The 109,393-nt window shown below is 33.0% G+C and overlaps 3 protein-coding genes across 16 annotated transcripts; 2 read left to right on the top strand and 1 right to left on the bottom strand.

Moving 5' to 3' along the window:
* Positions 1-3,644: 3,644 nt before the first annotated feature.
* On the bottom strand, positions 3,645-62,989 carry LOC143239476 (furin-like protease 1). 7 transcript variants are annotated; one of them, XM_076480559.1, is made up of 16 exons: positions 62,488-62,989; positions 45,390-45,488; positions 44,952-45,068; positions 44,313-44,441; positions 40,967-41,043; positions 40,576-40,664; positions 37,409-37,581; positions 36,563-36,775; positions 35,863-35,963; positions 35,123-35,226; positions 33,151-33,268; positions 32,657-32,806; positions 31,403-31,542; positions 18,222-18,611; positions 5,214-5,469; positions 3,645-3,996 (listed from the first exon to the last, which is right to left on the bottom strand). In XM_076480559.1, the coding sequence occupies exons 1-16, from the start codon at positions 62,677-62,679 to the stop codon at positions 3,972-3,974; spliced, it is 2,373 nt and encodes a 790-aa protein (XP_076336674.1). In that variant the 5' UTR covers positions 62,680-62,989; the 3' UTR covers positions 3,645-3,971. The 7 variants fall into 7 exon arrangements, 4 of the variants coding, with proteins under 4 accessions (XP_076336674.1, XP_076336673.1, XP_076336675.1 ...); XR_013021208.1 differs by lacking the exons at positions 3,645-3,996; positions 5,214-5,469 and adding exons at positions 11,092-12,007; positions 12,055-15,934; XR_013021209.1 differs by lacking the exons at positions 3,645-3,996; positions 5,214-5,469 and adding exons at positions 11,092-14,230; positions 14,275-15,934.
* A 7,523-nt stretch (positions 62,990-70,512) lies between these two features.
* LOC143239114 (major facilitator superfamily domain-containing protein 12-like) lies at positions 70,513-99,149 on the top strand. 8 transcript variants are annotated; one of them, XM_076479946.1, is made up of 12 exons: positions 70,527-70,676; positions 71,457-71,513; positions 76,905-77,300; positions 82,569-82,776; positions 83,310-83,427; positions 88,864-89,043; positions 91,532-91,624; positions 92,772-92,864; positions 94,557-94,736; positions 96,040-96,134; positions 96,733-96,863; positions 97,124-99,149. In XM_076479946.1, exons 3-12 carry the CDS (start codon positions 77,006-77,008, stop codon positions 97,375-97,377), a joined length of 1,647 nt encoding a protein of 548 aa, XP_076336061.1. In that variant the 5' UTR covers positions 70,527-70,676; positions 71,457-71,513; positions 76,905-77,005; the 3' UTR covers positions 97,378-99,149. The 8 variants fall into 8 exon arrangements, with proteins under 8 accessions (XP_076336059.1, XP_076336061.1, XP_076336066.1 ...); XM_076479949.1 differs by lacking the exon at positions 70,527-70,676 and adding an exon at positions 70,887-70,954 and having other exon boundaries at positions 71,487-71,513; XM_076479944.1 differs by lacking the exon at positions 71,457-71,513 and having other exon boundaries at positions 70,513-70,676.
* Positions 99,150-103,093: 3,944 nt separating this feature from the next.
* LOC143236036 (protein fem-1 homolog B-like) lies at positions 103,094-107,414 on the top strand. The gene is given in 2 exon segments (XM_076474266.1): positions 103,094-104,930; positions 104,933-107,414. Coding segments are annotated over 2 exon segments (1,935 nt in total). The 5' UTR covers positions 103,094-103,399; the 3' UTR covers positions 105,337-107,414.
* The last annotated feature ends 1,979 nt before the right edge of the window (positions 107,415-109,393 follow it).

Here is a 109,393-nt window from a genome sequence, read left to right as displayed (position 1 = left end):
AAACATTGTGTTGCATTTGCTTTTAAAGGTAATAAAGTCTTAAGATAACAATGAGATTATCAGTTCATCTAGTTTTAAGTTCTGTTTCCCATTCTGATTTTGATTATCTTGTCACTTACCTAATCCAAGCTGGAGCTTCATAGTCGAATACTGGTCTAATATATGTTTTGTAAATTTTTAGTATATTGTCTGTTTATGCTCCACTGTTCTTGCCAGTTAGAAAATCTGTTCGACAAACAGCCCGTGAGACAGGAATCCCAAAATCGAACATCCATCGCATGTTGAAGCGCATTCATTGGAAAAGTTTTATTCCAGCATTATTCCACGCCCTCAATGAAGATGATCCTGACCAGAGAGTTGAATTTTGTGAGTGGTACCTGGCAAAATCTGCAGAAGATTCACAGTTTCCAAACAAGATTGTCTGGAGCGATGAGACCACATTTAAGTTAAACAGCTCAGTTAATCGCCACAATTGCACCTACTGGACACCTCAGAACCAGCATGTTACGGTTGAACACCACGTAAACTTACCAGGGGTTACAGTGTGGTGTGGATTATCAGCGTTGGGGGTAATTGGACCATTCTTTTTCGAAAACACAGTCACTGGTCTCGTGTATCTGAACTTGCTGCACGAATCTGTTATCCCATGCATTCGAGAGCAATTTGGAGATGAGGAGTTTTATTTCCAGCAAGATGGAGCACCTCACCACTACCATCGTAATGTTAAAGTCTAATTTGACGAAACTTGCCGAACAGATGGATTGGGCGAAGAGATAGCACTGAATTTCTCCCACGTTCACCAGACCTTACACCTCTGGACTTTTTTTTTTATGTGGATACGTCAAAGATAAGGTTTATAGCACAAAACCTGTTACAATCAATGAGCTGAGAGCAGCAACTGAAAGAGAATGCACCCAAATACCAAAGGAAATGATTCGTGAAGTTTTCAATTCCATCTGTCCGCGTTATCAGCAGTGCCTGGATCAGAACGGTCATCAGTTCGAACACCTGCGATAACTCAAAAGATTCTACATTTGTTTTCTTAAACTTGGATTATAAAACCTAGATATATCTTAATAAACATTGTATTTATAATTATTCAAAGTGTGTATACAATTTTTTTCGGAGACCCTGTATTTACTAACTTTATTCATAATAAATCCAAAAACTGACAATTTATGCTGTGTAGTTAAATATTTAATAATCCCTCGATAATTACTGGGTTTATCTATGTTTTTCAAATAAAACGTTAAATACAAACCTCTAAAAATCGGAAAATCTTTGATCAAACAAACGCTGAAGAAATAAGTATGTTTCCTTTGTTAAAAATAAAGCTTAATTTCGTTCAAGATGGTAAATAAATAACGACGAACTTTCAATTATTTATACTCAGTAATATGGTCTTATCTACTCAAAGTTTTCCAGAAAACGTACAAATATTAAATCGAATAATGAATTTTAATACAACTAGATATATTTTTATTCATTTTGTATCAAAAGTTATCCTTTCACTATTCTCTGAGAGCCTAAAATACGGACAATACTGCATTCATTCGGAAGCACTGTTTACAATAAACTAGGCCTAGCAAAGCCTCTTGTTAAGGTGCTCGACTCGTAATCTGTAGGTTTCAAATACCTTCATGGAACATGCTCAACCTTTCAGTCACGAAAACGTTATAATATAATAGTAAATTTCCCATTTTTCGTTGGTAAAGAGTAGCCGAAGAGTTGTTGGTGGGTTGTGTTGACTAGCTGCTTTTTTAGGTAGCCCTAGTCCAACACTCTAAAATAAGGGACGGCTAACGCAAATAGCCCTCGATTAGATAGTCATGAAAGTAAAAGAAGAAAAAAACGTTTACTATCTATTTTATTTACAGTGCTTATTCCAAGGTGATAATAATCAACGCTATGTTCTGACTCGCACCACCAGATATGATAGTTTCACAGATTATCTATTCGCCAAAAATACGCTACGTACGTACACTTACAAAATAATCACATTCTATGAGGATAGGTTGCACAAACCTGGAGCCAGAACAAACTCATTACACGAATATCCTTTCCACACAAACACACTAGTCAATGAAAAAAAAAATTAAACTCAAGGTGAAAACATTTGTGTGACTGGAATTATTTTTAAATATTTGAGTGTATTTTATTGTAAATGTTATGGTTGCAGATGTACTGGTGCTTATGTAGTCAGTGTACATCTGAAAAATAATTGTATTAAAACGAAGAGCAGGTAACACTTTTGGGTTGTGAGTTATGAATCTACATATTTAAATTCATTACATTACATTTTTCTATTATATTTTTAACTTTTGCTGGTCTTTTTGTTTTTACTAATGTGTCGGAATCCACGTTCATAAAGGATGTTCTAAATTATGTTTCTGATTTCAAACTAACTGTGATAATATTAGGTTGTGACTTCTCACCACCGTCTTGCCTTTATGTTGTTAACACATCCTGTGTGGGTGACGTATGGTGTTTGTGAATATAGTTGTAAGTCTTTATTTGTCTTTTTTTCTTTTCTCTCTTGTTTACTTTTTATCAAGTATTTACTAGTACATGTGGAATCCTAAAGGCATGTATAATATCCATCGTTGTTATATTGGGATTTGTGGTCTGAAACGGATTTACTGTTACGTATTTATTTTAATGTCTACAATTGTTTCAGTTAACTATATATTGAGAAATGCGTGTAACTTATACAATTAAATCTGTGTTGCGAAATTCTCGCCTATTCACCAAAGTCGTAGAAGATTCTCGAGTGCAAGAATCAACAATGCACTATGTGTGTATGTAAATACTAGTGATTGCTAGTATTACTGCCTTAGCTGAAATTTATAGAAACTTTCCTTTCTAGCTTATAAACCAATGCGATTTGCCAAGAGACAGTATATGTTGTAGGTTTACAACAGTAGGTATGAAATAAACCTCGGAAGCCACAACTGTGATCAACGGTTATTAATCGGGGAAACTACAGATACGTGACCAGAAATGTTTATAGATTTCGAACATTGTAAACTGTCTAACTTCAGCGGATAAACGTAAGTATTTCTACGACAACATAAGATAACTTCAGCAATGAAACACTCACGCGCGATCAGTGAAAAACTAGCCAGCTACTAGTAAAGTGAACTGTACTGATATCAACTCGAAATTAATACACTCATCGTGAATCGTCTATTCAGTTCCAGTCAGATTGAAGGCTCAGTATTACTTGTAAGTTTGCAAAACTCTTGTATATAAATCATTTTTTTGTAATAATTGTTATTGTAAATTATATTATTGTTGTATATTAAAATATATTTGTGTTAAGAAAGAAACCTGTGTGTGTAAATCTTGTTGGCAAACATAATAAATTTGATAATCTCTACATTCAACTAGCTTTCAAGTCCAAATTATAATTTATTTCAGCTTCAGACTATTTGAAATTGCAATACGTAGGGATAATAAACTGGAAGCTCATCCGAGATAAATCGTAATACGTAACAGGTCGAAGTATTACTAGTATATGTAGGATCCTTTAAGCAAAACAGAGAAGTCTAAGGAAATAACCATTGTTTTATGTACAAGTCTTAATAGTTCTAACAAGACTGTGAATTGTAATCGACAACAATATAAGAAGCACTCAGCAAAAGTAACCACAAAAATATTTATTCAGACAGTTTAGAAATACTTAATAAAGAATTACTAAAATATATTTATAAAAAAAAAACAATTATTCCATGAGCGATTCACAAAGCATCTACTAAATATAAGCCTAATATAAATAAAGCCATCACTAGGACTTGTTACATATTTCTACACATCCATATAAAACGCTAGTTTCACATTTCATCCAAAGAACATCTCATTCTGCAAAAACCTGCAAATGTCTGCGTATTTCACATAGTCACTAAATGAATAGTTTTTGACTATGTTGAAGCCCTTCGAGAAATAACAGATTTCATAACAAACCGCTGTGTTCACAGTTCTCCTTCTGAAATTAGACTAAAAATATTTTATGGTGTTTTTTTCACAACTACTCATTTGATAAAAATAAAATATTACTCATGACTTTATCTGGATACATATGGAGGGTTTGGTTGTTTGTAATTAAGCACAAAGCTACACAAAGGATTATCTATACTATACCCACCAGGGATATCGAAATCGGGTTGCTAGCGTTGTTTGTTTTGTTTTTTTTTAATTTCGCGCGAAGCTACATGAGGGCTATCCGCGCTAGCCGCCCGTAATTTAGAAGCGTAAGACTAGAGGAAAGGCAGCTAGCTAGTTATCACCACCCGCCGCCAACTCTTAGGCTACTCTTTTACCAATGAATAGTGGGATTGACCTTAACCTATAACGTCCCCACGGCTGAAAGTCCGAGGTTTTTGGTGTGACGGGGATTCGAATCTGCGTCCCTCAGATTACGAATTGAGCGCCTTAACCACCTGGCCATGCCAGTTCTGCTAGCGTTGTAAATCCACAGACATACTTTATGCCACAGAGGAGTATATATGATGGAATATCGTATTATTGTATATATATATATAATTCATCGGAACATCTATAGTAATCATAAGACATGCAGAACGGATAATTAAAGTCGCTTTTCGTGATTATTATCTCTTAAATAATAAAATTCACGTTTCCAATTTTACTTTAACCCTAAGAAACATTAACAGCTTATATGCCAGTTTTGCAATTTTATACTACTAAGCATTCATGAAAGATAACAAACAGGAGCCTCCACTGGCTCACAAGTGGATCCTTCAATTTGTAGTTCGTCATTATTGTGTAAGTTATTTTATAATGTACCTACATTATTATCCCACCAGGAGTCGTAAGATAAATAATGATGTAAATTTATTTGGTTTAATTTGAAGTAATGAAATGTAAAGAATATTTTATCCCATCAAACTTGTTCAGCGACCAAGTAATCATGTACCTATTGTTTCATCAAGTTACGAATATTTTATCTTCATATTTCATTATCACGATCATAGTACTGTTTTATATTGCTTGTGTCTTCATCGTGGTAAGACACTATAGAGGCCTTGTTTTCGATATTTACATGATTTAAAGTTTTAACAGGTAGTTTGGAATATTTAGTGTGTTTTTTTAAACAATTAGACAAGTACAATTTCCTCTCTAGCATCACAAGTACTACTAAAATAATAGTTATAAAACATAAAATAACAAATGTTACGGTCATCGTAGTGTACCATCGAGCCGATTCTCTGAGCTGCAATTGTTGTGCCCTCTGACGACAATAATTATTATCCAAGTCAGCGTCTCCATAACAGATGTTACACTGATAGTCATGTGGGCCATCACATCCTTTACAAGTATAGTGACATGCAACACAAGTCTTCAGTGTTTCCTCAGTTATGCCGTGAATGTATTCCTGTTGCGTGTAGTAGCCGTAAGGACATTCCTTGACACATGCTCCATTCATAAGAATCTGAGACGAAGGACAGTCTGAAAATTACAACATATGATTAAGAAATACTACAGAAATAAAGTACGAAATTACAAAACCAGCTAATTCATACAAATCAGTTATTCCATGTAAGTATTGCGCGCATTCAAGTATATTTGTTTAGATTAAATCTGACAAAGAAAAACTAACAACAGTGTACGAGTTCCAAATATGCATTGATCTAAACGGATTATACGATAAAAGTCCTAGATTTGCACTTTTTTTAGATTTCTGAAATATTTCTTTGAACTAAACTTTATCTGAGAACACCACGTCAGTGCAGTTCCACTCATTAATCTTACTAGAAATAATAAACAACATGAGGAACGACGTAAAAATGTTGTGTGACATTAAATCTGAATTTTTAACCTAGAAGTTGAAGAAAGAGACCAAACGTAGTGTAAGTGAAAACTATAATGGCGACCAGTGCACAAAAACACAAGACAACCCTGACCCTTGAGAGAGATCTTGTTAAAAGTTGTAAAGGAAGTCGCAGTGTAAATCTGAATAAGACGACAAGACTTTATAAAGTTTGTTTGTTTTGGAATTTCGCACAAAGCTACTCGAGGGCTATCTGTGCTAGCCGTCCCTAATTTAGCAGTGTAAGACTAGAGGGAAGGCAGCTAGTCATCACCACCCACCGCCAACTCTTTGGCTACTCTTTTACTAACGAAAAGTGGGATTGATCGTCACTTTATAACGCCCCACGGCTGGGAGGGCGAGCATGTTTGGCGCGACTTAGGCGCGAACCTGCGACCCTCAGATTACGAAGCGCACGCCTTAACGCGCTAGGCCATACCATGCCAACTTTATAAAGATTACGAAACTATCATCTATCAAGAATTCACGCGTTTTTTTTTTTTTTACGTCACTGGTCGGCCATTCCACCAACAAACCTCAAAGTTCGTCTCTTAGTTTAAACGTTGCAGAAACTAATTCGTGGAAACGTTTCAAGTGATACCAAAAATGGAACATAAAATGTTCACCTGTCTAAAATAAAAGGTAAATAAACATATACAGAGGGTTGGATATGTTATATCAAAATTATTTTGGAATCTCATCATGTCATTACAGTCCATGTCACCATCACTGGTCATGTTCTACCTGAAGATTATGCGCCTTGACAACAGCCTGCAAGATAGTTCTCATTGCAAAAGGCTTTTTTCATTGTAAGAATGTCATGTCTAAAGCATATTATTCTTCCTTAATTGCTTTCAATAATCCTTTTTGTGTCTGAGGATGACAATTTTCCACTGCCTATTTAAACAGTTTGATCACACAGAAATCCATAGGCAGTACGTTCAGTGAATTGGTCAATACGCCTCTGTATGGAATAACATTAATACAATGTTATTTTGCAGCTGTTTAAGATATACAACTATTTAACAGGAGATATCGCTGGATATTATTCTTGTTTATGTTGGGTGCACGTAGATGACTTTTACTACTCGAGTTTGTGTTCATGGATTCTCACCTGTTACGAGATGCTACAGTTTACTTAACACAACTGGGGTATGACTTATTGCAGGTCTTCTTTTTGTTAGTACTGGCGCCTCAAGTTGATCTATATTCCTTTGAATAAGTCTTTAGGAGCTACGTGTATGGATATTATAAGTTGGTAGATTGCGCATCCTTCACAAAAGTGATTAATTTTGGTAACATCACATCACCTACCAAACTCCATACAATGTCAAACGTATTTCTAATACATTACATTCCACTATTATTTCATATTAGCTGTGTTAATCATGTGACATACTAACTTGCACACTCGAAATCGTTTCAATATACTATACTCAATCCTTTGACGTACTGTACACTCCACATACTACACTAACAAACTATTATAATACACTTTTAACATTTTTCTGCCATTAAAAGTTCATGCACTCAAGAACAGGATAATTATGTAGTATTGTTTCTGGTTCAATATTCGTAACAACCCAACTAGAGATCAGTTCAAACTTAAAACATATCTTTTGTTTTTACTGACTAAACACTAAGCTAAGTTTTTTGTCAACAAACTAGAATACTATCATTAAATTATCCGAGAAAAATACCGTAATCGATTTTGTTGGCAAGTTTGTAAAGCAGAGCTTTCAATAACTAATCACATAACTTATTCATTTTATGTTATTTTTTTTATTTTTGTTCTTAAAAATACATCCAATCACAGGAACAGATTGGAAGGTTGAAAATCACTAAGGAAAATTATTTGTATACCATTAGGGGAAGACTATAGAAAAGAAGTAGGTTAGATGTTCCACTTGACTCTTCTTAGCTTATAATACATACAAGTACTATTCATAGAATTCACAAACTAAAAGTACGTTAAGATACGTAAACGTTATCTTCAGCGTATGGCAACGTAAGAAAGAGACGCCACTTACTTTCGTTGAATATTTAAACTCATTAAGACCAAATACCATAATTTTCAAACACGAAATATGATGCAACACTAACCTCTGGTGTTAGATGCTATTTCAAAGAGAATAACAATGCTAATACCAATATATACAGAAACCCACATCACACCAATCACAGAACATATCCTCCTATTTCACTTTAATCGTTCCTTACAAATTTTCACACATAGAGAAGACTTACTTATGGAACTTTTTACGAACATTAAGGTTTTAACCCCAATAGCATATACAGACCTTTTATTAAACTTGAAAACAGAAAAAAATATACTTTAACCTTTCACCTACCAACAACACAAAACACAACAAATTTGTTTCATTCCCTTTGTGCCAAAATTACTAGATTTTCTAATAATTTGAGTACTGATGTAAAAACTGGATTTAAACTTTTAGATAAAATTAACATATTGCTACCTAACCTGAAAAGTCCCTATTAAAAGAACAAAACTGGGTATATACAGTGTCTCGTGTCAACGTGGAAAAAATATCTAGGCCAAACATCACGTCGTTTAGAAACATAACCGAAAGAATACCAAGATTTCACTTCTCCAACTTATATAATAATATACATGTATTTATGAACTTATTTTGGAATTCACCTTCTCGTTTAATTATGTTATTTCCTGGTTTTTCGTTCCACTAAACTCGTGTCGCCCTTTCACTTTTGTAAATAAAATATTTACAATATTTGTTTAGTTTTGTATCAAACATTCTCCCCAAACCATCTTTATTTCCACTTTCAGCATCTGTAGTTTCATCCTTTTAGTTAACCTTTCTCATAACCCTAATTAAACTATGTTTGAAGCCCACAACGTAATTCTAAACATAACGTTTTCAAACAAGCGGATATCTAAACGACCTTTAAAATTTCGCGGTACTGCCGGTAGATAAAACTTTAGCCTATTGTTTCATAAATACACGTTTTTCAAACCAATTTGAATGCTGATAACGGTTTCTTTAGAAACTTTTTATAAAACGCAACATAAATCGTAACAAATAACACACAGCACGAATAGTTATACATAATTTTAAAACGTTTTATGGGTTGAACAAACGTGGCCAAAACATGTAACAAAATATCTTTGTTTATGCAATAATAATTCATTAATTTTTTAAAGATGCTGTATTACTTTTATTAAATGAAAACAAATTTTGGTTGAAAACAATACTGAATATAAACTTGTAAGTAGACCTACCATTCGCTTGATACTTATGTTTTATTCCTTTTGATGGTAGCCTAAAGCAAGCGCAATATGTAGTCCTTTAAAGTTGGTCATCGCCCAAATAGTTTTTATTGTGCATTTTAAAAGCTGTCCTTACTTTTAAGTAATTTGAACATGTGACAATAAATATTTTAGGCTTGAAACAAAGCATAAATAAAAACAATGTTGTAGATATTAACTACAAAATATCCATAGTGAATTTAAAAAAACAATTTAGCAACATTAGTAGATACATTTTTTTTTTTTTTTTTTGGTGAAATTTATTTTATCAATCACACTTAACTTTAACATTCAAACATAGCCAATACTGAAGAAAAGTACATAACTACGGGAAATATATATTTAATTCCCATTATACAAAATAAAAAAAAATTAATATGAACTCCCATTTTGCAAGAATTAACAAAATTATGTATAAAGAGGCTTTGTGAACTATTTAATTCCGGGCCAATAATTCCTTATCATTAAATATTCATCTGTTCTTCTGTCAAAAACAAACTACTTAGTATTCATTACAAGTTTAAGCTTGCATCTAGATTCCAGTTGTATTAAGAAAATCCTCAAATGCAAAAGAAAATAAAAAACTTAACACTTAAGCCTCAGGTTAAATAATGAGCAATGCAATAATGAATAACAATTTAATACAAAACTTCTTGTTACCTAATTGACTTTTGAATTTAGTAAAGATAACATTGTCTCATTTGGATATTTTGAAAGTGTAAAAGCATGTTAAATAAGTGTTAAGTTTGTTCATAGAAATAATCTTGCATTTGGTAAACTACATGCTGCACCATTCAGTAAAATTTTATTTTTCAAAAAATAAACAAGCTGACAGGTAAACTTTTACTGAATTACTTCTTTGGCTGCCAAATTTTACTCAATGATCAAATGATTGGTTAGGTGTCCTGTGGATGCATAATTGAATACCATATCTTTTCATGTAGACTGGACTGAGAGTCTTAAAATTATGACAAAATATGGTTAAGTTCCTTTTACCCTATTACCTGTTATGTCTGGTCACTCCCATATGCTATTATCACATGCATTTTCTTGTGTGAAAAGACTGCTGTAAAGTAAAACACACTATCAGAAATTGTCTTTTCCATTGGTAAGTCAGGTGAGAACTTACCATTCCTTTTATTCTGTTGGAATATCCAACAAATATATAAGTAGCGCAAGTTCTCTGAGAATAATAAATTATAATTTGTGCCTATAATGCAATGCTTCTTCAATATGGAATAATGTATAGCATTTGATATATACATACTATGACAATGTCTTTCATCCCATTCACACGTTTCTCTAGTTGATTTTAAATTTCTTTAATGGAGTTTAAGCTTTCTCCATACACAGCGAGTCAAATTTCAAACTTACTCTGTAGTACATTCCTTGAAGAAACCTCTGTGGGATCTTCCTGAAAGGTGCATTAAGAAGACCAGAAATAATTATTTATATTGTGGGAAAACCACTAAAGCAGAGCTAATATCTGGTTACTACCATCATGGCAACTATAAAACCAGTTTACATGAAGTTCCATCTTATATAAACTCTATCATGATTTTCCAGACTAGTTTCCTTTAATAATGGTATTTACCAAATATTTAGTAGGAAGCATCTATATTAATACTGCTGTTTCTGGAAGGGCCATTTCAACTATATGGACATAAAAATTTAACATCTTTTATTATATTTAACTTTACAAATAAATATTAAATATTCATATATAATTATTTTGATTTTCTAGTTGATACTGAATGTACAGCAAGATTAAAAAGGAAATAAAGACCACAAAAAAAAATCCCAAGAACACTGAGACTCCATCACATTAATTTATAGGGCATGACCATGTGTTCATATAGTGGCACAATATAAAAGATAAAAAAAAAAAGTAATAGTTAAATTGTGTTTATAATTTTGTTACAAAGCACAATCATTCTTAGGAATTTATAAACAATCACCATAAAAAATCTATAAATTAGTTGAGCTGTATATATTAGTTTATTGTTCCTGAAATACAGTTATCCTTAAGGATGTATAAACAATCGACTTTTCTATAACAACCACAATTATAACAAATTTATATATAAACAGGCTATTTTGTTTTATAATTTTCCAGTTATCCATCTTCTTACAGCACCAACAACACAAGTAATTGTACCAGAAATAATACCAGTATATTAAGTGAGAAGAACACAGCATTGTCATAGAATAAATTATTAGTTATACCTCTAAATAGTAACTTCTTAGTTTCATTACTTAAAAACATCACCATAGTGATTTGATATTAAAATGTGATTATTTGTTACAAATGAATCTATTTAAAATAAATCCTGTCATGCCAACAGAAATCTGAAAATGATTATGATATCTGTACTCCATTGTAAAATTAAAGTTCAATATTTTTCATTAAATAAAATTATAGTAACTAGTTTCATAAGAAAAATAATTTTTGCAAATTATTCAGATTTACGTTTTTTTATACAGTTACTTAGTCTTAGTTTTTTTAGTATCTTAGAAATTTCAAAATTTGTAATAATAATAGTATTAAAGGATCAAAGATTTTCCTCTAACCTGATATACTATATTGCCACCAGCCTGTTGGTCAGTTAAGATTTCTGTTGCTAATGCATGTTAAATAATATACCCTCTCTCTATCATATGCACACACATATTTATTGCTATAAAAAATAACTAATTCTGTGTCTAAATATTTAATGATGTACTGCTTGTTTCATTAAGTTTTTATTCATAAAAACACCACACCAACTGTTTTCAGATAATTTCTTTTTACAAACCTGTCCAAACACCTTGGAGAGAAAGAAACTGTACACAGACATAACACTGCTAAGAGAATAAGTTATTTATGAGAACACACACATGAAATCATATACCTTACATAGCTTTGCACAACTAAAAACACATACATGAAATCATGTACCTTACATAGCTTTGCACAACTAAAAATAGTTAGATCATGATTATTCTTAAAGGATCAGCTTGAGAAAAAACTCAGTAGGTGATTTTACAAAAATCAATCAATAAACTTCATTGCACATCATCCATCAATATTGCACTGTGCAAAATCAACATATTACAACAAATTACTGCTACAGACACTAACAAACTTTCACAAATTTTAATTTGTATTAAATGTATGGTTTTCATGCCCAGGTTCTGTAAGTGTTTATGTTAATTCAGACAGGTGTTCCTTTTATTCTACAACAGTTGCTACAATCTTTAACTGAGCTCGGAAATGTAATATGTAAACTTCAGTAACTTTTATAATCAGGATGACACATTATGTGGCCTAAACAGCTAAATCTGACACCCTTAACATTCAGTTATAGCAATCCTTAACTTTAAACTACTGATGAAAACAGCCAGTTTACAGCATCAACCAACCACTACCACAAAGGCTTTTTTAGCCCAAGAATAGGTTTGAATGTAACTTTTATTAGAGTATGTGTTCATCAACATAAAATCCTGACACTTACATTCTTCATAAGTTAACTAAGAGACCACGCATGGCTCAGATAATTTAAACTTTCATGTAACAGGAGTATAGATGTAACAGTCTATATTTCAGTTAGTTTTACATATATACAAGTGAACTAATGAATGTAACCCCCTTTGAAAGTGTTGTTGTATTTTTTTTATTAGATAAGAGAAACATAAAACTGTTTTTACAAAGCACCTGATGAGATCTGTTCAAATAGATCTCAATTCCTAATTTTAACACTGGCTTTTGTAAATACCTGAAATTTTCTTGTTTTCAAGTTACATCTTATCATTCGTATACCTTCTATACTTTTAATCTTATTCCAATTAGCCTACAAAATGACCAAACAATTTTCTCTGCAATAATCAAACATAAAAATGAAATTTAAAATAAAAAAGTGTGTTTCACAAATTAATATTTAGTTAGCATTCTTTTAGGTTTCAGTACTGCTTCATATCGGCTTGGCATGCTTTCAGTGAGTTTGTACAGATATTCCAGAGTGATTGACCACCATCTTTCTTTGCGTACTTCAAAAAGTCCATTTCCGTGTTTGGCTTCTGATCGTTTGGTAATCAGTTTAATTCAACCTATAAATTTTCAATCAGATTGATATCAGGTGATTAACCTGGCCATTCAAAAACATTAATCAGATTGATATCAGGTGATTAACCTAGTCATTCAAAAACATTAATCAGATTGACATCAGGTGATTAACCTAGTCATTCAAAAACATTAATCAGATTGACATCAGGTGATTAACCTGGTCATTCAAAAACATTAATCAGATTGATATCAGGTGATTAACCTGGTCATTCAAAAACATTAATCAGATTGACATCAGGTGATTAACCTGGTCATTCAAAAACATTAATGAGATTGACATCAGGTGATTAACCTGGTCATTCAAAAACATTAATCAGATTGACATCAGGTGATTAACCTGGCCATTCAAAAACATTAATCAGATTGACATCAGGTGATTAACCTGGCCATTCAAAAACATTAATCAGATTGACATCAGGTGATTAACCTGGCCATTCAAAAACATTAATCAGATTGACATCAGGTGATTAACCTGGCCATTCCAAAACATTAATCAGATTGACATCAGGTGATTAACCTGGCCATTCCAAAACATTAATCAGATTGACATCAGGTGATTAACCTGGCCATTCCAAAACATTAATCAGATTGACATCAGGTGATTAACCTGGCCATTCCAAAACATTAATCAGATTGACATCAGGTGATTAACCTGGCCATTCCAAAACATTAATCAGATTGACATCAGGTGATTAACCTGGCCATTCCAAAACATTAATCAGATTGACATCAGGTGATTAACCTGGCCATTCAAAAACATTAATCAGATTGATATCAGGTGATTAACCTGGCCATTCAAAAACATTAATCAGATTGATATCAGGTGATTAACCTGGCCATTCAAAAACATTAATCAGATTGATATCAGGTGATTAACCTGGCCATTCAAAAACATTAATCAGATTGATATCAGGTGATTAACCTGGCCATTCAAAAACATTAATCAGATTGATATCAGGTGATTAACCTGGCCATTCCAAAACATTAATCAGATTGATATCAGGTGATTAACCTGGCCATTCAAAACATTAATCAGATTGATATCAGGTGATTAACCTGGCCATTCCAAAACATTAATCAGATTGATATCAGGTGATTAACCTAGCCATTCAAAAACATTAATTCTCTTATTTCTTTTAATGACTCCACAGTTGCAGAAAAACATGTTTGATCATTTTGGAGATTAATTGGAATAAGAAAATCTAAGGAACCACAGTGAGTAAAAACACTGTTTTATGAGAAAATATAACTAAAGGCATGCAAAAGTTCAGGTATTTACAAAAACCAAGTGTTAAAGTTAAGATTTGGTACAATGTATAAACAGATCACATGAAGTGAGTTTTAAAAACATATAGCTTTACTTTTTTGTTATCTAATAAAAGATAAAACAAATTAAGAACATTTTAAAGGGGAAGAGTCATTTTTATTTATCCATCCCCAGTACATAACAAAAGATTTTAATTTTTTTCTCATTATTTTCGATGAAGAGTGACCATAATGGGTTGAATGGATTTTTTTTCACGTTGTCTTTGTTTTGTACATTGTACAAAATATGCTAAGAAGCAATATCCATATTTCCCAGCTCTGTGCCATCCAATGTTTGATATATATATTTTAAAAGGAGGGAAAAAAATATGTAATTGTTTTTTATTTTTATAGCACTTTCCTATATCCAAGTTAACCAACTTAATATTCCCTACAGAAATCTTTCTACACTTTAACTACTGCAGTTTTATTAAAGTACCGTTAACCTTCTTTGAAGTTTATTATTTACTTTACACATACTCAAAGGTTATTTATTTTTATTAATTTTGTAACATTTTTACAAATATCATAAAACTAATATCACTCACATACATGAAGTTTGTTGAAATAAACTTGCCCTATTTGGACAAACAGGAGTCTTGATAATAAGTGGAATTAATGAAATAAAGCCACTTAAACAGGGCAATGACTACAGTTTATAAAATCAAAAAGATAGTTTCAAACATTAAATCCAAACAACTGTTGAAAACATCAAATACGTACAGACATACACTGAAAAAATACAATTAATTTATTAGACTTCTACCATTTATATATATATGCATTTTTGTATGCATGCATGTGCGTGTATGTGTGCATACATATATATAGGTACATCTGTTAACAACTGTAAAAATTTTTAAATCATTAAAATCTATATAACAATTTAAATACATTATCTCTATATCTTATGATGTGATATCTCAATTTAGTACAATCCCTGATTTTACACCACATCATTTCAACCATAACTGAAATATTAAAACATAGAAAACAATTTACAAAAAAAAACATTCTTCCAATAAAATTAGTCAGTGGATATTTATTTTTTTTTTTAAATGTATTAAAAGAACGAAATATTTAAGGCACAATAATAAAGATAAGGCCAGTAGAGTACTATTACAGTTATTAATGTTATAATTTGGAAGTCCAAAACTTTAACACATGCAATGAGCAGAGATGACACAAAGGGTGCAGAAAAAGAGCAGAGACTAAAATCTGATCTTAATGGTGAGTGGTATGTTTTACAAAGTATTCATCCACCATATAGAGAAGAGCAAGAGGCACCAGAGGAATATACATCTACTGATGGCAGTGCAACCATTATTGGCCTCTATTACTTCCACGTTCTTGAAGACCTTATCCCAGGATACTGATGAAACAGGATGCATCCCCATGTCAGAGTTGGATGCTAAACACACACAGAAGTAATGCAGAGTTAGTTGAAACAGCTATTAGAACTATAAGTTTGTTGTTAATAACAAGAAACTAACTTAACAATGAAAGTTAAAAGGCTTTTTTTTTTAAGTATTTTCCACAAAAAATTGCAACAATAGAAGCAGAACAAGCTACTACAGATTATTAAATTAGACACAAACCTTTATAGCTTCTGTAAAAATGGTGATTAGTTTTTTGATAAAGTCATGTTACTCTACTAACTGTTCTCAGAAAACACACACCATTTATAAACATATTTAGAGAAGACTTGTCTAAACTGCTGATGTATAATGTTTATTTAAACATTTATTATCACACATCATTGTACATGTGCATATAGTAAAACCTATGTTAGTGAAACTGGAAAAAACACTGTTTTTAGTAACTTAGATTAATGTCAGTTTTAAATAACTGATAGGTAGTTTTGCAAGATAAGTGTCATCATTTTAGGTTTTAAACATTTTTTTCTTGACTGCAATTCAACATGAAAAACATTATTTCATATAAAACTCCAAATTATTTGGCAGAATATATACAAGTATTTAAAACACTATGATGTCAACAACATTATATTCAGCAAGTGAAAAGCACTTAATACCAGAATTAGATGATCATCAGTAGCTGTTCTTTCATTAAAACTGTTCTTCAAACCCATAAAAACTTTTCTCTAATCAGCAGTTTAAAACTAGTAACAGCAGCAGATAGGTTTAGTAAGTTTAACACAACAAAAGGTAAGTGGTGGTACTACTTCAATTACTTCAATAATTGGAATAAAAAATATTAATAATTGAAAATTTCTTTTTATAACAACTGATTTATTATTTAAATTAAGCAACTGTTGAAATAATCAGAACTACAAATTTCAGGTGATTAATCTCACTGGAACTTCAGGTAATCAGCCATGCCACTAATTAAAATAATAACTGTTATAGGAAGTCAATTCCTTCAGTTCTACTCAACATAAATTTCTTTGTATACCATATAGTGTTATAAACCTGTACTGATGTCTTGAAGTTTCTTTAAATAAAATATGTTATCATCATTAAATTATTTGTTATGTAAATGAAGCATTCACAACATAACTGAAGAATTATTTATTCAAGATCTAAGTACAATTTTAGTCATACTCTAAATATTAACATTTGAGGAATTAAACATAACCTACAGCAATATCAGAGAACTCTCGAAAAACATCCTTTATTATCAGAACTGCCAAGAAAAGCTGATATGAAAAGAGAAAGGAAAAACTTTAGAAAAATCTGAAAAGTTTCAAATTGAAAGGCTAAGGTTTTATACATTTGAAGCAATTTTCAACTTAGAACATGAGTAATTAATTTACACAAAAACCCTTTAAAATCAGCCTTCTCCAAAACTATTTTTAGGTTCTGTTTGTTTTACCCATTTGTTCTTCTATAATAACCTGGCCTAGAGTTTTTGTACCATATTCATTATGAGCAAGTTTCTTTTTTAAACTCACGGGAATGAGGATATGTCCTGATATCAGTGTGTTATTGTTAATACAGATTTGATAAATAAATTGTTAGAATTTTTACATCTTCATTTCTAAACAGGAATGTAAAAATTAACAAAAGAACAAATAAAACTTTTGGAATTCCTTTTCTTATTATTTTCTTTGTATATTTTATGTTATTTCTCATTCACTGGTTTGTTGTTATTTATTGGATATATTTTATAAAGCCACACTTACAAACTTCTATCACCAAATCTATACAGTGAAAGGTATCTATCTCATATTTCATCAGCAAAAAAAAAAAAAACCTAACAACAATGTTCACTGCTGAAAATCATAGTCATGTTTAACACTTGTGTTCAAAAGACAATTTCTAACACACAATATTTTAAACTTAAATATACTGGTGCAGTGTCGTTTCATGATACTATGACAAAACACAATCGTACCATCATAGTTTCAAATTAAAGAAAATTACTGCACATACATGCTGTTCAATTTTTTAACAATCTTAAAACTGTATATATATGGAAATGGAGTTGATTAACTTTAAATTTAAGTTATTAAATATAAAGTTTAGCCCTACTGCAATGTACACTGTGATAAAAGTGCAGAAGTTGTGATGTGATGTAGCAACTAAACATTCTAAGTGTCTTCATATTTCTGTCTTCATAGTAAAAATTCATTTGAAAATCCTCTACAAAAATCATTCACAATGAAGTAACAAACTAAATACTTACTTGAAGTAACAAACTAAATACTTACTTGAAGTAACAAACTAAATACTTACTTGATACATTTCTAAAACTGTCAATAAACTCTGACTCCTTTTTCCTCGCACTGTTTACACCCGAGTATTTGTAATCTGATTGACTCATACCAGGAAAGAACATGGAGTTATAGTTGATGCTGTTGTTGTCATAATCGGAACTGCTGATGTTATAATTAATGCTATCATTGAAATTTTCTTCCAGTAGAATTATATCTTCAGTCGAAGGTAGTACTGTTTCAGTTACAGTAGTGGGGAAGGTTGAGGTAGTCTTGTTTGAAGTGGAGTTCTTGTAAGCAAAATTTGTTGGTATGGAATATTCTAAAGATCTATGTTTATTTTTCTGCAATGGTTGTGGATCCTCTGAGGTACCATACAAAATCATTGTCCAGTTGGTAAGTGAAGCACGACCTGATGAACACAGAAGACAATCATTCTTTATATTTTTTTTTTTTTTACGAGGTTTCACATCACCTGATTTACTCTTATTTGTTTTCAAGATTTACTTCAATTTATTATCAGGTGTAAATACACAAAAACAGATCAATTATTCCTGTGTATTTTGTCAAAAAGCAATAAAAACAAATTTATGATTAACAGGTTTCTGAAGGTTATAAAGTATTATCTATCCAGTGACTCAAAATTCAATTACACTAAAAGACTGAATACAAAATAAAATATAAATTTTTATACAAAACTCACTTCTCAAACTTTGAGTGAAGCACACCAGCACAATATATATTAGATCTTAGACTTATTAACACCAAAGTAAAACAGAATTATTTGTAAGTAATGCTTATGTGATAAATATATCTGGTAGAACAGCATGCTGTTTGTTCAGTAAAAATAACCAATCTTGAATTGTTTGGTTGGTAAGTTGTTAAGTGTTTATTGGCACAAAGCAACTGGGCTATCTGTACCAAACAGCCGGTAAAAAAGTAAAATATGTAAAAAGGAATTATGCTAAAACAGAACAATCCATTCATCAAAAATTCCTTGAAAAAGACCACAACAGAAAGAATAGATCAGAAACTTACCATCATTACCATCATTTACCTACCACACCTACAACAATTCAACACAGAAGTCCAATGGAAATCCTACAATAATACCTTAAGGTTCATTCTAGTAAAAAACAAACAGCGAACTACCAAAGAGAATCTCAGAAACATCATTTGTGAAATTCCATGTTCCTGCAATGACACATACATTGGAGAAACAGGAAGAAAACTCATGACAAGAATAAAAGAACATAAAGACAGTACAAGACTCATGAAAACACAAAATTCAGCCACATCAATTGGACACAGAATAAACTGGGAGAAACATCATTTGTGAAATTCCATGTTCCTGCAATGACACATACATTGGACAAACAGGAAGAAAACTCATGACAAGAATAAAAGAACATAAAGACAGTACAAGACTCATGAAAACACAAAATTCAGCCACATCAATTGGACACAGAATAAACTGGGAGAAAACTAGAATCATCAACACAGACAAATTCTGGAAGACAAAAAAAATAAAAGAATCATTTTATATTAAAACTGTTAAACCTATACTAAACAGAGATTATGGATTACAGGTGAGTAACGTGTGGCTGCCATTGGTTGAATTTACGGGAAATCTCCCCTCCATTCAGAAACGGTGATAATCCAACCAATCGTAACACACTCTCCACAATCCACCAGGGCACTATAAAAGACTGACAACACTTACACACACACACACACACACACACACACACTAACCACTGACTTGAAGACGAAAGGCGGAAGACTTTCGAAACATCGTCCTCTACACTTGTATCTCCACAAAAGGCAGTCGCCATCCATTCTACAAAGTTTCATCAGAACATAGTCTAATTTCTGGATTAAAACCTTAAATAAAGTTGAAAAGACCAATGTCTCTTAAAAATTTAAAAACACAAATGAGGTAGACATTATCACCCTCACCAATGACACTGAACAATGTCAAGGGTGAAACCATTGTATAAATATGTTTAAAATGATGCTATTGCGCTCAATCGTAACAACGGCATGACAGTAAAATCTGTGCTGTTGTGACTTGAGTGCCACACAGAACACACATTGGTGCATCAGTACCAGATAAAAGAAAGTGGTGAGTTAAAAACTGTGACCAATGTGTAGCCTAGCGTGAACAACTTCCTCCTTCCAATCCTTAAGGAAGCAAGATGGCCAAAGACCAATAGAGAGTTTGATTTGGAAAAGCTTATCACGTTGCTCGCTGCAAGTTGACTGCCAACTGGTGTGGAGCTGAGCCTTGAATACAGGACCTTAGTCCATGTATGGGACAGACAAGGCAGTGATAGTACCAGAGCAGACTGACTTAGCTGCGATGTCAGCAAGCTCGTTCCCGTGAATACCAATGTGGCCTGGTATCCAGAAAAATTGGACAGAAGTAGATGATAGAAATGGGCCAGTTGGTTTTGAATATTGATGAGAACAGAGTGAGAACTAACATGAAGCAATTCCAGGGCAAATAGATCTAAGCGAGTTAGTATAAATAGTACAGTTCGTGTACTACATAGCTTCTATGTGATCCAGGCAAAGAGAAATGGCATACAATTTGGCAGTGAACACAGAAACTATAGAGGGGACTCTATGTGCAACAACTGAATCACAAACAAACATGACAGAGCCCACAGAGTCACCTGATTTTAAATCATCCATATAAATGGAAATGGAAGGATGGTTTGAAAGATGTTCAACAAAAAGAAGGCGATATTTCCAGTTGGGAGTATCTGCTTTCTTCAGATGACTCAAAGAAATGTCATGTTTGGAGATGGTAATTAGCCATGGTGAAATGGGCTGATCAGTAGATACAGCTATGTTATCCAATAATAGACCTCAATTATCCAACTGCATCTGAATATGAAGGTCAAACAAAACAATGGCAAACCATCCATTCTGAAAAAGCATGGCCCACTGAGGAAGGAAAACAGAACCTCAGGTGAAATGCTGTGGTAAGAGTTGAAGTTTTGAAGCATACAGTAAAGACAGGTGCAAACATGGAAAAGGTAAAGAGGAGGTTCACAACACTCAGTGTGCATTAATCTTTATGATGAAAAGTGTAACACTCAAGACACATCCCTGAGGGGCTCCAAGTTCCTGCAGGAAAGAACAGGAAAGTGTCAAACCCACATGCCAGCAAAAAAATGTTAAATAAAAATGGGTAAATAGCCACACAACTGTGTGAGTGGAGGCCTTGCAAAATGCCATACCTCCACAATATATCATAAGCTTTCTCAAGGTAAAAAAATACAGAAACAAGATGTCATTTGAGTAATGTTTTCCTCATTGACATTTCAAGTCAAATGAGGTTGTCCATGGTGGAGCATTATCATCAGAACCCACACTGAGTGGATGAGAGGAGGTTGTTTGACTTGAGGAATCAAACAAGACAAGCATTAAGCACCTTCTCTATGATCTTACAGAAACAGTCCATCAAAACAATTGGGCAAAAGTTTGAAAGAATCTTGAGATCCTTCCCAAGCTTAGGAAAAGAGAGTACAAGAGCATGGTGCCAAGCATCAGGAAAAAACATTCTCCTGCCACATCCAGTTAAAAACAATCAGAAGAATAGCAAGAGAGGTAGAAAAGAGATGGTATAGTTTCTCGTAATGAATATCACCAGGTCTAACTGACAGACTACTAGACCGACAAAGAGGGAGCTCGAGTTTCATCACTGTAAAGGGACAAAAGCTCTGCCTGTGTCTTGATACTTAAGTAGGTGGGGGATGAAGCAGAGGTGCTAGATGCATGAGGAAAGCTTTTGCCAAAAGTACTGAAGATACTCTAGGCATCAGCAATTTCCTGGCCATCAGAAAGCAAGATCAAAATGGGTCAAGAAGTATACTGTCCACTGACCTTTCAAGTCTTGTCCCATATAAGTTTGGAAGTGGAGGTAGAATAGATGCTAGAAGTGTATTTAATCCAGGATTCATTCTGGCTTTGATGCCTGACCTGCTGAGCATGTGCATTGGCCTGCTGAAATGCAATGCAGTATAAAAATGTGGGATACCTACAAAAGGTATCCCAAGCCTGTTTTTCAGCTCTTCTTGTCATGTGTCAGGAAGAATTCCATCAGGGGCGAGGATACTGTGGGAAACGTGTCGTGGTTTTAGAAATACATTGAGCAGCTGCCAGGACAATATAGTCAGTTACTGTTGCCACACAGTCATCTATTAATGGCTTACACATGACAGCAGGATGATGTTCTGAAAGCAGTGAAAGAAAGCCAGTTTGTCTGGGCCAGCTTTCATTGAAGCATGCAAGTCAGATGGAATTCACCATGGCCAGTCTCTCTCAAAATGATAGGAAAATGGTCACTGCCCCATGAATTACTGTCGACTCTCCATGAAAAGTACATAAAAAGTGAAGGGAAACAGATAGAAAGATGTATAGCAGTAAAAGACTGACTATGTGCATGAAAATAACTATAAGAACCAGTATTAAAATGAGATAGGTTGTAGTCCAACAGGATATGCTCTTTAGGATGGTCCCTCCCATCAATATTAGCACCACCCAGAGGAGATTATATCCATTAAAATCCCCCAATAGTAAAAAGGGGAATGGTAACTGCTCAATGAAGGCATCAAGATCTGACTGATTATAGATCGCGTCAGGAGTTGGGTAGAAAGAACAAATAGTGTTGGTACGACCCAAGGAAACATGAATGGCTACAGTCTCCAATGGTTTATCAAGTGACAAAAACAAGATGGGCACACCCTGATCAACCAGCAATGCCACCCCACCAAACACTTGTCTATCACACAACCAAAGGGTGACTGTATTAGCAGGTTTCAGAAATGTTTCCTGTTAGGAGAGACACATGGGCTGGTAAGAATCAATCAAATCCTTAATGTCATCTACAATTGATCAAAAACTTTGACAGTTCCACTGGATCAGAGTAGCCATTGTTATTTATTCAGAGGAGAATGTGGTGGGAAGACCTTCTGTTTGTGACCACGTTTTTTTCTTTACTGGACGAAGACCTATCAATCTCCATGGATCCTGCCCTGGGTCGAGAAGGCAGGTCTCTGTCTGTGAACAAATATTCCAATGATGGAGGGCATGAATGAATGGCCAATTTACTTGCTAGGGCTGCAGAAGTGGATGGGCCCAAGGAAACACTTGAACCTGAAGGAAGTGTAACTGGGCAGTCACTGGAAGTAGTGGTAGGGACAGAGGTGCATCAACTTTTTTAATTATGTAAGGCACAAAATTCTTAAGATGTTTTGCAAACGACTCTGTTGGAGGCATGGAAGGATCTGTCTGCACTCCTACTGTGGCAGTAGAATGGAGTGCAGCAGCATATGTCCAAGATGGAGGTGGGGACAATGATTTCCGAGCCTCTGGGTAGGTAATATTAAGTCTTCAAACGTTGCACTTCTTTCTCTTCTACCCATTTAGGGCAAGAAATAGAGTAAGAGGGGTATGAGCCACTACAGTTAACATAGCACGGTTCTAGGTTGCATTCGTAAAGCATCGTGGTCTTTACCACCACAACGACCACATGTCAAAGAAACACATGTTTTTGAGTTACTAAACCAATGACACTGGGAATATCTGAGAGGATTAGGAATGTAAGGCTGTACCTTGCAGTTCAGATAACCTGCTTTGACTGTGGTAAGAAGATGTGGTGATGTAAACTATCAGTAATTCCATCTTTATAAGTGAAGATTCAGCACACTGCAGTAACACCTTGGCTGGAGAAACCAACTGGGATCTCTGACACAGGAATGTTCTTTAAACCACTCTCAACTATAACTTCTCTGGAAGAATTCAAAGTTGCATGGGGAGTAACCTCATTGGGTATATCTCCAATGGCTTTTGATTTCAAGAGGAGTTTGGTATGTTGTGGTGAGGATGTTTCCACCAAAATGTCTCCAGTGGACAACTTTACTGACTCTGGATAGCCAGCAAGTCCCTCTAACCCCTTTTGAATAAAATATGGAGACATCTGCCCCAAGGATTTCTCAAATAAGGAATGGATAATCAGAAATTGAGGTGCAGAACCGGGCTATGATATTGACTGTACAACAGTCATCCACGAGTGGTCATTTTCCAATTATCTGTTTCTTTTCAATTTTTTCATTTTTATTTATTTTGTCAGAAAGAGGTATCCATAATAAAGAAGCTACATTTCAGTGCCCACTGACCCTGCCCACCACAGAGCCCTACAAGGGGACGCACTACAGTGCCAAACAAGGACACTGCAGTAATGTCAGGGTTTCATGAGCACTATACCCAAACACCAGCATCAGATACAATGTCCACAACACCTGTTGAGAACATCTAACACTGGTACTTAGTTGAACCTAGCCCAAATGGACCAGCTGACTGATCCAAGGGGGCGCCATCCCAAGGCTGCCCATCTACAGGAATTCAAGGCCAAAGTGGTGTGTTAGGGTTGGACCTTTCAACCACCAAGATCCTCTCCTCCCCTTCATAAGTCACCATGCACGTCAAACACGTGGGAGAATGTTTAGATCCCAGACAAGGTAAACTGAAAGAAAACAGTCTTCTCTGGGAGGTCCCTTCACCACACACAGGAATCCACTCCAAAGGGACCAATCTTTGAAATAAATGTCAATGAAAAGTATTAGAATTAATACTGAGAATAGCAGTCCAAAAATAAAATCTGTTTCACACTAAAACTTTGGAGAGTTAATGTTAAACTAGATTGATATACTAAGTGTCAGCTTCACTGAATGATGCTCTCACAGACAGTGTTTAACTGTGAAAAAGAGTATATATAATGACACTATTCAAGGGAATAAAACCACAGGGTTTTAAAATCCATTGGCACCTGTATAAGGATTAACACACTTGCTCCCACATGACTCATCTGTGGTAATAGTCTTTCAGTAAGACCCACATGAGTTGTGCTCTATTTTCTTCTTGAAGAACCACTTACTGGCTGGGACACAATGGCTACAAACACTGAGTGTGACATCAGGCCAATGTGTTGATGTTAAAAATAATTTTGTTTTTATAAAACAATTATTTTGTGTTTTACATAATTCTAAAAATGAGATTGTTACCAGTTTCAAAATTACAACAAAATACAAATAATGTATTCCACTCCTTTATTTGTATTTTATTTTAATTTTGAGACTGGAAACAATCTTATTTTTAGAATCATGTACTAAATAACTGTTGTTTTTAAACCAATTGTGAGTTTATAACATTAAACATTACACAAGTGTCAATGAATTTTAAAATTAATATAGCAATCTAATATACGGAAAAATGTTTTTAAAAGATGAAATTTAAGTTAAACAAGTTGCCTTCAATAACTGGCATTTTTAAGGAGATGTAAATGAAATAAGATAATGACAAAATACAACAAAATGGATTGAAATATCAGAAACAAGAATGTGAAACATCAACTTAGGAAAACTAAATAGAAGATACTAAATATTGTGATTTGACAAAAAAGAAGCTTTCTAGACAAAAAGGAATGAAGGAAGACAGAGTGGGAATCTATTCTTCATAGATATCTATGAAGTAAAATACCAATAGATATAAAATTACATTGGACAAAAAACTAAAAAGTTTACTAACTAAGATAAAGGAAGTAAATAAAGAATGTTATAAAGTAGATCCTTTATGAAGTACAATAGTTTTATAAATATCCCTAAAGTCAAATAAATCTGATTTAATACTAAATCATAAACAGATTGTTTTAAATTGAGGTTTAAATTTCTCAACTGGTCTGAAAACAGGTTTTAGAAAAGATAACATAGCTGAAATTGAAACAACTTGAAAAAATTAGATGTTGAAAAAGCATATATTGTTAGAAATGTTGTCCTCTATTAAATACGTTTAAACCCACTAAAAGTAACAAAAAGGATTTTGAAATTTAAGAGTTTAAAGCAATGATATATTGTTACTTGTATAGCTGATAAGTGGGGACAAAACTATAACTATTAATAGAATTGTTTGGATTCTAAAGTTGAAGAAATATTGAAAGAAGGTCTGTATGAGAACAATAAAGTTAATCTTATGAACAAATTTCATGCAATAGTTAATGGAAAAAATATAACTAACAACTTATGAAAAGCAATGTTTAACTCCAAACAATTTATTTTACCTACATTATACACTTTACCTAAAGTTCATAAGATTGGTAACAATTTCCAACATACTGTATCCATTATTACAATTTCAACTTATAATGTAGTAAACTTTATGTCTAAAAAATTATAATTTTTAGAGAATAAAAATTAATAAACAATTACCAAATAATTTAAATTTGTGGTAAAAATTGTGAATATAATTTTAGGTAAAAATATATTTTGGTGTGACATGATGTTGTGTCAATATTCACTAAAGTACCCATGAAAACATTGAAAGAAAATAATAATTCAGTCTTGAAAATAATGGATGTGATTAACCTGGAAGAAGTATGTTAGGAGTGTTTTCAAATTAACAGTGAAGTTTATAAACAGAATGAAGGGTTAGCTGTAGGTTCTCCTTTATCTCTGTCATTATATGATTTATTTGTGGACAGTTATGAAAATGAAGCCTTACAAAAGGGTAAAAAAACACTTTAGGTTGATTAAGATATGTCGATAGTAGATTTTAGATTTTTGGCATTTACCTTAATTATTATTAATAATTATTGATAATTCTATCAAATGTAATTATGAATTTCAGAAAAATGGGTGTTTACCTTTTTTTGATGTTTTAGAGAGTAAAAATAAGGATAAATTGAAAACTACCATTGTCACACCAAGTCTCATAAAACTACCATTTATGTTAAAACTTTCTTGTGTAATTGTTCTGTTATATCTATAATCTTGTCACACCAAGTCTCATAAAAATACCATTTTTAACTTGTATGTGCATAAGATACTAAAATTATGTTGTAAACAGGATTATATTAACAATGAGTTATTATTAATTAACTAGAAAGCTGCAGAAATAGATTTTAATACTACTGTTGTTGACAGAGCTGTTATGAAACAGGAATAAAAATATTAAGTTAAAACCATTTGTTGAAAAAAGTAAAAGAATATTTGGTAATGTCATTTATACCAGGCTTATCTTGTCAAATAAGGAAAAACACTTTTTAAAAATTCTGATATATAAAGTTAGCCAATTATTAATATAACTACAGATAAAATTGATATGTGTGTGTGTGTGTGTGTGTGTGTGTGTGTGTGTGTGTACATATATCATGCAAAACAGAAAAAGTTTGTATACAGGACCAACTTAACACTCCCACGAAAAGTGGGGCCTAATAGGCCCCAGAGCAACATGAAAGGTTATTAATATTACGCTAATACATTTGTATTTAAATGAAATTGCCATTTCATTTGATGAAATGAATCAAATCAGGGGAATCCAACTGTCTAATTAAAACAAAGCATTGCGATGGCCGTTGGACTGTGCTGACGCCATGTGATTTCTGCCCAGTGCTCTGAATGTCAAAGTGAAGAAATTCAACCAAGCGCGGGTAAACGGTGGGAGTAACTGACTCTCTTAAGGTAGCCAAATGCCTCATCATCTAATTAGTGACGCGCATGAATGGATTAACGAGATTCCCACTGTCCCTATCTACTATCTAGCGAAACCACAGCCAAGGGATCGGGCTTGGAGAAATCAGCGTGGAAATTTACCTAAAATTGATTTTAATTTATTTTACCTAAAATCAATAAACATTGATGAAATGAATCAAATGAAATGGCAATTTCATTTAAATACAAATTTATTAGCCTAATATTAATAACCTTTCAAGTTACTCTGGGGCCTATTAGGCCCCACTTTTCGTAGGAGTGTTAAAGAAACTTAAAATTTAGAATGAATGAACATACAAGAAATGTTGAAAACAATACTGCTATTTCACCTTTATCACAAGATGTTAAAAAAACTAAATGTACAATGCAATAGGAAAAACTGTTATTTTAGCACAACCTGGAAATTTAACAGTATGAAGGTATGTGAATCTATTGAAATGATTAGATGTAAATACAAATAAGATTAAAATTTTGATTAAGGATGATTGACCTGATGGAAATGTTGTCAGCAGATTAGTGTCATTTTTGCCAAATGTTACACTCCTGAAAACAATGCAGTAATATATGTTTAAACATGTAGAGTGTATGACAGTTTTCCAGTCCAATTAGTTTTTATAATTTTTACCATATACAGTAAATTATTTGTATTTTATTGTAATTTTGACATTTAAAACATTCTCTTTTACAGAACTGTGTAAAAAATAATTACTTTTTTAAAAAAATACTGAGTTTATATAATTGCAGGGTTTTCAAGTTTAAAAAAAAAAGAGTTAAATAAAAATTCCATTAAATTTGGTTTGTGGGTGTATAAAAAACAAACATCAAGCTCTAAAGTCTTAAGAAAAACAGTACATGCTGAAAATTGATACATTAAATATAATAAACAGTCAAGTGTTGAAGTTGTGTAGTGAATACTTTGTAGAAATACACAAAAAAATTTATAGGAAAAAGTACACATGTATTATGTAGAACAACAAAAGTATTACATACACCTTTTTAATATTTAGATATTAATTAATTATACAGTATCTATTAACTCACAAACAACATAAATAACAGACACTTTATTTTCAAAGGTTACACTTGTTTTTACACAGTTATTAGCTACTCAGTGTTCATTTTGTGAAATATGTAACCATAAAGTTAGTTTTTTCTCATAAAATTGAAAATTAACACTCGAGATCATAACGGTAGTTATTATACTCCATCACATGAGATAATGGAAGAAAAACAGTGAAGGTACTTGAAAAGTTAGGCTTAGCTAAAATGGAAACATATTTATTCAGTACTTTCTAATTTTGTATAAACAAATTTGGTAGAATACTTCATTGGTACAAAAAGAATCACAGGAATCTAACTTATGATAAATTCACTAATGTTAATTACATCACTGAAAAAACAACATAAAGATTCCATAATCACTTAGTTAAGAAAATGGCTTTTCTCTGTTTGTCAGAAACATGTATTACTGACTAATAAGCATGAATAAATAAGTAATTTAAAAATCATGAAACACTGATAGGAGCTTCTACAGTGGTTACAACAAATGTATTGATATCTAAGGAAATAAAGGTGATGGGAATCTCTTATTTACTTTCAATATCTATAGTTGCTGTTTCTGATTGTTTGTCTATTTACTGTCAATATCTACAATTGCTGTTTCTGATTGTTTGTCCATTTGCTGTTAATATCTACAATTGCTGTTTCTGATTGTTTGTCCATTTGCTGTTAATATCTACAATTGCTGTTTCTGATTGTTTGTCCATTTGCTGTTAATATCTACAATTGCTGTTTCTGATTGTTTGTCCATTTGCTGTTAATATCTACAGTTGCTGTTTCTAATTGTTTGTCTATTTACTGTCAATATCTACAGTTGCTGTTTCTAATTGTTTGTATTTACTGTCAATATCTACAGTTGCTGTTTCTAATTGTTTGTCTATTTACTGTCAATATCTACAGTTGCTGTTTCTAATTGTTTGTCTATTTACTGTTAATATCTATAGTTGCTGTTTCTAATTGTTTGTCTATTTACTGTTAATATCTATAGATGCTGTTTCTAATTTTTGTCTATTTACTGTTAATATCTATAGTTACTGTTTCTAATTGTTTGTCATTCTGAAACCTGAATGAAGGACAAAAATACTTAAAAATGGAGAAGTCAGAGTTGCCACATGACATAAGAAATGAAAGAATGAGAATTTATTTAAATATTTCCTTTCTATATCAAGAAATCATAAACACAGTATTAATGTTTTGATGCAAAACTTATTGACATGCATTAACAATAAAGTTATTTAATTAAGTTTTGACTGTTAGTCTGTAAAAAGGACGGCATGTACACTTTGATCACCATCTTTGCACTTTGGGTAAAAAAAAAATTATTTCTATAGATGGGGTAGAATAAGATAAAAATGTGGCTGGATAGGAAAAAGCAGAGAACTGTCATAAATGAATTTCAGACATACTGGGTTAATGTACCCCAAGGCTTAGTGTTAGGATATTTGCTTCTTTTTTCTGATTTAAAACAATGACAATGATAAAGGAATATTCAATAAATTACTTAAGTTTGCATATTATATTAAGGTCTCAAGTGTTGCTTGCCGTGAATAGGAGGCTGCTGCTTTTTAAAAATATTTAGGTTATTTAGTGAGTTGGGCAAATAAATGGTAGGTGGGTTTTAATTATGATAAATGCAAGATAATACATGTAAGATTATGAATAATGACTATACAGTTGATGGGAATAACCTTAACAGTGTTAAGTAAAAAAAACATAGCTTAGTGTCATGGTTGATCAATCTCTAAAGCCATCAAAGTAGTGTGCTGATGCTACTCATAGGGTAAATAAGAATTTAGATCGTATCTACAGGAATACTGAATACAAGTCTAAATAGGTTATAATTCCATTGTACAGGTCACTAGCTAGGCCACATTTGAAGTGCCATGTTCATTCATGGGCTCCTTACTTCAGGAAGAATGTTGGTTTGATGGAAGAGGTTCAGAGGAGGGTTACTGGAATGATACCTGGGATGTAAAGGCTTTCATATAAGAACAACTTAAGATCTCTGAACCTGTTTTCTCTTGAACAAAAAAGGTTAGAGGGGGACATGACTGGAGTGTATAACATTGTTAAGGAAATAAACGCTTCATCTTTTTCCATAGTTAATTATAAGAACAGCGTGTCTAGGGGCATAAATATAAATTTTGGCAGGGTAGGAGTTATCTTCAGCTAAAACAATTTTACTGTATTAACAGTGTTATGTGTTTTACTTTGTTGAATTTGGTGTTAGGAATATGTGATATGGACACACAAGTTACTCAGTGCCTTTAAAATGTATGTTGTGCAAACCAAAGAACAATGTTTACGTCTAAATGTTCCACTGAACACTTTCACAAGTAATTAGTCCTGAGAACATGTATTACAAATACTTAAGAACACTTCAGATGTCTGTAAACAATGTTTTATTTAATATATTTTGGATGAGAAGGATAAAGTTCAAATATAAATACTAATTTTATTTTCTGCATCATGAGAGCAATCTTAACTCACCAACAAAGACTAAATCATAAATGTTTGTTTTAAAACTAGTGAAAGGATCCTTATGAAGTCTCAGTCTTTAATTTAGTAAATCTAACTGATTCATACATACCAAAAAAGCGTCCTTCATTATGAATCTCTAGCTTCCATTCTCCATCGGGACTTTCACCCCAGTTGTGGACAGTAAGGAATGGCCAATTTACAAAGCCTGAACGATAGGTGTCAAGTGGTCGTCTTTCTAGAAGAGTGGACCTGAGAAACCACCAAGTACAAATATAAGTTAAAAAATCTACCTTTTAACCACATCATTTATTCATGTTACCTCATTAAATAAGTTTTTAAAATATCAGTGGTTTACACAGTACAGAAGAAGACTGAATATATTTGCTTACATTGCTGGCTGAAAAATAGCCATGATGTATGACAAAGAGAAAAAAAACAAAGCATAATTTATTTAAATATTTTGATGAAAATTATCAAATTATTAGCTATTATTCATCAATATTGAAATTAAGTGTGGCCTGGCATGGCCAGGTGGTTAGGGTGCTCGACTTGTAACCTGAGGATTGCAGCTTCGAATCCCCGTCACACCAAACATGCTTGCCCTTTCAGCCATGGGGGCACTATAATGTTATGGTCAATCCCACTATCCACTGGTAAAAGAGTAGCCCAAGAGCTGGTGGTAGGTAGTGATGAGTAGCTGCCTTCCCTCTAGTCTTACACTACTTAATTAGGGATAGCTAACACAGTGTAGCTTTGCATGAAATTCAAAAACAAAACAAATAAATATACTGTAAAAAAAATACTGTACGACTTTAAAAGAAATTTGCATATAATTTTGATCAACTATTGTAAAACAAGAAGCAATTATTTTATTTTAAATTCCTTGGGAAACAATAGACTTGGGTAGTTAGTGAAACTTGATTACATTCAACAAACCAATTCATCTCAGTAGACTTAGACAGTTGGAATAATCAAAACTAGTAATAATCACAAACACTAATGGAATAAACTGAACAACTAAGAATTAATCGATAATGATAAATCATAACATTTTCATTAAAGGACAGCTGGCATAATTTCAATTATTTAATTATTTTTATGGGCTTAATAAATTTAACGATAATTTTCAGTAATCAATTACCATACATGACAATAGTTGATGTAATCAAAATATATAGGTAATCAATTACATTGAGATAATTTTCCAGCTCTAAGACACTATAATATCTATATGTTGACATACACGTACGTAAGTACACAAAAGTCTAGTGTATTATATACAAACAATAAATAACAATAAACCTATCTTAAATTGAAATTAATAACCTGTCTTTTTGCATAATACAAAGTTAATTAGCCTTACTTGGTGCCCATTGGAGATATCAGATAAATGTGGATGTCACCTCTTCTAGTTGAAGAAAGTGTGATCTGAGCCTGTACATGTTCTAAAAATTTCACCTTCGAACAATGAACACTCAGAGTAACTTCAATGTGAGTTTTTGGAGAAATTATCCTAAAAATAAGAAATATTCTTATAGATAAAATTTATTTTAACATATTATAAAGATACATTACTAATATTAAATATAGTATTACTGATTTTAAGCAACCAAATTTTTTTTTCTTTCTATTCTTAGATTTTTCATTGAACAAAATCTCAACTCAAACAAGTTAAGGACCACAAATTGAAAAAAAAACAATAAAATGTTTTATTTCTCTTTTTAACATATTCATAAAGTTCTGAGAATTGGTAAACAAAGAAAAGAAGTACAAGGCGAACAAGTGAAGTCTATCACGTGTCTCGTCAATCTGACAATGTCACCAAGAGTTACATACATACAAAAAACAAAAACTTACTTGTCCATGATGTCAGCATAGACAGTACAAACTTTCTGTTCTGGAACTGTCTTCCAGACTTTTGCTAACTTCACCATTGCTGCAGCATCCATTACTCCATAACCAAATGAGTGACTGACTGAAACAAAAGAATGAAACGTGAGAGAATTTTAGAAGATTGACCTATCACAGTAGTGCAGATACACCATCTATCAATATCAACTTTCAATCACCAGCCACATACTGAAACAAAACAATAAACACTAGGAGCAGATGTGGGCACACTGGTTGACAGTCTTTCACATCTTACATTAATATTGACAATCTAATGAAACAAAAGACAAAGAAAGAAAAAAAATATTTAGAGAAATAAAAATATTTTATTAAAATCAGACCAGTGGAGGACTTACATCATGGTCAAATGATGTATACATTTACTGGAATTTGAAAGGTAAATTGTGATGTCCTTTCTTAAAAAAACATTTTATTAAAAACAGATCAATTAGGGAGTTACGTCAAGATTAGATGATGTATATACTGGAGTTTGAAAAGTAAATTCCAATATCTCTTGTTAAGAACATTTTACTAAAAACAGACCAATGAAGAGAGATTTGCATCAAGGTTGAGTGATGTATACATTTACTGGAATTAGAAAGGAAGGCCCTTTTTTTTGTTTTCTTTTAATAACAGTATTTATTGAGTTGTATTAAGATTTATTAAACTTTCTAAACAAGTTTTTTTCCTTACGTGTTTGATACCTTTCAATTTTGTTTTTCAAAATTCTGTGTGTGTATTACAAAACAAGAAATTAGATAATTCTATTTCAAACCAACTGAAACTAATATCATACAAGATACAAAAATTACATACTTTAAACAATAATTTTGATTCAAGAGATTGAACATATAATCTTAACCTTGGGTAAAAGTTGGAATGCATAAATGTAGTTACAAGTATTGAACAAAGGCAAATATTTTCCCTTCCTTTGATTAATATAAAACTTGTATTATTTAAGAATTGTTTAAAGTATGACAGTAACTCAACAGTCAACGGATGTTTCCACATATAGATGAGCTTGCATAATCATCTCCTGGAATTTTTAGTCTGTAAAGCTAACACATCCATTATAACCATGAAATGTAAAATTACTTGAATATCTCTTATATCTGGCATAGCATTTGTCAGATGTTAAAGGTTGTGTCTGCCAATTTTCAGAATAAAAAGGTTTTTACTTGTACTTCTTAACAGTATAAATATATACTGTATATCTCAGAATGGCTGGCATGGGTATTAACACTTTTATTGATAAGGAAAGAACAACGTTTCGACTTTCCTAGGTCATCTTCAGGTTAAAAAAGAGAGAGTTTGAATGTGACCGCTGACAGACAGATGTCTTAGGGACGAGAGAATAAATGGCTAGGAAATTGTAGGGAGCATTGCACGTGGATGTTAGGTTATTAATTAGTATAAGTATAAAGGTGTTCCCTTATATTGGTTTTTGTCAAAGTATATTTGGGTTGATTCAATTACTTTAGAACCTGCTTTTAGGGAATAAACTATACTTTTTGTATCTTTTAAAATTGCTAGTTTTACCCTAACATCTTAAGTGTCAGTCCTACCACTTCTACAATAATTAACTTCCTACAAAACGTTTCCTTAACTGTGACTTTACTCTCTTTTAATATTGTATTCATGTGTCTGCTGTTTCCCACTTATCTCATACTATTTATATATTTATTACTAAATTGTCTAGTCACTATATTCTTGACATCAATAATTGTTTGCTTTTAATTCTCTGATAATAAAGAAAACTAAATCATAAATTAGTCACTCGCAAAATATATAAATTAATATTATCTATACTAAACAGTCTTTCATGTTATGATAATACCATAATCCCTAAAAATCAAGAATACATACAGTGACAGTTTTCATGAAGAATACTGGTGGCTTAGGATAAAATGTATTAAATTTAAAAATAAAAACAACTTACCATGTCTTCCTACACCATTAGTCTTCCAATCACTGGACTGTAAATTAGCTAATCGAGCAGTTCTAACCACTATGTGTTGCATGTCCCTCCAAGTAAGTTGTTTGCTACAAAACATAGCTGGTTATTAGGCACTTTTACTTTGATAAAAAGCAAAAGGAACAATGGTGTTACTTTAAAACCAATAAGTGTTTAGCATAATATAATACACCTTTTTTCTTCACTAATGTTGGTGCTTAGTTTTAGGGAAAAAATAATATATGGAGTTTTCTCCTGCTGTTGTAATACATATAAAAAACAAAATTAAATAACGGTTCATATATTAGTTGATTTAACAAAAATATTTCAACCTGAAAATTAAGAAGAAAAGGATTTACTGGTGCATGGAACCAATAGTTTGTCCAGAAAAAAATAAACAACAAAAACATAAGGTTAACAAATATTATAGTTCTTCAAAATGATTAGGACTAAAAAAAGTAAAAAATGTTATGGCCCTAGCTTTAGCATAAGCTGATCTGAAATCTAAGAATCCTTCTTGTACTTCTCTGTTCATTTATACAGCCTCTTAGAAAACTAAAAATCTTTGCTTTTTCAGACTTACATTTTAGTAAGTCTGAATGCCACCAAATGTTTCTCATTTTGAAACCGAACTTGATACAAAATCATGATACTACACAGATTCAGAGCCATGAAAATTTGTTTTATGAAATAAAACATCCATAACACATTGTTCAAAAACTTACTTAGCTTCAAGTGCAAGTGCACAAATTCCAGCAGCCAAAGGAGCAGAAGCTGACGTCCCAGTGTGTTGTGTAGTACAAGAATGGTGCAAATCAGACGTGATCTAAGGTTTAAAAAAAAAAGTAAATTATTTAGTGAAATGCTACATACATTCTTTACAGGATTGCAGAACAAATATTGTGTAAGTAGTTTTAAAAGCAGCATATCTATTATAACCAACAGTACTCTGATAAAGTAGAAGTTTAATTTCATGAAGATTGTAATCATTGGTTTTGTGTCAGTTGAAGACAATTGTTAATGAATTTGATCAGTGCCAAAAGATAAAATCAATATAAATAAAATATACATCAGACTTGTGAAAAATCTGTAGTGTGCGTGTCCTTATGCACTTGTACAAGTGTCTAAGTATATATCAGATCATTATAAATGTATCAGCTGTTTGATTAAATTGGTCCACTTACACTGAAAACCTAACAGGTTATTGCACACACGTACACTACAAAGTTCTGTGTAATATAGAGAGTCTGACAGCTGAACAAATGAGACTGAAAGAGCATAATTATCTACACTAACATACAAAAAGTTTCATGAAAATAACACATCTGTGTTTCAGATTGATCATACTGGTTTAGCATTTCATCACCGAACACTACCTCTGTTAGTGTATGGTAATCAAACAGAACTAATAATCAAATATCTTACAATTTCCCTTTCTCCGCCTGATCCACTACTATATGTTGCAGCTAAAGAAGAAGAGCAGGCCTCACTATACCATGGAACTAATCCATTCTCTGTGGCACTACTAATGGACAAAGTCCAGATGGAGTTAGTATAGCCATCACAGTTACAGTTATCATTATTTCTTCCACCATTACCAGAAGCCCAAACAAATATTGAGCCCAGCCCATTTCGACCCTGAAAAAAAAACAACACATTTACCTTCCTTTTTTCCGACAAGTACATTTTACATACATTTCTATTAATAAAATGAATTTCTTTGAAAAGTAACTAAATCTTAAGAGTAACATTTATTCTGCAAAAAAGTTTCTAATTAACTACAATGTGAAAAACGTCTCTAATTAAACATCAACAAGTCTTGTCAATTTTTTTTTATATTCAGTTTATTATAGTAAAACTTGCTAAATAAACCTTTTCTAATTTTGAAAAAAAAGGTTTTTGGTGATCCACAGTATACTAGATCTGATGAAAGATTTTTAATTTCCAACTTCAATGCTGGAACTAGTGTTAGATCAAAGATGGAATAGTGTTCTTTCCATAATTGAACAGCACTAAATTAACACTAATAAAACAGTTCAACACTGAAATGGCATAGGAGTTTAAGATCTGAAAATGAAATATTTATCAGAAGAATACTGATTGCAGAAAGACATGAATATTGTACACTAATATCATGAAAATTACATAGAAAACAACATACAGGGGAGCTCTCGTGACTTATCTGCTCATTTACAAGATATGATTACACTACTGATTTCAGATTATCTCATTTTTACTATCAGTGATTTGATATGAAAAGTAAATCCTTACTTTTTCAATTCCATGAATAAATGCTTCAGTTGCAAGCTCTCCAGGCCCATCCACGGTCCTCCCATCATCGTCGGGACCCCAAGAGGCACTGTAGATGTCTATATATTGTGAATTTAAACTCAACGACCGAGCCTCAACAGCATCAGTAACATCTCCATCCAGCATCCGAACACCTTGTAAACACATGAAATATTACAATAAACAACATGGCAAGAAACAAAAATAGATACATGAAATATTGCTATAAATAGTAAGGTAAGAAACAAAGGTAAACACATGAAATAAAAACAGACAGATACATACAGTAAAAGAGAGAATGAATAACAAGATAGGCTGGCTGACGGAAGAAATGTACATAGACACTTAGCCGACTGACAGATAAAACATGTACAAGCACTGTCAACTAAAACCAAAAAGGCTAATAAATAGATAGGTTGATATAAACTTTGAGATAAGCAAGGACACTGATTAAATTTCAGTAAGCAAGGTCTGAAATCTTCATATCAAAGGTCATGTTCATAATATGCAACCAACTATGTTTTCGTAACTGTCCAAATCAGGTGAATGTACTTAATAGTCTGATTGTTTATTGTTTTGATTCTTTGGTGGGAACTAGGGTGTCATGGAATGAATATGTGTGATGGAGAATTACACTTTCTTCCGAGACAATAAATAACATTAGTTTAGCATCATATCACACGTAATCAACACAGCATGAATAACAACCCAAAGTTGTGTTTCTAGTCACTAAAATGCTTATTTAATGGCACACTTTTAACACTGATGTTTTGGGAATTTAAAAACATTTTCATTACACTTTAGTTGATTTACTTTGTAAATTATCAAAGGTTATTTTTCTTTTACTTCGAATTACCCATTTAAAACTGTCACAATGGTAAAAAAATTATATCTGACACACAATGATGGAGCATACATGTAAATTACCATACACAGCTTCTGATAACACCAAGAAACTACAATATTGTACATAAAACTAAACACAAATTAAGACATGTTACAGAAAAGATATTTATCATTAGTAATAAACAAATTAATTACAATGAGTAGTTAAATCCACATTAGGATAACACATCATGAAGAAATATTTCTAACTATCTGTGGTATTGTGACAAAAATCTTTGACCTGAAAACAAATTAAATTCTAATAAATTCTAGACCATTTGATTACACTTGTACGTTTAATTTGTTTACAACTACCAATCTCTAGTAAATTAAGTCTATACAACCATTTAATAACAACACAATTTAAGTGTCATATCTAGTTCATAAAGCATGATAAAATATTACCTGTGTACATTTTTTTTAAGCCAACCGACGTATATGAATGGCACGTTTGTTTCATCTTCACTTGTTACCCTTTGTATATATATACAGACAGGCACGGCTACTCTTCAGCTTCAGCCTTATCTCACATATACAGACAGGCACGGCTACTCTTCAGCTTCAGCCTTATCTCACATTTACAGACAGGCACGGCTACTCTTCAGCTTCAGCCTTATCTCACATATACAGACAGGCACGGCTACTCTTCAGCTTCAGCCTTATCTCACATATACAGACAGGCACGGCTACTCTTCAGCTTCAGCCTTATCTCACATATACAGACAGGCACGGCTACTCTTCAGCTTCAGCCTTATCTCACATTTACAGACAGGCACGGCTACTCTTCAGCTTCAGCCTTATCTCACATATACAGACAGGCACGGCTACTCTTCAGCTTCAGCCTTATCTCACATATACAGACAGGCACGGCTACTCTTCAGCTTCAGCCTTATCTCACATTTACAGACAGGCACGGCTACTCTTCAGCTTTAGCCTTATTTCACATTTACAGACAGGAATGGCTACTCTTCAGCTTCAGCCTTATTTCACATTTACAGACAGGAATGGCTACTCTTCAGCTTCAGCCTTATTTCACATATACAGACAGGCACGACTACTCTTCAGCTTCAGCCTTATCTCACATTTACAGACAGGCACGGCTACTCTTCAGCTTCAGCCTTATCTCACATTTACAGACAGGCACGGCTACTCTTCAGCTTCAGCCTTATCTCACATATACAGACAGGCATACTCTTCAGCTTCAGCCTTATCTCACATATACAGACAGGCACGGCTTCAGCCTTATCTCACATATACAGACAGGCACTGCTACTCTTCAGCTTCAGCCTTATCTCACATATACAGACAGGCACGGCTACTCTTCAGCTTCAGCCTTATCTCACATATACAGACAGGCACGGCTACTCTTCAGCTTCAGCCTTATCTCACATATACAGACAGGCACGGCTACTCTTCAGCTTCAGCCTTATCTCACATTTACAGACAGGCACGGCTACTCTTCAGCTTTAGCCTTATTTCACATTTACAGACAGGAATGGCTACTCTTCAGCTTCAGCCTTATTTCACATATACAGACAGGCACGACTACTCTTCAGCTTCAGCCTTATTTCACATTTACAGACAGACATGGCCACTGTTCAACAAAAGCCTCATTCCATTTTGGAGAACAGAGATCCTATGGTTACCTTTAGTTATAACAAATGTGTTTACTTTTCTTGACATTTTAAAAGTTCAACTTACATACTGAATAAAAATGTCTTCCTTGAATTTTGGGAAAGGTAAGCTGGTTTGACCATTAATGGTTTACCCATTGCCCATTATTAGTTTTTATTTTGTCATTTATACTTAAGCTCCAAACTACATAATGAGCTATCTGTGAGGTGTCTACAACAAGTATTTAAACATAGTTTCTGGGATTATGAGCCTTCATTCTTACTGCTGAGTCAATTAGAAACTATTTGTTTAATTTTCACCGTATATCAATTATTCTTATAGCATTAAGTTTCCCTTAGTTTTAATACCTCTCTCCTCAACCTGTTCAAATAACATCTGTTAATTCACAGATGGTTGAAGATTTAATAACAATGTATAGTCAAAATGAATGTTAGACAAACAATTCAGTTCTATAACTAGAGAGAGTCTCTCTCGTTGAAAACCAGTTTTTATATGCACTTGAAACAGAAATTCATTCCGTCGGCTATATTCATTAATTAGTTGCGAATCACAGAAAGTTTTATATCTAAACACATGCTTGTCCTTTTATAGTAAAGGAGCCAATCACGTCTCTTCAAGGAACTACTTACCTCCAATTCCAGCATGAAAAGCAATGCCGACAGCACAGATACTGTTGTTCGCTATCGCAGCAACTTCACCAGCACATCTGGTTCCGTGCCTAAAATGGAATAGATTTATTTTTTAAAAAAGGTGATAAAACAAATAAGATAGTATCATGTTTTTAATGAAATTTACAGTTACAACATAATTACTAAAAAAACTGTTTGCGTCTATATGTCCCTAACGAGTATTTTCAAACTTCCCGACCTTTGATCATTATTAAACTTTCATAAAAAAAAAATAAATATAAAATGATAGTCAACTTTGTCTAGACATTAAACTTGTCTGCCTGTAAATAATTAAAACTATAAAATTATCCTGTTTTAAACCAAAATACAAACGAACAAATCCCATTTTTACCTATTTGAGTTAATAATATCGTATCGAGGTTGCGGGTCGTCATCATTGTTGTTTACGTCATAGCTCGCTTTAGGATCCTATATGAAAAAAACAACAATCGTTTCAAAACAGTTTGCGACATTTTTAACAAAACAAAAATTGTTTAAACTATGAATATATTCAAAAACCATATAGTTTATAAAAAATACTTTAATGTCAGTGGATAATTACTTGATTTTAATTTTGTATGAAAAAAAAACATTTTTTCTTAAAACTGCACAACTTGAATTATTAGAAATGACTGCTTAAAAAGTTGCTTCTTTTTGCTCTTTTGCTAATCCTAAACAGGATTCTGTTAAGTGACTAATCATTTTACGTCATGATCTATAAAGTTATGAAACTAATTTAAAATATGTACTCCAAGGTCAGTGGTAGCGGTCTTCCGTCACATATAACCGAATACCAAAAAAATAAAAATCAAAGAACGCGTCTCACATCGAAAGTACGTCATACGCCAGGTGGAGCTTTCGAATTTATCGTTCAACTCAATTCAACATGAAACTTATCGAACAATAACTGAAAATTTCATATTTTAAAATATAAACATTACTATAAAAAGGACGAAATCTAAACAAATTATTATGACAAATGACAATAATCGTCTAAGAGAACAAGCAGAAAATTAACTAAATTACCAAGGCAAATAAAAAACCATCTTTCCTGATGTCATATGAATTCTACGAGTTAGTGTTTATTTAAGCCTAACTATTATTTAAAATAACGCTTTTACGTATCAATCGAAATACGAGTTGATAGCTTTGTCAACACCAGTAGCTACTTCAAGAGGCATGATAAACATCAGTTATTTTCTATTTTTACTGCTTTCTAATTTAAACATATATCACAAGCACCGCATTTCCAGTTCAACGTATCTCATTTCTGCCACAGTATGGCGCCTAATAGAATGGCTTCGAGTTTGTTTTTTCAAGTACAAGCTTTTATCTCATGGCTCCATCTCTTAACCAATTTTTAAACAAGTACGAATCCACAGTTTTTATTTTCTACAAGTTAAGTAAAAGATACGGGTCAACACGTACATTTTCTTGTGTTAACAACTTGATAAACTGGCCTTTTTTGTCTACAGCGTGTTAAGGCTTGACACTTAACATTACATATTCATTTACACGATACTCCCACATTGCAAATAAGACAAATACCGGCGTACAAACACTTGAGGAACTTTTGTGTAACGGCTAGTTTTATACTACTGAACATGTCTTAATGTCAAGTTAATTAACTGTCCAGCCCCGAATTATTCTAAAGATATTAAAGCACAGATTTACTTCAGCGCAGTGCTTTTTTTTTCTTTTAGGGGAAGCAATTTTTAAAGAATCAGATATGTCACCCCCATGTAGGGTACTGTTGCCGAGCTACTAATAACAATATTTTATTTTATTGAAAATTCTGACGAATGAAAATTTTAAATTTATAAACGGTAGTTAATATCTTGTTTTAGCACCGTATAAGTTCCTGTACATAACTGTCGATGCTGCCTCTACAATTTGATCTTTTCACAAATGTAGGGGAAGTTCCTCTCTGTTCATGTGCAATAGTTTTACTGTGAGTTTACTCTGTAGTGAATTCATGGAAATGGGAAAGTTTAATTTCAACCCTTCACGTAATACATAATATTATGAAGTTTATTTATTCATTTTTTTACAACCATAAAACTTGTGTAAAGTTTTGCTACCTTCATGAACTTCTCATGAGTTTTCCTGTTTTTACTGTGTTTATAAAAAATTCATTTAGAAAGAATAACGCTACTGGCTTTCAAGTTTCTTTGTGTGTGTGTGTGTTTTTTTTTCTTTTAATAGTTTACATCTGCCTTGAGTATAGTAATGGGCGGTCTTTCAGTGTCTGTGCTGAGACCTTGGCACGAACACCTAGATGTTGTGTAGTAAGTCCAACACTCCATATATACATTTACACTCTATAAAAATTACAAATTCAATACAACCTACTCAACTTCAAACTCTCAAAAGCAACAATATTAATTGGAAGGCAGTTTGCATTCGAAAAAAAACAACCAAAAAAACAACAGATATTAGTAAATGTAGCTGAATTTTCAGTCATACACTTAGCTTCTAAAATCCTTATATTTTCATGAATTAGCCACACGTTTATTACAATTTCTAAGTTTTAACTTAAAAACTGCGTTTACACAAATATCAACAAAAATTTCTTACTCTAAAAGATTATTTCAGTAATTTTTCACATACTACCCCCCTTTTCTAAAAAAAAAAACAACATTTATATGTTTTAAAATTTATACATATATGTAATGGTAACTGTTTCAAGCGCTAACAATAATTTTAAATTAGTAGGGCGAAGCATCAACGTTTCTTATTTGCACATTAATTTATTTGTAAAGTTTAAAAATATTCCACCATCTTCAGAAAAAATTGGAAATCGTTGTTGTAAATGGCACCGTTGTAAACATAATTTTATACATACATTAGGTTTACAAGTAAATTTATGTTTATTTCGTGGTTTATTCTCCTGAAGATGGTTGAATTATTTCCAGCAAAAAAACTTATATCTTAAACTTTACTAATTAATTGTTGTGCATGCAAAAAACGTTGATGCCTCGCTTCATTAATTTTGTTTTGTTTTTTTAATTTCGCGCAAAGCTACTCGAGGGCTATCTGCGCTAGTCTTCCCTAATTTAGCAGTGTAAGACTAGAGGGAAGGCAGATAGTCATCACCACCTACCGCCAACTCTAGAGCTACACTTTTAGCAACGAATAGTGGGATTGACCGTACCTATATAACGCCCCCACGGCTGAAAGGGCGATCATGTTTTGGTGCGACGGGGATTCGAACCCCCGACCTTCGGATTACGAGTCGAACGCCTTAACACACTTGGCCATGCCAGGCCTATTAATTTTATTTAAAATATTTTGCACAAGAAATGTCTGATAACAATAGTACTCAAACACAGTGGATTACACACACCTTGTATAGAACGTTTTAAAACGACCAGAGACAAAGCATATAGTGTTTGAAGTGATTTAGAAAAGGGCTAATATGTCTACATCGAGGTGGACTGGCTTGAGATGGGACAGTTGCAAAGACACTCATGGCCAAACATGTTTTGGTATGAAATGAAAGGATTATGTGTATGGTCTTTTATTGTAGAATAATTTTTTATAGCAATCTAATATTGTTGGATGACCATTCTTCCCTCCTAGGTTTGTCTATCGCCTCGCATTAATCACAGCCATCAGAATGATGAATGATTAACGTTTGGGACCTTCTTTGATATAATCACCACATACTTACAATACTTCAAAATGTTTATTCTTACATAGTTTTCTTTGATATCTGGATGATCCTTTTCTAGTCCATCGTCCAGTATAGTGACCACCACACCTTTTCCAGATACTTTCATATCCCACGCTGGTTTAACATTCATATCTAGGTTATTTCCTCTATTCTAAAAGAAAAAAGGGAAAAATTGACATTTAAAATTAAGAAGGCCTTCTTTCTTGAAAATCTAAAGTTCTGTGGACGTGCTTTCCCATCATGGGCGATAATTCTTTTTACTAACACTCTTGCGAAAGTTTGCATGAATATATTCGATTCTCTTCATGAGTGTTTGTGGCCATGTAAGTAGTTGTCTTGATGTGTTTAAAAAAAATACTCAAATACGATTGTTCGTTCTAAGAAACAATAAAGATCAACATGTAATTTTCAAATTATAAATATCACCGTCTTTTAATCAGTCCACAGACAAACAAGGATTGGTTCTCGAAGACTACAAATACACAAGGAACTTTGACTAAACAGGAATAGTCGTTATGTTTTAAAAAAACATAAACAAGTTCTTAAGTAATGTCAAAAGTGTGGTCTGGTCATTAGGCTTAAAACAATATAATAAGCAAGTTCTTAAGCAATATCAATACATGACGTAAATTTCGTCAACATTCGAAATAAATCACCTTACCAGATACCACATATCCTTCCACTTGGGATCATTCAAATACGGAACAGTGTCCGTGTAAAAATATGACAAATCACGCTTCGATCGCTTTTTCAGGGTCTGTTGAGAAAACCATTTCACCTGAATAAAACAAATCATTAGAAAGTAATGAAAATTGTGGTACTAGAGGGCTAAAAAATTAACAGAGATAATGTTGTAAACTTAATTGAAATTGTAATGCTTAAAACTTATTTTTTACAATTAAATAAATACTGAGGTTACTGTGGGTTTTAAAATGAGAGAGAGTAATGCTTTAGTTAATATATGCTTATTACCAAAAGTTCAACTTTCGTAGGATCATGTAGTTTTATCTACTTGATAAAACCATGAAAGGATTGACACCTATCCACAGCAATGTCTGCTGCACAGAATACGATTACCATGAAAATTATAGAAACATACCTGTTTATCTGAATGAAGTGCTTCGTGGTGGCGAAGGCTAGGTTCTATTGAGCGTTTCGACACTTGGTGATGTCTGAGGTGATGATAATTGTCAAATATCTAAACAACGAAAAGTTAATTACTGTCGTAAAAGTTCAGAAGGTAAAGTTCACTTTAAAGACATTAATTAATGTTCATCAAAAGCTCCGTCTAATGAGAAAAATACAAAGTTATAATTTTACGTCTTAACAGCTATTGAAAAATATTCTGTGACAAATGCCAACGTGAAATTATTTTAAAGTTTAAATTATTCTGTGTTGTAGTTTCAAATTATTTTAACAATATTAAAAACGTTATGTTGAAAATTAACACGAAATTATGTTATTTCATTTCCCCCAAACAATTTAAAGTCCCTTCAAACACAGAATGGTTTGGTTTGTTTTGAATTTCGGGGAAACCAGCTCGAGGGCTATCTGTGCTAGCCGTCCCTAATTTAACAGTGTAAGACCAGAGAGAAGGCAGCTAGTCATCACCCATCGCCAACTCTTGGACTATTCTTTTACCAACGAATAGTGGGAAAAACCGTCAGATTATAACGCACCCACGGCTGAAAAGGCGAGCATGTTTGGTGTGACGGGGATTCGAATCCGCGACCCTCAGATTACGAGTTAAGTGTCTTAATCATCTGGCCATGCCGAGCCTGCAGCTATAAGAATTTACGAATTGCACGTATCAAAAAGCGTATGGTTTTTAATACAAACTAGCGTTTCCTTAAATACGATGCTGTATTTTGATGTCACAACTTTAATGTGTTTGTGTACACCGTATAAAATTCAACACAATACTGGTCATTAGTGAAGTAATATTTCTGACAATAACTTAAGTTGGAGCTATCCAAATATATTAAGTTTTTGTTCTGCTTTTTGTTCGTTGTATTGGGGTGGAACAAATCATGAGAAGAAAACATTTGACAAACACCCCTACATCGAATCCATGCGAACTACTTTCATTTACAGACCTTTAAATTAAGTATTTTTACGTATTTACACATTTCATCACGTAATAACTGCCAATTCGAACCATAACAAAAAAAGAGAACAAAACTAGAAAATATAAGATACGAACACTATTATTACATATTTTACGTTAATGATGCTGCTATATGGAGTTTTATCATAGAGGAAGCTACCGGATCCACATTAAAAATGCCAAAGTTATTAGATTTATTAATTCATTGGAAAAGCACATACAATAGCAACAGCTGTTAGCTCATAAATTTACAGAAACAACGTGTAAAACAGTATCGAATCACCTAAGAAGAAATTTCAGCTGTATTTATTTATGTGAATGCAAAATAGGACTTCACTAAGTGTCACTTATTTATTTCAGGGAAGATATCGTTTGACATCCAGTAAAAAAAAAAAGAAAGCTATTTACTCTGTTGGTGAATCGACAACAGCGAGGGCTGACACATCTTTGCGTTCGATTCACACTTGGTAAGGATCATGAGTAGAACGAAAGTCCGTGAACAAACCTGGTTTTGTTGACGTTTTTTTTTTGTTTTAATTTCGCGCAAAGCGACACAAGCTATCTGCGCTAGCCGTTCCTAATTTAGTAGATTAAGACTAGAGGGAAGGCGGCTATTCGTCACCACCCATCGCCAACTCTTGGGCTACTCTTTTACCAATGAATAGTGGGATTGGCCGTAACATTATAATGTCCCCACGGCTGAAATGGCGAGCATGTTTAGCGTGACGGGGATTCGAACTCGTGACTCTCGGATTAGGAGTCGAGTGCCTTGACCACCTGGTCATGCTGGGTCGGTTGAAAGAGCAGGGTTTAAAACGGTTACCACAGTATCTTTACACAATACGCCAAGTTCATAATATTGTTTGCAAACTGTAGTTCAAAACTTGTTCTACGCTTACTAGGTCTCATAACAGAACGACAACCGGGCCGCTTTGTTTATGTTTTGTTTTAATGTTAGGTTTGCTCCTCAAATTACATTTAAGCAAAACTAAGAAACTTAAGTACTGTTTTAGAGGATTTTTCAAATATCTGTAATAATTGTTAGTTTATTATTTTAAAATTTTCGTCTGGAATACTCTGAATAACATTTTACTAAAGTGTTAACTTTGTCGAAGTTTAGTGGCCTGAGCTATGATTTTAATTTAGCTTGCTTTAAAAAATAAACTGTTGGCTGTAAATTTCAATGCTAGTTACTATTGAGTAGTTTATTTTACTCTTGACAACTGTTTTTGTGTATTTTACATGAGTCTCACAACGATCGGGTAAGAATTATTATGGTTTTTACTATCTCTCCAGGTTTCACAGAAACACTAGCCCTTGTTTTCGTTTTGTATTATGTTTGTTTTCTTCCATTCGTAGTTGTGAGTACATGTTCGTTTTGTAATGTTTGGCTTCTGTCTCCTTACAACTTCGGATTGAGACACTTCGTCACGCTATGAATCTTCAGTAGGTTCAAGTCACTGCTCTGAGGGAAAGCCGTATAAAGGGAAATAACACATTTAGTATTAATATATGTACATAACTATCACTTTCCTGCATTCCTGGTTTCGATATACAGTTGTATATAACGAAACCTTCATGAACGTGGAGATGATTAAAATAGAAGATAGTTAATTAATTATTTCGGTTTCTCAAACCTCCAAAATTATTTCAAAACGGATAGAAAAAAGGCGTATTGTTGCGAACATTCCGTTTTTCCATAGTTGTATTGAACATGTCCTTTGCAATTGGTACGCGCGTGTCGTATAGTGTAACTTGCATCAACACTTCTAACATATAAAAAAATATGTACATGTAACATTTTTCTTGTTTAGTTCTCGTGTAACCGTGGAACTTATTACATTCGTCGTTGTCTTTCATGAAATTATGAACTTTATAGTGTTCTTGTTGTATCTATTTAAATTAGTGTTAGCCATCTGCTGTCAAGTGTCAAAATATAATTTCGAATAAATGTTATTTCTAAGTTACAGAGAACTGCCTGCCTGCCCAACAAATATCCGTTTTCCTTTCGAATTTGACGATACGACCATGAACAGAGCGCTGTTCACGCGCGTATTCACCTACACGTGCTCAGTTCCGCTGCGGCTCACTTCTTTCTCGCTTCTCTTTTCTAGTTCCACTTCCCGCAGACAACATGGCGCTGTAGGAAGTGTTGCTTAATAAATAAAAAAGGTTCGTTAAGAGGGTTTCCCACTCTTAATAGTAACTACAAATGTATCTGATATTTAGCTTTCTTCTTGTTTTACAATACATGTAATTGTGTAATAGTTTAAGTCTCCCCCTAAACATCTTCTAAATATTGAATAACACATTAATGTTTTGATGCATTTCTGATTAATCCTTAAAGATATTTGAAATTAGCATTATATAACGGATATATGTATACGGATAACGTGACCAACCATCCTTCATACAATGGATAGAAGTATACGTATGACATGTACCAGTCCATAGTTCCTTTACAATGTTGGACATTCACTACAGGTGAATTCATGTTAATTCAAGGGTTTACAAAACATTAGATACAATTACACACCTCCATATTTATCTTACCAGAAATCTTTCAACCCTTCGTTAATAGTTTCTGTAAGATGTGTGTTGATAAACAAATTTGCGACTTGTTAAATTTGTTAATAGATAGACAATAGTGAAAAACGTTGAAACGTACAAGCTGTATCGTGTTACATTTTCTATACCGAGTAGAATCTAAAACATCATACGTAAACTACAAATATACAGCTATACTGTTAATCTTACTCTAGTCTCGGATTGGCTTTTAGGTCTTTGTGTAGACCCAAGAAAGTCATTAACTCAGACGTCTTCCCCCTGAACTGCTATTAATTTCTTACTTCAATAGGGTAACTTACTAGTAATGCTTTCATTTGTAGTTTCTGGTACTGTTTCCTTTCATAAATTTGATAAAATATAAAGGGACAAAAAGAATCTTATTATTCCAACAACGATGTTCAGCTCACAACTGAATACTCATGTATTCATTCAGTCTTATTACTCCAACAACGATGTTCAGCTCACAACTTAATACTCATGTATTCATTCAGTCTTATTACTCCAACAACGATGTTCAGCTCACAACTTAATACTCATGTATTCATTCAATATTATTACTCCAACAGGGATGTTCAGCTCACAACTTAATACTCATTCAGTCTTATTACTCCAACAGGGATGTTCAGCTCACAACTTAATACTCATTCAGTCTTTGTTTGACCTCAGTTCATTGAAAGCAACTCATTCTAAAAACGAACCACCCTGTTTGCAGATTAATAATATCTAAACTGCAGACGACTCATACACTGCCAAAACTTGAACTTATTACCCATAGTTCTATTGATTTCACTTCTGGAAACAAACAAAAAAAGTTTTATGGATCTATATTATCAATACCTAAATAACCTTAAACACTTCAATCAAATCCCTTCTGAAAAAAACAAGTTTAGACATTTTAGTCTTTCCTCACAGAACAGTCCCACCATCCCAGGTATCGTCCTAGTGGCTCTTATCTGAACCTCTTCCAACAATTCAATGTCCTTCTTGAGGTAAAAACCCCAAAACTGCACACAGTACTTGAAATGAGGCCTTACAAGTGATCTATACAGTGAAACAATAATATCCCTTTTCTTGTATTGAATATTTCTACAGATGTCACTCAATAAACTAAGCTGTATTGGTAGATACAACAAATTGTTTGGATGACTTAACTGATTTTCTTTATAACATCACCAAGATCCTTTTCTTCAGTTACAGTATTTAGTGTATTTACATTTAAAATGTAACAATAATTTGAATTATAAAAACCTAGTTATCATCTCACACTTCATCTGTCATATATTAACTCAATTCATCAAAATCTCCCTGTAAGTCTGCAGCATCTTTAATACAGTTATTCACCCCCAACCTTCAAAATCTGATGGTCATTCCAGAGCCAATATCATTAATATCAACCATAAACAGCAGATGACCCAGTACAAAAGCACACCATTTGTAACTGTGATCCAGTCAGATCTAAGTCAATTTATTACTACTTTACAGCCAGTTTTCTATCAATTTAATAACATTTCACCAACACTCACATATTTAATTTTTGTTAGGTACCTTATCAAACGCTTTCTAAAAATTGAGGTAAACCAAATCCACATTATTTCCTTCATCAATTCTGGTATTAACATCCACAAATAATGGATGGTTCTTTAACACAATATCAAAATGGTGTAAGTAACTTTCCAAAACTTCCCAACTATTGATGTAAGACTAACTGATCTATAACACTCCTACGAAAAGACGTTTCTAGTCCTGATTTCTCCAAGCCCGTTCCCCTGGCTGTGGTTTCGCTAGATAGTAGATAGGGACAGTGGGAATCTCGTTAATCCATTCATTAATGGATTTAAATGGCAATTTCATTTAAATACAAAATTATTAGCCTAATATTAATAACCTTTCAAGTTGCTCTGGGGCCTATTAGGCCCCACTTTTCGTAGGAGTGATAATTGCTTGTACAACGTTTATCAACTCCTTTAAATGATAGACTAACATCAGCTATCTTCCAATATTCTAATACTTTCCCACTACTCAATGATCTATAATAAAAGTTAACATTTTCCACCACTGAAAATTTATTTCTGATAGGTACTTACCCCTCCTCACTCACTGTTATTTGCAACTTTATTTGTCCTCCAAACATTGGTGAGTTTTTAAAGGTACAACAGTCATTCATACCCTATATTTTTTGCCACTTTTTTCTCTTACAATTTCACACTTAACATTATATTCTTTACATCAATATTCTCCACCTACATTAACTGCTGTGGTTGAAGCATAATACTTTTATCTTCCTTCATAAAAACTGAATAGAACATTTAATTTAATAACTTTATCATATCATAATCTTCCTAGATCAGCTCCCGCTATCATTTTAAGAGGTCCAATCCCAATCTTAACATTTTGTTTATCCATCATATATTTAAAGTATGTTTAACCTTTTCATCTAACCCTCTTCTAACTTCCTTTTCAACCAGCTCTCTTGATTTCCTATAGTCCTCCAAGTCCTTAATTATTTCCAGTAAGTTTAAATTTCTTTAACTGATTATATTAACTCTTACTATGATCTTTTAAACCTTCATTAAATCACACTGGATTATTCTGCTGTGTTGTCCCTCCCTTTAAATGTACAAATATTATGTGCGATCATGAATTTGTTGGGTTTCTAGTATCATGTAGCATAAATGTAATGGATTAGTATACACTTTTAGTCCTGTGGTTTTGTTCTGTGGGGTTTGTATTATTGGGTTTACTAATAGTTGTTTAAGTAAAGGAGTAACAATATGAAGTGTTCTTTAGCTATTGTTAAGAGTAATGCGTGATACAGTCGTCTTAATTTTATGGGTTTCAGTATTGTGTGATGAATTCAAAGGAAATGTTTTTGGCTGCGTCTACAATTAGTTTAAGCTGACCGTTTGAGACTTTATCGGATCATATGTTGCTCCTGTTGTGAGTTGATGTTGTGTTTCTTGATTTTATGTCTGTGCTACCTGAACGTATGTTTAAGTTTTATTCTGTACATTAGTGGTTCTCAGTTCTGTAGTTTTAGTTTTGGTAGCAGGGATGTTTTTCTCGGATTCTATGTGTTTCATGTGGAGTTGATTGTTTTGGATATTAAAGATGTGTTTTAATGTCCTTGAACTTAGGACATCCCTTCTAATCTGATGTCTGTAGCTGGCAGTTATAGAGTTTTGGTTGTTTAATGTAGTCTCAATTTCTGTGTTCTGTCCCACGCGTTACAGAATTTTGGTTTTTTAGTGTAGTCTGGAACTTTGTGCTTTTCCCCACGACCCCCACAGGGTGAGAAAACTTAACATGTTGCTGCTACATATCTATATCGTTGGCAGTTGTAACACTGGCGGTGTTCTTGTGTTTTTAACTCTCAATCTCCGATACCACAAAATGGTAACTTCCGATATCATGTTCTAGACATCTCGTGACTCACGTGTGTGTACCAATGGCACATTCCGATATCTCAAGCTGCGACAAAACTCAACTACTACCACAAAGTATCCCTGGCAACTTTTATTTCATTTTTCTTTAAAACAAGTTAGATGACCAGTCATGTGATCTTTTATTAACATATCCACGAACGTACTCGTGTTTGGTACCAAACAGACTTTTCAGGCAAATGAATGACCAGAAAAAGTTTGTTAAGTTTATGACCACCTAACACTTTAAAAGCAGAGAATAATACATGCCGATAAGCTGATGGATAATAGAATTTCAAAACAACATTCTGGCCAGTCCACTCTGTTTTTCAGAAGAGTGTGTATTATGATCCAAGTTCTGATAAAGTGCATACACTAATCCATGGCGAGACAGAGTGTCGCTACCGTTTTACAAGTGTCTTTATCTCCGTGAGATTGACACTGTATCTGATATCGACCACTTTCCAAATGGTTGCAGCGTGAAGCAAGATTTGTAAGCACTCGCCCCCACATCCTTTTACCAACCAACTTGTTCTTTATGCATAAAGTGACTTAAATAATTACCCCACCAGTAGTTCAGCAGAAATTCTGAGAGCTTATAACGCTAAAGTTCACCTTTCATACTTTGGTAGGCATAGAACAGACAGCCCATTGTGTAGTTTTGTGCTTAACAACAAATAAAAAGTTACTTCTATATATATATGTGGGGGGGGGGGTGCGTGCGTGCGCGTGTGTTTGGAAATGAAGTTCAAAAAATAGTAAGAGCTGGCCGCCATCTTAATGCATATCCTCCCAAATCTCGTTTGGTAATAAAATATAAGGTTCCTAACATCGTGCTAGGATTATCTATTTCACGCATGAATCCTGTGTTTTTATCAAGCTTCCGTCACTGTTTAGTCACTCATTATCACGCGATTTCAAGTCTGAATTTTTGTATTAGATGTTTTAACCTTCATTTATAGCCTATCCATTGTTTGAACCTGACAGGATTACATTGTCTTGAAACAATACCGATATTAAAGTTATTGTGTTGATACTTGCAAGTACATTAAACATTCAAATCTCGGCTACAATTTTTTTGATAAATGTCTTGCAAAGCTATTCGAGGGCTATTCGCACTAACAATAACTAATTTTGAAGTGATAGTCCAGACGGTGGACACCTAACCAGACAACATCACTCAGACTGAACAGAGGGATTTTACTCTCACTTCTTTACGTTGCACGAGAGTGGAAACAGTTCGTACACGAGCCACTGATTCTCGCCAAGCCCTCTTGATTAAAGTAAACGTAGCTGTCTCCCCATTGTGAGCTGCAATTTCGTGTGACTTTTTTTAGATTCATGAAAAGTCCGAAGCCGAAATTATTGGTACTTTTGAACTAGTTAAAGCCTGATACTAAATGTATTTCCGCAGGGTCCCTGAAACTGTTCTGTTTCAAGAGTAACAAATATTTCCGTTTCTTGCTTTTGAAGTTCATATGTCATGTTATGTTGTACACTACAGAGTGCAAAAATATTCTCGTGATTCATGGCATGCACACGTTTTACCGACGTTACTATAGTTCAAATTGCAACGTTACGCTTTCCTCACATTACTTAATTTTATTGTCTTCCTGACTGACTGACAAACAACACACTACTGCATGTTAGTGCGAGTGGCTAAAACAGATGACCCTCCAGACGTCTTTGGACCCCTTTATTTACCGAACTATAATCAATATTTTTCGAAGCTTGACAATGCATTTTTCAACTCGGATGAATGATATATAAAGTAGACTATATGATATTATTTCACCTGATTAGTCTCAAAATATGGGGTAGAAATGGATTATTAATGCATAACTGGTCTCTCAGTTTAACGCATACGTACTGTTAATACGTCACTAATTCCACATGCTGGTTGTAATTTATCTTCTTCGAACAGATAAAAGTAATATTTTCAATCACTGTATCAGTTTTAATAATCTTAACTATTTATTTCCAAGCGCCGAAACGTTTCATTCAGAAAAACAGATTGTAGTTAACCCTTAAACGGCGGCCGTCATCAACTGATGCTGCTAACTATTTATTTCCAAGCACCGAAACGTTTCATTCAGAAAAACAGATTGTAGTTAACCCTTAAACGGAGGCCGTCATCAACTGATGCTGCTACCTATAACATTCCCTCTGTTTAAGGGTTAAAGTACCACTTTATTTCACTTGCTATATTTCAAGTAAAATATTTCATTATTTACTTTTAACTTCAAAAATAGTTCCGATTATCCAGCTAGGTGCTTTTCGAGGTGTACACAATGCCGAGCGAAGTTGAGAATCGCGTCTGTACTCGTGACACGTAAACAATGTAAGCGTGGTTATTTAGAAACGCGGGATTTTGCTTGTGCCGCCTAAATAATGTCAACTGTTGTTATTTGGAAACGATATATCAAAAACACAAGATTAGGGTGTCACAACATCCGTCTCTAGTGGGTCACCTACTTCGCTCCACTCCTGCGTAATTTCCCGTTTGTCTCTGTAACACATTAAACAAAGGGGAAGCTCCCTGTAAGAAATTTTAATTTCGCAATCACCCCACAATCAACTTACTGTTTGTTTGTTTTTTTGGAGTCAGTTCAAAGTTTTAACATACAACTTTTGAAATTAATGAAATTGAATTTCAGGTTTTAAAATGTTTTCTGGCCAAATCTCCAACTAGCAGGGTGGAGATACAAAATATGTTGCACTCCTTTACTTTGGTCAACACCTAACGTTTACCCGATCGAAAGTTTCTCATATAACCTGCACAAATGATTTTAACAAGACGTTCTGCGATTACGGTCGTTTAAAGAATTTCTTTACAATAACGTTTAAAGGCGACTTGTATTTGAACACCATTAACTCGATTTTCACTCAGTTTCCATCACAAGTTTAGTTCAAAGTCAATATAGAACTCACTAAAATCACGTGCCACCAACAATCACCGTCACATTTTACCTCGTAGAAGAGACGTTATTACTTGTAATGCTACTATATCGGTTCATGTTGTGCATTAGGTTGCTTGTTATCTCCCACCACCCAGTGTTGTAGCTAATTGGAATAAACTTAGCAGGCAGCCTTAGATTAATCGCGAGGGGTCTTATCTACAAGGCTTTTCCCTTCTAGAAGGTCACTCAGGTAAGACGAGGAAGGGAACTTAAGTTTACAGGATCGAGAGTAGCATACGGGGTCTACATGTTTGAAATTGTATTCACCCTTACCCTCTCTTTAGATAACTACAGAAGTAACTAATCGTAATGGAGAAGCTTTGGTCGCTACACTGAGGTTTCTGTGGGCCTTCGAACCCTACAGTGGGTATTTTATGTAGGTATTAAGAATGATGTCCAACCGAGACATGAAAGAGATGGAGAAAAAAGTGGTTACCCTGAAAATGTTTATTTGTTATATGTTTTATTAGATAACACACACAAAATGTAAAACTATGTTTTTAGAACACACTCGAGATCTGTTCAAATACGATCTCAAAATATAATTTTAACACTGGCTTTCATAAATACCTGAACTTTCACGAGTTTAGTTAAATATTATCATAAAATGTGTTGCAAACCTGTTGTGTCTTTGAGCTTATTATTATTATTATTATTTCAATTAGCATACAAAATGATCAAACAAGTTTCTTTGCAACTCTGGAGTCGTCAAAAGATACTTTTTGAAGTATTCGAAGAAGGATGGCAGTCAATCACTGAGGAATATCTGTACAAACTTACTGAAAGTAAGTCACACTGATGTGAAGCAGTTGTGGTACAAACTTACTGAAAGTAAGTCACACTGATGTGAAGCAGTTGTGAAATCCAAGAGAATGTCGACTACATATTAACTTATAAAACTGGTTTGTGTTATTTTGAGTTTCATTTTCATGATCGATTATTGTAGAGAAACTTGTTTGGTTATTTTGGAGACTAATTGTAATAAAAAGATTTAAGACACTACAGCAGGTCACAACACGTTTTATGAGAACATTCAACTAAAATAATTAAAAGTTCGTGTATTTACGAAAGTCAGTGTTAAAATTAGGATTTGAGATCATATTCAAACAGATTTCGCCAAGTGCGTTCTAAAAACGTATAGTTTTATATATTCTTTCTGTTATCTAATAAAATGTAAAATAAATTAACACTTCCAAGGGAAGTCACTTTTTTTCCATCTCCTGTACATAGTTAAGTTTATTTATACAAAACAAAAGCAGATGACTCGGGTTCCATTCAGTTATCTATTAACTACTATTCCGCAAATAAACACCATTCATTAAAACACTTGATCCCTCTATAAAAAAAGGTTTATGTAAGTACACAGAACCATGTCAGGCGTAAATTTGTTTCAATATGGACTGCTGTTTTAATTTTTTAATGTTACTTTGATGCATGCCTTAGATCACGTACCATTAACATCAGATGACCTTCTTAGGCACTTGTTTACACAGTAAACATTTTCAATGAAAACTTTAACATATTAATAAAACAGGAAAAATAAACGCTACTTTAATTAAACACAACTTTAGCAATGAATGGCTAACTACAAATACGTAGACGAGTAGACTTGTTGTGCGTTTTAAATTATCAGTTAAACACAGAGAATGTCCAAAAGAATCCTTACACTTTCAGTTTCATTACACCTACCAGGTGACAGTACTGCTATACATGTTCAAATGTTATCTCACGCAAATTTTACAGTGCGAAAAATACATAAATTAGTTTCAAAATTTATCGTAAAAAAAAGGCCATTATCAATCAGCATTTTATAGTTTCACTGTAGGTCAACAGCGATAACCTCACGTTATAAATATTTAAAACTAAGTGAATAAAAGAGTAAAAGTGTAACTTAATAGCGAAAATGGTAAGACTAAGGAACATAAGTATAAATACTGTCAAGGAAGGAGTCATCTTCAGCTAAGATCATCTCTTGTTTTCCTGAGGAGGGTGGTTGATTTTCAAAGGTAGGGTACTAAGTTAATTTAGGAGGGTTTAATTAAGGGATAATTATGTGAATGATAAAAACTGGCTTTGAGTGTTTTATTTTAATTATAACTTAACGTATGGGAATAGGTATAACTTTGGTTACTATAACAAATAATGCTTATCTAACAGCATACACCAGCTGGACAAACAAGAAAGTTGTTACTGTTTGTTCTTAAACCGTAAGCTACGTCCTACATGCTGTTACATTTACCGCTTCATTGCTTTAACGAATACTTGTTCAAAGATATACATTTGTTATACATATCACTGGGAGATATACCATATTAAAACTTAGCTAAAGTATTATTACACACATAAACATAAAATAAAAAAATTCAATCGTTTAGCCTGAAACAAATATTTTGCAAACATTATCACTTTTTGTAATGAGCATTGACAAACAAACAAAAAAACCTAAAAATGGCTCTCTTGCAACCCTCAGTTTTAATTTTCCCTTTTATTTTAAACAAGTAGTTCACAACATGATCTGTAATCACGTTATTCCCATGATCAGTTTTCTGGTAACTTGTAGAGTATATTCAAACAACACCGGGTCCGTGTGTAACTCAATATACACGACAGATACACTTAACGCTCTACCGACGAAGTTAACAACTACGTTGTTTTCATTACAAACATAGGATTTTCTGGTTCGTTTAAAAAAAGCTGCATTGCTAAGTTTTTATGGGAATTCGAGAAACAAACAGTTGATTTTTTACGTGGAATGAAGCGATAACTTACAAGCGCTGAGGTTCCCAGTAAAACTAGTTATATTTTATTGTATAAACAATTATTAATTTTACCGTTTGAAACAGTTGACATGACAGGGAAGGAAACTAACCTCAAATAGTCTAGATTAAAATCACAATTATATTGGAAAAACAACCTACTTAGACCTAACGTCTAAGTTGTTGGATACTACTTTGTTTCACGTTTATTTAATGAAACAAATTGTATATATATATATCATGTACGTACCTACAAATCTAGTTACTAAAACAACTATTACCAATAGGTCTAATTCTGTGAAAAATCACTACGCTGCAGGCCTTTCACTTATTTCCATTAATTTGTCCATTTAGAACTCAAAATTAAAAGCGTGTAGAAATATAATTTTAGTTGTTTTTTTTATCTTCAAGAAGTTGCAATCCAAAAGGCTTTACTTTCAAAAACCAGAACTTGTCAGATTGCATTTGGATGACGAGAATTGTTTGGTTTGTTCTGAATTTCGCGCAAAGCTACACGAAGGCTATCTGCACTAGCCGTCCTTAATTTAACAGTGTAAGACCAGAGAGAAGATAGCTAGTCATCACCACCCATCGCCAACTCTTGGGCTAATTTTTTACCAACGAATAATGGAATTGACCATCACTTTATAACGCCCCCACGGCTGAAAGGATGAGCATGTTTGGTGTGACGGGGATTCGAACCCACGACCCTCAGATTACGAATCGAGTGCGGATGACGAGAGACAAAATATAAATGCATGTGAAACTGCAGTCCACAGTAGTCAAAAAATACATTAAGCCTTTACGTCACTGATTATATTCTCAATTTCGCCTCTGGTGAAAAAAATAAATTAACACGTATATAAAATCAATAAACAGTTAGTCCTTTGCATAATATTAAACAAAGAATTCAACAAAATGTCATAACATTAGTTACATGCCTAAATTAATTTAGGTTACTACATGGTAAAGTAAAACGAACTCCGTCGATAATATACAAAATAATAAAAACCTAATAACCTAAACGTTTCAAAAGATGGACCTTTCTTCTTCAGGGGCAAACTGAGGATAACGATTTTTAATTGATATACTCACACGCCTTGAGGTATTAAAGTAATAAACGTGATACACCTTTTAAACTATCATTTTGCAGCAATAAACAATAGCGATTTGAAATGTATACCAAGTTTATCAATAAATTATTTTTGCCACACACTTTAGGCCTACCAATTTCTAGTACTTCGCCAGCTTACGACAGGTCAAACCGTAAACAATACTATCTTCGTATCGTTTCTTTATTAATTTCCGAACGCTAAATATGCTTCTGATTCATACTAGTTCATGATCATAAACAACTATTGCGATCAAAATAAAAGTTTGCTTCTGAAGAAGAAATGTCCAACTTTCAAAAGCGCTCGGGTTGTAGGGTCTTTATTTCATCACTATCATTCTCAAACCTACGTGTTTTGTTGTTTTTTAACATCATGAAAGTTTAAAGTAAACACTATTTTACTTAACAGTGTTCATTAGTTCCTAACTTCTAACAACTTGTATGTAAAAGGTATATACGAAATCTTATTAGAAAACAATAACTCAGTTCTTTAGCAAACAAAGTATTTTAATTTCTAGTATTTTCTTGATCCTTGCCAAGAATGAAACGTTATGCTGATAAACAGAAATTATTCGGTATAAAATCATAAACGTATATAAACACTCTGAAGTGTCTATACGTTTGTATGTGAAATTATTGACCTGTTACGAACTCTAGAAATGTGTCGTTTTTCATATATTTGTATTAGTACTTACTACCTTTGTCTAGCTTATACGATCTGTATTAAAACACAAATTACGTCTTAAGGCTTAACTTTTTTTTTATATAAAGAAGAGTTAAAATAATTAATCTTTTCTGATATTTTTTTCAAGGCATGTGAACTAAGTGACATGGCTTAAAAATGATACCCAGCTGTTCGTTTTTGAATTTTGCACAAAGCTACTCGAGAGCTATCTGTGCTAGCCGTCCCTAATTTAGCAGTGTAAGACTAGAGGGAAGGCAATTAGTCATCACCACCCACCGCCAACTCTTGGGCTACTCTTTTACCAACGAATGGTGGGATTGACGGTACATTATAACGTCCCCACGGCTGAAAGGGTGAACATGTTTGGCGCGACGAGAATGCGAACCCGCGACCCTCAGATTACGAGTCGAACGCCTTAACACGCTTGGCCCAATACCTAGCTGTTATTCACGAACATAGAAATAAATAATTGAAAACAAATAACAAATAAGGCCCGGCATGGCCAAGCGTGTTAAAGCGTTCGACTCGTAATGCGAGGGTTGCGGGCTCGAATCCCAGTCGCACCAAACATGTTCGCCCTTCCAGCCGTGGAGGCGTTATAATGTGACGGTCATCCCACTATTCGTCGGTAAAAGAGTTGGCGGTAGGTGGTGATGACTAGCTGCCTTCTCTCTAGTCTTATACTACTAAATCAGAGACGACTAGCGCAGATAGCCCTTGAGTAGCTTTGCGCGAAATTCAAAAACTAACAAATAAATTTATATACGCTAACATAGCAACATAAACATAAATTTAGGTTGTTGATTGATTGATTGTTTGGAATTACGCACAAAGCTGCACAATAAGCTACCCGCGCTCTGCTCACAACGGGTGTCGAAACCCAGTTTCTAGCGGCGTGAGTTCGCAGACATACTGTTGTGCCACTTTGAGGCATAAATTTAGGGCCAACATAACCCACCAAGATCATATGACTGGTTCCTTACGTTACAAACCACAATATTATAACCATTCGTTTTTAAATATAATCCTTGAGATGGCTGTGCTCATTATTTCATAACTCCATTCTTATTTATCCAAATATTTCTGAGAAGCACGTGATGGACTCACCGGTAAAAGAAAGAAAACATGTTCTGTATAAGTACCAGCATTGTTCACTAAAACATTTTAGTCGTTGTTAAATAGTGGTTAGTTTTACGTTAGTATACGAGGTTATTTATCCGGAAAAAGGGCCAGAGGCCGCCTGGAGGAGGTCACCTGTTTTAATCAGACAGTCAGTAAAACACTAAAATGACGTCACACAAGGAACGCTTAACGTTGCAGTTTGTACTGTCGTGACGTGAGTAAAACGTGCGCATGCCATGAATCACGAGAATAATTATACACTCTGCAGGCTACAACGAAGAATGACGTATGAGCTTTACAAGAAATAAAAGTATTTGTTATTCTTAATTTTGGTTTATTTATTCTTGAAGCAGAACGCTTTGGGAGTCCCGCGGAAGTACATCAGTACCATATGTGTTTCATTGAGGGGAGCAGTACACAACACGTATCTACGCCTTTTCCGGACGTAAACAACAACGTGGCGGTCGTTTATCACTGGAATGTTTTCAAAATGACAAAAAAAAAGCTCCATTACTTACATATCATGAAAGCTAGTCTCTCTCAAGATTCAGTTAACAGTTTATTTCATGAAAAACAAAGAAATAAGTAATACAGCCGTTAATAAAAACTTTATTCTTAAGTGTTCTTCAGGTTTCACTAATTTACCTGGGGCCACAATTCAAAGTGATATTAAATGCATAGCGTTCTTTCTCTGTATTTCATTACTGCCTCAGATTTCATAAATTTTTTGTAAAGTTTCTACCAACAAGGATTATAGGGTTCGCCATTTTTATCAAGGCGTTCTTGTAATTTTTTTTTTTTTAAGTTTTACAATATTAAATAACAAGGTATATGAAATGCGTTATGACTCCCAATGTTCGTAAATTTTCAGTACGAACTTCTACTGTGTGGTTTTACAATTTGAGGTCAGGGTTGACATCCTGTCAGTATTAAATACGTCCCTAAAATGTACGCCAGCAAATATTCATGATGTCAGTGAACCTAATCGGTCGACCGACCGACCGCCAAGACCTTGTTTCGATGCGTGCTATACGTGGAACATAACTCCGGGTTTGTGATTTTATTTCCTGTCGGTCGTTAACCTCAGGACAGGTAATACAACGATAACTATTAGTATCCGTTGCAGTTATTAACCATGCATAACATCAAACACCTCCCATCTAATTCTAACACGATTTATCACAATAGATTAACAGGCTTTATTAAATCCCAAAATTTATGAACCACATAGTACGATTATTTGGCTAAACAATTTGTCAATGTGTACTAAATTGTACATCACGTTTCACTCTTACCACAATAATACTAGTAACAGAATAGTAACACTTCATCTTAACCCACTCTTAATACAATAATATTAACAACAGAAAAGTAACACTTTTTAATCCATAATCCCGTGTAAGATCAGTGATTGTTTAATACCAATTACTTAACATCGAATCTGAAAAAAAAAAAAAAACTCTTCTTACCTCTCCTAAATAAACAAATCCATGTTTTTCTGCTAATTCTTTGGCGACTTTTGGGCCACCCTCGACGCGAACAACAAACTGGTCTGTGTAGTGCGAATTATTCGCTAATAACGTGCTCAATAATGTAAAAAAACATTGTAAAAGCAATAATTTTGTAGAGTTAATACTGAATATTCTACAGTTCGATGCCATTCCACAAAAATCGGAAACGTATTGCAAAATTAATGGATGCAAATAAAATTAAACAAAAATAAGTTTCAGTAAACAGAGGACAACTAAGTGATACTACTGGTATTAACATGTGCGGATTGAATTTTGTGATACGCTAAATTAAGTCAATAAGCTAAATAACGTTTCCACTAATCTGCCAAACCTTTAACGACCTGGAACTACATGTCATCAAACATTCTGAGAATTTTTATCAATAACGGAAAGCCCTTGCTTCCTCATCACTAGAGAAACAAGTTTTGAAACGTCCCGAGACAACTTTCTTACTGCTTAGCGACGCTCGCGCCTCACAGTGATAGTACTAGTACATTGTTTGTGACGAATTAATGTTACAAGAAACTACGCCATCTACATCTTAAACAAACCTGTACCAACAATATTAAAACAAGTTGGGTTTGTTGTAATAATGCGTAATGGTACTGACTATTTAATATTGTTTAAACTATTTTTCTAACGCCCGACAAATGCATGAAAAACACTGACAAAAAAAACTACCATGAAATGAGTTTACTTAGAGTAACGCCGTTCAAAATATTATTTCAACATCACATATAGTTTCCATCGATGTTAGAGCAATATTCTTGTTTAAATGCGCTAAAAATTCACTTGAGCAAACAACAAACTGGAATCAACAGTTTAGGTATAAAATAAAAACACGAAATAAAAAAGACAGTCGTATGTCGAGAGCATTAGTTGTGAATTCGAAGAACCAAGCCTGTTCTAGCACAAGTATTACATAAAAAAAAGTAGGCCTCTAACTAATATTTTTTGTACATAAATTCACTTAATTTTGAAGAAAATAAATAAATAATTAAGTACATCTAGTTAGTCCACTGAATAATAATGGATACTTAATTATTACTGTACATTTTACACAAACACCTAAGCTATTATAGGTTATTAGTGATGGCTAAAGGACTGTACATTAAAACTAAACAGATCACAATTATTTTCGTATATACGTATTTATGGTGCTGAGTTTCACGGTCATTATAATATATTCATATGTTACTACCAGAATCACCCACATTCACTTATACAAACGTTTATAGAAGCGCTTCAGTTCAGGTTTTAGTAACCAAACGACAACCCCCTCTTCATTTATTCTTATTTTTTGAAAAACAAACAAACAAACTGTATTCCAGAATTAAATATTTTAATTTCTATAAGTTTACTTCTAAGTAAATCATATTTTTATTAGAATATTTTAATGAGATTTTGGACATTACTCACAGAAAACCTGGAATACCCTCACAGGCCCCAGTTTGACAGACGCTGATGTAGTGGTAGTACCAAAATAAAAGTACCTGTTGAATAGTTGCTTAATACAAAAAGTTTCAGAGTTTCATGATATTACTGTATATTTGGTCAACGATACCATGATTGTTTGGTTTGGTTTGAATTTCGCACAAAGCTACTCGAGGGCTATCTGTGCTAGCCGTCCCTAATTTAGCAGTGTAAGACTAGAGGGAAGGCAGCTAGTCATCACCACCCACCGCCAATTCTTGGGCTACTTTTTTACCAACGAATAGTGGGATTGATCGTCACATTATAACGCCCCCACGGCTGGGAGGGAGAGTATGTTTGGCGCGACCGGAATGCGAACCCACGACCCTCAGATTACGAGTCGCACGCCTTAACACGCTTGGCCATGCCGGGCCTTCTAGAATTGTTTAGAAATATTATTTGGTCAGTTAACATGTAAGGTTATTTATTATTTAATCATAAGTATAACATTAACTGGATTGTAAGTGACAATTTTAAGTGTATGCCATAATTATCTGTACAATTTTGGATGGCTGATACACAATGCAAAATGATCTCACATAAGACATAAAACTAGCTAAATGCTTCACAGTTTTGACCTATACACAATACACACATGCATGTTATGTCTTACTTTTCAATAAAAGATAAATGAAATTAATGGGTAAATACCTGTGAAACCTTTGGTTTATCAAGTAAAATCCCCGATGATCTGTTGTAACTTGAAATCTACGTGGTTGTCTAATCTTCGTCAAAGTTCAAGATAGAATGGCATTACACAGAGAGCAGCAATACAGTGCATGAGTTTCAGTGCATTCAATATGTTGCTATAGGACGTAGGGCCTGGCATGGCCAAGCGCGTAAGGCGTGCGACTCATAATCCGAGGGTCGCGCTAAACATGCTCGCCCTCCCAGCCGTGGGGGCGTATAATGTGACGGTCAATCCCATTATTCGTTGGTAAAAGAGTAGCCCAAGAGTTGGCGGTGGGTGGTGACTAGCTGCCTTCCCTCTAGTCTTACACTGCTAAATTAGGGACGGCTAGCACAGATAGCCCTCGAGTAGCTTTGTGCGAAATTCCAAAAAAAAACAACAAACAAACAAACAAGCTATAGGAAGCATTACACATACTCCCGTCTTAATGAAGACGTTGAGTTCTACAGATCTGTCTCTTTGATGTTAATTGCTAAGCAACAACGACGATTGTGTTTTCCATATTTTATGAATATATGTAGGTAACAATACTAGGGGGCTGAGGGGGGCTTGGCTCATTTGGGGAGACTCAAGCCCCTCAAGCCCCCACTTGGCATCGCTACTGTTCGAATAACTTTATGCAAAATTCACCAAACAAATAAAGAGCATGACATTACATAATCAGCAACATTAGCTTTCTGTAGCAGGCATTAAAATAAAACGTAGCTAAGAAGAATATTAAACACGTGTATATGGCCAACATAATATTTGTAAATCTCTCTTGGTTGTTTTGAACAATATATCTTTAATGCTTGTGTGATATGCAGCCATATCATGTTTTTTTTAACTTCTATGGTGATATAAGAATTAAAACAAAAACGTTTTAAATTATTTACTGCCTTAGCAGCAATATGTAATTCAGAAAATCATTATCTTGTTTTAGTTTTTTTTTTCATTTCTCTGTTTGGTCTTTTCTGCCTTCAATGATATTTCAGTGTCGTGTAGCGTCTCTGTTAGACAGATTGACACTATTGTTTCTTATGTTGGTCGACAATGACGTTGGTTTAAAGAAACAGTCGACCAATACTCTTAGAGAACAGTGAATATAAAGTGATGCTGTCCATTGGATTATGAAATCGAGTTTACATGTTAAATTTTAGTGTGGTTTTAAAAATCAGTTTTCTGCTAGAATACTTATGAAGATGAATCGTTTTAGACATAAGAATGATGAGTTCCTTTAATAAGCATTATAAATTTAAGAAATTTAAATTGACTGGTATGACAGGAAACTTATAAGATTATAGGATGTTAAGAAGTTGGTAAAACAGGAAATTAGAACATCAAAAAGATGTATGAAAAAAGGTTGGCTGAAAATGTAAAAAAAATAACAGTAAAAATTTCTTTACATATATTAATTGTAAACAGAATGCTAGAAGGAGGGCAGAACACTTGAGGGATGACAAAGAAGGCTGGTATATGATGATTATAAGATGGCTGGGTTATTAAATTTTGCTTTTTCTTCAGTTTTTATAAACGAAGATTTTAAGCAATGTTCCACATCTTGAACAGTTGATGAACGGAAACAGAACGAACAAGATGATTACATTAATAGTGAACTGGTTAAGATAAAAAACTAGGAAGATTAAAAAACAATGAAGCTCCTGGGCCAAATACTATTTCCCCAAGGTTTTTGTAGAAGTTAAATATTGGATATGTGAGCCACTTACTATTATTTTTGTCAGTCTTTGTATAGTCGGCAAATACTAGAGGATGGGAAGTTAGTTCATGTAATGTCTCTTTTCAAAGAATGTGACAAAAATTGTCCCAGTAATTACAGATCCATTAATCTTACATCAGTTCTGGGAAAAAGTTTTGAACCATTCATTAAAAGATGCTTTGCAAAGTCATTTAACAAATTTTAGAATTTTATGAGACAGTTAACATGTTTTAACTAAGGGAAAATATTGCTTTACAAATATTTTGACATTCTTTGAAAAGGTTACTGGTTAGGTAAATTAGGGTAAGGGCGTAGATTTGGTGTATCTGGATTTTCAGGAGGTATTTGACAAGGTGCCACATAAAAGGCTTGTAAAAATTATCGAGTTAAGTGTGGAAGATAAATTAGCAAATTGTGTAGAAGAATGGCTGGACGTAGGAAAGCAGAGGACTGTTAGAAATGGAGTTTAGTCAAACTGAATTAATGTTTCAATTGGGGAACTTCAGAGCTCAGTCTTAGGACCTTTGCTCTTTTTGGTTTACATCAATGACATAGATGAAGGAATGACCAATAAATTACATTTGCAGATGATACCAAGGTCTTGGGTTTTGGTGGTCGTGAAGAGGATGCTGTTGCTTCACAAAAGGATTTACATCAGCAAGTGAGTTGGGTGACTAAATGGCAGATGGGTTTTGATGATGATAAATGGAAGATAACACATGTGGGTTACCATAATTTGAATCACAAGTATATAAATAGATGAAAAATAAGTGTAACAGTGTTATGAATTAAAGGGATCTTGGTGTAATAGTATCAGTTTTTTGTTTGTTTTGAGTTTCGCGCAAAGCTACTCGAGGGCTATCTGCGCTAGCCGTCCCTAATTTAGCAGTGTAAGACGAGACAGAAGGCAGCTAGTCATCACCACCCACGCCAACTCTTGGGCTACTCTTTTACCAACGAATAGTGGGATTGACCGTCACATTATAACGCCCCCATGGCTGAAATGGCGAGCATGTTTCGTGCGACCGGGGTTCGAACTCGCGACTCTCAGATTACCAGTCGAACGCTGTAATAGTATCAATCTCAAGAGCTATGAAAGCAGTGTGCTGTTGCTTTTGGTAGAGTAAATAGGGTTTTAGGTTGTTTCTACAGAACTATTGAATACCAGCCTAAAAAGGCTACAGTTTCATTGTGCAGGTCACTCGTAGGGTCATATTTAGAATACTGTGTTTAGTTTTGGATTCCTTACTTTAGGGAAAACATTGAATTATTGAAAAGGTCTCAGCGAAGAATTACTAGAATGATGCCTTGAATGGAGGATTTGTCATATGAGTAGAGGCTAAAATTTCTCAAGTTGTTTTCTCTGGAAAAAAGAAAAGTTAGGAGGGATCTGATTAAGGTGTTTAAGATTATAAAGGGAATCGATAGTGTTGATGCGTCATCTTTTTTCATACTTAACACCAAGAATAGTAGGACTAGGGGACACAAGTATAAATTTTGGCAGGGTATGAGTGATTTCAACTAAGACAGTTTTATTTTTGAACAGGGTGGTTGATCTTCGGAATGGGTTGCCTTCGGATTTTGTAGTAGTAAATTTGATTTAGCATAAGAGAAAACTTGATAATTGTATGAATGATAAGAGCTAACTTTGAGGTTCTTTTTTCATTTGTTTTTATCTTATGTTAACTTAGAGTGTGGAACAACTGAGATAGACCAGAAGATCCCATATTGCCCCCAAACATTATGTTATGCTAAACTATTCACAGAGAATGAAGGTTATCGGGATAAAGGTCCTCTAATAGAAAGAACTGTTCCAATATTTGCTAACTGTTCTTTATATTCTGTTGGCCCAGCATGACCAGGTGGTTAAAGCACTCGACTTGTAATCTAAGGGTCGCAAGTTCGAATCCCCGTCACACCAAACGTGCTCGCCCTTTCAGCCGTGGAGGCGTTATAAAGTAATGGTCGATCTCACTATTGGTTGGTAAAAGAGTAGCCCAGGAGTTGGCGGTGGGTGGTGATGACTAGCTATCTTCTCTCTCGTCTTACACTGTTAAATTAAGGACGGCTAGTGCAGATAGCCCTCGTGTAGCTTTGCGCAAAATTCAAAACAAAACAAACTAAAATCCTATTTTACTTTACAATACCTATGTGATTCACATTTTCAAAGTTGTCCAAACCTTTATATCCGAAATGTAAAAGAATTCATTTCAGTTATCTAACACGAATATCTTCTTTAATGTTGGAAAATCGGTTTATCTAAGAATAATACGAGTGTAAAAGAATTTTAATCACAATTTTTCAAGTACTTGTTATAAGGCACTGATCTAAAATGAATTTAATTTAATGAAATATGGATACGTACTACTGTATATATGATGGTAATTAAAGAATTAAATTATTACAAGTAGCAAACAAATGCACCTAAACAACAGTATTACATGTAAATATCGCGCCAAATATGCTCGCCCTTTCAGCCGTTGGGGCGTTATAATGTGACGGTCAATCCCACTATTCATGATGTGCAATAGTTGCACAAGCATTTTCAGACTCGTCCTCTGACGAACATGGTATTTCCTCTGTATGGCAAGTTTCTATTCCTTTGCTTGTGGTTGTTGGATTATCTACATTGTCACTTGTAGTACTAGTAACTGGCTTGTAGAACTGTCTAATATCAGAAAGTTTCAGACGCTTGCTTGTCATAATTGGAATCTGTTTCCCAGATGACTCAACAGGCTAAAATACAGTCTTTATTGAAAAACTCTAACGTACAACGAACGAAGATAGAACAGAATGAAAGTAGAACTGAACCGTACAATGTATTTAAGTTGAACGCGCGAACCTAACAGTGACTACCGAGCCGACTGACCGCCTGGGCATCGCTGGGACAATAATGTGTGCTAGTTACAACACAAGTAATTGCAAGTTTCTCGAAAAATACTTAAACAATCACAAATATATTATATTCCTGTTAAAGCTCATCAAACACGTTGTGATATAATGTCTATAAGCACGTCTGTTAAATAAAAACACCTAAACAAAAACTAGCAATACAATTCGAGCAGAGGCTTCAGGCCATTGAAATTGCTCCTTTTGTGTTCTAATTATACAAGAAAATACAATGTTTTTACTATCTATGATAACAGAATATATTGTTCTTTTACCATAAAGCACCAGCACATTATTAGAGGGCGGTGATAATCTGAAATTTCATGAATTAATGAGGGCCACACACACAAGACTAATGAGCCCTGTTATAAAATCGAGGCTCAGACTAAAGGGAGCGGAGGGGGGTGATGTAAGGTGCGTCTGGATCCGAGCTGCCCGAACCTGTCGTTAACTGTGCACTTAACGTACACTATGGTCAGCGGTTTCGGCAGGTAAGGAGAGTAAGGCGTTCTACAATAAAACCGGCTAGACATGCCTAAGAAGAAAATGGCGTAGGAAAACCGCACAGTATACACATAAAATTGATGCAGCTACAAGCTACAAATGGCATGTCAGATCTAGATCACAGGAGTTTACGCTTGGGAGTAATATTTTCGAATTTCATGTCTGTTCAATCTGTTGTGATGAAAATTTTACTTAATCTTATACTATGTACAAGACGTAGGTGGATTCTGTGATAGTGCTTGCAAGCCTTGCATGTATACTCAGGCCTACTGACTGACACGAACTATCACTTATATCGAAAAGCTTAGAAGCACGCCTGTATTAAAGATGTACATTTCGGCTACTGAAAGAGCCTACATCTAAGCCTAATTATGTAATTCGATTGGTACAAACACGAGAATCACAAGAACAAACACACAATTTGTAGGCCTGTGATGTAATAAAACAATTCAACAGACCAAACTGTAGGGGGGGATGATTGTATGCACCAAACCCCCCACCTAAAATGAAGGGGGGATGTATACCCCCATACCCCCAAGATCTACGCCCCTGGTAGCCGAAAGAAAGCTGCAGGGAAGACAAGAAATTCAAATATTCTTACTAAAATAAAGGAAGAAAACAAAAGTACCAATGTACGTATACATACAGTTATAAAGCTTTCCTAACAGTCAAATAATATTTCAGAGTATATGTATTATTCGGTAAACCCCCAACTGCGTATTGCTACTTGTGGAAGGGAAGTAGTGGTAGTAATAATAACGAACTCGTGATACACCTTGCTTTTATGCAAATCACGTGAAAAGGGAGTAGTCAGTTGAATAACCTATCTGTTTCAATACTCTAAGAAATTATGGCACATATAATAATTTTAATTAAACATGACCAATAATGAAGGTAAGTTTAATTTGTAGATTCTTTTTAGATAACCTATTACTAAACAATAGTGGAACTTTGAAGTTAGTTACAATGACATGAGATTAGGAAATCGGTTTCGTAATGGTGTTGACTTTTCTCTGCCTGGGGAAACTCGGGTTAGACCCGATTAATGTTTACCACCCCACATGAAATCCCATAAAATACGGATAAGACATCCACTGCTAGTCTTGTAAGTGGTTGTTAATCATGTGTGTATCGTAGAAACTTGAGGGATTCATCATAACAGTACTTTTTAGGTAGTTTTATTCTATTACTTTTAGTAATTGTTGTATTTTTTTGGAGTTTTATCTCTCTCTCTCTTGGGGTAAAGTTTTTGTTGTTGTTTTTCTCGTGTTAAAATTGGATATTAGTTTCTACACTTGTACTTGTGCAAGAGCACATTAATAAACCTGGAGGTGAAACAAGTGGGGCTAATTTTGGACAAAACAAGTATTCACCGGTCTATAAGATATCGCTATAGCTGGACACTGGTCGTTTTGTTATGCTGTCATATTATTATAAACGTTACTTTTCGTATTATTATCAAATAATAATGTTAAGTTAAACTGATTAGAAAATAAACAAATTTAGGTTTGTACTTGTAAACGTAAAATAATTACCTAAATAAGTAATGTAAATCTTTAATTTTACTAATGTGCTTCATCAAACAAAAAGATAGTTTCAAGTGATAGTTGTATTTTATATTATAAAATCTATCGGTTAGTGAGAGATTTAATTTACTACTATAAATATCAACAGTAATTCTTAAAACCACAACTATTCTTCTAGTACCAGAAGAAGAGGAGTGGCTTTAATGTGAGTAAAATTGTTAGTTTATGTGTAAAATGCGAGATAAAGCTTCTACTCTTGAAGTTGGGGGTATTAAAAGAAATACTACGTAGTGATATTGAATGTTTGGGTGGCTTCTAATGGTTATAAAGGGAAAAGCTTTATAGTGAGTTTTAAAATTTCAGTAGTAAAAGAGGTCATATTTATAGCTTATTTTAAGCAAATAGATCAGTAAATATTATAGTCAAATCTTGAGGGAGATGTTTAGAAATTAAGATGGTTTTATTCAACAGTTGGTTAGAGAACATACAAAGGTTAATGCCATTTTGTATTTATTCTAACATCTAATAATATGAAATGGTTTCATAGGAAAGTAGTTTAGAAATATCTAGGTCCAAGTGATAGCTGCTCAATTACTTGAAATAAATTTTGATTTGCTATATGTGTGTATATAACAATGAGATTTTGTTTCAAAATTTTTAAAAAGAAACCTTTTTTTTTTTTTTTGGAAGAAATACAAATTATCTGTGAATTAAGCAACTGAATCAGTTGGAAGTACTGATCAAATGTAGAAAAAAATTTAAAAACTAATTCTTAGCTGAAAATGTCTAAACAAGTAAAGGTTTTGTTTTGTTTTCAAATACATTAAGATTAACAATGTATGAATGGGAATAGATCCTTTGAGGGTTGTTAGAGGAAGTTGTTGGGAGGGAGATTAAACTGTAGTTTTTCTTGTTTTTACTGATGAACATTTAATCAGTGTTTCTCATCATGAACAGTTACCAGATGATCATATTAATTCTGAACTGGTTAACAAAAAAAAAAAAAAAAAAAAAAGGGAAGTTTAAAGAATTAAATTTTGGTCCAAGTAATATTCACTTAAAGGTTTAGAAAAAAAGTTAATAATTTGATATGTGAGCTACTTAAAGTAATAAGTTATTGAAAATTGGGCAGAAGATCGTAAACTAGCTACAGTTGCTCTTCTTTTCAAAGGTGATAAAACTTTTAGTAATTATAAGCTTAGTACTGTTACATCAGTGGTGGGAACTTTTTTTTTTTGAAAGCCTGCTAAAAGATACTTTCCAAAGTAATTTAACAAATTTTAAAATGTTGTCAGAGTTTTAGCATGTTTCTACAAGAGTAAAATAAATCTTTCCCCACTGAAGTGTTGACATTCTGTGAAGAAGTTACTGCTTGTGCATGTGGGTTGTAGATTTGCTGTATCTGGATATTTCGGAAAGCATTTGACAATATTACACTTAACTATCTCTCTAGGATTTGGAATAGGTTGGCTTATTGGTTAGAGAATTGGTTAGATGGAAGAAATCTGAGTTGATATCTGTGGAGTTTATTTAAAGTGGATTAATGTTATGGGTGAGATACTTAAGAGCTCAGTGTTAGGACCTTTGCTTCTTTTGGTTTATATTAATGACGTAGATGAAGGAATGATCATTAAATTATATTTTTGGATTTTGCTGCTTGTGAGGAGTGAGCTAATACTTTGTGAAAGGACTTGGATTATTTGAGTACATAGTAGATGACTTTTAATTATAAGTGCAAGACATTGCATGTGGGTTATCACAATTTGAATTAAAATATAATTTTAAATGAGATTTAACCTTCACAGTGTTATGAAAGAAAATGATTTTAGTGTAATGGTTGATCAGTCTCTAAAGTCATCCAATCAGTGTGCTGTTGCTTATGGCAGAACAAATAGGATTTTAGGTCATAACTACAGAAATATTGAATATAAGTCTAAAGATGTTATGATTTCATTGTATAGGTTACTGGTCAGGCTACATTTGGAGTATTGTTTTCAGTCTTGGGCTCTTTACTAAGACATTGAATTGTTGGAAAGGGTTAAGAGGAGAGCCACTAAGATGTAATGGTTGTCATACTAGAATAGGTTTAAATCTCTACACTTTTAGGAAGGAAAAAGTTAGGATATATTAAGGGGATATATAAGGTTGGTAAGGGAATTAATAGTATTAATATATCATCTTGTTTTAATGTATAATAATAAGACTAGGGGACTCAGAAATAGAGTGGGAGTCATCTTCAGCTAAGGTGAATGCTGGTTTTGTGTTTTTTAATGTTTGATTTAGTGGATAGGACAGCCTAGATGGACCAAAATGTGACTTACTGTCCTACAATGGTATATTTTATTTGTTGTTTTTACCACATAACCAATGTTCAGTGTTTTTTTGTTTTTTTTAACCTTTCTATGAATTCTATTAGCATGTGATTTGCTGGTTGTTTTGTCATGATCCATTTCAGCAATTTAAAGTTCTGGCTCATATTAATCATTAAGGTGACACCCACTTGAGATCCCTAAGTTTTCTAACATTAGATCTTCTTTTTTGGGCTCACAATCATCATATTCATTTCGTGGCATGCCATTTATTGGGTGCTTGCAATCTTGTGGTGAATCGTCTTACCTGACCAGATCAGGTGTACCTGATGAAGTGCTTCTCTCTTCATCTTCATATTTTTGGTGCCTTTGTGATTTGTGGGGAGGTTTCTCATATTGATGCATTTACCACTGCCCTTAATCACCAGTTGCTTTTGTTTTGGTCCTCAGTTTCCCATCATTTGACTTTGACTACAGATACCTTTGGTAGGATTGGTCAAACAAGTTCCATTATGTGTATCCCCTACACAATTGCTTCATCAGGTAGCCTCTCTCACCAATATCACTCTGCAGAATCCTTCTGATTGCTTCTCACTGGGCCATTTAAACATGGTTTTCTTGATTTGTTAGTTATTCCCTTATCTGCCTCTTCCTTGATTCCCAGACCTTCATTGTCAGTTCCACAATGCGTCTTCCATCTTCAAGCCTAGCTTTTGTCTGGTCCCAGGCAAGCAGATTTGGTTTCTTGTATCATGTGGCATGGTACTCCATTCCTTTACCTCCATTTTAGCCCATTGCCTTGTGCTCTGTTTCACTTATACTTTAAGGTGCATTTCCTTCTCTTGGTATGTAGGTGGCATCAGTAAGACTTGTGAGAAATCAACATTATACATGCACTGTACCACCAACCTTGTCTTTTCCTTTATCCTTAGTGGCTCATGATGGTAACTTTTTCTTTTTGCCCATTTATCTTCCCTCTCTTTCTCTTCTCTATCTTTTATTCTGATGCAGATTGACTTTTGTGCCCAGTGTTATATTGCCCACACATCTTCCTTCAGGGATTCCCATTTCTTTATTCTGTGGCAACCCTCTTCTTCTTGAGATCTTTCTCCCTTTACCCTTGCCATTTTGGTTCATTATTTCATCTAGTTGGGTTATTCCACTTTGACCTCTTTCCAATATACCTTGTTCCATACCTCTCATTACATCTGACACCTCACCTTTCCCTTGCTCCTAGTCTTCATTAGCCTTTGGAGGATATTCTGCAGTGAGGCATGTGGACCATCCCTCCAATGTTCATCTTCTATCAGTTACATTGCATCTTCCCCCCCCCACCACCACGATTGATTTGTTTTAATATATTATTGTAAAACAATCTGTGTGCTATTTGTTTGTTTAAATTTATTACCAGCAAGTCTCGGACACCTTCTGTAAAGAATCCAGTTTGTATGTATATGTGAAATCTGAAAATATCCATGGTCTATTTGATATTTATATTTTTTGGTCATAAATGTTCCATCATTTAGAAGGTTATGGTACACCTGATTTTTCTAAGTATTTATAACTACACCATGATGAATACTGTTACTTCTAAAAATAATTATATTTAACACATGTGCTACTACTTAAATTGAAACGGTTATGTATATCTAACAATAATCCTCAATTCAAGAAAAAGTATTTACTGTAAATAATGTTAAACCTCCAATAAACTTAACTGTCATAGATAGATGGCATCAACAATCACCTTGTCGACCCCATAGGATCTGCCCCAGGGAGCTGAACAGATAGCCATGCTATTTCTGTGGATGCTACTTAAAGCTGAGTTAGTGTCTTTGAGGAAGAAGTAGGGCCCATTCATCAGATATCTCATTGTAGAAAACAATATTGAGGCTATCGGATATGCTGCCATCTTCAACCAAAATAACCGTTTAGGAGCATGAATCATTTCCAGAGTTGACCAAGCTTCGGGAAGGTCAGGGTGTAACAGATTCATGAACACCATTGTCTATTGCTAAGGTCTCAGTTACCAGATCATACACTTCTATTGCCAGTAAAAATGTGAAACCAGCTTGTAGACAGTAATTGCCATCAAAATTTCAGTTAGAAGATTTTTACATTATTCAGGACCCAAAGAGGCAAGAGGCCTTTACCTCAGTAGCCTTTGAAGCACCACCAGTCCAGAGAGGACTAGATGTGATTGAATTGCATCTCCATTGTAACTCAAGGAAGAAGTGTGCTGATGTATGATTGAGCTGGCCAGTACAAAAAGAGGATCTTAAAGAAATCTCAGAACATGGTTTAAACAATTGTAATGATAAATCACAAAACTATTACTATCTTCAAAGTTCTGCTGTTACAGGTGTGAGGTGATTTTGCTAAGGAAAGTTGAGTCTAAAACCAGTATTGGTTAAAATGTACATTTCTGTTTATTCATATAAAGTTTTGTGTGCATGTCTGTTTTGTCTTGATTCTTGTTGTTGTTTCTCTTTATCAACATTCTTTAAATGTAATTTGTAAAATATTTTGTTTTGTATGTAGATTTTAATGGAATTTCTTGTGGAGATATTAGTACACTTATTTTTAATATTTGTTTGTATTTTGGTTTTTTCACAGGTATTGTAAAGAATTATTTCTGATGTACACGATTGTAGTTGATTATTTTAAGTCTTTGTGAAAGTTAAGAGTAACTTGTTTTTATTTTAATGTCATTCCAAGTTTAATTCATTTTATGTATAAAAGACTTTTATTTGAAACTTCATTACTAAAGGTTTGTTTTGAATTTTAACTGTTCAGTACTAAAAGAGATGTTTAATGAATTATTTTTTGACAAGACATTAACAATTCACTAACTAATGCCGACGTACAATCATAATGTAATTTTTATGATATTGTTTTGTTGTTAAAAATTTAATTTAATGTTTGTTTAGCAATGTTAAAATTTTCCTTCTATAAATTAACTGCTGAGTAGCTTTTGTTTAAAGTGTTTCTGTGCAAATGTTTGAACATTATGTATTTTTTGTTCTCATTTTGCATTGCAACTCACCTGCATTCTGTCTATTTATTTCTTTGCTTAAACAAAATTAGTTTAGTAGCACTCATTAATACTTGATAATTTATTCTATTGATCTTAAATTATGAAGTAAACCTTGCTAACACTGTTTAATCTGAACATACTGTAGGTCCGAGTAAGAATTAGCTTGATGCTAGGTAGGCTTTTTACTGAATACTATTATTGATCCAAGTTGTTGTTGTTGTATAATAAATATATATATTTTTTATTTCAGATGTATGCAGTGTGAAGATACTCATCACTCGGCTATTTATATAAACACTTAATTTATTGGTACCTAGTTTATTCACTCAAGTTAGATATAATACTACAAAAATGGATGATTCAAGTTCAACTGTAGAAACTCCCACTCACAGCTTGTCATTATGCACAAGACTGGCATATAGTGTTGGGCACATTCTCAATGACCTTTGTGCTTCAATGTGGTTTTCATATCTCTTGGTGTACTTACATTATGTCTTGCAGTTTAACAATAACACTGCTGGAATATTAATGTTAACAGGACAAATTGCTGATGGTGTGGCCACCCCATTTGTTGGAATAGAATCTGACAAAATTGACAATTTCTGGTTATGTAGATATGGAAGGAGAAAAACTTGGCATTTGCTGGGTAACTATTTTATTATTTTGAGTTATTTAAGCTATAAATACTTCAAAAAAGAAGAAAACAAGGAGTAAATGTATGGTATGATTTAAGTTTCTTGGTTTTTATAAAACTCTGAACATACCATGAGTTTATACCTTGTTATATTAGTACATTGTATTGCAAGTTTTTCAGTTATTTGAAACTACATAAAATTTTTACATTACACCTGTGTGACAGAATTTGATTTTTGTTCTGTTTTAGTTTCTTTATTATTTTTTGATGAAATGCCTGTTCTTCCCATACAGAGTAAAGCTGTAGTGCTGAGACCTTACTATAGGGGTGTTGGGAGAGGCTACAGTCCTGGGGTCCTAGTGAAATATGGTATAAAGAATAATGTATTTTCACTTTCATAATATAATATAATTAAGGAAAAATTGCAGCCCTGCAGGAAATTGCTTTGCCTCAAAAATTACCTTTTTATTCAAAAAAAATGTAAATTTTCAACACAATTGGCTTCCATCTACCAGAAAAATTCTTCATACACCAATGAATGTACCATCAATATATGAAGACTTAAAAAAGTGGCCCAGTGACATAATTGTCCCTGGGGCCCAACCTGTCTCTTGATGTATCTGGTGGTGTTGCCTGTTATGCAAGAATGTAGAAAACTGTCATTCACTGTTTCAGTCAGGTGATTATCTCAATGTTATAACTTCCTCATGTTTCAATGTAATTGATCAACAGCAACATAGGTTGTACATCCATCCTAAGAATAGAACATTATAAAATTTGATATCTAATACAAGGATCCCTTTGTCATTTCTCTCAAGTCCTCAGTTTGATCAGTGAAGTTTAAGTCCTTTCTTTCTGAGTAGTGATATTCTTATTAAAGTTTGACTTTTAATGTTAAGTAATTGTAATTAATCCATCGTTTTAATATACGTTGTTAAGAGAGTTTATAGAGACAAATATAAATGTATTATCCTTCATCTTCTATACACACATGCACTATTTTGATTGTTTATGTGAGCTTAAATAAAGATTCTTTCATCATGTTTATGTATATTTATATTTAATCTCTCCCTTTCTCAAACTCAGTCCAAGAACTCTGAATTGTAATAACATTTTAGGTTAATGTGGGACCTATTGGTCAGTGTTAGCTGTTCCATCCTATAAGCTAAACTAAAACCATTAAACACTAAGTCTTAAAGCCAGCCCTTATAATTCACATAATTATCAAGCATTTTCTTAAACTTGCTTCAATTTACTGCTTCCACAACATCTGAAGACAACTTATTCCAAAGGCCAACTACTATGTTAGAAAAATAAAACTATCTTAGCTGAAGGTGACTCATACTCTGACAAAATTTGTTTGTGTCTATTAGTTTTACTATTCTTACTGTTAAATATCAATTATCTTTACAACCTGAAACATCTATATAAGTTAGTTCCCCCCTTAACTTTTCTTTCAAGAGAAAGCAGTTTGAGAGATTTCAGCCTCTCCTTGTATGACAACCCCTCTGCCTCAGACACCATTCTAGTAACCCTTCTCTGAACCCTTTTTAACAATTTGGTGTCTTTTTCTTAGGTAAGGAGTCCAAAACTGAAAACAGTATTTCAATAACATTATGACCTCTTTACATGTGTATTCAATATTTCTCTAAATACCACCTAAAATTGTTTACTTTAACATCAGCAACAGCAGACTACTTGGATGGTGGATCTGAAGCCTTATGACTGTATAAGACTTCTTGTCCTTTGGCAGTCAAAGCAATTCTACTGTAGCTATGACTGAAACTGCTTGAGGCTAATCTGTGATGATGAGAAAACCCATTTGTAGAGAAAATTATATATTTAAAAACGGCTGGTATGAGTAGAGAAAGCACTGGTAGAGGAGTGAACAACAGGTGTGAACCTGACGATGACCAACGTTGTGAACCTGACGATGACCAAAGAAGGTTGAAACGTTGTTCGCTCCTCTACTAGTGCTTTCTCTACTTGTACCATCCATTTTAAATATATAATTTTCTGCTTGAGACTAGTCAACAGGACTTATCTTGCCAGTAGGTAAGTCAGTGGTCACAAAATGGTGAAGGAAGCAGACTATGGGGCAGTGGTGAGCCTAAGTATACTACCAAAATAAAAATGAACCTTAGGTCATGCAAAACTGATTAGTAACATTCCAATTGTACTTCTTTATTCCACCACCACAGAGTTGCATGTTGAGATCTTAGTGTTTCCATCACACTGTACTTTAAAATTTAGGACATCTAAGCCTAGTAATTGTTGAGAGGAGTAGGCTCATTTCTCCTCTACCATTCAAGGGTACAGCCAAAGAAGGTTTAGACCACCTCTCTAATTTCTTCAGACAAATCACTGTCCAGAAGGATAAGATTCAGCAACAGGTATTTTATTTCCTAATGCTTGATCTGTATGAATCAGTGAAACATTTAAATAAGGAGGAAAGAGATGAGATTGTCTGTCTGTTCTCAGTCAACCAGATGAAGAAGTGATACCACTTGGAGACCTCTTATGAGAGGATTAAACCTGATCATACAGTTAGGATGGTCATGTGGTTGAAATACCAGTGACTAAAAGAAGATGGTGTGCCTTACTTTTTTCTACTACACTGCATGATTTTCAGCTGATGATTACGGTATCCACAATTAAAGACTGGTATGAGTCTAAAAACTCAGTTAAAAGGGTTTTGTAGCTCTTGTTTTCCAGGTTGGGGAGCTATTTTACCAAGGCCAAATGTTTTGTGAAAATATTCAACTAGTCTCACAAAGTGGTGAGATCATTTTAGAGAATATCTTTTGATCCTTATCACATCAGAAGAATATGGAGTTTGTTGTATTTCTTCTGAATGTGTGTATGTCACACACACACACACACACACACACACACACACACACACACACACACACACACACACACACACACACACACACTGTTGTAGCAGCACATGTGGTAATTGTATCTTGCTATAATTTTAGTGAGAAAAAAAGTTTAGTTGCATTCTGTTTATGATTATTTATTTTGTGATTCCTGAAATGCAGTATGTTGGGTTTAACAGCACTTTACTGGAGTGTAGTCACTGATGCTTAACTGTAGAAAGTGTTCTGAGACTATTACGGAAGTAATTTGCATGGGAAAGGGAACAGTCTGTTATTAGCTATTAATGTATGTGATGAAATTTAATTAGGATATATGTATACCACATATAATTGTATAAATAAGTGTGTGGTCCTGCATTCATGTAGGTTTGTTTGTTTTTGTATTTTGCACAAAGCTACTCGAGGGCTACCTGTGCTAGCTGTCCCTAATTTAGCAGTGTAAGACTAGAGGGAAGGCAGCTAGTCATCACCACCCACCGCCAACTCTTGGGCTACTCTTTTACCAACGAATAGTGGGATTGACTGTCACATTATAACACCCCCATGGCTGAAACAGCGAGCATGTTTGGCGCGACGGGGATGCAAACCCGCGACCCTCAGATTAAGAGTCGCACGCCTTAACACGCCCGGCCACACCGGGCCCATGTTCATATAGGAACATTACAGGAAGTTATTTATGAATAATGAATCATTCACAAACAAAAACAGTTTGGTGTAAATAGAAATAAGTAATTTATTTGATCCGAGTGATAAAGCTGTCTGATATCAGGTCAACTGCAATTACTGGCCCATAATGTTATTTGAAGATCCAATACACCTACTACTTTTAATTAATACATATAATAGACTAGTTAGACTTCTCAGTCACAATGGAGTTTACAGTTTAGTGGACACTGTCCATTTCCCTAAAGCATATCAGATTAAACTACATCCACATCTTGAGAAAATATGTGCCCATGATGTGACCAACCCTAGAAACATTGAAAGTGTGCCCCCACATAGTGTTAGTAAATGGTTTAGAAGCAAATAATATGAAGGCAGTTAAGGTTTGTATAATTCTTTGGTAAGTAATACATTTTAAATGCTTTTAATGAGTATGTATTGCAGCAAATTGTTTGTGATATTTGACAAAAATAATTCAAAGAAATAATAAAATATCCTCAAGTGCTGGATCTACATGCACAGGAACTGTTGTAAAGTTAAAATTTATCCATGGTTTGATTATGATGTAAAGAATGACCCATTTGTTTAAAAAGCCTGCATCAAAAAAAATGAATCAATATTTTTAACTGTTGGACAAGATCTAAGTACTTTTTCCATCACTGGATATTTTTTGGTTATTCAAATGTCAGTGGTCAATTTGTATAGCAACAAGTACAGTGTGTCCAAAAATGAATATATCAAAAATATAGTTGAATAACTCTCTATTTGAGATAGCAACAAAATCTGAATATAAATACAACTAATAGGTTCATAACTTTTAGTTCTAATAATTACTGGACTTCTACATGTTTTTCATCATTTGTTATAATTTATTTAATTCTATGTTCAAATTCTGAGTAAACTTTTTTTCAACACAGCAGTGACAATGGATAAGATAGTATTATGAATCCAGTGTTTCAGTTCTTCAAAGTATTTTGGTTTGTTATGGTATAAGTTTCTTTTAAAAAAAGAACCCAAAGGTGAAAATCTAAAGGGGTTAACTAGAGTGAATGAGCAGACTGTTCAGTAGGTTCTTACTTACTAATCCAATGCTCTTGAAGAGTTTGGTTGAAAAACACTTTAATAATTGGTAAAGTGGGGTGGTGCTCCACCCTGTTGTAAGATAGCTCTTTGTGACAAGCCTGAGTTTCTCGGAGTTCAGGACTAAATAATTCTTGGAGCATGTATAGATGCAAATTTCCAGTAACAGTTTGTTTGTCAAACAAACAAGAACAAAACTAAAATTAATACAACAAAACTTACAAGCACAATAACGGTATTTAAATTCAGTTTTTGTTATCTTGAATAACAAAAGTTATTCAACTTTAATTTCGATATATTCATTTTTGGACACCCTGTATTAGTCAGTCCTTTATTATGACATTATTTGTTTTGTATATTATACATAAATTAGGATAATGCTTTGATATTGTGCTTTATCTGGAGTAAAGAGATTATCTTCCTGATAGAATTGCTATATATTTGTCTATTTCAGATTTTAAAATTCCACATTTACTTAACTTTGTTGACCTGAGTGTTTAAGAATATTTCCTAATGTATGAAAAATACCTCTAGAACAATCAAGTTATTCTACTTCAGTATAATAGCATTGTGAAATTAATATTAAAAATACATTTTTAGGGCAGGTATGTACATTATTTAAATTTCTTTTTCATAATTATTTAAATATTAGGTACCATTTGTGTCCTGGTCAGCTTTCCATTTCTGTTTTCCAAATGCTTTGGATGTTCCGAGGCACATGAAGGTGCTCAGCTAGTTTATTATGCGGCTTTTATAATCATTTTCCAGTTTGGTTGGGCTTCTGTTCAAATCTCTCACCTCTCTCTCATTCCTGATCTTACTCCAGTTTCTTCTGAACGAGTGGAACTGAATTCCTTGAGGTAAAGTCACTTCTTACTGATAAATTAATTCACTCTGTGTACTTATGTGTGTAACATCTGATCCTTTAATGTTCAAAATCTTGCAACTGAAGAGTAGCCATTGAAGGCTGCTTTCCATAAAGTAAATGAATTTTACTTAAAGAAAGGATTGAAATTATTATTATTATTATTTATGATTCTTCTGAAATTTAATTCATTTTTTCATAAATGATACTTGTATGGAATGTAAAATATTTCTGTAAATATTTGTGCACATTATTGTGCTGTTTACTTCAGTGGAAGGAATTTCCTAGTTAATTACTAATACTGAACTGTATTTATCATAATTTTGAAATTATTGAACTTTCTTTAAAATTGTGATTATTTTGTGACAGTCAGTTCTATCAAAAAATGTTTCTCTTGCATATGTTATTTTAAATTGTTTTTCACTTTGAACATTTTTGTTGCTATATTATCCTAACATGATGTATATTTTTCCTGTATGGAGAGCAGGAATTAACTACATAATCTTGTTGGAATTGTTCATATATTAGGTATGCGTTTACTGTGGCTTCTAACATTTCTGTTTACGTAATCACGTGGGTTTTTCTTGGTGCTGGAAGTACAGATAAAGACCATTATTTAACACCAAGTGATGCACCTTTGTTCAGAGTAAGTAAACATCTATTTTATGTGTTAATTGATTAATTAAATTATGAGTCTGAGCCTTTATGTATCCTCTCTTAGTATTATAGAGGAATAGAATCAGATAAGATACACAAAGGGAACTTTCAGTGGAGTTTGTGTGTGTGTTATGTTTAAATTGTCTGTTTTGTCATGATTGGGTGGTTGCATTGGGAGAAGAATCAGTTTATGTATAAACCATATTTCACTTTTTCTCTCTCTTCATGTGTAGCATATAATGTTTTTGGATTAGTGAGAATAATGTCTTGTGAAAGATGGTTTATTTGGGGAGGTTAAGCCTTCCCAGTCCTCTTGTATGCATCACTTCTACCTTACAGTATGAAACAAAAACCTTTGTAAAAAAAAAAAAAAAAAATCTCCTTCTGTGGAACTTGACACAGAATTTACTTAGCTAACTTGATTTCAGTCAGAGTAATGTCATTTTATTTAAAATCTAAATGTGTGACTGATTTTGTAAATCTATAAAACTAAAATGGTTTTTCTCAGTTATATAAATGTAATTTCAATATATTTTTTTTTTTTATTGTTTACTCAGTTTAGATAACTACAAGAAATGTTATTTTCTGCTTGTGTGATTTTGTATACGATATAGGTTTTTCATAAGACTAAAGTGTGAGTGATGTCATGATATACATTTACAAACGTATGTATTTTTAGTTTTCAAGTGTGATATACTATAGCTGAACTTTTGTTGTCATTGTTACACTTTATTTATTTTTGGATTTTTACTGATTGCAGAAGAAGTAATTAATACTGAGCATGATAAACTGCACATATCTAAATCAGGTTTACCAAAAGCATGTTTGTGAACCTTGTTTTCCAGGTTCATGGTAAAAGAAAAGTTAAAACTTTGTTCTTTTCTTTGTGTTTTTTTGGATATTCTAAGAATGGCTACGTTGCTACAGCCCTGTTATCTGGGTCAAAAATTGTTTTCAGTAAACAGTGGGTATAAAAATTCTGTAGTTCTGATGTTCTCAACATATAATTAATGTATGAAACTCCATAATATTGCTTTTTCAATTAATTTTTGGACAGTTTCTATTGGTTATGATTCTGTTATGATATTTTCTTTTCAACTGCTTGAATAACAATTATATGTCTGGTAATCTTGCAGAAGTGGACCCTATCATTCTCTCAGTAGCCAGTGGTTGTAAAAAAAAAATTGAACTGTTTTGTGGAGGTCTATTCCAGTAACATAAAAAGGAAAATTGAAAGAGATAACTGTTAGTTTTCCCTGTACTATTATGTTTTGAAGCAGATAGAATCTTAATCATTTCTTTTCATGAAATGGTGATTTCTTCCTAGGGCTGATATACATTGTTTCTCTTCATGGAGCAGTGGTTTCTTTCTAGGGTTAATATACAGTCTGTTTCTTTTAACAGGGCACTTATTTCTTCCTAGGGTTGATTTACATTGTTTCTTTTCATGAAACAGTGATTTCTTCCTAGGGTTGATTTACAGTCTGTTTAGTGATTATTATCAGTTCAAGATGAGAGGCTACTTTAATTTCAATCATGTTCATGAAACATAATTACCATTTTAGTGTTTTTATTATAGAAAAATAAGCAGGAAGGAGAAAGAAGACAAACTTTATGACATAACTGACAGCCACTCTTCCACTCCTTCTTTATTTTATAGTTCCTTTGTCAGTCAGCAGTAAGTTTATGGACTTGCAACACTAAAATTAATGTTGAATTCACATTATGTGTTTAGAAATAAATTTATATTTTGTATGAAACTTGATGTAACAAGTTACTCTTATGTGGTTAAATATAAGAAAAGCATGGTTAAGGATAAGCAACTTAAGGAATTCCATCGACTGTATTAACAGTTGATCATGTGCTAGTTTACAGAAAGATTTGGTTCATGGTTTTAAAGAACCACTTACTATTCAAAGTAATTGAAATGTAACCAGTGATGCTCTTGGAGCTTATGACATTTAGGTTTGCCAAAACTGAAACATAAATATAAGTTTATAAAACCAAATTCCCATTTTTTTTTTTTTATTTATTTATTTATTTATTTTTTTATTCTGGTGGGCATAACAAAGGTTGTCCTACATACAGCTTTACCACTTAACAAGCAAGCAAAAAACAAAAATCAGTTGCTATGATTTTCAAGCTAGATGAATTCTCAAAATCCTCAGATGTTAAGTTTTCATTTTGATTTAATGCACGCATATATATACATACTGACTCTTTCCTGTTTATTACAAATTTATCATTCTGTTATTGTGCAGTGATTCATTCTCAAGATCACTTGAGAGTACTACCATGAACTTCTCTTTGTTTTCTCAAATACACAGTTAGTCATAATAACTTGTGTGAACAGTGTACAATATTATGTTTAGGTGTTTAAGTTATATTTCGATTATAGTGGTGTCTACGGAAATATCACTGGAAGAAATTGGTAATGACTAGTGTTTCGTGACATGAGGTAAGTGACTGTTTGTTAATGAATTAATGTTAAAAAATATTAATAGGATTTTTCTGACTTCAACTTTGTGGTTGAAATAATTGGGCCATCAGTGTGTGGTGTCTTGGTTTACACACAGATTAAATACAATCTTATTTAAATATCCTTGAATTACTTTTATTAGTAATAATAAGTTTACTGTAGAGTGATGCTGTAAACAGTTTGTTTTTTTTCTGATTTTTTTGTCCCACTCTGCAAACGAGCGAGTTTTATCTGTTTGCATCTATCTGTCCATCTATTTTGACCTTGTGGATGGGTTATTTTAGGAATGGATAGATAGAAAGGTTTTAACCAAACTTATAAAATGATTATTTAATACAAACTTCTAGACTTTATTAATTTTTGAACGTTACTGGGGAATGGTTGAGGTCAGTTTGAAGTATAGATGTTTCATAAACATAGTTTTCACTTGTTCCTATTGATTCATCTCTAATTGGTATTTATTGTGTATGTAATTTTAAGATACAACATAGCAACTCGTAGAACGGTTCTGTTCTTTTTCTTTCCTTTTTTTCAACTACAAACTTTTAACCCATGGTTCCATTATCTCTTGACTAATTTGCGATACATTTACAGTTTTGGTCTTAGGAGGTCAAATCCTTTTGATGTATTTGACTTCATCCAAGCTCTCTGATTAATTTGCTGTAATCCTGCTTAACATAATTTTGATTGTTCTTATTTTGAAATGTTGTGTGGAGTTAAGGGTTCTGCAACTGACTTACTTGGTCACATGTGTGGTATGAAGTCACACTTGATACTGATATCTGTTGATAAAAGTCTCTTATGTTGAATTTATCTCAATACATCTGCTTATTTGTTAAGATAATCACCACTAAAACAGTAGTTTCTGTTTTTAATAGGTTTTTTTAGACTTGTACAGTTATTTCTTAGAATATTTTAAAAAGATTTTCATGTTTTGAATGTAACAGTTTCCAGTTTTAACATATCTGTTCACTAGTTTTCTTCTTTATAAACAGGTTTTTGGTTCAACAATGTATTAAGTCAACCTTGTTTTGTATTGGAAAGGTTAAAGTTGGTTGGTTAAGAGTTTTTATAAGCCAACATTAAAGATGTAAAAGGTCAAATTTTAAGGGTATGTAATACTTGTTATACAAAACCTATACAGTATTTATGATTTAAGGTTGTAATTATTTATAATAATTAACCCTCATTATGAGCAGATCAAAGTGCACATGTGACCTTTTTTGAGAGTTACATTCAAGATTTAATTAGACTACTTTATTATCATGTTAGATAAAAAAATGTGTACAATTAAAACATAGTTAATAAATCAAATTTAAATATCATATGGTTTTAAGTTCTTAAATTTTATAAGGAATTATTTTTAAAAATCCTCATTCTCATCTAGTGTGAGAATTGTGACATTTGTTCTCAAGTTATCTTCTCTTAATTTTTTGTAATTAACTCTACCACATCCTTGTGGTTACATGTGTTTGATTTTTGTAACTAACTTTACCAAGCTCTTATTGTTACACATTTGTAATTTTTGTCTTTGTAACTTTATTGCTGATTAAAATTTACAGTTGAAATACATTATCCATATATTTAAAGGGTATATTGAAGTTCTTAGACAATAAAGTTTAATTTGGTTCTTTGAAACTGACTGTCTTAATTTTAAAACAAGGATTCATAATTTTTACCTTTCAACCAAAACTTAATTTAGAAGTTATGGAGGTTTCCCTATAATTGCCAACCTGTTTCTTACACAACTTCTCTATAGCCATTGCCCATGTGTGCTTCATGAGCTAATTATTGTGTTTTGTTAGAGATTCTCCAACATGAATCGTAATGTGACTGTGTTTGAGTGCAAAAGATTGTTAATAAATTCTTAATCTTTTAATTGTTTTCATCTTTTTTTTGTTTTGTTTTCAGTTAGTACAATTTTTGGAGAAATGTATAGTTGTTTTTCACAAACTCACCTGGTTAGTTAGAGAGTATATACAAACAATTGTTTTTATATTTGATACTTACTCAACATGAGTCATGAATCTCTTTTGTATATAAAACACATGATTTAAAGAATAAATATGACTTTTCATGGTAGTAAAGATAACTTGATTTTCAGAGGAAGCATTGAAAGTACCTCTTCATGATTCATTGTGGTGGGTTTTCAAGTTTAACAATTTCTGAGAGGAGTAAGAAAATTCACCAGTTATCTAACTAGCTACAGACATTCTTCATCAATCACACAGTTTGTCATGAGCCCCAGATATCTCAGCTTGCCTAAATGTTGAGGCTATTCATGGTACATTACCTTCCCAAATTACAAGATTTTTAAATAGAATGGAACAACTTTAATATATTACTATTCATCCACATTAATGGAAAGGAAACTGTTAAACAAGAAACAAACCATGGTAATCAAAATCCCATACCATTTACATTAATTTTGATTATGACAAAGGAGAATGAACAAGTGAACTTCAGTGAGTAAAGATACTTCATGAAGTAACACTTCATAATTTGTCAGTGAAATGAAGACATTACAAGACAACTATTTTACCAAGTGTCTAGTAAACCTATGCAATTTTCACTTTGTACACTTTTGTTGTCCATTTGAATATTGTATTTTTATTAATACTTTAGAAGTAGTGCTAACCTACATGAATAACCTGCTGGTAAAGAATTTATTTTTTGTTTGTTTGAAGTGGTAGCAGTATAGAGACCTTGTAATACATACATTGTCTGATATTCTATAAAAATAAAATGTATATTATTATAAGCTATACTACTTAAAAGGAATCAGATGTATGTTTTTATATTGGTATGTGACATATTTTATATCCCCATGTAATTACTTTGTAGTGTGTTTGAAATAATTTGCTACAACTTTCATTTGGTTGTTTGTTTATGTTACATGTTATGCTTATACCAAAGATCCTTATAAAGCCATGAACTTTCTTTCAGAATATAACTCTGACTGTTTTGGGAGTAGGATTTCTCTTCTCTGTAACATTCCATATTTTTGTGAAAGAAAAAAAACCTCAGACTCATCCTCAGACTGCAAGTGATGAAGTTGATTTTGATCTTGATCACTTGACACATCTGACTTGGAAAGAATGGTTCAGAGAACCACAGTTTTATCAGGTAAACTATTTTAGACTCTAATTTGAAATGGAAATGTATCAAATAAAATTTGACAGATATGCAACTTGAAGTTTACATACTTGTGTACTTAACATTTTAATTTACATACTTGTGTACTTAACATTTTAATTTACATACTTGTGTACTTAACATTTTAATTTACATACTTGTGTACTTAACATTTTAATTTACATACTTGTGTACTTAACATTTTAAATGTTTCCAGTCCGTGTATATAAAAACAAGTTATACAATATATACTATTCATACATTACCAACAGTTTGAACTGATTGGGAATCAACCTTAAAGTGAGAACACTTAAAGTTTAAAATCTGTAGTTATGACAACCTAACAATTTGTGGATGCTAATGTGATTTTTTTAAAGATATGTATTCAGCATGTATCTATTTAGTTAATCATTGACAATATTGGACAAAATGACATACTTATATAAAAATCAAGAATTAATATTCATTTTTTTTTTAAGTTCTGACTTCTCCCTTTTTGTTTTCAAAATCTGGTGAGCATATCTCGTCTTTTCTATACAAATACCATCTTGATTCTAGAAATGTCCAGTCTTAGAGAAGATGTCCAGTCTTAGAGAAGTAGAGCCTTGATGCTATCATAGGCCCTTTCCAACATGCCTTTAATGGGTCTTAGTTTTGGCACAGTTTTTCTTCCTTTGAAAATTTACTTTTATAAACCTAATTTTACTTTTACCTACGTCCCTTTCTCGAGCCATCTTCATTGCTATCACTCTATTGTTTACTTTTCTATAACCCTCTTGTCTTTTTTGGCTTGTCTTTATCCAAAGCCTGAAGCAGTTCAAGAAAAAGCATCATTTATAGTAAATTCACACAGAACTTCTGTGAACTTTCTTTACAGATAAAAAATCTGTTATCGGAATTAACTTTCTTCACAGCTTCTATATAAATAACCTATAAAACATCGCACTGAAAAGTAGTTTAGGTCAATCAGCTCTTCAGGCCTTTTGGTGCTTGATGCAACATCATTCAGTTGTTATCAGACATTATAAAAAGTGCAGTTTGTTTTTATCAGGTCTACAATGTGTGTGGGTGTCTGTCTCATGCCTTCTTTCCTTTTTAGAAACCCCCTCTGTGAGCCCTGACTGGAATTATTGAAATATTTGTGTATTTAATGTTTGAAAAAGATCCTGCAGCATTTGTTTTGTGTGTGTGTCTGTATGTGTGTGTGTGTGTGTGTGTATATATAAAAACAGCCTTAGTAAAATCAGATTAAAAATAGTTGATATATTTTAGGGTTTGAAAGTCTTGTCATAATTTTAATAGAAGTAATCTCATATGGTAGAGTTTTGGAGTTCCTGTAGTATTTATTGTACTTTTTTAAACTTTAAGCCTTTTATTCAGCTGTGAATAATGTACACACATTAAAAACTATAGACTATCTTCTTACACGTAGTAGTTTAAACATTAGGTAGACATGCCTTGTAATGATAGAGTATTTGAATTTTTTTATAATATGCAAGTTTATCTGTGTGAGAAAAAGCAATTAGATCACTGGGTGAACAACTGGCAAGTGGCTTTTCACTATACAAAATGTGAGGTAATACATGTGGGTTATCATAATTTGAATTATAAGTATAATTTTGATGGGAATAACCTTAACAGTGGTATGGAAGGAAGAGATTTTGGCATGATGAAACTTTTAGAATGGATGACAACAGGCAGTTGCCGTCCATTCTACAAAGTTTCGTCGTGAATACTGCCTAAACAATATATCAAAGAAGATTTTGGCATGTTGGTTAGTCAGTTCCTTAACCCACCCAAGCAATGTACTGTTGTCAGAGATAAGGCAAATAAGATTTGTATTGACAGATCAAAAACGTTATCATTGTATTGTATAAGTCACAGCCATAAGCCTTCAGTTGCATTATAATGTTTTGTGTAGGGTTCCTTACTTTTGACATTGAGGAGTTGGAAATGGTTCAGAGATGGGCTACTAGGAGTGAATGTGGGATGGAAATGTTGTAGTTTGAGAACAGGTTGAGATCTGTGAAAGCATTTTTCTTCTGTAAAAAGAAGAGTAAATTGGGATCCAAATAAGGTAGTTTTATGAATAATTTATTTGTTTCTTAATGGTAAGGACGGTTGGACATGAGAATAGTAAAATATATTTTGACAGTGTTGGAGTAATGTTCAGCTTAGAGTGTTATCTCTCTAAACAAAAAATGAGTGAGCTTTAAAATGGTTGTCTTCAGACACTGGATGTAGCAAATATTAGAGGAGTCTCGTTAAATGTTCAAGTGGTCTAGGCTTGATGCAAATGTGTTTGTTGCATTGGTTTTGTGAAGTGAATGGCATAGTCTCAATAGACCAACAAATAATGTAGCATCCTTAAATGTTATGTTTATTGATAAGAAAAATGTTATTTTCAATCTTGATACAGGTTGGTCTACTCTACATGGGCACAAAACTGTACATTAATCTATTTTTAATCTTGATACAGATTGGTCTGCTGTACATGGGCACAAGACTGTATGTTAATCTTTCTCAAGTTTATACACCACTCTACCTCCAAGACTCACTTAAATTGGAAACTGTAAGTGTATCAGTTTATGTAATAATAATAATTTAAGAAATGTACCTATGATAAAATGTTTCAGTTATTATGAGAAATATCTGGATGAAGTTTCATTGTGTTTTTGGAGTAAATATACAAGTCACGTCTCTTTTAAAATCACCAGGACATGATAAAATTTATTTACCAAAAAGTTGTAAACAAAGTGTAAGTCGCACTTTCAATATTATATCAGCACATTAAACTTGAAGCCATGTTTTCAAAATACCGTTCAGAGCTTTGTTATTGGCTTTTTTTGGGGGGATTAAAACATGTAAACAGATGGTTATGGCTTGTAGAAATGTCTAATTAGTAGATATTAAATATCTATAGGTGATTGAGGTTGAATCTTTTATATTAATTATACAAAAGTTTTAGAAATGCATGTCTATAAATAGTATATGTATTTTTATCATATAAAATAATAATTCTAACTTGCAGAAGAACAGACTTGGAGCAAAAAATGTTTTGTTTCACTTGTCCAGAGAAAATTTAAAGAGAGTATATAGATTTTCATATGTGCATTAACTGTCATTTATATTGCACAGTACAATGGATATAAGATATCAAATCTTGGTAATCAGCCTGTGAATGTAAACCAACTTCCGGTCACAACTAAAACAAGCAAACTTGATTTTAGTCGCATTTTCAGCTGTTCATTTGCCTGATCTATCACACAACTGTTGTATTTGATAAAATATGATTAAAGAATTTAGACCACTGAAGGAAGTTAATAATTAAGAACTTCTTAACGTTTTCCAGTACTAAAACTGTAAGAAATCATTTTGGAAAACATCCCATAATGCTTCAAATCAATAATACCATTCCCGGTCTTGTACCCATAGTACTGAAATGAAATTGTGCTAAAGAAATATAGTTGAATCCACTTTTTTGTATGAACTTTATCAATTTAATAAACTGTTTGGTGTGTTGCTCTTATGTTTAGTGCTTATTTGTAAGTAATGGATATTTCTTACACATTCAAGTTTGTTGTAATGTGCATTCTAATATTATATTTGTGTATCCTCTATTGCAACTGTGCTCGCAAATTCAGAAATGATAAATTAATTTTTTTTATTTAAGCTTGACAGAAACCTTGATACTTAGATTAAAACTATTTATTTTATAGCAAAGTATTGCCATCATACCACTTGTCATCTATGTCAGTGGCTTCCTGTCATCTCTCTTTGTAACTTTTATAAACAGGAAGTTAGGAAGTAAGGTAAGTTTCAAAAACAAATTTCCAGTGTATGTCACATCAAGCTTTGATACTCAGGCAAATACATGACATGAATTTATTTTGACTAACAGTGTTTGAATAAAACTAGGCAGTATAAACTGAGATCTAACTTGTTTAATAGATTGTTCTTGTTTAATTGTTTTTTGTCAGTCCCATAGCCAGTTTTTGTTTAAAATTAAAATGCTGGAAAGCATCGTGTTTCTAAACTAAAATGTGCTACAGCCATTGAAAGATTGTATTGTGTGGAAAATTCCATGTAACTATGGTTTAACTCGCGTTGATCAGGTGTGTTAAGAAACATTCAGTTATAGATAAACATAGTTAATGAAGTAACACTGGTTAAACGTGTAGTAATCACTACTTGCTCTATTTGTTACTGTAAGTGATAATTTAGTAATCAGATTAGTCATAAATTATTAGGTTGATAATTAAATATCAGATAATTTTTGGAAATTATGAAAAGCTGTAGTATTAGTGTAATTAAAGATTTTGATTTATGTATTACAGAAACTGATGTTTAGAAATCTATTTTCTAATTATGTTAATCATTGAAAATTTGTGTGTATGCATGTGAATCTATTGTTAAAATGTGTAAATTCTTTCATTGTGACTCCTCGCTTCTGTCAATGGGAGTGCATATTGTCACCAAAACATTTACAGAATGTCCAAAAGGGCTTTGTGCTCTTTTTTGAATAAAGTTTTATTGTAAAATACATTTTAAATGTAAATAAAAAGTTTAGGGAAAATAACTGTTACATTCCAGATAAATATAAAACATATTTTGATTTAAACTGATTCCCTGTTATGGCTTTTTTCTAGGTTAATATACACAACTATTTGATACTAGATTATTTGTTAAATTATAAGTGATTGTATTGTTCCATTTCAAGTTTGGTATATTAACCCTGAGAAAGGTAAACCATTGGCTATAATTATAATAATAAAAAAATTGTATACCTGGAGTGTAAACATTATAAAGATTTTTTTCTTTTATGAAAATATGCAAATCCCTCCAATATGCACTTCAAATTTTGAAAGACATTTCAGTGTTATGACACCTTTTTTAAATGTTGTACAAGTGACATTTAATCTTATTTAAGCCTTACATTGAAGTCTCAAAAGAGCTGATTCTGAAGACATTCTAAAACTGTCTTAAGAGCACTTGAAATTTATAGAAGTACTGATTATGCTTAATCACTTTACTAGTTTCAGTATCTTTATATCAACTAACATTCCATCTAATAATGTTACATTATAAATGTATCAAAGAATTTGGATTACTTATGTTTCCTAACAGGAATGATAATCTTGTATTAACCTTAGGCCTTCCTTCAAGCAGTAAAGAACAGTTTTCTGTTAATATCTGACTTTCTTCATTTCTGTGAAAAGTCTGGTCACTGTTATTAATGACAATACGAATGGGTTGAAGAGGACCTACTGGTAAGTGTGGATGTGAGAGCACATAATTCATATCCCATTACTGAGGTGTGATGGGTATTGTTTACTGCTGCCTTCTCTATTCTCTCAGTTCAAAATTAGTGACAGCAAGCTTGAGCAGCTATTATGAATAGCTGAAACAAATTAACAGTTTATTGTAGTAGTTGATTATGAAACAATGTAGAAACCATGGTTACTTTCTGCAGGTAAAAATAGCATAAGACATATTTTGTTTAGGTGACCTATCTTTTTGGAGTGTCATCAGCAATTGGTGCTTCTGTGTGGTTATATTTTGGACGTGGTGACTTGTATCGATATAGAGAGGTATATGCTGTAGCTGTCCTGATAGGCATAGGAGGCTCCACGATGCTGGTTACTAGTCTTTCTATTACTTCTGATTTGATTGGAAAAAACACTGTAAGTGTAAGATTAAGTAACATTGGGCATTTGCTATATAGACTTTGCGTACATGTGCACATACAAGACATTAGGTGGATAAATACAAGGATTTATACCCTTTCCACATAGGATACTGCATATTATAGTTTTAGATTGCTATTCTATAGTTTAATCAAGTATATCTAATAGACATGTCAACAAGCAGAATTTATTCACTAGAAGGAAATAATTAACAATAAAAGAAAACTGAACATTTTAGCTAAATGATTAATTGTTTTATTTTCTGCAAGGTTTCAGTTTTGTTGTTCACTTTGCTAATGGTACAAGATTTATTGTTGTGCTTGTACATCTGGAGGATTTTAACAGTTATTTACGAAAATACTTGTTGATTAATATTCTTTTACTTAAGACTTGTTTAAATTATTTTGTAAGGAATGTACTTATAATTCTAAACTAATTTATACATCAGGGTTGCAATGAAAGCATTTTCAAATATGTGTGAAATTCTGAGCATCTGATAATTCTTGTTAGATGTCCATTTCATTATGGTAAAAGTTATTATTTTTGCTTCTATTAGCTGTCACTTATGTCAAATGAAAATTTAGTGGGGATTCACAGTTTATTTTTCATAAATCTTACCATTTTTTGTAACTTAGTGAAGCTTTGGGTAAAAATTCCTTAATACAAAAGTTGCAACGTTCAATAGAAAGAGATTCCAACTGTAAGACATTAAAGTCAGCAGCAAGGTTCGTAACAGAAATTATGTATACAGAGAAGTTAATGTTCAGTGGAATGTCAAAACAATACATTTGTGATAATTTTAGCTGTTCAAATAACATCAGCTGTTTAAGGAAAATTATTACTATTTATGATTTCGCATATCCCTTTTTCTTTACACTTAAAATGTACAATTTGAACTGCCTGACTTCTATATTTGCTAAGAACCATGGGAGATTTAGACTTCTCCCCAAAAAAGTAACTGTCTTACTGCAGTTTAGCTTATACTGATGTCTTAATTGAAACGTGAATATTTATGTGAAATTCTTTTGAAAACCATAAATTACATTGAACACTTGCAAAGATATGGTATAACTAACAAGTTAATATTTTACCATAAAAACTTACCACTAAATACTGTCCTTAAATTATATTTATAATGGGTAAATATTTTAGTAATTTTTTTTGGCTAACTGTGTTAGGGAAAAGTTCCTTTAACTTCAGAGAAGCAAGGTTGAATTAACATTAGATAAATACTTGTGAAACATTTTATGGTTGCTGATACAGTAATATAGCCAACTAATTTTCTTTGTTATTTACTCAGTCTAGTGGTGCTTTTGTTTTTGGTGCAATGAGTTTTCTAGACAAACTTTCCAATGGATTGGCTGTATTAATTATACAGGACGTCCATCCGTGTATGTAAGTTCTATATTAATTATTGTACCTGGTGCATTAGGAGTAAACATAAAACCATATATTGTATAACCTTGTATTATAAATCCAATTAAAAATTATTTTTTTACACTACCAAAAAATGCTGCTTTTGTTTCTTGCACATAATAAAGTAACATAGTTCCTAAAAATATTAAGTTTAAAGGGTAGTTTGAGAGAATGTAAAAGTTTGTGCAATTATAACACTTTTGGGAAAATAAAGGATTGTAGTTTGTGAAACTGTGGTTTTATAGAAAATACAAATGTGTATAAGTGCATGTAAAGAGCAATTAAGGAAAACTGTAAGTGTTAGTCATAAAGAGAGAGAGAGAGAGAGAACAGGTTAGACTAAGTATAGTTTTAAAAGAACAAGAGTGGGTAAGTGTCCAGATCTATGTAAGCATAGATTTAAGAACACTTTTAAAATCATTTAGAATAGGTAAAAATTATTGTGAAGTGTTAAATCATTTTTATTCTATAGTATGATGTGGTCTGACAGTAAAATTTTGAGATGGCAAAAGGAGGTATCTTACACAGTTTAAAATGATGTAAAACATCTTTGAATAATTATCTTCATTTCTGTTAGATGGTGCTGTGAAGACTGCCAGTGGTATTATCAATATGTCATGGTGTTTGCTTGTGGTGGTTCAGCTGTCTTTGCCCTCATCATGCTTGCTACATTGTCCCGTTCTTCCATAGGTGTTAAACAGAGAAGAGGTAAAAACAATTTTATTTTTATCTCTGATGTAAGTTGTAAGGTACGAGTTTTTACCCATATTTAAGGTCCAGGCTATTATATAGAATTACATGTGGAAAGTTAAAACGGGGATTTTTAATTCAAGTAAATAATGTCTACTGTATTTCCAGCCTTGTTTCTTTACTTTTTTACAATCTCTGTTCAGGTTTTTAAATTCCCAATTTCTTATTTATCTTGTATAATCAAGTGTGTATGAATTACAGAAGTAATGTTTTTTAAGGTATTGCTAGGTCAAACCGTGCTGATAAGGAGATTGGTTGTACAAGTGCTGGAGAGTACATCAGTAGGAATGGTGCTAAAGGACCTCCTTGTACGGGTAGTCAGGACGATAGTGACACAGAACCTTTGATCAGTTGTAATGATGTAGATGAGCACATCACTAGAAATGTTACTAGTGGAACCACACATATGACTGATTGTGACAGTGGTGATAACAATGTAGAACCGTTAACTAGAAGAGTTTCAATCAACTGAAATTTTGAAATGCAGTATTTGTGGCTAGTATTTATTCTTAAGATCAACAGCCTTACAATGATAAAAATAACTGGTGTAACAACAGTATTGAATAATAATAATTAATTAGTGGCCCAGAATAGAAACAATTAATATGTTATGGAGTAAATACTTTGTAGTTATCAAATTTATTTATATAAAAAAAAATTCTAGCTACAGTTGCATGTGCACGTTTTATCTAAGCAAGACAAAAGTAACTGTTGTATGTACAGAAATGCTAATTATATATTTAAGATATAGTTTTGACAATAAATATTTTTAATATTTATTAAAGTCAAATTGAAAGCAGTATTTTTTCTGTCAAAATAGTTTTTAATTTTAAAATAACAATTAACTATGGTGTAAGATTAATCTAGAATGCCACTGTCACAGTTCCTAGTACATCTCTATGTACGACTGTGACAATGGTGATAGCTTTAGTAATTTTAATAATCGGTGTTTATGGCTAGTTCAGAATAAACTAAGAGCTTGTATTCTCAGCATCAGTAATATTTTGAGGTTTTGTTATGTATCATAATTTTATTTTTGGACAAGTTTCCAATGTATTATGTTATGTATTACTATTTCAAATAACTGGAAATTTTAATTTGAGCTTAATAGTTAATTAAATGTTAATATGTATTAAACTTATATTATTTGCAAACAAGATTGATTCACACAATTTTCTTTTTTAACACAAATATATTTTAATATACAAAAATAAAAACATTCCAATTTATTATAACGGTTATTACTAAGGGTTAATATAAAAAATAATGGTTTACATACAACAGTTTTACACATTTACAGATAGGTGTTAAATCCAGTTTAGAACGAAATATTTTAACACTGAGCAAATCAATTTTGAGTTGATATTGTTGCACTTTAGTTGAGCTAACAACGTCTTTCATGAATAGCCTCACACTGGTTAGAAGTTCGCTTCTTATCAAAGAGGATGTTTACTGGCCTCGTAGAAACAGTTACATCGGAAGTAATTCACTGAGGTTGAACAGTTTGTAATGTTCGAATCTTATAAATGTTTCTTCACAAGTTCTGAAGATTTTCAATTGGTAGACGTTAATCACAGCCATAGCTTCCTTGGTCTGATGGTGCACTGACTGTAGCTGTCTAATAATATTCTCTTTCCTTCACTGTCTCTCGGCTTGCTGCTTTTTATGAAATCACGCGAGACTCTAGAACCTTCACCAAAGTTCTCGACAATGAGTGTCGAGAACAGGTGGGACTTGCACAATAGATAGCCAAGAATATATGTCACATGGAGGGGGGGGAAGAAAACTATACAGAAATAAGCATAGGTACTAAACTAAATGTATAACAGTAAATAAGTTACAGTGGAACACTTTTATATTAACAGTTTGTAATCAGAATTAACTAATACATAAAATGCTATAAATTATTATGTATTACGAAATGTTTTATATTTATGACTATTTTTAAAAAATTGAAACTTCTTTAATGTGTACTTTTTTTCTTCATGTGCAGGAGGAAAATAGTTTGAGACATGTATAGAAATGTTAAGTGTATAGTTAAACGTATTTTTGACAATAAATATTAATTGTAATATTCACTTTAACTCAAACTGTAATCATTTTCAAGTGTTTGAATTTGGTTTTTCTGTAGTTTTACATTTTTAAATTGATAAAACTGTATGGATCAAAATAATTTCATTGTTAAAATTGTACCTTTCTTGCCTTGTATTCTACATTTGTATTAAAGTTTATTTTGTCACATATTGTTTGGAAGTAATGTCTTTATAATAATAATAATAATAATAATAATTAAAATTTCATTATCTAAGAAAATTTTCAAAAAAGTATCTCCTGCAACTCTTAATAGACAACGTTATTGAATTATCAAAACTAGAACACAATATTAAGCAAACATTTTTACATAAAAGATTCGCACTGCATAAAAATATTGTTTAAATGCGTATTTTTAACATTGTTTTAAAAATATCTCAAACGATTAAAAGCTTGACTCTCGACGAACATTTATTAAATTATGAAAAATGTTTGTATGGTTCCAAATTGACAAAGACCTAAAATGTATACAAGAAAAACGAGTAGTAAAATTAAAAAAATATATATTTGGTAAGTTTTAAATGCAAATGAGATTATGTACACCCTCGTGCAAATTAATTGAAATAAGACGGAAAATTAAGAGTTTTTTCAATTTTGCGTTTTATTTCTAAAAATCTAAAATTTACTTACAAATTAATACATGATATAACCACCTTTATTTTTCAGAAGAACATAATCCGCTTTGGCATCGAGTCCACGAGTTGACTGCAATCTTTACTAATTTTTGGATTGCAATACCATACCTTAATTATGGCCTCAATTAGCTTATCTTTTGTAGTACAGTCTTTTCCCCGAAGTCTTTCTTTACAAATTGCCCAAAGATTTTCAATAGGATTTGAGTCCAGAGAGTTTCCAGGCCAGTCCAGCACCTTTATTCGTGTTAGTCATAACATTCTTCACAAGTTTCGATGTGTGGCACGGAGCCAGATCTTGCTAAAAAGTGCCAGATCCATTTGGAAATCTCTTGTTCAATTCTGGAACGACTCTTCTCTGCAAAACTTCGATGTACTGTGGTCCTCGCATCATACCTTCTACGATATGCAAGCCTCTAACGCCATAGTAGCTAAAAAAGCCTCAAAACATCTTCTTCAAGGGATGTTTTACGAACTGATTGGTGTGAGATTCTCGAAGTTTCTCACCTGGAGATCTGCGAACATGCAGACTTCTTTGACCCTGTACGAAGAAATGAGTCTCGTCACTGAATAACACCTTCCTCCATTGTTCTTGCATCCACTTCTTGTATTTCAAACCCCATTGATACCGTTTTTTGTTCGTTGAGTTGGTAAGAAATTGTTTTTTGACTTGTCTCCTTGCTCTTCTAACGCAATTTCGAATGACGTAATGTTCCTCAAAATTTCGTCATATCTCAAATATAGATCGACCGTACTTCAAAACACAGCTGATGACGCCGTCTGTGTGAGAAAATGACTATTAAAGGAAATCGGCGGGTCCAGCGAGCCTACACCCGCCGCCCTGCTGAAAATATTGTAAAATTATTATCACTGGTTATGTGCATGATGTATTAGTTGTTTTTATTTACTACATTAAGCGTGTATTTAAAGCTTGTTTAAAGGGAAGAGGTTTAAAAAAACTTGTATATGTTACGTACTTACATTGGGAAATTCTTTTCACGAATAATACCAGGTTTACTTTTAATTAACTCTGAAATTATGTCACAATTAACAAGTTGTATTGACATCACGGTACCTATTACGGTTTGTGGTGAATTCATTCCGCTTAAACTCTAAACAAATAAGCTTCCCTGGTGGTTTAGTGGTAAAACAAAGTATAGTTTATAATGCTAAAATTTGGCTTGTCATGCCCGTAGCTTAACAATAATTGTGTCTGTGTCAACTTGGAGAAAATCGCAGTTTACTTCATGTATTACGTCCAGAATAATTTTATTTTATGTGATGTATAGTTAGAAGTAGCAGTTTAGTACTAAATTTTATAATGCCCAAGTTCTATCAAAATTTTCCAGACGTGTGACATTACAATCATAGTAAAAATATCGTATTAAAATTCTAATATCCATTTTTATAAGTTTATTTCAAATAAGTGAAATATAAGTAGCACTAATCTCGAAACACTTTTTGCATTAGTAGCAAATTGGATAAACGTATCTCGCCGAGAGAAAACAAGTTACCCATTTTCTCTAGTTGTTTAATTTAAAAAGTTACACACACAATACTTTTTCTCATTTAATTTAGTTCTAGTGGGAGCAGTTTGCAAAAACGTGTTTAACATTTTAATGATTTTTACGCTTTTTGTCCTGCCGACACAAATATATGAAAGAAGAGATTTATTTTCATTGTATTACGTAAATAATACCCTCAGCAGATAGCCTGGTGTGACTTTACTATAAGAAACACACACACGTAAATAAATTTTTAAAACGTACTTTTTAAACATGCAATATAATTATAAAGCGTATTTTATTAATCATTTTTATATCATATTGGTATGCCTCAATAACTGTGATCCATTAACAAATAGCTGTTTTCAACTGTGAAACTAGTTCCTGAGCAGGAGTGGTCGTACAGTCCCTGATCCCAGCTCTCGTAAGAAAGAATGATAATATGTATCTCAGTAAGGCTGATATGGGTATTAACACTTTTGTTGATAAGTAGAGAACAACGTTTCGACCTTTCTAGGTATATATTTTTTTTTATTTCAAGTGGGTTTTCTCGTCATCAAGAGCGATAATATGCGAGTAGTTTGAGAGAGTTTTACTAGTGGATGCGGAGAATCGCCAACAACCAGTGTTTTCTGGCACTGAGTTTAATTACGAAAGACTTTTTTTTTTGTTTATACCCAAAATTAAATTTTAACTTTGAAAGTATCGGAATTCCACTGCAGATGTCGGAGTGATATTTTGGCAGGAATATACACTCTGTCTTATAATGTTTTAGACAGATGGAATCCAATAACTACGCCTTTCAAATATATTATCTCTGTTAATCTTTTTTTTTTATATATATACATTTATGAGCGATGATATTACTTTCATATGAGCAGAGTTTGATATTTACACATCGGTGGGGTATTGATGTATACAATAGGAGCAGAAGGTTTGTGAAGTAGCATTTCAAGTGAATGAAATTTAACGACTCTTTATACAAAATTTTGGAAAAATAATTGAACAGACACACTATAAGTGGTTTAACTCTACATTATGCGAGTTAATTGTACAAAATATGCGTATATAGCACCTAGATATTTTAATTATGATGTATAACTCCCGTTGTTTGTGTGTGTTATACATACATAAGAATATGATGATACCTAACAACTGGTAATTCTTTTAATTGCTGTTTTAGTTGTTGTTTTTTTCAAACATGTTTGTTGAGATATTATTAGTATTCCTGAATGTTTTTAAATTTATCAAGTAAAACTGAAAAACAATATTTTGTAAAAATAGATGAGCTCAAGTTTTGATAACATATTTAAATTTTGTTAAATTAAGTGTTTGTTGTTATTTAAAAGAAGACTCCTCAAAACCTGTGACATCATAACAAATCAATGGTCTTTCTGAATGATTCATGTAAATATAACAGTACTTTTCTCCCCCATGTGACTACTTTGCAGAGTGTTGTGGAACTTGTATTAAAATTGGTATGGAGTTTATTAGGTCCTTGCAGGAGTACATTCAAATTTTCAGTTTTGTGGATTCTTTTATGGGCGTTTTTGTGTCATTTTTACCACTACTTCTTACCCTGTGGAAGGATCTTCATCAAAAATTTGACAAAAAGGATGGTTGGGTCCATGCAGAGATGCATGCAGGATTACATATAATAAAAGTAACTTTTCGTGTCCCAATATAACCTTTCACCAACCGTGAATTTAAATATCATCTGTCTAGGATACTCCAGCTGGTTATTATTCTTATTAACTCACGAAAATAAATGGTCAACGTGTCGTTCTCGTACTTGAATAAAATTTCGTAAGTAGTTATGCAGCGCCATGGTTTTGTTCATTATTAATTTTTTTTTAAATCAAGTGCTGTCAAATGTTTACCTAGAATTGAAATAATAAAAATAAATTGCAAAAAATAAATAAAATAAAAATATTTCGTTACTTTCTAGAGGGCAGCACTATTGTCATTTCATTGTTGTTAATGAACAATTAACGGTTCAATGTTATTAGACTGGTGTTAATAACGTATGTAATTTACTTTGCGTAAATGTAATACTGATACGTGATTTTTAATTTTATTTTAGAAACCAAAATAACTTACCCATGGTAATCGACAAAGTACCAGAATTAGTGACGCTACTGATAGTGATACCAATGGAACTGGAACTTCCAGAGGAAGAGTTAGTTTTCTAAATCTAATTTTTGGAAGATATTGTTAACATTAATAAAAAAAGAAAGTAAGTAAGTTATTGATTTAAATTGAAATTATGAATGAAGCTCGAGAGTCGTTAAGACTTAGGGTGTATTATGCATCTCGTGATGGCATGGCAATTACCTTATATGCATTGTTGGCAGAGGAGCCAGCAGAGACTTGGCCATTGTATTTAGATTACCTTGTAGAAGAAGATGGTCAAAAATGTACACCATTGATTATAGCTGCTAAAAATGGACATGATAAAGTTGTAAAAATGCTATTATCAAAGTTCAACCCAGATATTGAGAAGGAAGGAACAGTACAATTTGATGGGTATGTTATTGAAGGTGCTACCCCATTATGGTGTGCAGCTGGGGCTGGTTTCTTAAATGTTGTGAAAACCTTGGTGAAACATGGTGCAAACGTGAACCATCCAACTCGCACAAACTCAACTCCTCTGAGAGCAGCATGTTTTGATGGACGTTTGGACATTGTTCGATTTTTGGTGGAGAATAATGCTGATATACATATTGCTAACAAATATAATAACACTTGTCTAATGATAGCAGCTTATAAAGGGCATCTTGATGTTGTCAGTTATTTGCTGAATAAAGGAGCTGATCCAGATGCCCATGCCCACTGTGGTGCAACTTCACTTCACTTTGCTGCTGAACATGGGCATTTGGATGTTGTTAAAGAACTGCTTAAAGGAGGTGCAAATGTCAAGAAAAATGTAGTAGGAATGATTCCCGTTATGGCAGCAGCTGAAAGAACAAAAGACGAAGTGGTAGAATATTTTATTACTCAACCATGGTGCACCAAAACAGAGCAAATAGATGCTCTGGAATTACTTGGAGCATCATATGCAAATGATAAAGACAACTATAACCTCGAAAAGGCCTATAGTTATCTTGAAAGGGCCATGATAGTCCGTTATGAAGATCCTGATAACGTTATCAACAAACCAATAACAACTCCAATTCCTGCTTATGACAACAGAATGGAAAGTCACGATTGTACAACACTAAAAGCTCTACAACATGACCCTAATGCTTTACATATGGAATCATTAGTGATCAGAGAAAGAATTTTAGGATCTCAGAATCCTGAGGTTCCCCATCCCATTATATTTAGAGGAGCAGTTTTTGCCGACAGTGCACGCTTCGATCGCTGTATCCAGCTCTGGCAACATGCTTTACGTCTGAGGCACCAGAGTCGTGTCACTGGCGTGCGTAAGGATCTTCTAAGGTTTGCACAGGTGTTTTCACAGATGCTGCACATTGGTGTTGAAATATCTATAGAGCAAGTTGAAGAGGTACTAGATATTGCAGTGCATGAGCTAGAAAGGAACATGGAGAATTTAAAAAGTTGTGAAAAAAATATGCAAGCACAGTACCTAGAAGAATTAGATGACAATATTCACACTGTACTGTATTTACTAGTAATCACTACAAAACTTCTTAAAAAATGTACAAAGGAAGAAGAGTACAGAATTTCACAGATTGTTTACCGGCTTAATCAAACATCTGTTACAACCCAAAATGGCTCAACCCTGCTTCATCTCACCGTTAACTCGGAAACTCACGTTGATGAATTCCACACTAAAACGTATGTAAGTTTCCATGTGCTGCAACTTCCAAACTTCTTATTCAATGTGGTGCCAATGTGAATGCTGTGGACAAGGAAAGGAACACACCATTGCATATCATTGTTGGTTATCAAAACCCTATTACAGATTTCCTTACATTTCACTCAATAATAACTGCACTTATTGAAGCTTGTGCACATATGGATGCCATGAACAACAGAGGTGAAACACCTTTTGATGCAGCAACAACAGGAGTTGCAGAAGTGATTCTTCGCACCCAGGCCAAATTAAGCCTGAAATGCATGGCTGCAAAAGCTGTAAAAAAGTTTAATTTAAATTATGAACAACACGTGCCTCATACTCTCTTAAGTTTTATAGAAATGCATGGTGTACCATGTAAACCTAAGTTAGGTGTAGATTAATTAAGAAAAGTGTATTAAGAAGAATGGTATTTGTACAAATCCTTTTTCTAAGTAAAAAAAAAAATTACAGGAAAATGTTTTCTTGTAACCATTTGTAATTTTTCAAGATAGAAATGTTCCGTATAGGGGAACCTGATCAGATTGATTATCAAATAGTATTATTTAAAGGTAAAATAAAGCATTACAAATTTCAGAAGTTTAAATTGACAGGAAACTTGGAGGTATATATTAAATCAATATACTTTAACAAATAGGGTATTAGGTAATCTAGAATGGTATAGGATAAAAGGGTGGCTGAAAATCTAAAGCTCGTACACGAAGGATTTCTTTAAATACTTTAAAGGTGCACAAAATGATGGGAGTGGAACCTTTGAGAGATGATAAAGGAAGGCTCATGTCTGGGTTGTTAAATTTTTATTTTTAGTAATTGAGACTTAAGTACTGTTCTTCATCCTGAGCAGTTGGTAGAAAATCACATTACTTCTGTTAGCCAGTTCAGAATTAGTCAAGTTTAATGAACTTTTGTGTCTCATAATATCTTCCAAAAGTTTTAAAAGAGGTTACTGATTGGATATACGAGCCATTAAGTATCATACTTAAGTCATTGAATTGTGGACAAGTGTGAGAGGATTGGAAGTTGGCTCATGTTACTCCTATTTTTAAGGGATGTGATAAAAAGTTTCCCAGTAATTGCAGGCCTATTAGTCGTATAGTAGTGGTGGGAGAGATTATTAGACTTAAATTTGTGATAAAAATGCTTTACAGATTCTTTTAACAATGTATAAAATTTTGTTTGGTAGCATAGTTTTACTGGGGGAATCTTGCCTTATTAATCTTTCGATATTTTGTGAAGAAGTTTAAAGCTTAAGAATTTGAGGTTTAGGCCATGTCTTGATAGCTTACAAAAGATCTAGATTATTTGTTGAATAAATGGTAGATGACATAGTAACTTCAAGTCATTATGTGTGGCTTATTTTAGTGTAAATTATAAATATAGCTGAGAGGAATAATGTTACAAGCTGTGGAAGAAAACAATATTAATGTTCTGGTTGATCAGTCTGTTAAACTGCCTAAGCAATGTGTTGTTGCTAGTAGTAGGCCAAATAAGATTTTCAGTTGTGTGTGCAGAAATATTGAATATAAGTCTAAAAGAGGTTATGTGGAGGTCAATGGTTAGGCCAGTTCTGAAGCACTGTGTTCACTTTTGGGCTCCTTGTTTTAGGAAGGGCATTGAATTGTTGGAAAGTTTTCATAGGATAGATACTAAAACAATACCTGAGCTGAAGAGATTAACATACGAGGACAAGTTAAGATCACCAAACCTTAAAAAAAAAAAGAGTTAGAGGTGCTCTGATTGAGGTATATAAGCTTATTAAAGGAGTTGATAGTGTTGATGTTTCATCTATTTTAATACTTAATGGTAAGGATGGTAGGACAAGGAAACACAAATGTAAATTTTGGCATGGTAAAATCACCTTCAGCTAAGACAATTTTTCTAACAGGATTGTTAAACTCTGGAATGACTTGCCTTCAGTTATGATGAAAGCATTAGATGCAAGTGTGTTTAATGGAAGGTTTCATAAATATTTAAAGAAGTATTGATTTATTATTATTATTATATGTATGTATATTTTTAAAGCTTATTGGCTGGTGCAATTTTGATGAACCAACAGGTACTTTTGTTGTACTTAAGTGCTATATAAGTCTAGAATTTTTTTATGGGTGTGCCATATGACTAAAATATATTTTTTACTTCAACAATAGTCTTAGTTTTGGTTTAAAGAATGTAATTTTAATTTGGGAAGAGCAGTATTCATAAATAATTGATTTAACCTTTCTTTCTAAACTGAAATATATTTGATTAAAAATTACTTTTTTGCTACAATAGTTACAAATATCACTGTTTGATTAATAAATTATGCATATAATGTTTATAATACAATACTTTTATCATCAGAGTGAAAAATACTGTTACATTATTTCACATAGTAAGTAAGATGGTGAATTTGAAGATGTAAACATTTCCTTAGGCTTTAAGATTAGCATGTTGTGATGTAATAAACTGTGGTTAAACTAAAGTTAGCATTGTTTTGACTGAGAAAATTGATTTCAATTATACTAGCAGCTGGACCTTCAAAGGAATTTGTTCTCAACCATTTTATTATTAAGAACTCTCAGTTAAGCAATGATACAAGTTCATATGGACAACAGGGGACCACTTAGTCCTTCAGAGAAAAATAAAACTTTAAACATATTATTTATTATTCAGGAAATTTTAAATTTTCTAATGCTGATGGGATTTTATTCCATAAGCAAGCCATCCTGTTGGAGAAATATAACTCTCAGCTAAGCCTAGCCTGTGGCTTTACAGATCTTAAACTTGTGTGAGTTTAAAGATGTTATCCTATCCTCATAAGATGATGTTTCCATCCTCATATTCATCCTTGTGGTCATCTTTTGAATCTTTTATAACAAATAAGTATCCTGTATTATGTAGTGCGACCTAGGCTGTACACAGTATTCCAAAGAAAGCCTAATTAATAACATTTGTAAGAGATAATTACCACTTTTGATCAGCAATCAATATATCTGTAAATACACCCTAAAATTCTATTGGTTTTGCTACTATCAACAGAACTGTATTTCAATTGCTTGAGGATTTACCAACTGTGCCAATATACTTTTATTCAGTCGTGCTATTGAATTGGTCAAAATCTACAAATAAATGTGGGAACCAAGTTATGATAAGTGCATCACTTTGCATTTACCATGGAACCCTTCCCTGAAGCCTCTCCAGCAAGTCCATATATTTTCTTATGCAAGGAGGCCAAAACTGTACATATTATTTCAAGTGAAATCTACTTAGTGATTTTTCTGTTAGACTGGTAATCATGATTTCTATAAATACAACCTGAAATTCTTTTAGTTTTGTTAGTATTAACAAAGAACTGTTTCAGTGGTTTGGGTAATTTATGGCACTAAGCCATAATTTTAACCATTAAGCCCTTAAATGCTGTGCTAAATTAAGATAGAAATGTTTTATGTTGGTACCTCACACAATGATCATATATTTTTCATCAAAGTATTTTTGGTTTTAGTAAAACAACAATTTGACAGTTATTTCCATTTAAGATTGTCCAGGGTTTAACTGGAAACTTCAGGAGACAACCAGGAGTGCTCAGAAACAAGTTGCTTCTTTATTTTTCTTTGCCGTGCACATGATAAAAGAGTAGGGTCATTATTGGAATATTTGATAAGGATACTTAGCTGGCAAGAGATCAACTTCTGATTAAAAAGGTAGACTTGGTTGGAGAAAGTAGGTTTTACTTGATGAAGTGAGGATTTATGTATAGTTGCTTTCTGTTTAACTTGAGACAAACTAATGGTCCACATTGGACTTGTGGTCCTTCAGAAAGGCAAGGATATACAAGTCTAATACCTTGAAAAGTTGATGTGTGTGAGGAAAACCACTTAACACTGGTCAGGTGCCAAGTATTCTATCATCTGTTCAGTGCCCAGTGAAACCAAAAAATGAAATAAGACCATGTGAAATTAGAATGGGAAAATGGTGAAATAAGCATGGAAGAAATCACCAGTGTTGTGAATTAGGGTCTTACCCCTGGGGAAATATCCAATTACTTTAGTATTTAACTTTCAAAAAGTAGCAACCAGAAATATTATTTTAGTTAAGACCAAAATATTTTTAAATCTCTCATGTATTTGTGCTTCAAATTATAACTGATAGTCATTAACTTGTACTTACTACAGTTAAAGACTCTTTGCCAAATATTTGTCCAACTTATCCATATCTTATTGTAATATATCACTGTACCTAGTACAGTTTGAAAGAATGAAGTGTCTATAGTAAACTTTACTAATAGTGCTTCTATTGTTATTATTAGTATAAATAAGAAAGAGATAACCATTTGTTGTCTGCCAGCCAGCTACCTTACAAATGAATTAAGTGGTCTTTACTTCAACTTTACCAGATGTGATTTTTGTATTATTTTACTATTAGGTGGTTGGTATGAGAGAATAATACATATTTCTCATATGA

The sequence above is a fragment of the Tachypleus tridentatus genome, chromosome 13, assembly GCF_004210375.1.
Source record: "Tachypleus tridentatus isolate NWPU-2018 chromosome 13, ASM421037v1, whole genome shotgun sequence".
NCBI lineage: Eukaryota > Metazoa > Arthropoda > Merostomata > Xiphosura > Limulidae > Tachypleus > Tachypleus tridentatus.
This window is presented reverse-complemented; position numbering and strand designations above follow the sequence as displayed.

Excerpts from the sequence above, each read along its gene's own strand:
- LOC143239114 (XM_076479944.1), top strand. The coding sequence starts at position 77,006 with ATGGATGATTCAAGTTCAACTGTAGAAACTCCCACTCACAGCTTGTCA. Across the intron at positions 94,737-96,039 it reads ATTTGATTGGAAAAAACACT|TCTAGTGGTGCTTTTGTTTT; the intron begins GTAAGTGTAAGA and ends TTATTTACTCAG. Across the intron at positions 96,135-96,732 it reads CAGGACGTCCATCCGTGTAT|ATGGTGCTGTGAAGACTGCC; the intron begins GTAAGTTCTATA and ends CATTTCTGTTAG.
- LOC143239476 (XM_076480558.1), bottom strand. The coding sequence starts at position 62,679 with ATGGCATCGAACTGTAGAATATTCAGTATTAACTCTACAAAATTATTG. Across the intron at positions 40,665-40,966 it reads GATATTATTAACTCAAATAG|GCACGGAACCAGATGTGCTG; the intron begins GTAAAAATGGGA and ends ATTCCATTTTAG. Across the intron at positions 33,269-35,122 it reads TAATGGTGTAGGAAGACATG|TCAGTCACTCATTTGGTTAT; the intron begins GTAAGTTGTTTT and ends CTTTTGTTTCAG.